We start from the raw sequence: 144179 nt of genomic DNA on the forward strand, positions 1-144179 counted from the left end.
CATACATGCAGCTTGTACTCATTCCCCTGTGGAATTTCTAATGAATTGGTACATGCTGGAATGTGTGTGTTTGTGTTGTGAATCTAACGTGAAGTTTGTTTCTGAGTAATGCTTGTTATATGCGTAGTGCTGCCATCTGTCAAGAAATAGACTGCAAAACCTCGAGGACAATTTATGTATTCCGTTGCCAACTGTAAGGCCTGATTTCACGTATCTGTTCTCTAAGCACCGATCACAAGTTTCACATTAATGATTAATGGAATAAAACTATCGATATATTCTGTATTTTCAGGGAAGGGTTTGGGGAAAGAAGAATCATTACAAACATTCTGCTTGCACATTAGGTAAAAATGATTTTAACTCAGAACTTTTTATGTCCCGAATAACATTAAGAGGGAAAAAATGATTGGCAAATAACTTCATTGACGTATTTAATTATGAAATATTTCAACTTTTGACCCTTTTAAAAAACGTTTTAATTCAATCCTATGTTTATTAAGGACCATTCAAGTATTACGTCAGCAGATTTTTAGCTATTTTTGACCCTCCACCCCGTCGGCAAAATTTTGTCAGTTCCACCCCTACCTCCTAACACTCATCTGGATCTGAGAAGGGGCAAGAGCCTTCTTCCCCACCAAGACAATCAAAAATTCATTTTTTTTTATGGAAAAATATTTGAACAAAATACGTTTATATGTTATTCTCATAAATTTGTTAATTTCAATGCTATTTGAAGGCTAAGAAAAATGTTCGCCACTTGTGTGAACGAAACGTCGGAAGACAAAAACTTTACTTCACGTAAGCCAAAAAACCCAAAAATTTTCTTTTTTAGATTTAATTCTAATACAGATTCAAACTTTCTGATAATATGTATGCACGCACTAACATAAAATATCTGCATCGTGAGCTGAACTTTTGCACCAATCATCATCAGAATTACTGTCACTAGGACCTGTTAACTCATGTCCACCTTGGAATCTTTCTTCAGATGTACCTATGCTTCTCTTTCTGAAATTCTTGGAACCATTTCATATGAAATGAAAGGTTCAGCCAAAATAGAAAATGCATTGAAAGAAGAAAAGTTGACCTATGTTTTCAGAGCATGCGTTCTTTCAGAGCAAGACTCATCAAGCTGAACAGTCTGAGAGATTATCTTTTCCATCTGCATGTATCAGACTCAGAAATAAGCTGACCAAATCACAAATGGATGAAGTCACAAACTCGAGTGGGTTGCGTCAACATGAGCTTTATAGTGGACTAAAGCTGGCATTGGTTGTGTTACATGCTGGAAAATAAAAAGATCAGCATATCTCTTATCTTCTTCATATTCTCATTTATACAATTTTGAAGCTATTCATTTTAGCCTTCAATCAGTTTTTGTATTTTTTTATAGCATCCCTTGGTGTTATAAAAAAATTTATCTTTAAATTTTGGCAGAAGTTGGAATGAATCTAACAATTTTCTCATAGAAAGCTATGGGAAATCATGTTCGGTTAATGAAGTGATTCCGGAACAGTCATTACTGAGGTATCACTAATACTAAAATACAATATATCATTATTAAATTTGATTGTTAGTATCATGACATCAAAAATCTTTTGGTTGACAGTTTTTTTAATATTTATTTAAATAAAAATCAATATTAAATAAAATAATTAAAATTCAATAACACCAATAATTTTATTTTGAATTAAAAATTGCAATTTTATTTATAATTTTTATGAATTTTAGAAAAATTGATATTCGGCCGGAGTATTTGGCACTATTCGTTCCATCCCTAACCTGGATAACTGTTAATGGGGCCACCCTGTATACTGTAGATCTCATATGAAAAAAGTCTCAAAATATGGATTTGATGAAAAAGATTTATTTCATTAGCATTTGCAGTCGTTTCTTCTTCGTGGAAATGGTATGACATCTCTGATGTTGGGTATACCTAAAATACTTTGCAAAAGTCTGTCAAATCCAATTCCAAAACCCCCATGAGGCACACCTCCATATTTTCTCAAGTCCAGATACCTATAAAAAGCAAAATTAACAGAATCTATCATTGATATATTTGACAATTTTGAAACATCACTAAAGTGTAGACATAATGTAACTGCATAAAGTTTTGTTCAGTTTTTATCTATTAATGGGACACATTAACTATTCCATGAAACAAACATTTATTTGGTTTATGATGCCATAGCTGCTAACTTTGCAGAATGAAAATTAGGGGCATTTTTGCATGGATCCAGAAATTTCATTAAAAAATAAACATAAAGGGGATTTTTTTATTAATAAAAGTAAAATTGTAATGATTTTTTTCCCTTTGCAAAAATGAAACATCGCTCAAGCCACCACTGATTAGTGCCAAGTTACCAGTCATTGCCAAACAGTAGGTTGAATTACCTTACTCTCAAATCAAATAATGCAAACAAAAAATTGTCATCAGGGCCCGAAACTTTAGAGGATGTATAGAAGCCTAACCACCTCTAGGCCGGAAAGTGACATGGTCAAAGTATATACTAGTCATCTCGCCAATTTTGGATGCTAAAAAGACAAATTGATGCTGGCTGCTTGGCAAAATTCGTCCTTTTTTGCGATTTCATGCAATGGCAACAATTTATATTACGTCTATAAGATTAGCTCAGGCTATTAAAGACAAAAGCAACAGTCTTTTACTGAGTAAATTCTTCGGGAATAACCTCCCCCCCCACCCCCCCAAAAGTAGAGATTTTTTACAATCACCGTCGAAATTTGGGAGAAGTAAGAATTTTTCCAGAGTATGGGAAATGGAGTAGAAATTTGGGAGACTTCGCAGCTATGTAATGTCAATGCCTTATGTACCAACACCAATCATCTCCAACACCAGTTATAAAGTATACTACTGATTGTGTTTGTGGCAAACACTTGGAGCATGGAAAAATTGCGTGTGTGTTACATTGGAGACTCCTTGGATGTCTTCACACACTTTGCACTATACGTCATACAAACCTCTGACAATGGAAACCATTTTGTACAGTGCAATTGCTCAAAAGATTTTATTTTCTGATACACATCTTGTCCAACAAGCATCACAGTGGACTCTCGCTAATCCGGAAAATATCAGACCAGGGTTATACTGGGAAACAGGGAAACACAGTTGAAAAACCCACAATTTTAATAATGTAAACTTCTATTCACAGACACACATACAGGCCCAGATTTCCGCATAGTCAAGTAAGGCAGTGACCAGATCCCCGTAATTCTGAAACCACACAATTCAAACAATATATACACTGATACAAATACAAATACCACGCCACAACAGGCAAATTGCCCAACGAGGTGGCTGACTTAAGAACATCATGGATCCCCAAGCCATTTTTTGGATTCCCTACCTGCTACTGCTACACCACACATGCACCCCCCCCCCCCGCGAAACCCCCCAACGAACCGGTACATGCGGGAATGTGCGTGTACATTCCTCCATTTTAAGAAGATTTACGTGTATCGCAAGAGCAAAGATGTCATAGGGTCGAGAGCATTTTACTAGCTTTTAGCTATTGCTCTCTTCCCTGTCCCAGCTTTCTTCACCATATTATGAATTAACTATTTTCTACCGTGTCCTTTCAAACATTTTTTTCCTTCTCTTTGCATTTTCTGTCAAATATTGTAAATATGTAATTTAATTGTAAACTCTAATTTGTATAGCATTATTGAAATTGACTGGGGACAAATAAATTATGTTATGTTATGTTATGTACGTGTAGTGCAACCTGACGTAAAGTTTGTTTCTGTGTAATGATTGTTATGTGTAGTGCTGTCATCTGCCCCCAGTTTTTCTAACTATGAGTGAAGTGTTATGATTGAACGATTTATCGTTGTAGGACTGTTGCTCTCTGTGGCGAGACTTTTTAACGGGGAGATCGGCTCGCATTTGCGCCTTGAAGTTGGGAACCACAGAAAACCAACTTTAGCCGACCACCACTGTGGGGTTCGAATCCGGATCCTCGCATCACGAGTCCGGCACTATAACCACTCAACCACCACAGCGGCAAATGTGCCAGAATAACTGGTACCACTTGCAAATAAAGGAGAAATGCAACCAATAAACGTAAATCAATGCGGCCAGCAGCACCTATACAGGCTGTCCCAAATTGTTTGCACAGCAAATATGTCTGTAACTGTTGACTTTAAAAATACAATTATTTCAATTACAAAAAGTTTTCAAATGACGTGCAGTTACTTAAAACCTCAAAATTTGTTTGAGGGGTCGTATATATGGAAAAAATAAAGAAATTGACTTTTTATACAGTCCCTGTGTGCCCCAAAACCGAATTACAGAGTTATTGCCCAGTCCCTCCTGATGCCAACAACAAAAAAAATTCCACGTTTCTAAGTGCAATATTCACTAAGATATTCGAATACAAGAAACGGAGGAAAGTTGGGGAGAAACCGCTTTAAATATGGAAAACCATTTTACCTGCATTTAATGCTCTTCTTTCTCAAATTTCCTCCATTTTTTTAATTTGAATATATCGGTGAATATTGCACTTAGAAACATGGAATTTTTTGTTGGCTTCAAAGGATACAGGGCAACAACTTTCTAATTTGGTTTTGGGGTGCACAGGGACTGTATAAAAGTTAATTTCTTCATTTTAATAACTATACATTCCTCTTGAAATATGAATGACCTATCTGAGTACACATTATGAAAACTTTTTCTAATTGGAAGTATACCCCTAGAATCAATGGTTTGCCAGTAAAATGCCATACCCTCTGTTTGCTATACACCCTATGTATATATAGGTGGGTGTACCAGTTTTTCTGGCACTTCGGTGTATTCATTGACTAACGAACCATCTTTGACCTTAGTTTCAAGCAGACCCCCCCCCCCCCATGTCAATCAAGCCCTGGACACACAATAACATGTTTTCCCCCCTTCTACACATGGAGGGAGCAAGCCTGAAAATGCTGTATTACTGGAATAACACACAGTCGCATTATGGAGAGTGCTGGAATTGTCTTTGGGTTCCCATCGCATTCCTGTCTGTATCCGCATATGTAAAATGCATGTCTGTTTTCTGATTTGTGACACTGTGACACAATACATACTTTCTGAAATCCATGGCAGATATGAAGACAAGTGCAAAAACACCAGTATGCTTAACATGTTCCCTCCACAAGAGGGGGAAGTAGGGCTGCCATTGCTCTAGTCTGGTGGTGGGAGAAATCCCATTTCAAATGGAAATCCCAATCATACTTATTTAGAGGGGCCTGGAGAAAACTTTTAGGCTAGGGGCCTAGCTGCATGACGTTATAACTCTTAAAATGAATGTTCTTCAGTGCTCAACTGTATGAGTCACGACCATGTATTATTTGATGAAAACTGCTTGCTTACAGGTGCTCTATCATCCCTTAAAGTTCAGCCCCATAGTTTCGCTTTAAGAGTGTATTAATTTACAAGATACAGCAGACTCACTTATGCAGCACATACAAAATCAGGGAATGTCAGATTACCAAAATAGCCAGATTACTGGAAGTTTACTTGAAAAAGCCCATTTAAATAATATAAACTTCTGTGCATAGACGTGCAGTGGCATGTTTTCCCTCCACTACGGCTCTAAGAAAAATGCAGGATTATTCACAGTTTACTATATTGCAATTAATATTGTCCCTTTCGATTCTTTGGTTTTTTCTCAAAAATCCAGGAAAGCAATAAATAATGAACTCAGTCACTGTCTTACCATGATAGGGAATTGTAGATATCAAGTGATTGTAGTTTCTCACTCAATTTATCGACAGAGTCCTCTCTCAAACTTCCACCGCAAATTTCTCCTCCAAATGGTGCGAGAATGTCGAAACAATATGCCTATTACGTACAACACAGACAAAAAAATTAATTCATTGATGTGAATCATTTTTCAGCCAATTACAAAATAGTAAAATTTCTATCTTTTTTCAAATCACTGCTATTAAATTTAGAAAAATAAGTTGTCTCAGCACCATCAATTTTCGATGATTTTTCAGTAATTTTGCTAAAAAAAAAAGAAGAGAAAAATCCAGATTAATAGAAAGGTTAATTAATAATCCAGGTTAAGCCATTAAAATCATTGAACTGAGCATAAGATGCTAATTGCAAATTTTAATTGTTTAAACCAATGTTCTTCAACCTTTTTACAACTGAGGAATGGTGAAAGTACTTGAACAATATCACATACCAGTGAAATGAAAGAAATAATTTACAAACTGGTAAAAAAAATTATTTAAGGCCATTAAAAAACACATAAATAGGAAGAAAAATTTGAGGGCCGGAAAAAATTAAACAAATAGAGATAATGTGAGGACTGGCAAAAAATAAATACATAGCTGCCAACTTTTGAAAATGAAAATTCGGGAGATTTTCGCGCAAACCCGTATTTTATGCTAAAACCACTCTCTAATAAATACAATAGGGATTTTTCCAAATAAAATAGGGATTTTTCAAACATAAAAGTTAAAGCGTAGGGAATAAAATCCCTACTCAAAAACTGAAGTCAAATTAAAATAGGGATTTTACACACATGGAAGTTAAACCCTTGGGAATAAAATTCCTACGCAAAAAACAATTGAAATTGGAGGCCAAAACTTCAATGATGTAAAAATAAATATTGTGTTCAATCAGAAACGCTGTGAACAAACATTCTGCGCGAATGACCCCAAATCTCTGTGGCGAGACTTTTTAACGAATAGATCGGCTCACATTTGCATCTTGAAGTTGGGAACCACAGAAAAACAACTTCAGCTGGTGGGATGGTTTCAAGGACTGGCAAAAAATAAATAAAAAGGAGAAATAATTTAAAGGAGAAATAATTGGGACAAAAAACTTGTGGAATAGAGAAATAATTTGAAAAGTAGCAAAAATAAATAGGAAAAATATTCTAAGGACCAATAAAAAATAAGTAAAGAGGAGAAATAATTGAAGGACCAGCAAAAAATAAAAAAGGGAGATAATTTGAAAAGCTGCAAAAAAAGAAAAGAAATAGGTCAAACATTTACGAATTGGCGGAAAAAAAAAAGAAAAGAAAAACAGGACAAATAATTTAAGAACCAACAAAAAATAAATAAAAGAAATAATAGAGAACCAGTAAATAAAAAATAAAATAAATTATTTGCAGACTGGTAAAAAATAAATAGGAGAAATAATTTGAGGACCAGTAAAAAATAAATAAATAGGAGAAATAATTTGATGACGGCAGACTGCAAAAAAAACAAATGAATAGCGCAAAAGGTCGGAGGTACACCAGGGTGTAGAAGTTTGAAAAAATTGATTAATACAAGAAAAAACTAGTAGACTGGCAAAAAATGAATAAGAAAAGTAATTTGAAGACTGCCACAAAATAAATAAGTAGGAGAAATAATTGGTTAACCAGTAAAAAATAAATAAATAGGAAAAACAATTGGCGGACCCACAAAAAATATAAATAGAAGAAAGTGAAAATTACATTGGATCCCGTGTGCTTATAACATTTTTCAAAACTATCATGAAAAAACGTATCAGCAGGTAAACACTTTAAACGAGAACTCTCAACAAGTATTAGTAATAGTTAGGACCATGAAAATAAGTCATACCAAGCGTACCATTGTAATTTGTGGACAAAAAATACATGAGCATAAGTAATTTATATACCTACTACCTATAATACGCAGAGCTGCCCAGTTTTCCTCAATTAATGAGAGAATTGAAAAAGTGACTAACCATTCATTATAAAGGAATAAACTATTATACATAATATTTTGCAGCATTAAAGAAGAAGTGATAAACCATTGTAAAGGCATATGCATGTCTGTAGCGCATTGCTAGGGAACCAAGGTAACCAAAGTAAACATTAGGAAAGTGATTTTTGAGGCCCCAGGAACCGTTGTCGCCCAATAGGTATTTGCCCAGCTGACAAACTTTTAAAATAGCCTATCTTTCAATTCGGGCCCTGTTTGGTATATATGCAAAATTTGGTGATGATTGATCTAAAATTGTAGTTTGTATAGAGAACACACAGATAATATATATATAGATTGGCAAACAGAAGTAAAATCCAATATACAGATGGCATAAAATTTAATAGCGCTGCAATTATGCAGTTGCTATACGAATTGGGCAAAACATTTCATGGACTGGAAATTCCAATAGACCAACAGTTAAAGACACTGATTTTAAACCACTGCTCTTCAACTTCTGGTCTGCAGACCAGTCTTCATCCACGACACATTTCACCAAATTCATATGACACTACATGATTGGGGGAACAGTTATGTGGGTGAATAGGATTTTTTAGAACCTTCTGTAAAAAGATTTGTTCAGCCATGTCAGTACAATAAAATTCCCCTTAGCAGCCACCTCTCTTTTATGGCCAAATAATAATTTCCCTTGTATAATAAAAATATGCATTTCACACGCGTGATTTACAATCATCCTCATGGATGAAGTTTTTTCTTTGTCCCAGTGTTTGTAAAAGAGGGGCTAACTGGAATAAAAACCAAACAGAGAAATCAAGTGGAAGTTAATACAGTGCTTCATATCTCCAAAATAATGCTGGAGCTACGTACATAAAATTTTCCAACAAAGAAGCAGTGGATGTTGAACAAAGCAAAAATCTTAAATAAAAAACGGAGAAACTTTGGATAAAAGTGATTTATTAAATAAAATACAATCTATCTATTCTTTTTTTATATTTCTGTCTTAGTCATCAGCAGATTCATGAACCATTTCTCTCATTTGTGCCGGTGTGCAAAATTGTTCACCTATTTTCACCAGTATGAAGGTATGAAAAGGTTGAAGAACATGACGAACACTGGTTTGAGAAGGTCGGCAAAATCATTTTAGTAAAAAGAAATTTGGAGAATAAGCTGTAGGATCCCCAACAACTTGGGAAATCACTGAAAAATCTAAAATATTTGGCAGGGATGAAAGTATTTGGTAAAAGTCAGGGAAAAGTTCTGAGAAGGGGAAAAAACAAACTCTCTAAAAACAAATATTCAAAATTTCCAAAGTTAAGATTTTGAATTATATTTATTTCTTCTGGAGTTTTGGTCATGATCAAGCTGATTTTGCTGGCAACCCGAGCTGTCTCGAGCCAAAAATAAATTTTTAGATAGGCATCCCGTTCACAAATTGATAGTATCAGAGTGATATGAGGAAGAAGGCTGGCCTAATGCAGATACAGCAGGAATGTTTGATAGTGACAGAGCAAAAAATTTAAATTCGCTTATAACAAGAAGGCTGTTACAACAGTTTTACCCACATTAGTGCATGTGAGCTCGCATTATAAGATTTTCACTGTAGTTTTAGTGGATTCTAATCGTCACACTTTTTTGGCACAGTTTTGTTTCAATGCTTTATTATTTTTTCATGTCTGTTTTTTTCACAGCTGTCGGTAGTCAGCTTGATCAAGTGGTGCCACACCTTCCCCCCCCCCTTTTCTCAATTTTCACCTTTCTTTTCTTTGCTTCAAACCAAGCACAACTCTGGTCTATTGCCATGGGCAATTTACTACTGAATGAGTTATGCTGGAAGCGTGCGTGTGTACCTGATAACCTGAGCACGCATATCTGGCATTGCGCATGAATTTTTATTGCTGCCCTATTTTAACCTATTGCTTCCTCTGCGCCCGAGTGGCATGGTTGTAAGATGCTTGTCTACCACCGTGAAGGCTGCTGTAGCGGTCCCGGGTTCGAATCCGAGGGAAGGATAATAGATAAGATATTTTCCCTAATGAGCTTGAGGCGACCACCGATAAACAGTGTCTTCATTTTGAACCAGTCTCATTAATGGCAGGAAACTGCGATATAGCGATATGGCCAGAGAGATGGTGTTTGGTGAAGTAGTTGCCCCCTGTGAAATATTCTTTTTTCTCCTTTGCTTTGACAAAAAAACAGAAAAAGTTGTTCAGATTGAAGAGATGGTATTTTTTTGGCCTGAAATATACTGAGAAATTGAATTTTCTGGATGTTAATGCTGAAACTGATATTTGGAAAGAAAAGTGATTTGCCTCCACCGGGAATCGAACCCCAAGGGAGGCTGCTATGACTCCACTCAGCACTTCACACTACTAATGCGTGTTATGAGGAATTGAAAAGTGTGTCTCATGTGTATTGGTTAGCACACTTGTCCTGTATGTAAGGGGTTCGATTCCCGGTGGAGGCAAATCACTTTTCTTTCCAAATATCAGTTTCGGCATTAACATCCAGAAAATTCAATTTCTCAGTTCAGATTGTTTGAGACACTCCAATAGCTGTGATTTTTTGATTCAATTGATTCAATTCTGACAAATACGTTACTCAACATTCATCTTTAGAATGCAAAGAATTTCTTCAAAAAAGAAACAGAGTACATCGCCAAAGAAAATAAAAGAAAAATTATTTTGAGTAATTTCTCACCGATCCGCTTCCATTTTCTTTCATATAAAATGGTTTTATGGATGCTGGAAACATAGTCACTACCACTGGCATTCCGCCACAATGCTTGACCAGAGAATTTTTAACATCTGCTGAAAAATCTTCCCCGTTCTAAAATTAAACAACAAAAATTCTATTTCCCATTCAACCAGAAATAATATTGAATTTTTAATATTTTATGTATTTTCATTTTATTATCACTTTAATTAAACGCTTATAGATTATTCTCACGAAATTAAAACTTACAGAGACGATTGGCAACTATGCATAATAACAGGTGATCACATGCATAATCACTGATTTATAACAATATATACATATAATAGAGACAATCAAAGCTGTCGAAAGTGTTTCAAATGTGTAAGTGCTTGTATTGAGCTTTGTATTTCTAAATGAGTAGGAGATAATGATTTTTTTTTAAATCAGTTATGAGGTGCTCGGACCTGTGCTATAGATTACAGTGGATTTTGAGAACTCACAGCACTCTCAGCTTCAATGCCACTGAAGATAATATAAGAAAGAAAATGGGAAAATGTCCTACTTTTTCCTCCATAGAAAGAGAGGGCATTATCATTGGAAAAGTTAACCTTGTCTTATGATGCCGGCCATGGAACGAATTACTGATGCAAGTCGGGGTGTCACTGTAAATCAAAAATATTATTCAGTTTCAGTGGACAGTGTAGTGCGATGGCGAATTCAGCAAGTTTAATTTTCATCCGATGTGGTTTCCATACCACAGTGTACTTCCCTCTTCACAGCATATTTTCTTTTTTATTATTATTTTCTATCTTTTTGTCTGGCAACACTGTCATTGATACACAAAGACGGCATTTCTGTCTCGTCATTTTCTCGTGCTCATGTCTCATAAACATGTAACTGTTTTTTTTTTGTTTCTAGTAAAGTTTGTTATTTTAACCTTTTAAAAGATTTGAGTCTCATTTCTCCCTTACAACAGTATAAATATTTTCCCACCCTCCATGTTTTCTTGAAACCCTCCCCACCCCATGATATTTTGAAGCTCTCCCAATAATTTCAGTAACTTTATGCTTATGTACATAAAACTTAAATAACTACATAGTTAGGCTTCCCAGCAATGAATTCTCTCACCACAGAGAGCAACAGGCGTACAACGATACAATTATTTAATCATTACACTTCACTCACAGTTAGAAAAACTGATGGCAGATGGCGGCACTACACATAACAAGCATTATACAGAAAAAAACTTCACATCAGGTTCACTACACACACATGCACATTCTGACATGTACCAATTCATTAGAAGTTCAGTAGAGGAATGTGGACGAAGTACATGTGTGGTTTAAGTAGTAGCAATGAATTTTGACACAACCACCTCTTAAGGGGAAAATAGGAAGTAAATTTCCTCTGTGGTCATAGACCAGTAGCCTGTATATGGTTCAGGGTTGGGTTTTTGATGTCAAAAACTGGTTTAAACTGTCAAAACAGTCAAAAACCATCAAAAACCTAAATGAATGTTTTAAATAATATTTTGAACACAATAGGTTGATAACATGATACCTATTTTCTTTATACATTGAGTTTTATTTTTAAACACTAATTTATTATAATTAAAACAAAATATTGATTAGAATTTGAAATTTTGAGAATTTTTCGACATACAGATTATATATAATTTTGTGGTCCATTTTATATGAACTACCGATTACCCGTGTTCAATTCGCTAAGTGAAATAGAGCTGTTCATTTAAAATATGTGATAGGGCATCAGCATTAGGTTTTTGGCTTCAGAAACCAACAAAAACTTATTTACTTACGTATTAAAATAGTCAAAGGCTTTTGATGTAACAGCGTCACAAATCTGTCTCAAAAACCTGCCAAAACTGATACAGTTAGTAAGATAATTCTAGTTTTCAGAGATCGGTGGTGAGATCTCAGTCGTGATCACCTTGAATTATATATTGCTTCTATTGTACATGAAATTTTAGGATATCTGTGTTTGATGCAATCGAGTGTGTGATAAATTCCTCAAATCTTTATTTGGCAGTGTTGCTCTCAAGCTTCAGAAGTTTCTGATATTTTCAAATAAAGGCATTCTATATTTTGAGCTTGTTTCGACATTGATGCTTTGAAGTATGATTAGAAGCAAGTAAGATTTTTGACCCATGCATTTTGGAGGAAAAAAAACGTGTGGAGACGTTGCTTTGCATTCTACAACAATGAATGGTACTACTTTTACTACTTCATCGTATAGATTCATCTCATACACATTCTTCAATAGCATTTCTAACAAATTGGTACATGCTGGAATGTGTGTTCTGAGTGTATGTATGTGCGGTCTTCAGGACAATGATAAAAGGGAAGTTGTCAAACAATAAATGACATTTTTAAACTATTCAAATCTTTGTAAATAATATAAATATGGTGTTTCCTGAGGTGCAACATGACATATTTTTTTTAAATATTGACAACACATTTTTTTGTCATGCAATAGCATTTAGGGTGTTCATTTGCTTAATATAAGATACCAAAATTTTTTTCTGGATATTTAAATGCTTGCCAATTAAAGGATTAAAGAAAAGATTGGATTGCAGTAGAGATTTTAGCACTCACCTTAATCGAATGATTATACTTTGTTTGCAGTAACTCAACTGCTTCAGAATAAGTCATGCTATTTACGAAAGAAACAGAAATGTTTCAAATTAAGCAGGTCTATATATATACACATATACACTGCTGGCCACCCAAATTGCAACACCAAGAAAGACAAGAGATATCGCAACAATATTTATTTTGTAGATAACATGTTGACCAAGCATCAAATGATTAAATTTATAGACTTCTGTGAAGTGTGGTTCCTGCCAAAATCAGTAGCCAGAGTAGCCGCCATTGTTGGAGATCACCGCTGCCACACGCCTCGGCATTGATTCAAAGAGACTTTGGATGTGTTCTTGGGGTACAGCAGACCAAGCAGCTTCCACGCGTTGCCAAAGTTGATCTGGTGTGGCAGCTGGGGATGTAATCTGGGTCAATCGTTGAGCAACCATGGACCACATGTTTTCTATCGGCGAAAGATCAGGAGAGCGAGCTGGCCAGGGAAGCAATTCAATCTGGCGATTGACGAAGAACCTTTGGACAATGCGTGCCACGTGTGGTCGCGCATTATCCTGTTGAAATATGGCTGTGGGCAAGCCCTGAAGGTAAGGAAGGACAACTGGCTCCAACACCTCGGAGACGTAGCGCTGGCTTTTTAAAGTTTGAGCGATCCGTCACTGCCATACGCACAATACGCCTGTCATCACGTGAAGTGGTGCACTGAGGTGGATGCGATCGAACACGTCGGTCCGCCGTACCCTCCTGCATCCAACGATCACATATCCGCATTACAGTTGTTTGGTTTCGTCCAACACGACTACCGATTTCCCTGAAAGATAATCCACAATCTCGGTAGGCCACTATCCTTCCTCTGTCGAACTCGGATACTTGATCAAAAGATGATCACTGTTTTCTACGACGCATAATTGATTGTTTTTTTGAAAAAACCACAAGAAAAACACAATTGCCGTACTTCAAATCGTTGAAATCTCCAAGCCTTAAATAGCGCTTTGAAGTGGCGCCACAGGCGCGCGTGATGTGCGTCTGAGCTGAAATTCTAATCATTTGCATATCTCACCTCCGCTAATGCATGTTGTAAATTTCATATTATTTGCATGCTTCCTTCAGGGTGTTGCATTTACGGTGGCCAGCAGTGTATATATACAGGGTACATCTAACTCATAAGTACAGCTAACTCATCAAACTGTAAATTACTGTCAAACTGCTGATTCTAGAGGAATACTTCGAATTAATAAAAGTATGCAAATAACATGTAGAACTCGTATAGGTCATTCATGTTGCAAGAGTTGTATAGTTACCGAAATAAAAAAAATTAACCTTGCATACAACCCCCTGTCCTTAAAAAATTGTTGCCTTGTCTTTCCTGGGGGTCAACAAAAGGAATTATACATTTCTAAGTACAATATTCGCTGAGATATTTGAATTAAAAAAACTGGCAAAAAAAACAGCATGAACCAGGGATGGATCTATTGTGTGGGGGGGGGGGGGGCGGCATGAAATATGCAATAATTCACGAAATTTTCGGAAATTACATGATAGTATTGCAACAAGAAATTAAAGAACAAACTCAAGAAAACTTCAACTAAAAAATGGGTAAAACCGGAAAAAGTTTCAAAAACATTGGAATGGAGGAAAAAAACAGAAAATACAGAACAAAGTAGGGAACATATGGTCATCCCATTACGAGACTATTTTTAAAACTACCCCTCCCAACAGCGAGCTTTAGATCCGCCCCTGGCATAAACTAATCAAAAATGTTTTTTCCCAATTTTTCTCAGTTTTCCGAATTCCAATACCTTAGCGAATATTTCACATTGCACTTTGCTGGCTTCAGGAGATACAGGGTAACAACTTTCTAATTGGGTTTTGACGACCCAGTGTCCATACAAAACGTTAATTTTTTATTTTAATAACTATACAACCTCTTGCAATATGAATGCTGTATCTAAAATTTGCACGATATTTGGATACTTTTTCTAATTGAAAGTATGTTTCTATGTAATTGTTTTTTTGTATGTTTGTATGTTTCTAAGGTTTGTCAGTAATTTGTGGTGCATGCTGTTAGCTATGCACCTTGTACAATATAAAGATCTAGAGAAAACTTGTGTGCTCTTGATAATACTGAAATAAAACCTTTGTATCATAATCTGTCTCATATTTCATGTATTTTCTGTTATGAAAGAGACAATTTCGGTTTTGAAATTATTGTGAAAGAATATCTTCCAAGAATGGAAAACATGCTTGTCCAAGTGCACACAAGTTTAAAAGACCACAAACGTGGCTCTAGCTAACAGTTTTTTAATGAAGATAGCTTTATTACATTTTGACTGGTGTGTACCGAATTCCTCTGCATTAGCCAGTGTGGCAGAAAACAGTGAGAGAGGCCAGCGTGAAACACGGGTATTACTGGCAAGCAAAGAAGTTCAAGTCATAGACTCTAGATAATTCTTGAATATCTGCACCTTAAGGGTCTATTGAAATAGCTGATTTCACTTGAACAATGTCTGTTTTCTGCATTTTAGGATTCTTTCTGTTTCATGAATTGCATCAAGTAATTTCTAACTTTCAATCGGAGCTTGCTTTTGCTTCTCCAAATCTTGATTTATTAAAAACTTTGGATACAAAGCACATTCGTTTGTATAGATTAGAAGAGTCAAATGGTACATTGTGAAGTATTGTTGTGTTCCTTGATCATATGCTGTATGTATAAAATTGGAATAAGCAGAATGAAAAATTACTTATTTTTTTAATGTTTTGCGTTGTTCTAAAGTAAAAAATTATGTCCCCCTGAAGAAAGGGGGGGGGGGCATTGCCGCCCACTAAAAGCCTTTAGTGGCTTTTGAAAATGCACTAAAAATGGTATATATATATACAAATACATATATACATACATTGAGTACATGTGCTTTGTCCCCCTCGGAAAATGTTTACCCCACCCTGGAAAAAGTTGAAATGACGGCCCTGGTGCTAACCCCCTCGGTGTGGGACTTCCCGCAGTAACAATCTTTTTCTGTGGTCATGTCACCATATCTGTTGCACCCGTGTCAGTAAAGTTTCTGACAAGGATGAACTGGGTATTGAGCTCATGACATCTCTGAACATCCTATGATACTTTATATATACATATATAGGTGAGTATCTTATCGACCTGGCCTACCGCACTATTCATATTAGGGTGATGATAAATTAAATCAGAATTGTAAGTTAATGTTCAATTTTCATTATCGTTATCAAATTCCAAACATGTCTGCTACAACGTGAACAATCATTTTTATTCTGATTCACTTTATTATTCAATTCTTAAAATAAATTGATACTGGTCTTTTGGATGTATTCTGTGATCCTTATCAGAACTTGCTTTTTTTGACATGCCAGAAATGGACCAAACTCCACCCTTTCAAAATCTGGTCTTGTAACATAACGATAGACCCTCCCTTGGATGAGTCCTTATCTCTTATCATTTTTTACTTTTAATCTATCATCTTACAAATACAAATACTACGCCACAACAGGCAAATTGCCCAACGAGGTGGCTGACTTAAGAACATCATGGATCCCCGAGCCATTTTTTGGATTCCCTACCTGCTACTGCTACACCACACATGCACCCCCCCCCCCCCGCGAAACCCCCCAACGAAAAGGTACATGCGGGAATGTGCGTGTACGTGTAGTGCAACCTGACGTAAAGTTTGTTTCTGTGTAATGATTGTTATGTGTAGTGCTGTCATCTGCCCCCAGTTTTTCTAACTATGAGTGAAGTGTTATGATTGAACGATTTATCGTTGTAGGACTGTTGCTCTCTGTGGCGAGACTTTTTAACGGGGAGATCGGCTCGCATTTGCGCCTTGAAGTTGGGAACCACAGAAAACCAACTTCAGCCGACCACCACTGTGGGGTTCGAACCCGGATCCTCGCATCGCGAGTCCGTCACTATAACCACTCGACCACCACAGCGGCACCTTTTGTTATGCCTTCAGAGATCGATCTGCAGGATCGCATGCTGTTGATCTCCACCGATCGGCCTTCAATGTTTATGTTTTTTGTGTTGCCAGATTCCATATGTCATAGTTGTGCAATAATTTATTTCATAAAAATATGCAAATGAGAAATTGTCAGTCAAAAAATTTATGTTAACATTGCAGCGTCGCCGATTCTAATTCGTTACGGCAATGATGGATGATGGGAAATATTCCCTTCCAAAATCAGCAGTGTGCTGGGTACGGTAGCAATTTACTGCATTTAATTCATATCATTTCACCATAGTTATTTCCTGAGGAGTTTCTCGCTAAGAGCTGCGCGGCGAGTCACATCTCTTCGGTCACCATGAACTGATGATCCTATAGCATGCATCTCACCATTCTAGTCATACGACTTCTCCTCCTAATCACCCCCTCACTGTCTGTCTGGAATTCCTTTATGTATCTTCCTCTCCTATGATGCAAACTTGCTGACAATTGAGACTTGTCTAAGTTGTCCTTGGACTCATTAATTCAGGTTACCCGCAGGACCCGCATCACAGGGAGATGCTTGGACTGAATATTCAGAACTGGAAGTTGCGATGAAGTTGTAAAAGGTGTCTCGACGGACAGTACTGGTGAGAATGAGAACCATTTTGTTGAACTTTTAGTGCTAATAACTCTAAACAAAAAAATTTGATACTCTGATAATCAAGTTTAAAATTTTGTTTTGTGTATAAAAATCCAAAGACTTAATATTGTTAAATAAATGTTTCAAGTGGAAACGAAAGTTGTCATTCTTTATTGTCGTCTGCTGATGAATTAAATGTTGGGCAAACAAAATAATAAACCAGGAATGTTGGTACAGTCTCCTCACCTCTGAGTTTTACGGCATTTCATCTAATGAAGGAGGAATATGGTACATACTTATATGATGAAAAAAATAAAAACAATTACAGTAGCAGTACTCACATTGCGAAAGGTTGGTCAATTATCTTTTGCCTGTAATCTTTTCGTAATTCATACTTTTCAGTCAGCCAGTCTAACTCATAACTACATTCGGTTGACAGTGACAGTATCAGGTGCTTCACGACTTTTTCAGTTATCTGGAAAAATAACGGTTTTAGAATAAATATTTTTTTACAGTATTGGATATGTGTAAATAACCTTTTACATAATTAATACAACTTAATGAATTGATTATACAAAACTATTATCTGCGTTGAATATGATTTGTCATGTAATTTTGTCAAAGGATTCTTTCCCCAAGAGTAAATCTACATTTACAATATTTTAGTTCCCTTCTTTATTTGTTGATGACTTTAATATGTGGGGTGGGGGTCTTCAATGCATGGGCCCTCCGATCACTTTGAGAAAATTGAAAGGGAAAAAAACAATTCTGTAAACCCAGCAGGCCACTCAGAGCTATATTATACTTTAGAACTGTGAGATGATTTACAGATTCACTACCAATGCCGTGTGTTTGATACATTACCAGAAGTGTTTTAACAAATTTGGGGGGGGGGGAGCGGCCTGAAACCCAGAAACACTTAGGGGCAATTAATTTTTTTTTGGGATGAAAGTAATTTCATAAATAAGAAAGGAAATACAGTTCACTCTCAATAATCCAACAGTGCATTAATCCGACCCGTCCAGTAATTCAGCATTTCTTGCCAGTTGTTGTGTTCTCTCACCTGATTACCTTTTTTTACAAGAAAAACATATGAGAATAAATATCTTATCTATGAGGGCCATTGGCTCTTTGCAGATGTGGAGAAATGAAAAATGTTATCCACATTTCTGCATGCGTCTGCTGCTTAGAGAAGAACAATATAATATTCTGTATTGTAACGCACCCATCACGTCTATACAGCTCAGTCCTTGCTTCAATTTGATTGTCAGTAGCTTTCATTTGTGATAGCATCTTGTCTGCATCTGTGTTTTTTCTCTTGTGTCTGCAATGTCATTGCAGTTGAAATAAAGCATGAAACATTAACTCTCGTTCAAAAAAAAAAGGTTATTGAAAAGCTTGAGGAAGGTGGGAAGTTGATTAACCTTGCCAAGGAATGCATATTCCTTCATTTATAAAATATACAACACTCTAAATTCATATAAAAAGTTCAGTTCTTATTTATGGCTTTAAATGGCGTTTTATTGATAAAAATCTGGCATACAGTGGTTTAAATAATTTGAATTTCTTTGTTTTTAAAAAACCTTCCTGTAATCCGGGCGCTGAAGCAGAATATGCCGAAATCTGTGACGTACGTCACAGAAAAATATGGAAAGAATTTTAAGAAAATGCGTAAAAAAACACTATTATGAGGATTTTTACCACAAAACATTTCCACTCAGCCGAGGGCTTGTTGCAAAACAAAGCAAAACATCCTGCTTTGGGGAATCCGGCATACCCATAGTCTAATATGTATTGGATTACAGAGAGTCTATTGTAAAATTTTTTTTTCCCAGAATTTATAAAAGAAACAATTTCAGAGATTTTGAAAAAAAAAATCATACTTAATGAAGGAATAATTTAGAATAAATGAAAGTCTTTGATAATTTGGAGACTGTTTAATTAGAGACCTGCTGCTGTATTTGTGTCCTTGTAAGTTGGACACCAATGATGCCCTTGTAAGTCCGGATGCCATCTTACAATTCTAACTACAACAGTACAACTATGTAACCTGTGAGATTCATGGGAAGCTTAGATCAGGCTTGCACTATCAAAAATGGTGAAAACAGCTGCTTTAACATGTTCCATGTGGATTTTCTGACCAATCTCACATGCTATAAGGCAGGGGCACACAACCTCCTGTCCAAGAAAAGTGTTACAGTATCACTATGTGTGCTAAAGTTGGTTTTCTGTGGTTTCTAACTTTTAGGTGCAATGTGAGAGCCGATCTCTCCTAAAGTCTTGCCACAGAGAGCAATAGGCCTACAATGGTTCAATTATTCAATCATTAGACTTCACTCATAGTCAGAAAAATGGATGTCAGGTGGCAGCGCACTACACATAACAAACATTACACAGAAACAAACTTCATGTCAAGTTCACTACACACACTCCAGTATGTACCAATTTGTTAGAAGTTTCGCAGAGGAATATGTACGAAGTGCATGTGCGGTTTAGTAGTAGTAGTAGTATCAGTATGTATGCACACGTATGTAAAGTATCAATACATACAACAACATGATAAATGCTTAAGCTGACCATATTTCCTTCATAAAAATATGGGAAATTGTGATCCATACGAATATCACAAGTTGCCAATTACAGCAAAAAAAATTGTCAAAGGCAAGTAAAGTTGATAATAATAACCAAAAAAAAAAAACCTGTCAAAAGTAATCAAAGTTGTCAACTATAGCTAAAATCACGGAAAAATCGCCAAAGGCAGGAACTAGAGGGCTACTGTAACTCACAATTGATTGAAATTTAATTCACAAAAACATATACATTTGATAAATATTATGTGAAATGAATATAATTATTGTCATTATAGTCATAATTACCATCTAATAATTTATAATTTCAATCCTTGATTTCAGTAAAAAATAAAAATTCAAGTAAGATTCATTGAAAATCAGGAAAAACAAGGCAATTTATAAAAAAAAGTCAACTGGAATGTAAAATACGAGTCATGTGGTCACCCTGTATATTCCAGTTTTTGGCCTACGGGTGACAGAAATTCCACATATCTGGCCTGTGGATGGAAAAAGGTGAGCCCTGCAATGAGGAAATTTTTCACAAGTGTGGCACTTACAATAATGCAGCATTTCTCCCAGAAATTCTTATCAATCATTTTATGCCAATTTCAGGGGTGGGAAGTGACAAAGTCTTTTTCAGAGTAGTTTTGGAGCAGGAAAATTCAGGGTTTGGAGCAGGAAAATTCAGGGTTTGGAGCAGCAAAATATAGGATTTGGAGCAGATATTTATAAATTGGAACAGCAAAATTAACTTACAAGAATATTTTCGTTAACCCCCACCCTTATTTTGACACCAGTCTATTTAAGATAATTTTTGCTTACTGAGGGCACTATTTGCTGTCTGGAACAGCAGCACTTCAAATGGGCTAAAAATTTTCTATAAGTTTTCAATTTTTTATACTCGGAAAGAAATTGTTGCAAAATGGGAGAATTTTGGAAGAATCAACATGATGTTTTGCGATTCAGCACTCATTATCTGGCAAGATTGGTGACTTGACATTAGTTATTTAACAACATTGAAAATTTAACACTGGTTATTTGGGTCTTTATTAGTTTATAAATTAGCATTCATAATTCGGCTGACACTCCCTTTTACTCCCAGAATGAAATTTTTTTCATGAAACATCAGAATTTGACGCAATGACGATCGACTACAGTAATTTCTGCTGCTTCCAGTGGCGACTTTTTCCCCCCCCCCCTTCTTTTTAAACAGAAACTGACTCACATTTGTGCTTTAAAGCTGAAAGACCACTGCAAACCATCTTATGTTTAACGATCACGGATATTATCGGGTTTTGCAAGGGAAAGCCCAATAGTTTAAATAAGGCGATAGTTTAATTACAGAGGAATAAAACACGCTCTTCTGGGAAAGAATCGTTTTGCTGCAAGCAGGAACAAAAATTTTTTGGCATCCTTTCCGAAATTCCAAGCATACTGAAGCAAAATTAGCTATTTTGACTATTTGGCGAAGAAAAATACAAAAATTCACTATTGGAGCAGGATGGCGCAAGATGTTAATTGGGCTCAGTGCGACGCAATTGGCACAGAGTTCCCACTCCTGCAATTTAATAAAAATGTTTGAAAGCAAAAGGTTTCATGCTATGCTAAATTAAAAACAAAAAATTAGTTCCATAGTTTCAAAAAAAAAAAAAATCTGTAAATTATAGAGTGTATATAGCAAGCCTGTATAATATCCTGGAGGTCACTGCAGAAAGCTAGTTCAGCTTCCAGCATGGTGAATTCACTAGCATGCTGTCTACTGTGGGAACTTTCAGCTCGGAAAACTGGTCCGAATGTATAAACCTGTGACAGTCCACTGAAAAAAAAGTAGAAGAAAATTTAATTAACTATCATGAAAATACACGTCAATACCTTTTGGAGACATATTCATACGTAGAATCATACAATTTACAGGTGCTTTAGGTCTGGGATCTAAAACAATCTAAAAAAAATCTGCAAATAAAATAACTGAATATCAAGTTGACGACATTTTTGTTAGTGATGTACTGATGCAATGATGTCTGGAGGCAGACACCTTTAGAGTTCAGAGGGATTATGGGGTACGTAGAACTAATGAACCCTCCCTTGGCTGAAAAGAAAGGTGTGGCTGTTGCTTAGGATCATGACATGAAGTCATTAAGACCAGAGTCACTCTGTCATCTGTCTTCCTATAATGGAATTAAAACCCTAGAAGAGATGGCAGAAAGTGTTCTGCTATCTCAAAAAGCAGGCTACAGATGAAGATGACGTCTTTGGGAAGCATAATGAGCTTTTTTAAAAAATGCAATTTACTTATAGCCCCCTTCCCCCATCACAAACAGTGGGGCTGGACAAATCTATTGCCCAACATGGATGGGGAATGGAAAAATTCAGCTCGGGCATATATTTTTTGTCCCACCAGTGTCAACAAGAGAAGGTTTTACTGTACATATATTTCTTATTATGAAAATTCTTCTGTAAGTATTTTCATCAATAGAGGGCACCACATTTGTTTTGAATGTGTGGGGAAAATTTTATAAAAAGGGAAATTTTGTTAGGCCACACTATAAAAGTTTTATGAAAGTTCTTTTACAAAATGAAACCAATGAGCTTATTGGTTGTATTTGCTCTATTGTAACTGGTATGCTCATTGGTTGCATTTGTCAAGGTTGGTGTAGTACCAGTCTTATACTACGTGGCCATCACTGATCAAAACATGGAAGGAATTGTTTTTTCGGGTTCGAAGACTGTCGTCCGTTTGAGTTGGTTCTCAACGTTTCCCCAACACTAGTGGTTGGCATCATCAGGAGAATTGATAAACTGGATCAAAGTCAAGTTTTCCGGAGTCTCAGGTTGTATTTATGCACATAAGTGGTTTGAACTACACTATTGTTTTGCGATTGGTCAGTTGATTCTATGGCTGGCAGCGTATTGTAAACAGTTGTTATGCTGGTAGAACCCGATTGGCCGAGAGATGTGGAGTTGGCAACAGCCAATCAGATAACTCCACATCTCTCGGCCAATCGGGTTCTACCAGCATAACAACTGTTTACAATACGCTGCCAGCCATAGAATCAACTGACCAATCGCAAAACAATAGTGTAGTTCAAACCACTTATGTGCATAAATACAACCCGAGACTCCGGAAAACTTGACTTTGATCCAGTTTATCAATTCTCCTGATGATGCCAACCACTAGTGTTGGGGAAACGTTGAGAACCAACTCAAACGGACGACGGTCTTCGAACCCGAAAAAACAATTTTTATCAAATGATGGCAGCGAAAACCTTATCAACTATGGAAGGAATTGTCCAAAATCGACATGTGTGGGAAAGTTCCTAGTGTTGCAGAAAATTTTGAATTTCATCAAGAAAAGGAAGAATTTGAAAATTTTTAAATGTAGTGCAATGCTCTTAATTTTCACTATTATTTGCGTATTTTCATCATTATATAGCAGCGTATTCATTTCGAATGTGTGGGAAAAATTTGCTTTTTAAAAAAAAAGGGAAAGCTAAACAGTTTTTCGGGCATGTATTTTTTTTAAGTTACATGCCCAACTGAGCATGTAAATTTTTTAGAATTGTCAGCTCTGTCATACAGAACAGGGGTGCATAATGTCTGACAAAGTGTAATGGCAGGAAAGTATCAATACACACATTATACATAAATTTCAATTTTTGACCATAGTTCATCTAGAAAAATGTACAGGGCTCACACTCAAAACATTAGAAAAGGGGAAAAAAGTAGAACTATAAGTTATGATGGGGGGGGGGGGGCGGCGGAGGTACCACCCTTAGACAACATAATCATAACACAATTTAAAAAATCTCTCAAAAATTTTTTAATTTAAAATAAAAACTTCATAGCACTATTTCAGTATCCTATAACATTGACTCGAGCCAAAGCAAAATGACAGAAATGACTTGGTTGCAAAAATAATTTTTGGCCAAAACAGTTGTACTAGTACAACCACAGATAAATCTTTTCCGCCTCTCTATGACAATATAAATTACATTTTTTTTGAGCAGTCTTCCAAAGTGTGGAGTCTGTCAACTCTCTTGGACAATGCACAGCAAATTGTGGAAGGCATGAAATTTTTTTTAAGAATGACGCTCTTTTGAGACAACTTCCAAAAGCACAGACTAAATTACACAGTTTGATGTAAATAAGTCAAGGCGAACTGGCTTGGTTTTACTGCTCTCTCCATCTTTTTTTTAAAGGGATGTGTTTATATTTTACTGTGTTCAATGTAATCGTTTTTGACAAATGAAAGACTTTAATTTTAGCTCCTTGCTGAGCATTGTAAATATTGTTTATGCCTCTGTATTCCTAAAAATACAGAAGACAATTGAATGCTATTGGATAGGCATCAGAATCACCAAGCCTAGAATAAGCCTATGTATCAAACTGCTTTGTTATGCAAACTGTTATTTCACCTATACACAAAAAATGTGCACTATAATTTTGAACGATGAATGTTTTCCAAGACTATGAAGTAGTAAATACAAAATTACTTTTTTCACCCTGGCAGAAGTTTTTAATCACTACTCTATTTGTTGAACTTTCAAACTAAGCAAAATAAAAATTAATAAACAAATTAATCCACATACACCTCCCCAAATAACGACACAATTTCTGCTTTGGAAGAATCATTAATTGAAATCTACTACATTTGTATTATTCGGCAATATATCGATGATTCTCTTCTCAATTAAAATCAATTACACTAATTTTGTGGACTTGGTAGAAAAAAAACTAGAAAAAAGGTCATTTTTACCAAGAAGTAGGAAAATTACGACTAGTGGGAGCCCTAAATATGGGAGACCCTATGAGGAATACAAGGGATATATTGCCAAAAAAGTTGTCAAAGGCAAGCAAAGCTACTGGCATTTATCACTGAAAAATCACCAAGGGCTGAGAAATGAAGTGCCACTATAAACTGCAGTCTATCGAAATGCAATTAAAAAAAAAGTTTAATTTGACAAATATGTGAGATAGTGCTGAAAATATTTATATGGCTATAATTACCATAATATGTGTAATTTTTGAGGTTTGGAAATCTTGGTCACTGATTTTCAGTATTTTCAAGAAAAAAAAATTCAAATAAGCTTCATTGAAAATACAGGGAAGAAACAGGATATTTTCGTAATAAAAAGTTTGGAAAGCCAAAACTATGGGCATGTCCAGTAAAATGCAGGTCATATCGTTCCCTTCATGCTAGAAGCACAAATGTGCAATGTCCTTGGAACAAAAAAGAATGGAGGAAATGCGGTTTGAATGTTTACTCTCTACCCACGTTACTCGATTGAAGTTATTTTCCTAAAATGTTTTGTAACATGTGTTTCTACAGGGATACACATTCCCATATCAGGCAAAACTCAGACAACGAAATCAGGTTATGTATAAATACACCGATTTCTGGCCCCAAGTGATAGAAATATCTCATATCTACCTCCTCGGACTGAAAAAGTTGTGCACTTCTGATACAGAGGCTTAAGTTACAGTAAAAGTATTCTGTAATGGGAATCTCACTATTACAAGTGATTTCCAATGTTCTGCCAATTGGCTAAAGTAGAATAATTATAAAAACATTATTTCTCATACAGAATTAAAATTATCAACAAATCAGGATACTACATACTAATTGCAATGAAAAATCTATTACTACAGTTGATGCTTGCTTTTTACGAACCCATACAGATTTGAAAAACAGTTCATAAGGGTAACAGTTCAAGTATTACATCAGCAAATTTTTAGCCATTTTTGACCCCCTCCCCCGGTCAGCAAAAGTCAGCAAAACTGTGACCCTTGTCAGCACTGCCCCCACCTCCTAATGCCTACTGGTGAGATCAGAAACATAAATGGGAGGGGGCATGGGGGCTCCTGCGTTTTCCCCCCAGATGAAGAAAAATATTTTTTAATGTAAAAAACATTTAAAAAAATTAAAATTTCGAAAGAAAATAGCTTTATATGTTATTATAATCGATTTCTGTTAATTTCAATGCTACTTGAAGGGTAAGAACTCAAAATTTATCTTTAAGAAATTCATTGCGACCCACCCTTTAAGCCATATATGGTAAACCCTTGACCTGCGGACCAAGAAGACTATCTGATGTGGCTTGCCCCTAAAACCCAATTTTGTAAAAATGAACTAAGTGGCACATTTACTGATCGCTTAAATGACCCGTGGCACAATTTCATAGCATTTAAGTGGCCGTAGCACATTTTCAGATCACTAAAGTAAGCCTGTGGCACATTCAAAGATCACTTATGTAACCGACGACACAGTTCCAGAACATTTAAATGATCCATGGCACAATTTTAGAGCACTTGAGTGGCCCCACCCCAGTGCAATTCTACATCACTCACGTTACCCGTGGAACATTCTCTGATTACTTAAGTGATCCATGGCATAATTACGAATTACTTGAGTGATGCATTGCACAGTTCCACAGCACTTAAGCAGCCCGGACACATTTCCTGAGCACTTGAAGGATCTGTGAAACATTTAGAGATCACTGAAGTGGCTCTGTAAGGGATTTATCATTGGGAAGAATGTTAGTTCAGGTGCCCACAAACTAGCGAAAGATTTTTCTTGTTTTTGGCACACCGAGTAAGATGTCATCAAGAATATTTCATATTTTCATAAAGGGTGGTTGATGAGGTAAGCATCATCTAACCCCCCCCCCCCCCCTTGTCATCAAAAGTCACCAAATCAGAAACCTCCTACCCTCCATCGATGCTGACATAATATTTGAATGACCCCTAATATCAAAAATTTGTAAATGAGAAAGACATTTAAAAGAATAGTATATTGTTTGGGAACAGAAGATTAGTTCATAAAAATGTGCAGTTCATAAATTGAAAGTTCCTAAAATCTAGTGTCTACTGTGTATTTCTTCTTGATATAATAAGTTCTCACTATAACAGACTTCTATTGTGCAGCAAAACCATTTAAAGTTGTTTTTTTTTGTTCTGATATGAAATAGCACAGGGAAATGATGTAATGCACAATTTACAACATCTGTACTATAATCAATATACCATTATTTGTACCAGGCAACAGCTTCTAAATGCAGCTGTGATGAAACGGTCAAGTACGATGGGCTTCCAAAGAACTCCTCAGTTTCAGGAACAGTGGTTGATGTGGAGACATGCTGAGGAATGTGATCTTTCGAGCAGGCATCTGATTCATTGTTTGAACTTGTATTTGTGGGAGTTTTAACGACGTTCTTGTCAGTTTCAGAGGATGAATATTTGCCTCTCTAAATGAAAAATTAAATGCACATTTAAATAACAATGAGATGACTGCAGGTTTCACGAGCCAACCATTGGCAAGAACTGACTAAGCGAGTGTATTCACGCAGTAAAATATTAATAATGAAATCACATTAAAAAATGTATCAGCTAATTTTGACCATTGAAAAATATTTGAAATAATCTGAATATTAACATAGATGGTTGAGAAATGCTGCTATAGTGCAATATAGAGAACCAAAATATTTCTCCTACAACATTCTGCAAAATTACCACCATAAAATTTCTTGAATATGGCAATAGCAGGGGTGGGAAGTGACCAAGTCCATTTTGGAGCAGCAAAATTCAGGATTTGGAGCAGCAAATTGAGGATTCGGAGCAGTTTTGGAGCAGAAAATTGAGGATTCGGATCAGTTTTGGAGCAGCAAAATATAGGATTCGGAGCAGATATTTATAAATTGGAGTTTAATTAACAGTTTATTAACAGGAGTTTAGTATTGGATATTTAACATTTTCATTAGTTCTCATCCCTTTCCAAAATAAAACAACTGCACTGTCTTTTGTTATCAAACATCTTTTCATCAGCTTGTTTTTTGTTTTTGGTGTTTCAGGCTTTTGATACCTTGTTTGAAAGAGCGGCTGTCATAAAATTTTTCGCACCATTCTATTTAAGATGATTTTTGCTGAGGGCACTATTTTCTGTCTGTAGCAGAAGCAGCCCTTCAAAAATGGGCTAAAAATTTTCTATAATCTTTATATAGATATTATAAATTTTCTATATCAGGTTTTCAATTTTTTTATACTCAGAAAGAAATTGTTGCAAAATGGAAGAGAATTTCGGAAGAATCAACACGATGGTTGGCGATTCAGCACTCATTATTTGGCGAGATTGGCGATTTAAAGCTCGTTATTCGGCAGAGTTTCTAAATTAGCAATCGTAATTCGGCGGACATGCTCTTTTTACTCCTGGAATAAAATTTTTCACGAAACATCGGTATTTGACGCACTGACGATCGACTGCAGTAATTTCTGCTGCTTCCAGTAGCGACTTTTTTTTAGAAAACGGAAACTGACTCGCATTTGCACTTTAAAGCTGAAAGACCATTGCAAACCATTTTCAGTTGCACGAACATGGATATTATTGGGGGTTTCGCGATGGAAAGCCCGATAGTTGAAGTACAGTGAAATAAAACATGCTCTTTTCGGAAAGAATTGTTTCGCGGCAATCAGGAACAAAATTTTTTTGATGTCCTTTCCAAAATTCCAGGCATACTGAAGCAAAATCCGCTATTTGGCGCAGAAAAATACGAAAATACCCTATTGGAGCAGGATAGCGCAAGATGTTAATTTTGGCGCAGTGCGGCACAATTGGTGCAGAGTTCCCACTCCTGCAATAGTTCAAGAAACTTTAACATATTCCACATATTTATCACCCTATTTAAGAAAAAAATTTGTTTGAAATCATAATCGAAACTTATTTGAAATGTCTCACTCTAGACATTTACACAGGCCAGACTGAAAGATCATTCTGATTCACACAATAGCATAATAAGCTTTATTACTAACTGCATTAACACACACAATAGCCATAGAGAAATTCAACCAACTACAATGGGCGCCAGAACAGAATCTCAACAACCAAACCGAACAGTGCATGCATTTCTGAGCTCATGCTTTGCATTGCTGCCAATAAGCTGTGACCAAATAATACATATATATAACACATTCCCTTCTAAAAGAAAGTCTGCACTATAAATGGATGTAAGGAATTCATAAATTAAAGGAGTCAACAAATTGCAGTTTGGCCATATTTTATACGTTGTCATAAGCCTGGGCACCAAATCCTGGGGAGGGGGTCTGAAGCCCCAGGGCCGTCATTTCAACTTTTTCCAGGGGGGGGGGGAAAGAGCATGTACTAAAGGTACGCATATATATATATATTTGTGTATACATATATACCATTTGTAGTGTATTTTCAAAAGCTGGGGGGGGGGCAACAGCCCCTCTAAATGACGGGCCTGCCTCAAGCTAATTCTATTTGTGTGTCCCCAAGAAATTTAATTGCAGGGAAGACAAATGATGTTATCGAAAAGTCAGCTTCTATTGTGATGCAACTTCAAAGTCTCTCACGGGAAAATTTTGTTTTTGGTGCAAGGTGACGCAGAATTGAAGAATTTCAGCATTTTTGTAGCAAATAGCCAGAAACTGTAGCAAAATGTAGCAGCTTGTAGTGATTGTAGCAGATTTTCCACTCCTGCACCCATTGTGTGTCGAAATGCATTAGGAGTTTTTGTATGTTAAGGGTATTTGCCTTATTCGTTGGTGACTCCTTAATAATGATTATTTATTTATGACTATTTTTCTTTTAAAAAATGTATACACATTTTACGTACCTTTACAGTGAACACTTCCCCAGCACCTTCACAATCATTTGAGGTGATAATTGGAGTGTGCACATAATGGAAACCATGATCCTAAGAACAGCCAATACTAACATTTATAGAATTTTCTAAATATACATGTATTTATCGTAACTTCTGTAACAGCATCAAAAAATTAATAATACACAGTCGGCTGTCAGTATTTGCAAGATTCATATTCCTGGTCATTTTCCATGTTTTTGTAAAACACTACTGCAGTACTATTTCATTCATCTGAGCACAATATTAATTGTGAACTAAATGAGAAAGAAAATCCTCCTAAACGTTTTCTATTGCTTCTAAAAATGTTTATAAAAGACGTTTTAAGACTTTATCAAAGTTTATCTAAAGTTTAAATAAATGTTTTTGAAAATTGCAAAAAAATTTGTAAAAATCTTGACCACATTTGCCTGACTGCCGAGATTGCCAGTTATTATGGCATCAATGAAATACAGTTGAATATACAGTCAACACTAGTTATAACGACCAGTATAATTCTATTACAATGACTGCTTGCTTATCATTGTTTTATTATCTCACATCATGGCTCATTCACACTTTCCACGTGACTGATTTTTTTTTTACCTTATTCTGAATTCTAGATTTTACTTGATTTCATCATGTGAGAATATAGATGCAAGTGAACTTATTTTAGTTAGGTTTAAACCTAACTGTATTTAGTTAGGTTTTGAGCCACACATAACATAGTATTTTCGTAAGTAGAATGCACACACTGTACTGCATTATGGAGTACCGTGTACATTTGTATTAAAATTGTGGCTTTTTTTTAAAACATTTTTATTGACATAATCTAACAGAATACACAGAGAGTTCGGTGAACTTTCTCGAGTGGTGAACATCATTCGTCTCACTTGAAAACTGGATACTCCGTTATCGACGCAGGACTTACAAGTTGTTCTATGATGTCTCACTGACAATAGATGATCCCTGGATGTATTGGGTGAGACGTTTCATGTTATTTTGTGAATCAGTTGTTGATATCAATGTCAATTTCTGAACTAACATGTTTTATATTGAACTCTACTGTTTAACTTGTTTAAAATGCTGTAACAATAAATGCTTTGATTTGGAACTTGCTTAGTTCAGTTATTATTGCCTGATGAATTAATTGGATCCTTGAATCACAGGACTGTAGCTTGTAAAACGTTACACAATGATGTGGACAGGGAAGAAATCAGAGAATTAATTAGAAGTGATTCAAAAAAACGACAGAAAAGGGATGAATCGAGCTGGCTATTCCTGAAAACGAAGCAATACCCCATAAAGATAATCACAATTACGAAGTGGAAGACAAGTTCATTAAGAGCAGCATAGTGCAAGGGTTTCATAAGTGTAAATCGGCAATGGATTACTTCAATGACATAGACCCGTCTATGTGTGGCATGCTTTTCACATGTAAGAAACCATACTCTAAATGTGATGAATGGAAGAGCGCCACACTTCCTGCTCAAGAAGATCATCACAAGGCAATCCAACAAAACAAGAGTTGGAAAATTAACTCAGAACATTAATTTCAACACAGAATCAAATTTAACATTTAAATTTATAAACTTCCAATTTTGACAAATTAAATTTACCACTGCAAGTTGTCACATTGCCAGTCAATATTTCCAGCCTATGAGGGTCAGTTCATCACAACCGGGAGTCCGATGTCAGCTCATCAATTCCATTTGACTATTCATTTGCATCTGAGGGGAATTCTTATAGGTTGAAACGGTCTTGAGTAAAGATGGAGAAAGCTATCCCATGGCTCCAACATTCTGATTCTCCAGATGGAGTTAACCAGCTGTAACATAACTTACAGACCTAGCACAAATGTCCAGAAAAATCCTTTAAATTTCTAGATTATTGCCAAAAATGTGTGATTATCTTTTTGTTCATCCAATCATGATCTATCCGTCTTTTATTGTTGAAACATAAATCGTCAAACTTAAGATGGAATTTTTTTGATGTAGATCAAATATGCAGATTTTTGTAAAATGTCTGCTATGACATGTTGCTTTTTGCCTTGAGACAAATGCCATCTGTACTCTGTCGGCACCAAGATTTAAACAGGTTATTTTTATATGAATACTATTCATGTTGGCAGCAATATCGCATTTCATTTTGTTTTAATGATTAATTGACACGCAATCGTTCATACTACTAAATCTCATTAGGTCGTTGGTCTGAAAAGATAGCCCCATATAATGAATTTACATTAATTAAAGTAAATTTGTTATTTTCTAGGCTGGTCCAGATTTTTATGTACAGTCAAGTCGTAACATTCCTATGAGATTCTTTGAAGGTTTTTGAACTCTAGCAAAAAATTACCTTCTGCAATCTGAAGCACCGGATTAGATTTTAGTGGTTGTAATCCTTTGCTGACTATACTGCTACAACTGATAATATTGAGAAATTCTTCGTTGGCTCACTTGATCAATTTTTGTTACATGCCACGTTTCTGACAATCACCTCCTAAGATGATTCACTAAGAGCACTTGTAGTAATCTATTGCCATCTGATCATTTTTGTCGCACCACAGTCATTTTCTGCACACGAGGGCTAATTAGACCGGGACCTACAATTTATCGCCGATTCCGAACGGCAGGCTTGTTTTTTTTTTTATACTCATCGAGAGGTTGGTGCGCTAACCCCTCGAGGGGGGACTCCCTGCGGTAGCAATTTTTTGCTGCGGTCAAGTCGCCGTTTTTTGTTGTACCCCTGTGTCAGGAAAGTTTTCTGAAAAGGACGAACCGGGTATCGAACTCACGACACCTCTAAACATCCTTTGGTACTTTAGGCGAGCATCTTATCGACCGGGCTACCGCGCCCATTGCCATCTGATATAAAGGATGATAAGATGATGATGATCTTCCATTGTCCTCAGAATTCAACTGTTTGAACAACATCAGTCAGTTGGCAACAAAACCTCATGAAAACTTTCTGAATCTCGGTGTGATAGATTTTTATTTTTGCTGTGAAAGGTATGGCACTTGATTCTAGGACAAGTTTTTGATGACTCAAAAAAAAAAAATCATGTTGTGATGAAATGTTAATTGATAATCATTCTCTATCATAATAAATGCCTCTTGGTGGGAAATTATTTTCTCGAAAATCCTTTTGTTGTCTGCATGATTTGGATGTGTTAAGAATCTGGTGGTGCACCAGGATTAGGTTGCACAGTAAGTGGTGAAGTGAATGCTACTGAATGTGAATGCAGGATTAATGCACTGAGACGACGTTGTTGTCACTGTATCAGTGGAACTTTGGTTAATGAGCAATTTGCATAAAGAGCAAAAATTTTAAACAAATTTTGATTCGATTAACGAGCGATGATTCGCATTACGAGCAAAAATTTCGCACTTTGTTTATTTAATTTCACGTTATCATAACTGAGCTGAGAGTTTTTCCATCTCTTTTGTCCACACAAGTACTGTGAAATTGTAGGTAATATTCTCCCCTAGTCTTCGGTCAACATGCTTAACTTGAGAAATCAACACCCCCCTACGAACGTGACTGTTTCGATATGATAGTGGATACATTGTAACCACGTGTATGTGCGCTTAAAGCATTTTTTAATTGTGCTTGGAGAAAACTGTGGGTTGATTGCATTACCTACAGAGACTTTGAGGGACTAGCTCATGAACAAGGGTCACAATTTCTGAAGAGATTGTGTCCTTGGGGAAGACCATAAGACTGGAGTGCATTAGCCCGACATTCAAGAATAAGTGGAGGAACATGGTCATATCCACAGATGAACTGATGGATCTCAATTGTGCACAACAGCAAGAGATTATGCACGTAGAGCTTATTATGACCTTGCTTATAATGATTAACGAAAGAGCTTATAATGATTAACGAAAGAGCTTATTATGATCTCATCTGAGCCAGACGAAGAGTGAAATGAGAAGTCCCTCACTTCAAATGAGATTAAGAGATGTGTAGAACGTGGAAATCTGTGCAAACTTTCATAGAAAACCCCCAAATAAAACTATAACAGTGGAAACAATAAATTTGTCCAATGATAGTGCAGTTTCCCATTTCCGAAAAAACCAAAAAAGAGCCAAAAGCAAGTGTCATAGATAAGATTCCATTCTAAAGTCACACAAAAAGAATAAGTTTATAGACGGTCAGTGCAGTGCGTAAGTCGTCCTATACAGTAGTCCTTCTCCTCCTCTTTCTGGTTGTTTAGAGTAGGTTAATTTGTAAACATTATCCTATTTATCGTATTATTAATTTTTAAATATTTCATTGTATTATTTATTATATTATTATCGTGTTGCATTATAGAATAGACGTTTTTATTAGTCATTTTCATATGAATGAATAATTGTGGAACGCATTAGCTAAGTTTCCATTATTTCCTACAAGGAAGTTTGATTCGCATAATGAGCACGTTGGTGGAATGAATTAAGCTCATTAACTGAAGTTCCACTGTATATAGCCAGCAATTGGAGAGGCAACCAATCATGGCCGACTGTATAACATTGTTGGTCAGGATTTTCCCAGTCACTGGAATCACCAGCCAATAGCGGCTATGACAACATGTTTCGAGGTAAACCAGGTAGGCGTCTCTCGAGGATGATGCAGTATCACGTCATATGGACACTGGATCACAGACTTGTGATAACAAGGTGAAAATAATTGATTACACAAATATTGTTAACTTTATAGCACTTATTATGGATAGAGTGGTTCATTTCCACTCACTATGGGTCCATACTGTTACATAACATATTTACTGAAATGAAGACACGGCTAATAAACAATATGTTGCTCTTTCAGAAGACATCACCAAAAATCATGGAACATCCCCTTCTACTTCTGCCATACAAAGCAGGTATTAATAAAGGAGATGCCTTGAAACCTAAAGTTTATGCGGTGGGTTATTCATTGATTTTCAGTATTCAGGTGACATCCAGAACATAACCCCTGTGAATACAGAGGGTCAACTTTACAATAAGTTCACTAGAAGTACAACAAGGCCTAAAAATTATTCAAAATATTTATTTTTTCATCTTGTTGAATTTTTGAATGTTTGTGACTCAAATTTGTGAGGAAACAGGTCTAATTCTTTCAACCTGTCTTGACGAGTTGGGGGGGGGGGGCCCTCAAACATTTTTGGGAATATTTTAACTATTTGTAATAACTTCTGTAAAAATATCCTTTAAGCAATTGAAGAATAAATCAAATTAGAAATAACAAAATAAAATGGAGGTTAGTTTCTTATGAGAATTTATTTGACCTATAATATTTAAACATGTATAAAGAACCCTCTCATTTATTGGACTTAAAATTTAAAAAAAAAATGTTGAAAAAGATGCCTATAATACTATCCATGTATAAGAAACCCCCTCCCCTATTTTAGGGACCAAATTTTTGGCAAAAAAGCATTTTATATATATATATATATATATATATACATATAATATATATGTTGTAAATAACATATATTATAATATACAAATACATGTACACAGAACATATACATGTATAATGTATATGTTCTGTGTGTATATATATATATATATATACAGAATTTTTTTTTATGTATGATATGTTACTCATTATTTTCATTTCAGATTTCTGAAATTTGATATCCAATGTCTATAATGCCAAAATAAATCAAATTTTCTAATAAGATTCGAATTACAGTATGACCACATGGATTCAAAATGCAAAAAAAAAAAAATAATTTAAGATGAATGAAAAACTTCAATAATTTGAGGCCATAGGCAGGGCTCCCCAAAGCCGAATCTACCCACCCATGATGCCATTACATTTAACTGACAGCTAATAGAGCTTGGCTCTATATCTTTCTTCAGAAATACATTAGATTTACTGGATATAAGTGAGCCAAAACACTAATGGGCACAACTGGACACTTACCCCCCATAACAACATTTAATGGTGGAAAGCTTGTGGGAGGGAGCAGTTGCTCAAGATTTGTATAAAATGGCTCAACACATGGTATAAATTCTTTCTCCCATTCTTTTCAAGCACCTCTTCTGAACTGTTCAGATTAAGGGTGATTAATTGCCTTAGTAGGGTGATCTGGTGTAATGTGAGACAAAATCAATAGGTTATGTAAGCCAAAAAGGTATAGAAAAAGATAAAGAAATTTTTCTTTAAATTATTTAATAGTATCTCACTAACCTTGAAAAAATCATGGATGGCGTGAGTTGCACAGCTCCTCACCCTTAAAATGGATCCAAATGTTTTTGTTTTCGGTCTCAGGTGTGGATATGACCGGACATATTCTGAGGTGTACTTCTGGCGGTTCAAGAAAGGATAGTCCTGTAAAAAATTGAATAAAATTTTTCAATTTATTTTTTTCTTCTATGATAAAATTTTCCATCCAGAAGCTATTAGAGTGAAAGAAGTATTTTTCAAAAGAATTCCTATTTTTGGGTCAAATACAGGGCTTGAAAAACCCCCCAAGTGCCCACGATGATTAAGAAAATAGTATCTGGGCCAAAAATTTTCTATGTGTGGTTACTAAATTGAACAAAACATGTTCTAAAAACAAAACATGATTTTTGAAATTAATATCAACATATCTATCAATACTGAAGGTGATCACTATGTCCTGAAAAAACTGAAAGAAACACTTTTTTTACCTGTTTTTCTCAGAACAAAAATGTTTGGCTCTTAAAAAATTGTTCTGGTGATTCGATTTTTCTGCAATTTGTCAAGCCCTGGTTAAACACGGATAAAAATGCAAATACTGTGGTATTAATACAGTGGTAAAATCTTTTTACTAGTATTTTTCAAGCTTCCTAGGCAAGCCATTGCTTGCAGTCTGAACTCTTTTTAGCTTGCAACTTGGATAGCTTGCAATTTACAGGTTATTTGTAATTTGAGGTACCAAAGTTACAAGCTAAAAATAGTTCAGACTGTAAGCAATGATTTGTTTCAGAAGATTAAAAATGTAAGCAAAAAGATTTTATGACACATGGAGGCTCATGTAATATCAATTTCAGGAAGAATTTTGAGATACAAAAGTTTTACTATACAGGTCATACCTTGGTCAACAAAGCTAATATGTTTTGAAATCACATTAATTAACCCACATCTTTGTCAGCAAAAATGTGATTTCCATAGGTTTCTATGAAAAATTGTTTAATTCAGGGATAGGCAACTTTTCTCTGTTCAAGAGCCATCATAATGGTCATCTGCAGCTGAATACCGTTGAGGATTTTTTTACTCCATGCAACACCCGTACATTGAATATTGTATTCTATATTAAAAACTGACGCGAAAAAGTCATTGAAAGTACTACACATGCCTAAATTGCAGTCTACTCTATACCCTCCTATAGAGAGGGGGCTAACTGTCAAATTGCAGGACTAATTGCATCCATTATTGGTGTACCTAAAAATGATTTTGGGTCGGAGCCAATGTTATCTGCCAACCTAGATTCAACTTCCTTTTTACTATCCCTTATCACTTTCTTCAATGCCTTTCTTTTATCAGTAAACAATAACAGATCATCTCGTCCACTTTTATACTCTCTGAATGTTCTTTTCTTTTCAAGATAAAGGTTACGCATGCTATCCATGAACCATAGGGAGCATGATGTACAAACACTTTTTTCGAACAAAGGGTATGACGTCGTGCAAAACAAAGGACAGCTTCGTACTAAATTCTTCCCATTGACCAACCACCCCAAATGATTCCAACTGGTCTTTGAAAACTTCCGCTAACCTTCCTCTCAAAACATCAAAGTTAGTTCTCAGAAAACAAGGAACCAGTCTTTTGTTATCAACCTTACCCGAGGCAAAGTTACAGAGAAAACTAACAACACAATGATAACTGGAAGGAAACTCATCTTCCACCAAAACATGCTCAACAAGATCCTTAGAACTAGTAATAACTAAATCCAAAATAGAAGTAAAACTAGTGGCTTCTGATACATGCTGATACAAAAAATTATCAAGCACCAACTTAAGAAAGTCCCTTTCATATTGATCTCAAGCTGAAAGATCCTCCCAATCTATACTCGGGTAATTGAAATCCCCTACTATTACAACCCTTTTACGCTTACACATGTAGGAAATTTCATCACAAAGTTTGGCGATGTACTTTGGATCCCTATTCGGTGGACTGTAACAAACCCCAACAATAAGTGTATGACGCCTTTTGTTTTCAAGCTCAACCCATACAGTTTCAATATCACTTCTCTGCATGTTACACTCTCTAGCCTTCAAACATGATTTCATGTATATCATCACTCCACTCCCTTTCCTATCCAATCTATTTCATAAAAAAAGTATTGTATCTTGAGATGTGAGAACAATTCATTCTCATCGTTTTAATTTAATCCCAATAATGTTTTAACCCTCTGACTGCTCAATTTGTGGACCGAAATTGCTTCAAAAATTGCGTAATTTTTTTCAGTGAATTTTAAAAGTGAAGTTTGTGCGGTAATACCACGTGCGTTCAAATGCCGCAATTTAGTGGACAACTAACGACATCTGTTGGCCAAAACATAAATGAAACGTCTAATACTGTATAATTTATTTCAGTGGTTAAACGGGGGAAAAACGGGATGCGCTCCTCAATAAAGGAAGAAAAACACATGCCCGCGGAAATCGCGGGATGAGCAGATTTTGCTACATTTGAGTTGCCCGTGGAAATCGCGGGATGAGCAGCCAGAGGGTTAATGTAAGCTACATGTTATATTCAGGTAAAGATCAGTCAACCATGTAATAAAGAAAATTATGACTAAACGTTAGCCAAGAGCTTTAAGAAAAGAAACTTTTTTTATGACATACTGAAATCAAACTTCAAATTATCCAAAACACTATGAAAAAAAAATTGAATTAAACAGGTAATTTCAACATTAAACTGAATATGAAACTAAAGGGGATTTCCTTAAATTCAAATTAACAAAATTTGCCTGTAAACTGATCAGACTCAAAAGACAGGGATTCTGATGATTGTTGTGCGCAATTCAGTTCACAATGCTGCTGTAATGTGTGCAGGGCAACATACTAGTCAGTCAGGGAAAACACACATTTAGGAGCCTTATGTAAGGAGCAGTCAGAGGATGGATTCAGCGCCCTCTCTGGTACAGAATCCAGGGCACCAGACCCAACTGCCTCCCTAGTTGTGGCCCTAGTTATGTGTTCATCCACGTGAATCAAAACGTTTTCTAGCCAAATCCGTATTTTTTAGCCAAGTCAGAAATATCACGAAAAATTTGTAAGCCCAAATGTTCAGTAAAATAATGATGAAATTGAATCTCACCTCAGAGCAACCACCGAAGCATTTCCATTCATCGCAAACAAGTTCCACATCCTGGCCTTTGTGCTTACTCTCTATAAGCTTTCCTGTAACAGATATTGAGCTGCCATATGCAGGGACCCTAGAAAAGGCACATGAAATCGCATGACACATTTTAAAATGATTGTGATTTAATCAACTCAATGTGTAATTCATTCAAGCTAAAGGAATTCAATTTTAAAAAAAACATGTTCTCAATTGATGAAATAATAGTTGAAAGTTCAATATTTTTAGACTTTTGTAAGTAACCTTGTAACCTTCTAAATCATTGTGCATGATTCCTTACAAACTACTGCCACTGTCATGTCTCTTTCAAGTTGAAATTACAGTAAAACTTCAGATTATGAGTAAAGCCGGGTTTTCCTAGAAGTAGAATTTCAGCATCGTGTGCAGCGTGAAAACGCTGATTGGTATAAAACTTGAAATTCAGGTTTATTTGGCCAATCAGAGTTTTCACGCTGTACACGCTGTAGAAACCAGCTTCTAGGAAAACCTGGCTTAACTCATTTTACAAGTGTTTCTCAAGACAACCAAATTTTTAAAAAAATCTTGACTTGATAATAAAGCAATGACTTGCAATACAAGTAAAAATTTCACTCTGACAGGGACGTTTTAATGAGTTCAGGTTCTGAGCTAAGCATTTTTATAGGCTTCTTTTATCATTATAATTAGTGAAAGACCAAATTAAAAATATATATACAGTCAAACTCAGTCAATAAATTTTCTTAATATCAATAAAGACATTGATGACTCGATTATGAATTTTTTCATTACAACTGAGGGGTTCATGTTTTTAATCCTTAACTGACGTTGTGAAAATTCTGTGCGTAACTGGCCTCGTGGGGTCATTTTGACCCCAGCAAGTATTAATGCGCTTCAAAAATCAACAAAAGAAATTTTTGTAAAAGCAATGGGTGTTTTTACGTGATGTCATTCATTCATCAAATATAATTCACAAAATAATTTTTTCAAATTTTTTTCATGGATTTCCTCAAAAATGGTCATTTATTAAGACACATTTGAAAAAATGGAGGAATACATGACTTTTGACATTTTTTTAAAATTTTACATTAAAATTTTGAATGCAATTTTCATAATTAGAAAATGAACAAATGAACATATATGATTAAAATATAATCAGAAAATAAAATTTACAAATTAAAATAATATTTACTATATTTTCACAAGCACCAAAATTAGTCTAAAGGCTCAATTACATTGGGCGAGTTTACTAGCTACTCGCTTGCAGTTTTACGCGCTGCTACTAAACTCGCTCTGTGTAATAACATTAGCAAGTAAAATCGCCGCTCGCTCTGCTAGTGCAAGATAAGTTGAAGGGTAGGCTACTTTTCTTGCTACTCACCGACGTTTTTGTTATCTCTTTGGTGCAATATGGGTGTGGCTATTTTTTTTTCCTCTCGCTTTGGCTCGCAACAAAAGAGAAAGACGACAATATGCAAAAAGGAAGGGAAAGAAAAAGAGTTGCTAGCTCATCTAGTGAACAATTTTACTAGCCCTGTGTAATTGAAATTCGTTGCGCTAGTTGAAACCGTTTCGCTCGCCAGCTACTTTACTCGCCAGAAAATAGCTAGTAAACTCGCCCAGTGTAATTGAGCCTTTATTCTAAGTCCGAAATATAGTACTTGCAAACAACACCATGGCATGTTGATCACACATTATCTTACATGCAATTCATTAACAACACAATCCGCATCTTGGATATCCGATGTTTCACCATTAATGTGAAACCATTATCGAGAAAATTTATGCTCTTTCGATACACCATTTCGATCTGAACATTCTCGCCGTCAGACAAAAAAAAAAGATTTACTCAAGTGGCGTAGTGGGGTCATTTTGACCACATGGAAACTTTTATCAATTATATAGAGGGAAGAAAAAGTAGAATAACATCATAAATTTGTCAAACAAGTGTAAACGACTAGCTCGAAAGGTACTAAAAATAAGATTGCCAAGATGCATTTCTTTCTCAAGGGGTGAATGACCCTATCCTACTAGTTAAGGGTTAAGACCTCTTTTTGATGGAAAATAGAATCATGCGTAATCAAACACTATGTGCATGAAATTGTTATTTCATTATGATTATGGTGCGAAATTAGGACCACAAATATAGGTACTGCAGATTTTTGTCAAAGACACTGTCAGAGAAATTCCCAATAACTGCTTGTAAATCACCTTTGTGAGAAAAAAAAATTATAATGACATGTATGTGGGATGGATATTTATATCTGTAGTCATAATTTATTACAACATAATTTATAAAATAATGCAAATCATCTTAATTCCATAACTTCAGTAAAGATTATGAATTAAAGTAATCTTTGATGAAAAACATCATGTTAAATAAACTTTTCTGAGGATGATGTCACTCTTTGCTACCCATACGAAGGATTTTAACAACTGGCTGATACAAAGATATATTTATATAGGAAAGAGAAAAAAATTTTCAACTGCCTTGCGGAGAATCGAACCCACATTCTTTCACTTTCTGAGTGAACACCCTAGTAAAAAGGCAATAAATATGTCAGTCTTTTTTTGGAGCTCGTGTGCACTGAACGGGACCGTACCGGGATGGTCTGACCTAACTCAGGCCAAAGCTCACAATTGTTGACACTGCCACCAGCTGGCAACTTATACGAGGATCATGTCACTCTTTCACTATCCATACGAAGGTTTTTAACAGCTGGCTGATGCAAAGATATATTTAGGAAAGAGAGAAAATCTAACTGTCCTTGCAGGGAATCAAACCCACTAGAATAGTCTAATGGTCTAAGCAGGCTCGTCATATGGAATATATATATATATATACACACACATTGAGTACATGTTCTTTGCCTTCCCCCCCTCCCCTAGAAAAAGTTGAAATGATGGCCCTGGGTCTACGGCATTCACACAGAAAGTGAAAGGATGTAGGTTTAAGTAAACTTTCCCCATCTACTTCTTATTAGTTGTAGGTCCTCGGCTGTACTTCTACTGCAATTTCAGGGCAAAATAACTGGGTTCTAAACTCCCAAAAGAAGAAAACACTTTATTTCATTTATTATCCAACATCCTCAACAAAACCTTCATGTCTCTTCCATACAAACTTTTACACTACTCTTTCTTTTTCGAAAGTCCCAATTTATTTTATTTTCTTTCTCTCACAACTTCTGTTTCTCCCAGGCCTTCCTCCCCCTCTTTTTTCCTGAACTTTACAGTTCGATTACCTGCAGTAGTTGAATTTTCTGTCTTCTAATGTGGTGTAAAATATTTTTTCTTTTCAAAATTAGTTGCTGAATGCCAATCACATCTGCTCTGTAATATAACATTTCCTACACACATTCACATGCATTTATTTTCACTTGTATGAAAAACAACTTTTTTTGAGATTCCATAAACTTTTGGGACAGAGTTTATAAAAAGAAAAGACTGAACATACTTATCAGTTGTGTCTTCAATGATTGTCTGCAGCCTTTGAAAACATGATCCATCAACAATGTCTACAAAACACAAGTTTTTATGTCGTCTCACAGCTTGGACCCAGCCCTGTAATAATCAACATTAAAGTATCAAATAACTGATGAAATATAATTTTTTTTAAAATAATCATAAAAAGAATTATTAGAATTTTTTCCTGGGTGTTATTTATGAATTTTCAAAAAGAAGAAACAAACACTATAGGCTATCTTGTATAATGGGTTGATAACTATGAGATGCTTTGTGGCAGTGTTTATAAACCTTTCTGAAAACAAGGATTAGTAAAATGTCTGAAAAAATTTGATAGACCACTTGTGTCCCGTATTACTAGACGTTCCGATAATTCTTGTTGTCCCGTTTTTTCACGATACTTATCTCAATTTTAAATACTTATTTAAGTCATAAATACAAATACAAATACAACGCCACAACATGCAAATTGCCCAACGAGGTGGCTGACTTAAGAACATCATGGATCCCCGAGCCCTACCTACTACTGCTACACCACACATGCACCCCGCCCACATCCCCCCCGCGGAACCTCCAACGAATCGGTACATGCGGGAATGTGCGTGTACGTGTAGTGAAACCTGACGTGAAGTTCTTTGTTTCTCTGTAATGCTTGTTATGTGTAGTGCTGCCATCTGCCACCAGTTTTTCTAACTATGAGTGAAGTGTTATGATTGAATGATTTATCGTTGTAGGACTGTTGCTCTCTGTGGCGAGACTTTTTAACGGGGAGATCGGCTCGCATTTGCGCCTTGAAGTTGGGAACCACAGAAAACCAACTTCGGCCGACCACCACTGTGGGGTTCGAACCCGGATCCTCGCATCGCGAGTCCGTCACTATAACCACTCGACCACTACAGCGGCTAACACACAACTTTTTCATAATATAAGTTATGTTATGAATAGAGCCCGGAAGTTTAGGCAGTAAAAATGGTAAAGGCAAAAAAGCACTAGAAATGCATAAAATAGGCACTAAAAAAAGCATTTATAATTTCTGGAAAACAGGAAAAATAACTAAAACAAAGGTATTAAGGGTCTAAAAACTAGCTGAAAAATTAATTGCATTTGATCTCTCTAGTGCTTCAATTATGGTTTATAATAGCTGCATTATAATGCAAGTTAGACTAATTTCAAGCCCGAAATAAAATGCCAGTAGACCCTCACTGTAGTCAATTCCAGGACCACAATTACCAGACGTGGAGCCTGCAGGGAAATTGAGCTCTTTCGAGTTACGAATAATTCTTGTTTATTTGTTGTATTATCTGTGAATGATCATTATCATTTGTATGGTTGAAACATAGCTACCTTGTTTTATTGTAGTAAAAAAAAGTTTTTTTAATACTATCACATGCTGGACTCCTTCAAGCGTGGGGCCCTGCGTGGCTGCATGTCTCACACTCTTGAGGGCGACTGATAAATTTAATCGAGTATTAAATATGTATGTAAAATAAATAGCCATGGTTGACTGCAGTGCATTTATGGTGTCAATAACAGCAGAACAACATGGGTCCCACAGCCCTGTCTGCTCCTACTCCGCCTTGTATGAACCATGACATCAATTGATGGTCGGTCAGCTATACATATACAAGGGAGTCCAATGACTGAGAGAGACGTGCATTGTGGAGAAACAAGAATTTCTAATTTTCCTCTGCTTTTCTAGCATGGGCTGCATTTATCTGAAACAAAATCATTCGCATCTAATACCATCTGGTCAAAGCAAAGTTTATGCATGGCAACACCAAGTTCTCTATCTCTCAGATCACTTATTTGCATTTAAATGGGGCTGGAAGGAGTGGGGCTTTCTGATGATAATTAGTACATAGAGAGTTGGAAAATTTTAAAAAGAGCAATTCTTTTGTTCTCAATGCTCGAACCATTTAAGTTTTATAGATTATGGCCTCTGAAATTCATTAATAAACTTAAAAATATATTAAAATAGGCATTTATGGCAGGAAAACTTCAAAAACCGCATTTTTACCATAAAAGTTTGAAAATAGGCAAAAAAGTCATTTATGGCATTTTGCCTGAACTTCCGGACTCTGGTTATGATAATTATGGTGAAAATTATAAATATTCATTTCACATATTTGTCAGGTTTAACATTTTGTTCATAATTTTTTTTAAAATTTAATTATGATTGTGCTTACTTCTGATGAGGATTCTGATGACAATTGGTGATTCCCTATATTTTACGGATAATTATTTACGATCCCAGTATACCAAATTTTACTTTCTCAATGAAATACGGTCATCATATCATTTGAATATTTTTTTTGTGAAATACATGTTTCCTTTGAAGAGTAGATAAACGTGGCCCAAGAACATTAAGATGTCACCGACGAATAAGGCAAATACACAAAAAATATGAAAACTCCTAATGCATTTCGACACATGAGGGGTGTCATCTTCAGAGGAAGAAATATTTAACCACTATTTCATGCTCACCGAGGATCCCACTTGGGTCATTCTGACCAAGACGTATGAAATGATTTGCCTTCAATGCTCAATGTCTTACACAGAATGTAACAATACCCCGCAAAGCAGAATATGCCGAAATCTGTTACGAACATGGCAGAACAATCAGTGCTACTGCAGAACAATCTGGAACAATCTTAAGAAAACACTGTTATAGGAACTTTTACTGTAGAACATTTCCAGGCAGCCAAGGGTTCATTGCAAAACAATGCAAAATTCTATTTTGGGAACAATAGCAATAAGTTCCTTAGCGCTTTCAGTTATCTTGTGGTGAAAATTAAGACGCCTTGATATTTGAAGGAACTCTATAGTGTACTGTTATTAGATGACTTCAGAAGAACGAAAACAAGTGATAAAGTTGAAATTACATTCAAAATGAATTTGAGAAAAATAAAAAATACTGTTATAACGGTTTTTTAAAAATCTCCTAAAAAATATAGTAATAGAAAGATATCGATTATCGTTGTAGTGAGGTTTCACAGTAAATTTAAAGGTTTTTCATCACTCCATCTAGCCACTGTTACAAAGCAACAGCAAAACTAGTTTGTAGTGTACATGTACGAGGTGCTCAGACTCAAGCTGTTTTCCTCTAGCCGTGTGCTATCAAACACTGACACTGTCGTGCGGTTCAGTAGCATGCTCTTTAATAAGCCTGCTAATTTCAAATACACATGTTGTGTATGAAGTTTTTTCAGGTGTGGATCCAAAATGATGTGACGGGAGGAATAAATTGTGTAAGTTAGTTTGATCTGCCTGTACTTTTACAGGACATACAAAATTTTCCTATATTAATTGGCTCTTGGGAGGGGTGGTTGTTCGCAGTCTCCCCACTTCTGGATCTATGCATGAGCAAAGGCAAACACCTTCAGCTGCGAATGAAAAACTGCAGGCAACTTCAGATTTAACCAGTCAACGGTCCAATTAATTTCTCCAAGCGTTACCCACAGTACCCACTTTTTTTTGAACATGCACACGCTTTTTCCTTTTTTTTCCTTCTTGGAAGTTTGAAATATTAAAATATTTTTTTATAGCATGGTTTTTTATAGCTCGAATGTGTTGAGACGTAATATGACATCCCGAAAGTGGGGAGGGGCGGTCATAATGTCCTGTGACTAAAACAAATACTGTTGATGGATTTATGTGGAACCATAGTAGTTGAATCTTTGCTAAAAGATATATGAGTAATAAAACAGATGCATCTTCGCAAGGGAGTTGGAAATTGAAACAAAAATGATGGGGATGCAGCTTTGCAAAGCATGACAAAGATAATAGTAATAATAATCTCAGACCTTGAAATATAATTGTCAACTCCACCTAGTGATGAGATAACAAAATAGAAGGATGGCTGTACAGAGATGGCAGCACATGTATGGCAAATTATTTCGTCATATCTATGTGAAAAAGACAGAAAAGTCGGTGTGTCTGCAAATGCCGTCGTAGGCAACACCATTACGTATATCAGCGACAGCAAATGCCATCTTAACCACTTGACTGGTGAAAAAGTCTGTGCGTCGGCAAATGGCATCGTAGGCACCAACATTACGTATGGCAGCGACGGCAAACGCCGTCATAACCACTTGACTGGTTAAATGGAGCAAAAGCGGGTATCTTCAGCTGGAAATGAATGGAGTCTAGGCAAGCATATTCGCTGGGAATTGGAGTAAAAGCAGACATTTTTAACTGTAAATGGAGCAAAGGCAGGCATGTTAAGCTGTGAATGGGCTGAGCCAAATATCTTCAGCTGCAAATGTAGCCAAGGTAGACATCTTCAGCTGCAAATGAGCCAAGCCAAATATCTTTAGCTGTGAAGAAGCTGAGCCAAATATCTTTAGCTGCAAATTAAGCCCAGCCAAATATCTTTAGCTGCAAATTAAGCCCAGCCAAATATCTTTAGCTGCAAATTAAGCCCAGCCAAATATCCTCGCCTGCAAATGAGCTTAGGTAGACATCTTCAGTTGCAAATGAGACAAGCCCAATATCTTCATCTGCGAATGGAGCGGAGTCAGGCATTTTCAGCTGCGGAGCTGAGCCAAGTATCTCAACCTGCGAATAAGCCGAGCCAAATATCCTCAGCCGCAAATGAGTCGAGCCGAGCCGAATATCTGCAGCTACGAATGGAGGGGAGGCAGGCAGATCCTGTGCTGATCATTCCGTAGTTTTCTGTGGGGCAGATAAAATTCCCCCCATATTATTCGGCTCACGGGAGGAGCGCTCTTCTTCCCCCCCCCCTCCCTTTGGATCTGCGCTTGAGTAATCATGTAGCAATATTATTAAATACAATCGAATAACAAATACAAATAAAAAGACAAACCTACATTCACTGTAATCACTTGATTAACGGGTTTATTCTTGATGGTTTCTTTGATCGTGGCCGCCGAACTGGACTTTCTCGCGACTTTGAAGAAATAATTATTAAAATGCATAAGCCGCGATCCCTTCAAAGCCAACCGCATGTTGCCGCCGGAAATGTAAACAATGACTTGACGTGACTTCAGAGCTGCCAGACGATTGACGATTAAAAATTTTTCTGCCAAAGGTAGTCCGAAATATTTGAACTTGATTATGGTCAGTTTTGCATTTATGAGATTTGGAGTGGAATTGTGGAAATACTGCAGCTGTTGCTGCCATCTATCCAAAAATTCAAAAACTTTATTAATGAATAACAGATAAAAATAGGACTCATGCTGCTTTCTGTTATTCAAAAAGCAAACGAAAAACTGTAAACTAGTACTATCTGTAAACCACAGATGGCAGTAAATTCTGGATGCCGGATATTTTTTTTTTTTTTACCGCTAGTTAAAGCGGTATTTTCATGGAAACAAATATGGTGGTCCTCTTGTTGGATTTGATTTGCAGCTAAAGCCGGGTTTTCCTAGGAATCAGTGCCGTCTTAACGCATGGGCCCACCCGGGCACGGCCCGGGGGCCTCAAGAGAAGAGGGGCCTCACAAAAATGAAATCCAGTTGAAATTTTCTAGGATTTACCAGATAGGGCGTCCGAAAAACCACTTGGCCCGGGGGCCCATGATACTCTTAAGACGGTCCTGCTAGGAATACCGTAGGTGTTTTTGTGTCGCTTGAACCGAACAGTATAATTTCGTGTCGGCAGAAACGTGTTACATATTCACGCTACGCGTTTGTGTTTTCCTAGCGGAGCGCATCGGATCAGGGCGGCTATATTATAGTATATGGCCTTGGCATCAGCTACTCTGACGTCTGCATTGCTCCGGTTTGAAGGGAAAGAAAACACACAAAAGTGAAGAGAATATCGGCAAAACCGCGGCGCACGACGCATTTGACCCCTCCAGAAGCAGTCGGCTGATCGCGCCCAACGTAAAGCGCTGTCGTGAGGCGTATTGCGCTCTGTAGTAAAACAGTCATGCTGCTTTTCTTATTGGTGAGTGGATGGCGTGTCGCGCTGGGCGAATCACGTTGTGCGCGGCACAGAAAACCTGCTCCTAGGAAAAAGTTTTCTACGGTTATTTGGCGAATATTTGCTACCAGAGCAATGTAATTCGCTGGCGCGTGTTGTGACTGTTGTCGTTTTTCGACCAATGTGTGGCCAGACTGATTAAGAGATCGGGAAGGACAGCGGCTCTCCTTTGACTTGGGCTGGAAGGTCATGGCCATTCTCTTCGACCAGGCTTCCAATACCTTCCAGCCTCCAACCTTTGACGATCATTGCTAAGGGGCCCGTTCAAGTATTACGTCATCATCGATGGGGGGGGGGGGGGGGAAAGGGGTTTCCGATGTGCTGACTTTTGATGACAAGGGGGGGGGGTTAGATAATGCTTACCTCATCAACCACCCTTTATGAAAATATGAGTTAGGATTCAGAGGTGCAGAGCTGATGACGAAATTTTGCTGACAAGGGGGAGGGAGGGGGTCAAAAATGGCTAAAAATTTGCTTACGCAATACTTGAACGGCCCCTAATAGGCAATGATCGTCACTACCTGCCCATAACTAAGACGCCTTCATATACTAATTAAGGTATTAAGGAGTTCTACCCATAACCAAGCTTGTAAAATATTGGGCCAGGCTGGAGGCGAGTGTGGACTTGGCTTAACACGTTCACTGCGGGGCCTAAATTGCTTGTCGAGTCCGTGAGGCGCATTTTTTTTAAAGATTAAAACTAGTTTTGTACATGACGCCACCATGGCGTCATGATCCCCCTAGTACAAGTCCTTCATGTAGCAGTGAACGTGTTAACCGCTTTCGTCTGGCATCGTCTAAGAAACGGGGAAAGATGAATGGATTGGATGATAATATTCTTCCCCCTAACTTACCCTACTATAATCAACAAAAAGGGACACTAGAACGTATTCTTTCTGACTAGATTGAAACGAACTAGAGCTTGTGTGTGAAACTCTAGGCCGGCTCATCCGCCGTATTCGTGCGAAGTGTTATGTCAATATTACCACTGTAGCCAATCGCTGTTTCCTATGCTTTTTTTTAACAATTAGTAGTCACTTTGAAGAGAAAAATGGTTTTTCCAGTCTAAGATGGAGGGCGATGAGTCCACTCGGTATATTCCAGGTGCCTTGGAACGAACTAACTCGTTAACGTCAGCAAAGTGGTTAAGTCTTTATTATTTACCATGATTCATTGATATTTTCAATACATATAGGCCAATGAGACTTCAAAAGCGTGAAGTCGTTGTAAGCAGTAGTCGTATACCTTTACGTATGCCAATTGTTGCAAGGAATAGCTATATTGTGAAGAAAATGATCAACCCAAAACTAACTTTTTAAAAGTCTTTATTGCGCATTACAACTAGAAGTAATGTTGAATCAGTTGAGATACTAGTCCTTCATCTTAGATCATTATCGCCATGATGGAGGAGCAACAGTAGTGGTGCCTAGAAAACAAGAGTGAGGGAGAAAAAAAAATAATTCAGTATAAAATTTTCTATCTCGTTAAACCTGTTAAAAAGTATTTGTGGGCATATTATTAAGATTGAAATTTCAAATATCTCGCCACACCCCAGGCAAATCTCTCCAAACTGGTGCTTCAGTGCTAATGTATCAAAAAAAAAAAAAAAAACATTAAAGAGTGCTGATGTTCTCAATATCGCGATTGCGAAGTCTTTGTCGACACATGAATTATCAACATTATACTGGTCTGAGTTTATTTCAGAGTTCAGCTCACGTTGATACTCTACTAATGTTGGGCGGCATTTAGTCGTAAGCACCAGCACTGAAAACCCAAGGTCTCAAAAGCACCATTATGTACAGTGATTGTCCTCATTGATACCTTTAACACAATGCATGACTAAAATATCTTGAAGCGTTATTGGTCGATTTATAGTGTTATACTTAATTGTCACAGCACACCGTTTTAGAATCACTGGCTTAGGGTATGCTAGAGCCCGACATCAACTTCAAAGAGCTCAAGGCGAAGCAGGAATAGAGGGAGTCCTAATGACTAAGATGAAAGGTTTTATGTTTTTTATATCTGGTCCTAATCATGAGATCTCTGGTTAAGTTCCTCCACGTGCCCATCTGAAAATGAGGCAAGGGACATGCGCAGTGAACGTGAGGTAACTCTAGTGCAGGAGCAGGACAGTCAGTTTGAGTAACAGTATCGAAAAAGTAGGGACTTACTGTTAGCTTTGGTCACACAGAAAGGCAAAGCCGGCGTGAAGGTTCCCTGTAGGGTACAAGCATAAGTCTTCTTTGGGACTTCGGGTATATCATCGTATTCATTACACATGATGTCGCATTCGATGGGTTCGTTCAGTCGGTTGTAGACGCAGTTGACGGATCCTGGCGACTTCAGTTTCAAGGAGCAGTCGACGTAGGCTGCAATAAATAACGTAAGATTTCAACGAGTGACTCTTATTAATATCAGTTACTAAAATATTAGGTGTTTGGGCAGATACAATAACATTGGATGTTAATTGTTTTCAAAACTCACGCTCGCATTCCTTGAAGGGCATTGGTTTCCAAACGTTTTCACGGTTCCTGCACTTGATGGTTACAGTGCGACCGGCCGACAAGGTGTGACCCCAGATACAAGAGACGTTACATTTCCTTTTGTGCACAGAAAGAAATTCAAAAAAGAAATTAATAAGAAACTTCTTACATTCAATGAGGGAATTCAACTTAATGTAGAATGATATTTGAAAAGAATTTTACTAACTGGATGTTATCTTTTGAATGTAAGCCTAGCTTCTAGTCCCTATGGCATTTCTATTGTTAGTGTACTGCATACAGAGACATACTTACGGAGGGGAGGGGGGTCTTAGCGGACTATAGCTTATGGTAGCAAGTTCGGAGCGGTAAAAAGTTTGAGGAATATGTTGTCAAGAAAATTAGTAGAATGGAAGAAGAGCGGCAAAACTTGTAGAGCCCACAGGCAGTAAAATTATTAATTCGCCTCTGCCTAGAGCAAGGCTTCTTATCTTTTTTAGCCGCGTCCCAAAATTAACGAGATCAGCTTTGCGATTCATAGGACTGTTTGTTTTCCGAAATTAGTGAAATCAGTGTTGCAATAGGTGCATTTTTAAGAGGACTGTAAGTGAATTTGTGCGACTCATCTAAGAAGCTCGTGCAAATCAAGTTTGGGTCATGGCCCATAACTTGAGGATCCCTGGCTGTAAGTGCATTTGTACGACTCATCTCGGAATCTCCTACGAATCCAGCTTGGGTCGTAACCCATAGCTCAACAATCTCTGCTTGTGAGTGGATTTGTGTGATCCTGAGGGACCAGGTCAGTAAGCACCGAAAAAGTTGAGTAGAGGGTTTGTGAGCATAGGAGTGATCAAAACAGAGTGCAAGCGAGTGACCAAGCGACAGACGTATCTTACCAAGTAACGTAATACTTACCAAGTCAATATATAATAAAAAAATATTTTTACTCACGTGTACGTTGGCCAAATGGTGCATCGGATTTCGGCAGTGTCCATGTGATCGGGGAAGAAGCATTCACTGGCAGATCGGATGTAACGGTTGTGGCCAATACTCTCTCCTGCATAGAAATTATTTAGATAATTACTTATCTTGTTTTATTAGTTCGATATTTACTTATTTTAATTAATAAAGTATTAGATAAAATTACAGAGTTAAATTCTTTTTGTCCTGGTCTATAAATTGCTCATCATATGTATGTTACGGTAAATGTGATAATCGATTATTATACATAAGAACCGGTTATTATGAATACTTACCAATCGTCTTGGTGAGTTTGATAAATTTATCAATTTTACCGGCGAATATGCATAATAACCAAGTGTCATTGGTAAAATTGATAAACACTTGAAATAAATCGACTGTATCTGTGGTTATGCATAATACTCTGGTATAATTAGTGAATTTGATAAATAAATAAAAAAAATCCAAATGAGTCTAGTATGCGTGATGCATATAGCCCGGGGGCCTATGATGTTCTTAAAACGGCTCCGAAAGCGGTTGCCGAAGCGACGAGTTGGGAAAAAGGTCACAAGAACCATTTGCTGAAATAACAGCCAATATTACCCAAAAGACTTTTATTGCTCTAACCACCACTTGAAATATCGGCATGAAATGGAGTAAAGGGGAAAAACAAACTATTCAAATTCAAGCCTTCTTGCAGCGAAAGCATGACATTGACAACGACAGTGAATTCGCATATCATTACATTAAAAAAATCTTACGTATTTGTAGTTATAATTGTGTTATAATTGTTGAGGCCCAAAAACCATTGTTTCCAAACCCCAACTTCATTTGAGAATTACGCATAATAACCGCTAAAAGTGATAAATGTAGTGAATTTTAATAAAACTTTCCTTATATTGAAACGATTGGTGATAATGCACAAAACGGTCTTTGCATCACTTCCACAGTCACATATACATTAAAACATTAAAATATATAGTAACCAACCAAATGCAATCGTAGTCATACATCGTATAAATGTAAAAGTCGTATAAATGAAGTTCCACTGAATATCATACCTCCCCATTAGCGGACACTTTCCGTTAGTGGATACAATTTTTGGTCCCATGGGTGTCCGTTATCGTGAGGTTCTACTACATCCATAACGGTTGACATAAATTTCAAACGAATTAAGTTTTTCAAATAATTAAAAAGCAACAGAAAATGGCGAAAAAATATATTTCAAAGAAAATTAAATTATTCGAAATTGAAATCAGGATTTTTCTTCATAGAAATTACCTGGTGCCATGTAGACTTCAATCGGGAAAATGTCGTCCGACTCCTCCACGGAACGTTCTGTAAAATCAAAAATAACCGGCTCTTAATAATAAATGCATTCAATTGAGAAACTTTGTCAATAAACATAAATAAACATGAACTTGAGGTGCGTTGCGTGGAAACGTGTCTCACCGTAGCGACGATTGATATTATATTCGTTAGCAGCACAAGCTGAAAAGGAAAAAAGAATTGATAAAGCTTGCACGTATTAAAAAACTGCCCCTCTCGATACAACGATAACCCCACTAAAACGATATGTTTTCGTAGTCCATACAATATCGTTGTATCGAGATACATACTACGATGTATACAGTCAAACCTCGTTGATGAGTCACTCTTGGGAGAGCAAAAATATGACTTAGTAAGCGAAGTGACTCGTTAAGCGGAGTAAGCCATAGTTGTGCTAATTCCTGCCTGAGGACAATTGGGACTTACAAAAAGTGACCCGGTAAGCGGAGTGACGTGTTAACCGGGTGACGCACTAACGAGGTTTGACTGCATATTCAAATCTTTCTCACTCACCATGTCGTTTGAACATCTGTCCGTTTTCAGGATTGTAAACTGTTGGGGGAAAAGAAATAGAATGTAAACATAATTTAATGTGAAAAGTTTCAACGAAAAGAAATTCTTGAGCCGAGTGATTATATATTAGGTAGCTAGTGAACACATATCTTTATATATGTATACAGTGGCATCGGGGCCGCGGTTACTAGCGCTAAAGACCCGTTTACATGAGCAATAAAATATCCCGGGAAGTTACCCGGAACAGGGATTTTCGCTACAACTCGTTTACATGGCGTTTAGTTTATGCCGGTATTCCTCCTCTTCTTTCCGGAAATCGTCACTGGTTACGTGGGGTGAACGGAAGTGGTTGGTTCAAGATGGCTGACGAAGGAGCTTACAGTAGTTTTCGCGGCACAAAGGATTATGGGAGAGGAGGTCATAGTCAGTGCCGTCTTAACGCATGGGCCCACCCGGGCACGGCCCGGGGGCCTCAGGAGAAGAGGGGCCTCACAAAAAGGAGATTCGGTTGAAATTTTCCAGAATTTACGAGGTAGGTCCTCGGGGAAAACCAATTGGCCCGGGGGCCCATGATGCTCTTAAGACGGCCCTGGTCATAGTCCCCTACCATTATTCAGCAACAAAGATGGGACTCTTTTGGCCCACGGACGGATGTTTCCGATCTTTTGACGGATCTTCGTCCCTCCTTTTTTAACCCCATGATTAAAAAAAGTTGCCATCCAGGTAATAATCACCAAAGTGACCCCCAATCTTGCACATGTAAACGGGGCTTTATAGTATTTTGTAACAAGAGGCTGAGCACCAGTAGAATTAATTCAGAAATCTAAATATTCTACGTAAAGCTTGATCACTTCACGTACAAGCTTTTCGCAACAAATCTGAATTATTTCTATTTGACAAATCAGCGATAAATCTGGTAACCTCGTCCTTACCTAACCGCATCTTAGAAAAAGGAAGGGGGGAAAGGAAAAAATATATAAAAGGAAAATGTTTATAGATAAGGCAGATATAAAAGAGTTTTTTTAGAGTCTTTCACCCTACGTGGTGTTCTCCTTCACTCTTACATGCATATAGTAGAAAGATAAATTTCACTCATTGCCATAAAAATTTGCGCACCAAGAAATAATTGTGGGATCGAAACGAAAGTTGGCCTGAAGGTACATGTCGGGCAGATATGCAAATGATTAGAAATGCAGCGTGATTGCGCATTGCATAATGCCACTAGAGGGCGTTGAACTTCGTTCTCCTTGGAGTATAAAACAGGTAAGCAGAGCTTGCTGGAGTGCATTTAATCGTTTGCAAAGGAAATGCTGAGGTAGACATGCCGTTACGCCGCCGTCGAAGACCATACGAGTAGTTGTCAGAGTTCGATAGGGGAAGAATCATCGGGATGATGGAAGCTGGGTGGTCAGCTCGGCGAGTAGCTCGTCAACTAGGCCGTTCTGATTTTACTGTGAGGAGGTGTTGGGACCAGTGGACAGAAGAGACGTCATTTACACGGCGACCAGGTTCAGGACGCCCACGACAGACCAGTCGTCGAGAAGACCGTCACATTATCCGAAACGCACGCGTAGAGCCAACTGCCTCATTGGCCGCTATCCAGACACAGGCAGCAGCTTCACTACGGGCCCCTGTGTCTTCCCGAACCATCGCAAGGCGCCTGGCTGAAGGACATCTGGTATCGCGGTGCCCATTACGTGTGCTGTCAATGACACCCACCCACCAACGCCTCCGTTTGGAGTGGTGTCGAGAGCGACGGGATTGGACTGCAACGGAATGGAACCAGCTGGTCGTCTTCAGCGACGAATCGAGATTCAACTTGAGCAGTGATGACAATCGTGTTCGTGTAAGGAGGCCCCGTGGTGAACGCTTCACACGCCTTTCGCTTTACAGCGACACACCGCTCCCACAGCTGGTGTCATGGTATGGGGTGCCATTGCTTACGATACACGGTCACCCCTAATATCGATCCATGGCCACAATGGCAGCCCAGCGGTACGTCCATAACATCCTTCAGTCGCATTTGTTGCCACTCATGGCAGGGCTCCCAGGAGCCATTTTTCAACAAGACAATGCTAAGCCACACACAGCAAGGATGTCACAATACTGCCTCCACCACATTACCACCCGTCCCTGGCTTGCTCTAGCCCCAGATTTGTCACCAATCGAGCATATCTGGGATCTTTTGGGACGGTAAGTTGGACACCCTACGAGGTTGGTCGAACTAGAGGCGCATTTACAGCAACTGGGGAACGAGATGTCTCAGGGCATCATACGGAACTTGTATGCCTCAATGCCCGCTCGTATCGCATCGTGCATTCGCGCTAGAGGGGGGTCCAACAGAGTACTAAAACTTCTGTTCATCTGTACTTTTTTCTGCAATAAATGATCCTTTTTCTTGGATTTTCTAATCACTTACTTATATCAACGTAGTACTTACATGTGTAAAATTTCGTTTCATTTTGACGACTTCTGGGTGCGCAAATTTTTTATGGCAATGAGTGTATATGTGTGGAAAAAAATCATCTTAGTAAGCGAAGTGACTCGTTAAGCGGAGTAAGCCATAGTTGTGCTAATTCCTGCCTGAGGACAATTGGGACTTACAAAAAGTGACCCGGTAAGCGGAGTGACGTGTTAACCGGGTGACGCACTAATGAAGTTTGACTGCATGTTCAATAAATAGAAAGGAGGGGAAGAAAAGTCAACTCCAGTTGATAGGGCTACTATAAAGCTTCGCGATGGTAAAGAGAGGGGGAAAGAAAATACAGAGAACTTGTTTGAATTTATTCTACTGGCGTTTGGACGCAATATTACGTCCTTGATCGTAAAGAAGTTAGAAAGAGCACCTACAGGTCTGAAACTCTTCCAGCCTCCCTTTATTTGTAATTAAAAAATATTAAAATCAAAACTTGCATTCAGGGAATCCTTGCAACTCTTCAATACGATTCAAAGGTTTCGGTTGGATGTCTGGAAGTAGAAAAAATCGATAACGGTTTACGATGGTGCAAAATGATTAATCGTATTAAATAATGCAGCGTCAAATTGCTTATTATCGCATGGAAACTTTGTGGGTTAAAAAAAATCCCACGTTCATATTTTCACGTTTTGAGAAGACTTATATGACCTGTTCGTATATAATATGTACACACAACACATGGGCCATCCTCAAGGGTTTGTAGGCCTCTTTAGGTTCAAAATATTAATGTTGTTACATTTTTTGTTCATAACATATGGTTCAGAAATTAGAAACATTATTTTATAACCGAAAAAGATGACATTTTATTTTCTAGAAAAATTTACGTCATGTTATGACCAGAGATTCACGCTAATTTATACCGAAGAATCACGTTAGTTTATGACCAAAGAATCACGTGAATTTGTGACCGAAAACCCCTTGATTTTATTGACCGAAGGATCATGCCAATTTATGACCGAAGAGTCACGTTAATTTACGACCAAAGAATCGCGTTAGCTTATGTCTAAAGAAGTGCGTTGAATATGGCCGAAGAATCACGATTGATCGATGATTTATTTTGATTTACGACCAAAGTATTATGCTAATTTATGACCAGATTATGTTAATCCGTAACCAAAGAATTTTTTCATTTTATGACCGAAGAATCATGTTACAGCAATTTAAGACAAATGAATCACATTTATTCATGACCGATGGATCACGTTAATTTGACTGATGAATCACGATCATTTATGACCAAAGAATCACGTTAACTTAAATGATGAATCACGTTAACTTAAATGATGAATCACGTTAACTTAAATGATGAATCACGTTAACTTAAATGATGAATCACGTTAACTTAAATGATGAATCACGTTAACTTAAATGATGAATCACGTTAACTTAAATGATGAATCACGTTAACTTAAATGATGAATCACGTTAATTTATGACCAAAGAATCACGTTTGTTCATGACGAAAGAATTGCTTTAATTATGACTGAAGAATTACGTTATGATTGATAAGTAAATTTGATTAGTTAATGCATCATCAGTTTGGATTTTTTTTAAAATTTGGTTTGTGTAAAATACATACCGTAGGGGAGACCGCGTCACAGTTGTACCTACGACGAACATTTCATTTTAAAATTCGAAAGCAGGTGGGAATGTAGAGTGGGTGTTCCTAGCGGATGTAAAGTAATGATAGGCAGTTGCTCACGAACTCACGAAAAGCCGGCTCGTTGAAGACTCAAGGTAATTAAAATATGATATTTTTACTCTTTTTTTGATATGGCAAAAGTAAAAAAATTTCATATCATCTTTATTTTTTTCTTTCCCTGTAAATTTTCTATGATTGAAGAGATGTTATTTTTTCGGCCCAAAATATACTGAGAAATTGAATTTTCTGGATGTTATGCCGAAACCGATATTTGAAAAGTGATTTGTCTTCTTCGGGAGTTTGTCTTTCTCAGTATATTTCGGGCCGAAAAAATACCATCTCTTCATACAAAAACGCCAACTAGGGCGAAAATTGCTGTAGTTAGACTGTTGACTCCACTCAGCGCTTCACGCTACTAAAGCGTGCTATAACGAATTGAAAAGTGTGCCTCTGGTGTGTTGGTTAGTGCACTTGCCCGGTATGCAAGGGGATCCAGGTTCGATTCAAGGAGGAGACAAATCACTTTTCTTTCCAAATATCGGTTTCGGCATAACATCCAGAAAATTCATTTCTCAGTATATTTTCTATGATTATTTGTCATAGTCGAAGTTTATTATCTGGTTTTGATGATTTATTTTTTATTTTAAAGTCATCGAAATCTTAACCTACCTGTTGCTATTTCCCTTTAGAAAACAAAATGACTTACGTTGTGCCTTCGGACACTCTAAGGCAAGGGTGTTAAACTCAATTAGAACATGGTCTATTTGTTTTAAAATTACCTCTCAAGTGTGCCAATAATTATTAAAATTTAATAGTTAAAAATCTATTAATTAATAACAAAAATTAGTTAATTGGTAATTAGAAATTTGTCCATTAATAATTAGAATCAATCATAAACTTTTAATTGTTCAATTGCTATCGAGGGAAAGTGAAAGAAGAATTACAAAATAAGCCGTAAAATTCCTTCTACCTACTAAGATTTTTATTGATCAACCTGCTGACACATGAAAAAACAATTGAAAATATTAGCTTCTAAATGGCTTTTGAGCAAATCTGATTTAAACCTAAAACTTGTCAATGCATCATGCATTGTGTTATTAGCTTATCTTTTCTTTGAAGTTTGTTGTTTAATACATTCAAATGTCCTGTAATGTCGAGAACGTTAGTTATCGCTCCCGTGTCTCATCATAGAAATTGTTTTACCTCGTTTAAAAGTAAAAGCAAAAATATTTTTTTAGAATTTTATGACAAGACAACAAACAAATTTCTATGTAATGAGATAGTCCTTAAAATTCATTCTTGAATCTTCAGGAGAATAAGCGCTGCTTGAGGTCCCTGGATCAGTGTTCGTCATAGGCTCCAAAACGCTACTTATTTCGCTACTCTCTGCAGCAAAGGACCTGCCGATAAATGACGTAATGGGAAGATTGCAGTTTAAGAAAATGTTTAAATACATTTCGTTCAAGTTTGCTTGGAGTCGAGAAGCGATATTTATATTTTTGCTAGTCATTGCTGACGTATCACCTTTTCTCATTGTTACGAGTTTATTCAAAGGAAATTAATATTTTTCTTAAGTGCATAATTTGATACATTTTACCATGACGTCAGAAATATCTCTTTTGCTGTGGTTTCGTGAATGGAAAAGATTTCTAAAAATTCTTCAGTGATGTTTGTATTGTTCTGGATGATGTCTCACAAGCACTCTAGATGGCAAAGCACGGAGAAACTTCCCTGGACAACACAGATTTATTTTACAGAGCAGCTATTACATGTATTCACAAGCGGTGATTTTTGATTTTGACGAGATACGATCGAAAAATAGAGAGAGCGACCTACAAATAAAACCTTGTCTTCCGACTAAAAATTCAACAAACTGCTCATAGCTCCTCCACTATATAGGTGAACGAAACTTTCTAGAATAAACTCGACGATTCTCGCGTGATCTTTACCCTTCTCTTAGCGCTGTGACATCGGCAAATCATCGTTGTGGCCGGACTTGCCAAATTTGTTGTCAATTTGGCGAGATTTACAGAGAAATGTATTACTGGTTATTTACAGGCAAAATTGACATAATAAATGATAAGTGCTGGCTTTTTACACAATTTTCGTAACAATATAGACATCGCAAGTCCGAAGAAACAGAGCTTGAGCCACGTCTTGAATACCAAAAATGTCGTTGAACGCTATTGAAAAACACTGTACATTTGTAGATATTATTTCCAATTGGTCGCGCAAATTATCACCTATTGCTGTTATTCTTGGATCACAATACGTCTCGGTATAAAAAATATCCTGAATTGTTTGCATATATTTAATACAGGAAGCATGTTGGAGTTTTTTGCGCGAATATATACCGTATATACTCGTGTATAAGCCGACACCCCCACTTGAGGACCACCAAAACCTCAATAAATTGAAAACCCGTCTATAAGCCGACCCGAAAAAATTCGAGCATATTTTAGAGAAAAAAAATTCTTATATTTTCATGCAAAATAAATAGCTTGCGGAAATTTACAATAGAAAATGTGATTGAAACTTTTTAATCCATTTCTTCTGAGTCTCCAAGCTCATCGTAATCCATCAGTTCATCATAGGGGGTGCGGCATCTTCGTTTTCATCCTCATCTGGGCTGTCATCGCCATTGCCACTTTCAAAGAGGATATCATCTTCAGTTCCGTCCATCGCATTGCTGATGCAACACTTTTTGAAGGATCGGATGATAATTTCGGCGGAAACAGAATTCCACGCCTCATGTGAACCCATTGGCACACTAAGCCAATGTCGGGTTTCTTCAAGGCACCACTTTTTGTAGTTTCTTTATCATCGGAACTCATCCACATTCGATCCACAAATGCCCCAAATGGTCTTCAAATAAAGACTTGTTGATGTTCACATCTCTAAAGGCTGTACAATCGACGTTAGCCCACCTGGTATCAACGCCAATGATGTTTTCGATTTCTTTGCCTCGGCTTTGACATTGTCGATTCTGTGGGGTTGGAACATATCCCATACCAATAATGCCTGTTTCTCAAACACTGCTACAAAAATGACTCCTGATTGAGGGGGGGGGGGGGTCGATATTTTCTCATCAAAAACTGACCCGAGTATAAGCCGAGCCCCCAACTTGAGGAACGAATTTTTCCACAAAAAAACTCTGCTTATACACGAGTATATACGGTAATTGATTTCACGTATCGGCTCTCGCTACCGATTCATCATTTCACAATTTTTTTTTTAACATAAATTCTTCATACTTTTTATTCAAAAAAATTTAATTTTTTTTTAATTATAAAAAGCAGTATTTTTTGGACCTTCTCGGGACGTCGCGGGCTGCCAGCAGGTCCTTCGAGGGACCGCATACGACTCGCGCGAGTTTGACACTCCTAGTTTAGAGCATAACCTGAGCATTTCACCAAGAGGAAATATGTTCCCAGCTGCTGAGAAAAATTAAAATGTAAACTTTGTCCGTAGGTATAGCAGTCTCCCCTATCTACCGATTCGTTAGAAATTTCGCAGAGGAATGAGTACGAGGTGCATGTGCGACTAAGTAGTAGTAATCTCTCCCCTATCTGCTTGTTTATGGAGAAAATACCGAAACGATTTTTTTCAAACTTAAATCAGTAGTTTTGGAAGATATTGTATAAATAAAACGTATACACATATTATACATACACGCACGACACTTCACTTTCATGTGGCATTCGAGGTCTACTTTGAGCAAAAATGAAAATTGAAATACTCCATTACTCACATGAACGTATGTCACAGAACTTTCCCATCTTTCCGATAGGGCACGTGGCACAAGCTTTTGCATTGAGATCACACGTCGCGCAGTTGGTGTAGTTACCGCACTGGTCAATCACGGCGTACTCGGCCATGTCACATGGTTGACAGTTGTCCAGGATGCGGGAATAAACGCTCGGATCGACAGCTACACAGCTGGATTGAAAATCAGTAAATATTGTCAATATATGTCAATCGATCGATTTTGAATAAATTTAAATTTTCTAATCGCGTGAAATATACAACGTTGCATGTTTTAAGTGTCACATCATTAGAAGCTAGGATTACCAGACGTCCTCTTTTTTTAGGAGGGCATGTCCTCCTTTTTTTGATGACATTTTAAGCTTCTTCATACGATTTAAAAAATTCTCTTTTGTCTTCCTTTTCAGGTTTCCCAAATTATGATTTTTTTTTCCATGGGAATTTTCTTTTCTTTTTCCACTCTGAAACATACACGGTGCCTCTTCATTGAAATGAGTGTTTGTGTGTCTTTTGTGAATCACAAATGTTTACACACTTTGACCAATTGCTGTCAAAATTCCCAGAATTGTTTCCAAGCAGGGCAGATGCTATTTTAACCATGACCTTGCTTGTTCCAGGGTAACATGTAAAAGATAGTCTGAAAAACTGTTCCGACGAACAAAAAGGGAACTGTAACATCCATTCGGTTAATGCTGTTTGCTCACCAACAGCTAATTCTGTGTATTAGTGGGGAGGGAAAGGGCAGTTAATTGTTCCATTCAGAAATAAAGAAAATAGAGGGCGAACAACACTCAATGCTGATTTTTATGGCGAAAAGTCAGCTCTCCCGAGAAAAAACCCTTCTGGGGATAAAGGCTATGGAAGCTTTCAGAAATACCAATAAATGTAACTAAAGACAAGGTACTTGGTAAAAAAAAAAACCTCGTCATGTTCCAGACAAAGGCCGCAGAACAATAAAACTGAACAGACGGTAGGAACAATTCATTATACGAGAAGGGAGACTGATCGTTATTTGGTGTATTTTCCGTTTCTGATTTCTTTTCGAGGTTTTTTTTCAGTAGACAAAAATTATTGTAGTATCCTGCTTTTTTGGTCAGTATAGTGGCGCCATCTCTTGTAAAAATTGGGAAAAGTGACGTTATCAAGTGTGTACGCACAAGTGTCCTCCTTTCTCAGTTTTCGAATCTGGAAACCTAGCAGATGCCGCTATGCCAAAATGGTCATAGAATTGATATAAATTATAAACTCGTTTCTTATCGGCTGAATAGAACCGGGAAGCGTGATAATGTTATGATTTAGAAAATTCAATGTTTCAAATTTATGTTTTTTGGGTAGACCAAAGGAATCGAAAAAATTTTAGGTAAAAGCCAAATTTTTTACAAGTCAAGAATGATTGTAATCTCAAGAAAAAACGGTCCTAAATGATAGTTTTTCGACTTTTCCGGAACTTTATACCCATGTTAAAAGCAGTGACATCTTAATACATGAGCCCCACCCGAACATGGCCCAGAGGACTGATATGTATAGAGTGAGAAAATAAAGTTGAAACGCAGGTAAAGCAAAACGCGTTAAGAAATTTAAAATTCGGCTTAGGTATACTAAATTTTGACTTACTCTTCAGCGACCACGTTGATCACGTGTCCACTTTCGCCGCATGGACATCGCACATTGGATAGCGTTAAGCATTTGAGGTAGACCGAAGCTGCGGGGCTATTCACCGCAATAACCATCATTAACGCAAAAACTGCAAGGAAAGATAAAAACAAATAAAGCTGTGTTTAATTTTTGTGTTTAATAAACCACAAGCAAGAATTAATTTCAGATTAAGATTCTGATGGACAGGGAAGAATTCATTTCTTAAAATTGAGTTTTAATGAAGACGTTGCCAACTTTTGAAACTTTATCTCCCTTTTGCAATTTCCAATTCATTTTCTCACTTTATTTAGTCACACTTTAATCACTCCCATGGTTCCAGACTCTATAAGTCATTTTTTTTGTCACTCTTTGGACATTCTTTCTAGGCCATCTTTTTGGACAATCACATTCATGCTCCCACTCTAGGTCATTTATTTTGACAATTACATACTTGCAAACTCTCTATATCACTCTATTGGTTGCTCACAAGCATCCACACCCTTTGGGTCACCCTTTTCTCGGAAACATGCTTGCAAGCACTCTAGGTCACTTGCATGCTCTCAAACACTAATGCCACTATTTTGATTACCCAAATGCTTGTGAACTTTTCATATCATCCTTTCGGATGATCACATGCTTGCTCAATCTCTAGGTCATTCTTTTGGACAATCACATGTTTTCACACTCTCCAGGTTACACGTTTGGTCGCTCACATGCTTGCAAACTATTTAGGTCGATCTTTTGGTCACTTACATAGTTGTAAATACTTCAGGTCACTCTTTTGCTTGCAAAACACTCACTTGCTTACAAACCATTCTAGGTCTGCTAGGTAGTGACTGAGTTGGCAATTTATGAGTGATCGAGTAAGTGTGTATCCACAATTGTGACCGCGTGAGTGGCCATATGAATGATTGAATGAGTGATCGTATGAATTATTGAATGAGTGACTGTATGAATGATTGAGTGAGAGGCCATATAAGTGATCAAGTGATTGGGTGAGTAACCAGTTAAATGATTAACGCGAAGACCCGGGTTCGAATCCCACCGTCGCCATAGTGGTGGTCGGCTGAAGTTGGTTTACTGTGGTTCTCAACTTCAAGGCGCGAATGCAAGCCGATCTCCCCGTTAAAAAGTCTCGCCACAGAGAGCAACAGACCTACAGACAGCACAAATTCAATCATAAAAAAACATCACTCACTTCACTTCTGAAATATAGATGGCAGCACTGAAAAATCAAGCATAACGCGCTATATATGCACTCAGATTGTTAGGTACACACACAGTTACACCTCCAGCACAATGCAGCTTTGGTGGGAACAGAGAGGAATTTTCTTTTGAGCACTGTGTCCAGTGCCGTTGTTATTATAAAGCAGAGGTCTTCAACCTTTTTCTAGTCACGAGCACTGTCTGTCTCCATCATCAAAAGAAGAGCACCCTTACGTGTAAATCGCCCATAGATGGTGATCGACCGGAGTTGTGCTCGGTTTGAAAGAAAGAAAGAAAGTTAAATGATTAACCGTAATAGTGACCAAGTGAGTGGATGAGTTATCAGTTTGGTGCGCAATTGAGTGAATGAGAAAATGAGTGAGTAAGTGACCGATTGAGTGACCCAGTAAACCTCACTGATTCGTTCGATTGAATGAATCAGCGACCATATAGGTGATCAAGTGAGTGACCTTTAATGAGCCTGACTTAGAGAGTGTGTAAGCATAGGAGTGATAAAAAGAGTGACCTAGAGAGCGAGAAACCAGGGCAGTGAACGACCGAAACAGTGACCAACAAGGTATAGAGTGACCGTAAAATGACCAAGGAAGTGTTCTTGAAGTGTTCAAGCATGAGAGTAACTATGGGAGCGACAAACGAGTTCAGTGAATGACCAAGAGAGTGACAAAAAATGACGAAGAAAGTGTATCCGCCTGTATTCATGGTAGCAATCACTTACAGAAGGCATTAAAATATTCATAACGATTATTTTGTCATGACAAACCTGATGGATGAGCTCACGCAAAAATTTGATAAACAACCAAAAGAGTGACCAAAAAATTATCAAGAAAGTGTTCAAGCATGAGAATGACGTACAAAGCGAGGAACAAGATCAGTGAACGACCAGGAGAATGACGAAAAAAATGACCACGGATGTGTGTCAATACGGGAATGAAGTGGGGACTTAACCTAAAGAATAAGGAACCAGATCAGAAAGAGACAGAAAGTGACCAAAAAATGACCAAATGTTCAAGCATGGGAGTGATATAGAGAGGGAGAAACCGGGTAGGTGAACGACTAGGAGAGCGATCAAAAATCACCAAGGATGTGTTCAAGCATAGGAGTGACAGAGAGTGAGGAACCAGGTAAGTGTAGGTCCAAAAGAATTTTAAAAAATGGCCAAAAAAACGTTCAAGCATGTGGGTGGCCATGTGAGAGACGAACTAGTTCAGTGAATGACCCAAAGGGAGACCACAGGAAATTAAACGCATCAAGAAAACCACGAAAGGCAATTGTTTGACCATGAGAGCGATGTCCAGTTCACTCACTGACCAAGAGTCACAAAAAATTCACCAAGAAATTGCTTAAGCATGGGGGCTGACCTAGGCAGTGAGAAACTAGATCGGTGAACGACCAAATAATGTCCAAAAATGACTAAGAAAGTGCTGAAAATCTTGGGATCTATGATCACTTTCAGTGAACGACTAAAAGAAGGTCTAAAAAACGACTAAAACCATTGTTAAATCATACACGCGACCTAATGAGCATGGAACCAGGCCAGTGAACGACCAAATGAGTGACCAGAAAAAAATGACAAGACAGTGTTCAAGCAAGATATTGAACATGGGAGTGAGGAACCAGGCAACCACCGAAAGAATGAGCAACAATGATTAAGAAAATTTTCAGTCATGGGAGTACACTAGAACAGTGGTGCGCATACCGTGGGTCGCGACCCCCTGATGAGTCGCGTCAATGACCTAGGGGGATCGCGAAAGATTTTCGAAAATAGAAACTTCCGAAGAAGAAATTCATTTTTATTAAAAAATTTGTCAAAACTAAAGAATGCTTTTCAATTCAGCTGAGGTAATTACCATGTATCATACAATGTAGTTTTATCAAATTCTACTTGTGTGTGTGCACAATAATCAATATATCGGCTCCGTCATACCAGAAACACGAATGTGCCATGTCCTTGCAAAAAAAACAAGTGGGAAATTACGTTTGAATGTTTATTCTGCTCACGTAACTCTGTGAGTTATTTTCCTAAAATGTTTTGCAACGCGCGTTCTTGCAGGAATACACATTCGCGTTTCAGGTGCAAAACAAGGATAGCAAAACAAACGACCACGAAAGTGACAAAAAATGACGAAGAATTCGTTCAAGCATGGGAATGGCATAGGGAGGGAAGAACCAAAATAATGACAGAAAATTAACACGGATGTGTTCAAGCGTAGGACTAGGGAACGGGAGTGAGTAATTAGTGCAGTCGAAGACCAAAAGTGACCAAAAAATAACCAAGAAAGGGTGAAGCATGGGCTTACCCTAGAGAGTGAAGAGCCAGGTCAGAGAGAGGTCAAAAGTGACCAAAGAAAGTGGTCAAGCATGGGAGTTACCTAGAGAGCGAGGAACCGGGTCGGTGAACGACCAAAAGAATGTCCAAAAATGATCAAGAAATTGTTCAAGCATGGGCATGACCTGGAGCAGTGTTTCCCAAAGTGGGCAATATCGTCCCCTGGTGAGCGATAGGGAGGGACAGAAGCTACGGATTTAACATAGGGGTTATCCTATGGGTTCACTTGAGTTGGAGGCGATGGGAAAAAGAATTTCTGAAGAAGGGGCGATGGAATGAAAAGTTTGGGAAACTATGACCTAGAGCATAGTTTCCAACCTTTATCGTCCCATCGCCCTCTTCTTCAGAAATGTTTTTCCCACAGCGCCCCCCAACGCAATCTAACCCATAGAATCTTATGCTATACTCGTAGCTTCTACCGCCCCCATGGAACATTCCATCGCCCCCCATTGGCGTTAACGCTCACGTTGGGAATCACTGACCTAGAGCATGAGGAACCAGGTCAGTGAACGATCAAAAATGATCAAAAGTGGACAAGAAAGTGCTGAAGCATGGTTGTGGCAATGGGTGCTACGATCACGGTTCAGGGAATGGACCAAAAACATAGTTCAAGCATGGGCGTGACCCAAAGAGCGAAGGACTAGATCAGTGAATGAATGTGGAGGGATGAAACGTTGGAGGTGAAATGTCGGGGATGAGACGTCGGAGGACGAATCGTCAGGGTGAAACGTCAAATCACGGTTCCGGGTTTTGTGGGTTCAGTGGTGATCGCCCTCCCAAATGCCAAATAATATAGGGAAAATGTATCTGTCCGAATAATATGGGGAAATATTTCTGTCCCGTAAAGTACGGGACTATCAAGCGAACTTACATAATTCATCCATCCCGTCACATCGACCTGTATCCGCGCCTGGAAACGTCGGGGAATGAAATCTCTGGGGGGGGGGGGGAACAGGGGACGAAACTTGAAATGTCTGGGGACGGCACGTCGGAGGTGTAATATCTAAAGACGGAACGTCGGGGGTGAAATGTCGGCGGGGGCGGGGGGGAAGGGTGAAACATCGTTGGTGAAATATCGGGGGGGGGGGGAATGGCGGGGGATGGGGGATGAAATTTCTGGGGACGAAACGTCCGTGGACGAAACATTGAGGGTAAAATTTCGTGGGAAAAAACATCGAGAGTGAAATTTCGGGAGACGAAACGTTGGGGATGAAATTTCTGGGGACGAAATGTCGGAGGTGTAATGTCTGGGGATGGAACGTCGGGGGTGAAATTTCGGGAGACGGAACGTCGGAGGACGAAACGTCAAGGTGAAATGTCGGAAATGAAATTTCCGTAAACCCATATAACAACAAAAATTGATGAAATTCTCAATTTGAACATTCAAAAATTAAAAAAAAAACAAACAAGTTTCATATGTAAATACAGTTTACCTCGTTAAAACGAACCCGCTTCATACGAATTATGCATTCTTCACGTTAGACATAACCAAATAGCTGTTTTGTTAAATATTTTATGTGATTTTATGCGTATTAACGAGGTTTGACAGTAATATTTCACTTCTTCATGCACATATTAATACTCATCTATTGAAACGCCGTAAAAAAACCCAATAAATTTAGAATGTAAATGTTCAATCAGGCTGAAAAATTAAAGAAAACATTTCCTAATACGAATACAAGTTCAGGGGCCACAAATGACGAAATGCCACGATGGCCCATGAAATAAATGTCGATAAAAAATATATCTATAAAACAAAACCCAAAATAAAAGTAATTTTCCAAAAACAATTTCAATGGGCGTTATAACATCGATTACATTTAAATGCAGAAAAGAAATCGCCACAAATTCATTAAATTATTCGCACTCAGTTCATGTTCATTAATAATCACTTGCAACTATAGTTAATAAATAAAACTTCATGTTTTTTAAACGCCAAAACTCAAAAACATTCATGATGAGCAATTAGAGGTCCAAGAAGCTAAAAAACAAATCACATTCTAGAACAAACCAGGCACAGTATATCAAAATAGAGTTAGTTCCGTCACATAAATCAATCAATTGCATTTTGGTATGCATGCAATAAATGTGACAATTAGATACATTTTTGCGTCAATTAAATTCGATTACGTAGTATTAAAGTCCATTGCATCAGTCCAATTTCCCCAAAAACATTAATTAGTTAATCAGCAACGGAACAACCAAATACTCTCTCAAACTCATTGCAGTAAATAAATTCTACAGAATAATCATGAATGAATCAATTAAAATAATCAGCAATCAATAATCGGCCTATGGAGGTATCACTTACCCAACTTTGCAGCAGCCATCGTGGAATAACTCGTATACTTCACTATTGGAATTGAGAAACACGCTGACGGCAGTTCAACATACAGTCTCAACCAACACTGGTGGCTGGTCTCATTTGCACCGGCTTTTTATACCCAACCCCGACGTGGGTAAAATTCTGGAACATTCTAAAAACATCAAAAGATTTCTGTATTTTCAGACGGTGGTCTTTGACCATATTTGGTCAAAATACACTGGACGCCAGACAGTCTGGCTCCAAAATCGAAATATTTCCCAAAAAAAAGGGTTGAATATTACCTTCCGAGAAACTTCTAGAAGCTTCGAAGGCTTTATTTTGTTATATTTCAGGGAAAATATTAAATTGTCTATCATTTCTCACGAGTCTTAGTTATTAAAGACTTTAATTGATTCTAAAATTCATTTTTTTCTCATAATTCTTGATTTCTAGACATTTTGAAACATATTTTTTCAATTATTATGACTTCTCATCCATTTTTAAACTAATTGTTTCATTGATTATATAAATACAAACGCAAAGGCCACAACAGGCAAATTTCCCAGCGAGGAGGTTGAAAAAAGTTGGAGGTTGCTCACATATATAAAAAATATGGATGTCAAATATAACCAAAATACAGGAGCCCAATATAAAAGCATATATCGCGAAATATTATGAGTTTCAAACAGTTTTCAAATTAATTATTTCATTGATTGTGAGTTTCAAATACTTCTGAAATTGATTCATTCAGTTCCGGGTTCTCATCCATTCTACAATTAATTCCTGCGTTGATTTCGATTAAATATCTGTCGAGAAGCTTCTAGAATGTTCAAAAGCCTTATTTTCGTAATTAAATCGTAATTGATATCGAAAAAATAGTCTCAGAAAAAGAAAATTAAATTTTAAAACATTTGTTTTATTGTAAAAAATTGTCCTCCATAAATAAATTTATGAGAACTATTGAATAAAACTATTAGTTTTCACGATAAATGCTAATGGGGTTTGTGCTCGCGAAAATAACCAAACCCTTCAGGTGGCCCACGAAAGATTATCAAAACACTTTAGTGGCCCATTTCTACGTATAAATTACGTCGGTGGTTCGCACCACATTTCCAGATCATTTAAGCTGACAACGGAACATTTCCAGTTCACTTAAAAGTGTCCCGAGTTCATTTCCAAATCACTTGAGTGACTCACAGCGCACACCTCCATTTCCATCTCCAGTTCACTTAAGTGGCTTGGTTGGTTTGAAGATTGCATAAGTGGCCCGCGGCACGCGTCCAGATCACTCAAGAAAACCCAAGACACATTTACAGTTCACCTAAGCAGCCCATGACATTTTTATACACTCATGTCCATAAATTAAGGATAATGCCAGCTCCGACAAATAAAGGTTCAGAAACAAAACAAACGTTACTTATACATAAAGCCCATTTATTGAACAAAAGATAAAGAACAAAAACGATGGTGTATGTATGATACCATTCATAAAAACTACGATTTTTGCTCCCTGGAGCAATTGTAAAAAATATCTCCATTACAGAAACTTTCTATTATTACATGGTTGGTATGATGGTTAATACATTGTATGTCTCCCATGCGATGAAATACAGTCCGTACAACGCCTAGGCATGCTGAGTATCAAATTATCGATCTGATCTTGGGGAAAATCACTCCACTCAGCAAGCAATGCTCTCCGAAGTTCCGGTACACAATGTAGGAGGTGGTTGACGGGCTGCAACTCGTCGGCCAAGCATGTCCCACACATGCTCTATCGGATTCAAGTCAGGTGAGAATGCTGGCCTTTCCATACGGGTTATATCCTCAAATTCAAGGCATTCGTTTACGATGTTTGCTCGGTGAGGACGGGCGTTGTCATCCATAAACACAAATTCTGCGCCCATGGCACCCCTAAACAAATGTACGTGTTGTTCCAGAATGATGTCCCGATAAATTTTGGCTTTCATGGTTCCGGTTTGAACATGCAGATCTGTTCTGGAACCCAGTATAATTCCACCCCAAACGAGCAATGCTGCACGACCGTAACGGTGTCGTTCAATGATGTTGTCTTGGTGGTAACGGGTACCTGGCGTTTTCCATATGAAAGTCCGACGTGAATCAGACTGCAAGCTAAACCTGGACTCGTCGGAAAACATCACACAAGCCCACTGTGACGATGTCCACATTGCATGTTCTCTACTCCAGGCTAATCGCTGCCGACAGTGAGTTGCCGTGAGCGGAACACATCTGACAGGCCTGCGAGCATATAGACCAATATCTCCCAAACGTCTGTACACGGTTTGCCTTGAAACTGTGGTACCCGGGGCTGCAGATAGATGACGAGACAGGTAGGATGCTGTGCTCCGTCTGCTTCTTCTGGCAGTTACAGCCAAATACCGGTCTTCATTCGGCGTTGTAACTCGGTGGCGACCTGTACTGTAACGTCTACTGACATTTCCGTTATCTTGGAATCGTTGCCAATACCTAGAGATGACACTTTGGGCAATTCCAAGTTCCTCGGATACTTCCATCTGAGTACGCCCACATTCCAGGCGGCCGATAATTCTACCACGTAAAAAATCATCCACATGCGTCCTCTGTGTCATGACTATTCGCTTATGGCACTGAGCGCCTTACAGAACTCTTGTGAACAATTTTACTTCTTTGCCACCATTTCTTATATACCCCCCTCTTACACTCTCGTCGTTGTGACGTACTATCGCCATCATCTGGTGGCTTCCTGAAATTTGCATATCATTCTTGCAGATGTGTGTGATAATTCTACAGGTGAAATTTTTACTTTAGATTTCGATTTCCGTGCGATTCTGAATTATCCTTAATTTATGGACATGAGTGTAGATCACTTAAGTGGCATTGGCACATTTCTGCAGGTCATTTAAATGACTCGAAGTGCATAACTAGATCACTTAAATTGCCAGCGATATTTCCGGATAACTCAAGTGGCTCGCGACGCGTTTCAGACCAACGAAGTGGTCCGCACTATACAAAAGGTTGAACACCACCCCCCCCCCCCGGGCTTTCTCAAATTTTTTGCACAGTAGATATCACTACGACCGTCAACTTCAAAAACATACTTCCAAGTACAAAAAAAATTTCAAACATGACGGGAAGTTACTTAAAATATCAAAATTTGTTTGAGAGATCGTATACCTCGGTATAATTTTGTTACACTGTCCCCGTGTGCTAAAAGTTCCCTTTATTCAAATGTAAATCCCCCTCTCTGAAAATTCATTTGCAAAAAATTTCGTAATTTTGAATGCGATATTTATCGAGACATTAGCATATGAAATCACTATGTTTTGGCAACTTTCTCTGTGTAGGCAAGCGTTCATTGGCTCAAAAGCTCTCATTTTAGGGACTGTACACAAATATAACTAACTCGACCATTTCTTTTATTCACGATAAATATCAATCACATTTTTTGGCAATTATTTTGGCGCTTACAGAATTTTTACAACTTTGAATTTGATTTACGTTTTCGCAATTTGTGAATTACACCCCCCCCCCCCACCACCCTCGATCATTTGCGACAAACGCAGCAAACTTTGGAGTCGAATATCTCCTTAAATATTGCATTCAAAAATATGCAAAGTTTTGCAAATGACTTCTCAAAGAGCCGCATTAACGTTTCACTATAATTGGAAGTTTTAGCACACGGTCTACATAGAAAGTTAATTTTTCTATTTTTTTATGTATGCGACCCCTTGGAAAATTTAAGACATTTTAAGCAACTGCACGTCATTTGAAAACTTTTTGTAATTGAAAGTATGTATCTTTAGGTAAGGGGTCTTCAACCTTTCACACACCGCGGGCCAAATTGAAATCGCCCACGAAGTCCGCGGGCAAAATTGAAATTGCCCACGAAGCCCGTGTCCACCAACTCATACCGATGTATTATAATTGTAAGAAGAATCCACACGCAAATTATTTCACAAGGGCTTTCTCATGTTATTTACACTCTGGCATCTTAATAGAAGGGGCCAATTGGGACCCACCCTTGTATTGGGGCAAAAATAACTGAAGACTCCTGTTTATTCTAAAATTATTTATTACCATTTATTTTATTAATTATAAATTTTTATTAGTTCTGAAATCCATTTTCTTCCCCCAATTCTGGAAAGTTTCTGATTAATTTAGTTGATTATGATTAATTTCAATCTTGAATCACTTCAAATGATTCTTAAATTCTTTATTTATTTATTTCAATATAATTCTAAATTTATTTTCTTTTCAATATAATTCTAAATTTATTTTCTTTTCAATATAATTCTAAATTTATTTTCTTTTCAATATATCTTGAAATCATTTCTTTCAATAATAATGCAATTATCCATTTATTAATTGTAAATTAATTTCTATCACGTATTATGAAATTATTTCTTTTATTGATTTCACCCCTTTTCACCCGCTTTTTTGCCGCTGCGGTGGTCGAGTTGTTATAGTGACGGACTCGCGATGCGAGGATCCGGGTTCGAACCCCACAGTGGTGGTCGGCTGAAGTTGGTTTTCTGTGGTTCCCAACTTCAAGGCGCAAATGCGAGCCGATCTCCCCGTTAAAAAGTCTCGCCACAGAGAGCAACAGTCCTACAACGATAAATCATTCAATCATAACACTTCACTCGTAGTTAGAAAAACTGGTGGCAGATGGCAGCACTACACATAACAAGCATGACAGAGAAACAAAAAACTTCACGTAGGTTTCACTACACGCACATTCCCGCATGTACCGATTCGTTGGGGGTGCCGCATGTGTGGAGTAGTAGGTAGGGCCTCCAAAAAATGGCTCGGGGATCCATGGTGTTCTTAAGTTAGCCACCTCGTTGGGCAATTTGCCTGTTGTGGCGTTGTATTTGTATAAGTTAGTTTTCCTCTTTTTCCCTAATTCAGAAATTAGGTAGCTCTGTTTTTTCAAAAATTTTGAATTTTCATCAATTTTTTTCTGGAATTATTTTTTCATTAATTATAGAATTATTTATTTCCTTAATTTTAGAATGCTTTATTTAATTAATTATGGAATCATTTAATTAATTACAAAATTAATTCATTATTTCTTGAATAATTTAATCAATTCTGAAACTATTTTTAATTGATTTTAGAATTATTAATTATCTCTTCTATCAATTCTGGAATTATTTCTTTTTCATTAATTTCGAAATTATTTCTTTCATTAATTCCGAAATGATTTCTTTCATTAATTCCGAAATGATTTCTTTCATTAATTCCGAAATGATTTCTTTCATTAATTCCGAAATGATTTCTTTCATTAATTCCGAAATTATTTCTTTCATTAATTCCGAAATTATTTCTTTCATTAATTTTAGAATTATTCGTCTTTCAATATTTTAAACCATTTTCTAAAAATGGTCGGCGGGTCACGACAAACAGCTCCGAGGGCCAAATGTGGCCCACGGGCCATGCGTTGAAGACCCCGACCAAGGCTTCAAGTCAACGGTTGCAAAGACATCCACTGCACAAACAATTTCGGACAACCTGTATATTGCCAATATACAGAGATATTTAATTTTACTGATATTAAAGTCGCAAGATAATTATTAACTGGAGGATTGAAGGAAAAATATAGATTTATATACACAGTGATTATTTAATATTCCAGGCGGACCGCTGCATTGAGTCTGAGTGACCAAACCCGAAAAGAGGGTATTATGTAAGAGGAGTCCACTCTTGCGGTGAAACTTCGAATCGGATTTCCATCAAAATAAAATCAAATGGTAAATAGATTTTAAAAAAATTAACAAAATATTTAAATTCCTCTATGATTTGAGCCCATGGATCCAAGCCTTGTTGGTTCACTCAAACTCTATTATAACAAAAATATGCACCACACCGGATAAAGGTTTGTATGGGCGAATATTCTAAAAAACTTTTATTAATAAGTTTTCGTACAAATTTTATTGAATATCAATTCTATCAGCGTCCAGTTTTTCTGTAAAAAAATCAAGAGATAATTTTTTTTTTCAATTTAATTTTAAAATTTGCAGATGGAAATAATTTTTTGAAGCGGAGATGTATGAGGTTTGAATATAGCGTCAGATTTCATGAGTCAATTGAAAAATGGCGGCTAACAACGCAGGAATTGGAAATCTCAGTGGATTGACGAGATCCTTTCAGTAACTTATATACTACTTGTAGATTAATAAAGTGCTTGGTTATAAAAAGGACATAATTTGTTAAAGTGTCTTTAAGAAATACTGATTAAAACCGGAGTTTTTTTTCCGTCGCGGCGTTAATTTAATGACGCCATGCAATGTCTGAAGAAGTAATCTGAGAACTAATGAAAATTAGGACTTGATGGAAGAAATTCTCTGGAAGGTAATGAAAATCACGACTCGACGAAAGAAATTCTCTGGAAGGTAATGAAAATCGGGACTGGACTAAAAGAAATTCTCTGGAAGGTAATGAAAATCACGACTCAACGAAAGAAATTCTCTGGAAGGTAATGAAAATCACGACTCAACGAAAGAAATTCTCTGGAAGGTAATGAAAATCGGGACTGGACTAAAAGAAATTCTCTGAAAGGTAATGAAAATCACGACTCAACGAAAGAAATTCTCTGGAAGGTAATGAAAATCGGGACTGGACTAAAAGAAATTCTCTGGAAGGTAATGAAAATCACGACTCGACGAAAGAAATTCTCTGGAAGGTAATGAAAATCACGACTCAACGAAAGAAATTCTCTGGAAGGTAATGAAAATCGGGACTGGACTAAAAGAAATTCTCTGGAAGGTAATGAAAATCACGACTCGACGAAAGAAATTCTCTGGAAGGTAATGAAAATCGGGACTGGACTAAAAGAAATTCTCTGGAAGGTAATGAAAATCACGACTCGACGAAAGAAATTCTCTGGAAGGTAATGAAAATCACGACTCGACGAAAGAAATTCTCTGGAAGGTAATGAAAATCGGGACTGGACTAAAAGAAATTCTCTGGAAGGTAATGAAAATCACGACTCGACGAAAGAAATTCTCTGGAAGGTAATGAAAATCGGGACTCGACGAAAGAAATTCTCTGGAAGGTAATGAAAATCGGGACTCGACGAAAGAAATTCTATGAAAGGTAATGAAAATCGGGACTCGACGAAAGAAATTCTCTGGAAGGTAATGAAATTAGGAAAAAATATGAGAACGAATTACAATTGGGACTCGATGACAAAACAATCCAAGTACTAATGAAAAATTGGACTTGACGAAAGAAGTAATTTTAGAAATAACGAGAATTTTAGGACTTATTAAAAGAAATACTCTGGAAACTAATGAAAAATTAGGACTTGATAAACGAAAAAATCTCAGATTGATGATCAGAGAAGCAATCTAAGAACTTCCATAAATTAGAACCTGATGAAAGAAATAATCAGAGAACTAATGACAATCAGGACTTGATGGAAGAACAAATCTGAGTACTTTTGGGGGAAAAAAAATTAGGACTTGAACGGAACAATCTGGGAACTAATGAATATTAGGACTTGAACGGAACAATCTGGGAACTAATGAATATTTCGACTTGAACGGAACAATCTGGGAACTAATGAATATTAGGGCTGGAACGGAACCATCTGGGAACTAATGAATATTAGGGCTGGAACGGAACAATCTGGGAACTAATGAATATTAGGGCTGGAACGGAACAATCTGGGAACTAATGAATATTTCGTCTTGAACGGAACAATCTGGGAACTAATGAATATTTCGACTTGAACGGAACAATCTGGGAACTAATGAATATTTTGACTTGAACGGAACAATCTGGGAACTAATGAATATTTCGACTTGAACGGAACAATCTGGGAACTAATGAATATTAGGACTGGAACGGAACAATCTGGGAACTAATGAATATTTCGACTTGAACGGAACAATCTGGGAACTAATGAATATTTCGACTTGAACGGAACAATCTGGGAACTAATGAATATTTCGACTTGAACGGAACAATCTGGGAACTAATGAATATTAGGGCTGGAACGGAACAATCTGGGAACTAATGAATATTAGGGCTGGAACGGAACAATCTGGGAACTAATGAATATTTCGTCTTGAACGGAACAATCTGGGAACTAATGAATATTTCGACTTGAACGGAACAATCTGGGAACTAATGAATATTTCGACTTGAACGGAACAATCTGGGAACTAATGAATATTAGGGTTGGAACGGAACAATCTGGGAACTAATGAATATTAGGACTTGAACGGAACAATCTGGGAACTAATGAATATTTCGACTTGAACGGAACAATCTGGGAACTAATGAATATTAGGGCTGGAACGGAACAATCTGGGAACTAATGAATATTAGGGCTGGAACGGAACAATCTGGGAACTAATGAATATTTCGTCTTGAACGGAACAATCTGGGAACTAATGAATATTTCGACTTTAACGGAACAATCTGGGAACTAATGAATATTAGGACTGGAACGGAACAATCTGGGAACTAATGAATATTTCGACTTGAACGGAACAATCTGGGAACTAATGAATATTTCGTCTTGAACGGAACAATCTGGGAACTAATGAATATTTCGACTTGAACGGAACAATCTGGGAACTAATGAATATTTCGACTTGAACGGAACAATCTGGGAACTAATGAATATTAGGGCTGGAACGGAACAATCTGGGAACTAATGAATATTAGGGCTGGAACGGAACAATCTGGGAACTAATGAATATTTCGACTTGAACGGAACAATCTGGGAACTAATGAATATTAGGGCTGGAACGGAACAATCTGGGAACTAATGAATATTAGGGCTGGAACGGAACAATCTGGGAACTAATGAATATTTCGACTTTAACGGAACAATCTGGGAACTAATGAATATTTCGACTTGAACGGAACAATCTGGGAACTAATGAATATTTCGACTTGAACGGAACAATCTGGGAACTAATGAATATTAGGGCTGGAACGGAACAATCTGGGAACTAATGAATATTAGGGCTGGAACGGAACAATCTGGGAACTAATGAATATTTCGACTTGAACGGAACAATCTGGGAACTAATGAATATTAGGGCTGGAACGGAACAATCTGGGAACTAATGAATATTAGGGCTGGAACGGAACAATCTGGGAACTAATGAATATTTCGACTTGAACGGAACAATCTGGGAACTAATGAATATTTCGACTTGAACGGAACAATCTGGGAACTAATGAATATTTCGACTTGAACGGAACAATCTGGGAACTAATGAATATTAGGGTTGGAACGGAACAATCTGGGAGCTAATGAATATTTCGTCTTGAACGGAACAATCTGGGAACTAATGAATATTTCGACTTGAACGGAACAATCTGGGAACTAATGAATATTAGGACTTGAACGGAACAATCTGGGAACTAATGAATATTAGGACTTTAGAAAAGAACTGATATGAGAAAAAATGAGAACTGAGGACTTACTGAAAGAAATAGTCTGAGAACTCATAGAAATTATAAAATATAAGTCTTGATGAAAGAAACAATCCAGAAAGTAAGGTCTTTTAGGTCTGAAATAAAAGAAATCATCTGAGAACTAATGAAAATTAGAACCTCGGGATGCATTATTAAAAAAAAGTAAGTTAGTCGATTTTTCAGGTGAACTCACAGACCCCTTAAGGTTCCCCAAGGAACCCCCAGCGGTTCCGTGGATTCATGGTTAAGAATCCCTGCCTCAAGCAAAGCTGTTCCGATGGCGGTTTAAGTCTGAAAGGCAAATATTAATTTAAGAATGAACCGTAGAATTTCCATTCGTGAAACACTTCGTATATACAATGTGGTCAAAAAAGCTGTATAATTTTTGTAAATTCATTAAAAGGTGGAGAAAATTTAGTATCGGGGTGCGGTTGCCAGAATTGGTAATGTCAGCGCGGGTGTTTCTTTTCTTTATTTTTTTTGTTTAATAACAGAAATTGTATTTTTTTGGGAAATAGTTGTGAAAATAATAGTCACGGTAACAAATAATAGTCGACGGTAAGTTGTGCAGCCACCGAAAAGTACGCAACTGGATGTAAATGTAAGACACCTATCGTAGATTATTAGCGTCAAATTCTTCATTCGCGGGATATGACTGTGTAACATATTTTCTGAAAAGGACAAAAAAAACGTTTGCTGAAATATAGGTTGAAAAATGACCCGAATTTTCCGTGAAATTACCATTATTTTGACGTATTTTTGTTCGTCCCGACTTTTTATTTTATAAAACAGTCCCGTTTCATTGAAGCGTGTTGGTGGTTTTTCTAACGTTTGGAAGCTATTTCAGCTGGAATTGGCGATGCCACATATTTATCGGATCTTGGATCCCGTATTTTCCCGACGAACTGTGGTCAGCGTAACAAAAGCCGTGTTGGGAACGAACATTTGATAGTGAAACCATGAACCGCAGTCAACGTCATTTGCAGTTCCAACTGTATTATTTTCATCAGTTTTTTTATTCACCAAAGTCACCTATCGGAGACATCTGAAACTATTTCTGTCTAGGTAAAAAAATCCCCCCAGTGCTGACAATCCAACTTCGACGACCTCACCTAAATTCGATTATTTCTCCATATTTTATGAAATGTTAAATTTTTCATGGAGTTTCTTCTTATCCTAATGCAATTGAATTGTTACTCATTTCAGCATTCTGGATTTGTCAGAGTATTAGGTAATTTATAAACTGAAGAGCCAAAAAAACTGGTACAGGCATGCGTATGCAAATAAAGAGATATGGAACCAATCAGAGTACGGCGCTGCGGTCGGCAACGCCTATATAACACAACAAGTGTCTGGCATAGTTGTTAGATCGGTTACTGCTGCTACAATGGCAGGTTATCGAGATTTAAGTGAGTTTGAACGTGGTGTTATAGTCGGCGCACGAGAGATGGGACATAGCATCTCCGAGGTAGCGATGAAATTTGGATTTTCAAGTACGACCATTTCACGAGTGTACCGTGAATATCGGGAATCCGGTAAAAAATTAAATCTACAACATCATCGCTGTGGCCGGGAAAAGATCATGCAAGAACGGAACCAACGACGACTGACGAGAATCATTAAACGTGACAGACGTGCAACTCTTCCGCAAATTGCTGCAGATTTCAATGCTGGGCCATCAACAAGTGTCAGCGTGCGAACCATTCAACGAAACATCATCGATATGGGCTTTCGGAGCCAAAGGCCCACTCGTGTACCCTTGATGACTGCACGACACAAAGTTTTACGCCTCGCCTGGGCCCGACAACACCGACATTGGACTGTTGAGGACTGGAAACACGTTGCCTGGTCTGACGAGTCTCGGTTCCAATTGCTTCGAGCTGATGGACGTGTACGGGTATGGAGACAACCTCATGAATCCATGGACCCTACATGTCAACAGGGGACTGTTCAAGCTGGTAGAGGCTTTGTGATGGTATGGGGCGTGTGCAGTTGGCGTGATATGGGACCCCTGATATGTCTAGATACGACTCTGACAGGTGACAGGTACGTAAGCATCCTGTCTGATCACCTGCACCCATTCATGTCCATTGTGCATTCCGAAGGACTTGAACAATTTCAGCAGGACAATGCGACACCCCACACGTCCAGAATTGCTACAAAGTGGCTCCAGGAACACTCTTCTGACTTTAGACACTTCCGCTGGCCACCTAAATCCCCAGACATGAACATTATTGAACATATCTGGGATGCCTTGCAACGTGCTATTCATAAGAGATCTTCACCCCCCTCTTACCCCTACGGATTTATGGACAGCCCTGCAGGATTCATGGTGTCAATTACCTCCAGCACTACTTCAGACGTTAGTCGAGTCCATGCCACGTCGTGTTGTGGCACTTCTGCGGGCTCGCGGGGGCCCTACTCGATATTAGGCAGACGTACCAGTTTTTTTGACTCTTCAGTGTACATACCTAGTAAATTCGCCTAACTATGGTGACCCTATACGTCCAGTAATTCCACTATTTTATTATTATTAATATTTCGACTACCCAGATTAGTTTGTAAAAATGTCCCGTTTTTTCAATAATTTTCAACCAAGCGTAGCCTACTTGAATTTTTATTCTTTACTGAAGTCAAGGATTTCAATCATCATCTCAACTCATAAATTACTCGACTATAAATAAGAAAATTCATCTTACATATTTGTCACGTTTTTTTAAGACGTTCTATTCCGCAGATTTCCAAAAGTATTCTGCCATCTATCGATGATGATATGTCGTCATGTACATGTATTATTTACAATTAGTAAAGTATTGCACTGCATTGAAAACTTTCATTTTTGTTTTCAAATTATTTTTCATATTATCTGTATAGCGTATAGCTATATAGTTCAAAACTAATAGTTCTATCAACGCAACGTAAATAGTTTGCGCAATGAGTTACCGATATCTTAACAACGTTCAAAATCATAAGCTAAGTATAGCAGTTGCCATCGGCAATGGTTTTTGCAAATTGTGTGAAAATTCATACTCCTTCTTTCAATATGAGGAGTCTAGGCCCAGCCAGAATTCGGACCCTTATTCCGTGCCCCATGGCACCCACATCCTGTAGCAGGGCCCCTATGCTGGGATCTTTGGCGGGCCCCTCGGGCAGACTTTTAACGGGCCCCTTCTGTAGCTAATTTATAGCGTGAAAAAGCAAAAAAATGATGATAATCGTTCCGGGTCGCAGGGCTACAGCCCTGTCAGCCCCCCTATGTGGGGGCCATGCCGGACCCTTCACAAAATTTTGGATCTAAAAAACGGACTTTTCACATAATAAAAATTAATGAAACCAGGAATTTCATTTCTTTTGTGATAGATTAACGAGATTACTCTTCGTCACTCAAAATTAATCATTTTTTGTTAACAAAAATAAGGAAACTTTTCGCAAAAACGGGACCCTACAGAAAAGGTCTGGACAGACCCCTGAATATTATACTCTAATTTTAAAAGGTGTATAAATTTTTATGATAAAGTTATAAAAAATATATTATGTATACATATTTCTTTTTATTCAAATATATTCTAATTTAAAAGATGCAACAGATTTAAAAGATAGAAAGTAGATGGCATCATCACAGTGTCCGCGGCTCGTTTTCATCGAGGCCTAGCCGAAACTAGTGTTACTAGGTTCGAAAACTGAAAAAAAAAGGATGCCTGCGCGGCGCATCTTTAGTAACATAATTTTTCCCAATTATCAAAATAGATGGCGCAACTATTCTGACAAATAAAGCCGGCCACAACAATAATTTTTCCCAACTATAAAACAGAGAAAATACGGGGAATTTTTCGACGGCTATTGGTATGGTGACCATAAGTCCTGTATTTCCCAGGACAGTGCCGGTTTTCTTGATTTTTCTGGCCGTCCCGACTTTTTTGCAAAAGTGTCCCGGTTTTTCCCGTTTTTTACATGACGCCTACTTGGATTTTTATTCTTTATTGAAGTCAAAGATTGAAATTATTTTTCATCTCATAAAATTATATTATGATAATTACAACTATAAATAAGAACATTAATCTCTCACTCACGTCTTGTTGAATGTTTTATTTCGTGGAATTCATTTTAATCCACTGCAATCTGCAGTAATGCTTCGTTTCTCACCATTGCGATTTATCCGCAATTTGAACAATATTTGGCAATTTTGTACACTTTTGGCGTTGTTCTTGGCAATAATTAGCGATGTCCCGCATTTTCCGTATTTGGAATTCCAATTTCCCGTATTTCTCTCAAGGAAATATGGTCAGCCTAGTTATTGGCGAATGCGTGTGAGGGAGGGGGAAACCACAAAAACACTCATATATCCACTGAGCTATAAGTAAAGTAAAGTAAAGCTATAAGTTTACTTATAGCTCAGTGCATATATCAGAGCAACATAAAAAAGAGGACAAAAGATAGGCTGACCATATTTGCTCAAGAAATATACGGTAAATCAGGCTTCGAAATACGGGAAAATACTGGACATTGTTAATTGCCGCTAAAAACGATGCCAAAAGTAAGTAAAGTCGCGAACTCATGCTAAAATCACAGAAAAGTCGCCAATCGGGTGCGAATGAGAGGAATATTCTTATTTGTAATCATAATTATCCTGGTATAATTTCTTAGTTGCGAAGATAATTTTATTCATTGATTTGAAGAAAGTCAAGTTGGCTTCGTTAGAAATACGTGAAAAACAGGGACATTCTAGCAAAAAAGTTGGAACAGCCAGAAAAACAGAAAAAACTAGGACTGTCTTGGGAAATTAGGGACGTATGGTCACCGTAACAAAAGGGCGAATTTTCTGAAACTTAGGAGGACCATAAATGCACTGCAAACAAGACTTTTAGTATTCGATTAAATTGACCAGAGTCGCTCTAAGAGGTGTATGACAGATGCGGCCACATACGACCACGCGCTTGAAACGGTCCCGCATTAGTGGCAATATAAAAACAAAAAGTTAAATTTTTTTTTTCTCACAAAAATAGAACAAGGTAGCCATATTTGAATACAAATATACAAATATACAAATACAAATACAACGGACAAAATGCCCAACGAGGTGGCTGATAAAAAGATGCCCATAAAAATATGGTTCTGATATATTTAAAAAATGCAGCAACCCCATTAAAAATGCAATTAACACAAATTATAAACACATGCTAAAATATCATACAATGCCCATAAAGAATACTTATGGTTGTCTTATTCTAAGTATGGACAGAGTTTCTCGATTTACCCCAACATGTTTATCGTATTTCTTTTTAAACGTGTCAGTTGTGTTACAATTTACTACCTCCGGGGGTAAGCTATTCCATTTATTAACAACCCTATTAGAGAAAAATTCCCTGCGACACCATAGCCTTGCATTGTCCCTCACCAATCGATACTGGTGTACCCTTGTAAAATCAGTCGATTGGCGGTGTACTAAAAGTTCATGGTCCATCCTATCCATCCCATTGAAAATTTTGAACACTTCGATCATATCTCATTGACACCTGCGTTCATCCAATGTAAACATATTCAAAAAATGAAGTCTTTCTTCATAACTCAAGCCCTGTGTGCCTGTAAGGACACGCGTAGCTCTTCTCTGCACCCCTTCAACCAAGTCGTAGGTATGGTCTCCAACACCTTACAGCATACTCCAGTCCAGGACGAACTAAGCCTCAGAAAAAGCGAAAGAATGACTTTAGGAGAACGCGAAGAGACCTTTTTGAAAATGAAACCGAGCATTCTATTCGATTTTTTACTACCGCTGAACAATGATCAGAAAACCTAAGCCGCTCATCAATGTGAGAATTCCAAAATTGGTCACCCCAGTTGCATCCGGGATAGTGACACCATTCAACTCGTAAGAGAACCGTGGGTTGTTCGAACCAAAATGAGCGACCATGCACTTATCAACGCTAAACGTCATGCTCCATTCATTTGCCCATGCTGCAATCCTGTTTAATTTGGTCTAGAGCAACTCCCTATCGCTTTGACTCCCGATTACCCCCATTAGCTTCACATTATCTGCGAGTTTGCTAGTGATCTCATCGAGTTTATCGATAAAAAGTGAAAAATGTATGGGGCCAAGGACACTTGCTTGAGGAACTCCACTTGTGACGCCTATCCAACCAGAGAATTCCCCGTTTACCATAACTCGTTGAGACCCATCTCTTAACCACAATTCTGTCCAATTCAGCAAGTTGCCCCCCAATTCCAATCTATAGAAATGATAACGATTATTCCAAATAATGCAGCAAATAAACGAGAATTATTCGCAACTCGAGGTTGTCCCACAGATCATTTTTTCTCTACCGGCTTCGCGTCTTTCTGTAATGGTGGCTCTGGAATTGGCCCAATTCCAAGGGTCTACTAACATTTTATGTTTGGGCTTAAAATCAATCTAACTTGGATAATGATGCAGTTATTATAAACTATAATTAAAACAATGGGCGGATTAAGTGCAACCAATTTTTCAGGTAGTTTTTGGACCCTCAATACCTTTGTGTTCAGTTATTTTTCTTCCTACCCAAAATTATAGATGCTTTTTATTTAGTGCCTATTTTAGGCATTTTTATTGCCTTTTGGCCTGCCTATTCTGCCCATTTTTAGTGCCCAAACTTCAGAGCTCTAGTTATAAGTGACCCTCGACACAGTTCTAGACAACTTAAATAACCCGCAGTATATTTACAAATGACCCGTGGCACATTTACAGCTCACTTTAAATGACCCGCAGCATACGGTATTAACAGATCGGGTGAAGTTGGTTTTCTGCGGTTCCCAACTTCGAGGTGGGAATACCAGTTGATCCCTCCTTTAAAAAGAATTCATCCTTCATCTTGCAGAATGAGCCGTCTTTAATAAGCACCTCCTGGGGATAGAAGGCCTCCTCACTCTCCTCGAGGCGTCAGCAAGCAGTCCATTTCCCCCTCAGAATATTCAGGGGAAAAATTCCCTGTTCGTGACAGTACCATCATTGTGCGGAAAAGAAATGACCGGGTTCAAAATTGGCTATTTCTATGCCCCGACATCCAATCACTATGCGGTATTCGTGAGTCAATCAGGAATATTCTACGCCAAAATAAGAAGAGAACGAAATAGGATGCTGTGGTTCAAAATGTGGCAAACTTGCTAGGTAGTCTTGATGACGTTACAGATGAACTTGGCAACCCGTGAGGAGGCCTTCTATCTGTAGGAGATTCTGCTATAATGCCTACCAAGCAGAAACAGAACGAGAGTCAATATCTCAAATAACTTCATGACTGAATTAAGAATTTTTAGGTTTAAATTATCATCGTATAAAAGACATTAATTAATAATTAGTGCGAAAGAGAAAAAGATCTTTCTACTAAAAACTCAAAAAATCATGTTTTTGAAACATCTTTATTGCTCATCAAAACTGGAAAATTCCATGTTCGGTTGTTGATTCCAGTCCTTTGTCGCGAAAGTTCGTCTGTTCCAGATTATTTCCGCCATGACGGAGGTAGAACCGTTGTGGTGCCTAGAAAATTGAAAGAAACATAAAATACTATAAATTTTAAGAAAAAACACGAGGGTTAGGGCACTTTGTTATTAATGAATGTCTACCTGAACTCTTGCCGACTCTGTGGGATGCTTCTACAACAGCAAGAAAATTTATTATTTTATCGAAAGAATAAGACCCTTCAAGGGGGTTCGAGGTGAAACAAGTACAGTGGGAGTAAATGTGGACCCAATGACTAAAGTGAATGATATTTTGCCAAAAATATGTTGTTTAACCCTTTCAGTGGTTTTTAAAATTTTCCTGATCCGCATTTATAACTGTCACATTAGAAATAAAAGCGTGTTAAGAACCCGAGATATTTCGGGGGTGACCGAAATAAAGCAGATCAAGTTCGACGAGATATCTCGGGATTGCCGCCACAAGGATGAAATTTGGTGATTCTTAATTATGGGAACTCTGGTTACGTTCCCCACTTGCCCATGTAAAAATGAGGCCAGGGATATGAGCAGTCAATGCGAGAAAATGCACCTCTTCCACATTCCTCTGCGGAACTTCTAATGAATTGGTATATGTTGGAATGTCCGTGTAGTGGCCTATGGAATCTTAACGTGGAGGCGCGTCTGGTTTTCATGTCCGTGTAGTGGACCTGACGTTAAGTATGTTTCTGTATACTGCTTGTTAAGTATAGTGCTCCGAAGTGCCATCAGTTTTTCTGTGAGTGAAGTGTAATGACTGAATAATTGTATCGTTGTAGGCTCGTTGCTCTCTGTAGCGAGACTTGTTAATAAGGAGATCGCTCGCATTCGCACCTCGAAGTTGGCAACCATAGAAAATCAGCTTCAGCTACCAACCACTGTGGTGACGAAGGTGGGAGGGGGGAGGGTGAATACTGGTCTTCGCGATGCGACGCTGTCACGATGACCAAGATATTTCTACTACTAAACTACACATGTACCTCGTCCATATTCCTCTGCGGAATTTCTAACGAATTGGTACACGTTAGAATTTGAGTGTATGTGTTGTGCACCTAACGTGAAATTTATTTTGGTGTAATGTTTGTTATGTGTAGGGCTGCCATCTCCCATTAATTTTTCTAACTAGGAGTAAAGTGTAATGCTGTATGTGGCGATGGTTTCTAACGGGAAGATCGGCTCGCATTTGCTCGGATAATTCTACTGCAGGGCCAGGGCAATCTGTAACAAGTTAATGAATTACAGTATTCAAAAAGTGGGGACTTACTGTTAGCTTTGGTCACACAGAAAGGCAAAGCCGGCGTGAAGGTTCCCTGTAAGGTGCAAGCATAAGTCTTCTTTGGGACCTCGGGTATATCATCGTATTCATTACACATGATGTCGCATTCGATGGGTTCGTTCAGTCGGTTGTAGACGCAATTGACGGATCCTGGCGACTTCAGTTTCAAGGAGCAGTCGACGTAGGCTGCAATGAAAAATGACAGACATTAAAAACAGTGGCATTCATCTCGAAGTCAGCGTTTCTCAACCTTTCTGAACCCAAGGACCAATAAAATATCTGAGATGATTCGACAGACCTCCAACTTACAGCATGATTCTCATTACCATGCGTTCCGTATTTTACGGGATATTTCTGTAATTTTGTCCGTCCCGACTTTATACAACTGTCCCGTTTTTTTTTCAACTAACCTAATTCGAATTTGTAATCTTTACTTAAAATGGTTAAGGAAGATGGCTCTCAAAAGTTCTAATTATACCATGATAATTAATCTAAATATTCTATTAATTATATTATAAATCTATTAATTCTAAATTATACCTATGACTATTGAAATTAGACTTTCATACTTCGGGTAATCATATCTAATCGAGAAAAATATTTTAAATCGCAATACTGAATATGGAGTAAATTGTAGCCAAAAATGCAATTTACGGCAAATTTGCGGAGTATTGCTAAAATTGCTGAAGAGTGGGGGAAATAAAGGTTCCAGAGAGTTCCAGCAGTCCTTCATTTTGCACTCTCAAACGATTTTAAACCATTTCAGCAACAATTGGTGATTTTTCTAACTTGTGGCAATGTTTAAGAAAATAATTGTCGATATCCTATATTCCTCCATACTTCAGATCCCAGTTTACCTAATTTTCTGAATGAAAATGTTTCCTGGTCATGATGAATTTTTTTTTCCATGAAATACATTTTACTATACTACGATTTGCTGCAGTCCTTCATTTTCCCCCACTCTTCAGCGATTTTAGCAATAATCAGAAAATTTGTCGTAAATTGCCTTTTTTGGTTACAATTTACTCTATATTTAGTATTGTAATTCACAATATTTTCCGCCATCAGATATGGCTACCGTAAGCATAAAAATCCAATTTTTATTTGAACTCATACGAAAACTACTAAAATATCAATAAAAACATTTTTCATTTAGTTAGAATTAAAATTTTCAAGTCTGCCTGCGGACCACCTGTACTATCCTCACGGACCACCTCTAGTCCACGGATCATAGGTTGAGAAACGCTGATCTAACGTCTTTAAAAGTTTTTAAAACATTTACACTGATTCTATTTGTGCAATCTCTTCGCTTACAAGCGTTCTGCAAAAAATTCGGATGCTCTTTATTTGACGAATCGGCGATAAATATGGTAACCTTGTCTTAGTCTAACCACACGATAGAAGAAAAGGGAGGGGAAAAAGTTGAAGAGAGAAAGAGGAAGGGGAAAAAACTTGAAAAAAATGAAAGAGTAAAACAGTATAATTAGGGTGACCATACGTCCCGTATTTCCCGGGACAGTCCCGGTAAAGATTTACTTTTGGCCGCCCCGACTTTTTAGCGAAAGTGTCCCGTTTTTCCCGTTTTTTACACGAAGCTTACTTGAATTTTTATTCATTATTAAAGTCAAAGAATGAAATTATTTTCGAACTCATAAATTAGATTATAATAATTACAATTATAAATAAGAATATTAATCTCTGACATTTGTCTTGGTGAACATTTTATTTCGTGGAATTCATTTAAGTGCACTGACATTCGCAGTAATGCTTTATTTCCCGCCATTTTGATTTTTACGTGATTTCTAAAATATTTGGCAACTTTGTTTACTTTTGGCGTCATTTTTGGCGATAATTAGCAATGTCCAGTATTTTCCGTATTTGAAATCTCAATTTCCCGTATTTCTTTTGAGGAGATATGGTCAGCCCAAGTATAATAGATAAGTTAATATAAGAATGTAGGTATATAAAGTTAAATTTCTCTTTTCACCCTCACCCATCCTGTTCCCTTTCACTCTCATAAGAAAGATACATCCATATGAAAAAAAAAATCACTAGCAAGGCGTATAAAAAACCGAGAGGAAAAAACTTATAGGGTTGTAACAACTCTTCGCCAGGATGAGGGGAGAGAGAGAGGAAAGGAAAACAGAGTGAACTTGTTTGAATTCATTATACTGGCGTTTGCACGCAATATTACGCTCTTGATCGTAAAGTGGTTGAATGTGCATAACAATGTATAATGAAAAAAATCTGGCGGAATCATTACGGGTGACTTAAAGTCTCTTCGCGTTCTCCTAAAGTCATTCTTCCGCTTTTTCGAGGCTTAGATCGTCCTGGACTGGAGTATGCTGTAAGGTTTTGTAGACCATACCTACATAGCATAGCTGCCAACTTTTGAAAATGAAAATTCGGGAGATTTTCGCGCAAACCCGTATTTTATGCTAAAACCACTCCCTAATAAATACAATAGGGATTTTTCCAAATAAAATAGGGATTTTCCAAACATAAAAGTTAAAGCATAGGGAATAAAATCCCTACTGAAGTCATATTAAAATAGGGATTTTACACACATGGAAGTTAAACCCTTGGGAATAAAATTCCTACTTAAAAAACAAGTGAAATTGGAGGCCAAAACTTCAATGATGTAAAAAGAAATATTGTGCTCAATCAGAAATGCTGTGAACAAACATTCTGCGCGAATGACCCCAAAATCATCGGAAGATGAAGGAAAACACCGTCAATTTTTGAAGAACACTAACTTTTTGTGACACTTGCTTGATGTTTTTTTTTTCATTTCACGAGTGATGATGGCAGTCTTTCCACCATGACCGATGTTTATGTCCGTAACACAACTTGTACAAAAAAGAAAAGTCGGCCTTCTTCTGGAACGTTTGATGAAAGGAAATTCATCGGAATAAGTATCTTTAAAATTGATTAAATATGTTTTTGCTTATCATTATTCATGCTTTGTTATATCGCACGTACGTAACTTCAACAACAAAAATTTTGACCATATGCGCGTCACTAGAATCTTCAATTATTATCCAGGACTATTGGCTGCTAAGCCATTTCCCTGCACGATAAGACAAACAACTTTCTTGTTACCATCGGAGGGTTTGTAAAACTTCCTTAAAAAGGGAATTTCCCCATTTACGACGTGTGACGTCATTTCGAAAGGGAAAAAAAAGAGGCTTCATGTCCCACAAGAAATTTCTTAGGGATTGTTTTCATAAGCGGGATTTTTTTAATGAAGTAGGGAATTTTTAGGGACAATTAGGGATTTTTGTGATTTTCGTAAAAATTCGGGAGATTTAAGAACTTTTCGGGAGGTCGAGCGATGAAGCTAAAATTCGGGAGATTCCCAAAAAATTCGGGAGACTTGGCAGCTATGACATAGGGACATAGACTTGGTTGAAGGGGTGCAGAGAAGAGCTACGCGTGTCCTTATTGGCACACGGGGCTTGAGTTATGAAGAGAGACTTCATTTTTTGAATATGTTTACATTGGATGAACGCAGGTGTCGAGGAGATGTGATCGTGATCGAAGTATTCAAAATTTTTAATGGGATGGATAGGATGGACCATGAACTTTTAGTACACCGCCAATCAACCGCTTTTACAAGGGGACACCAGTATCGATTGGTGAGGGACAATGCAAGGTTATGGTGTCGCAGGGAATTTTTCTCTAACAGGGTTGTTAATAAATGGAATAGCTTATCCCCGGAGGTAGTAAATTGTAACACAATTGACACGTTTAAAAAGAAATACGATAAGCATGTTGGGGTAAATCGATTAGCTATCCATTCTTAGAATAAGACAACCATAAGTATTCTTTATGGGCGTTGTATAATATTTTATCATGTGTATATATTGTTTAGAATTTGTGTTAATTGCATTTTTAATTGGGTTGCTGTATTTTTGAAATATATGACAACCATATTTTTATGGGCATTTTTTTCTCAGCCACCTCGTTGGCCATTTTGCCTGTTGTGGCGTTTTATTTGTATTTATTTGTATTTGTATTTGTATAAAAAGACCAAAAAAGGAATTTAAAAATCCCGCAACACTAGAGTGTTAGAGAGACGCCATTCAAACAACACATGATCAGGTACAGCACAGATAAAGGAAGAGGGGAGAAAAAAGAAATAACTGGGGTTTTTTTTCTAGAAGGATGTGGGGGGAGGGGGGGGGGGGAGAAAGGGAAAGAAAGTGACTAAATAATGTTTGACTTAAATGACTTAAATAATGTTTATTAATTATTAATCCCAATCTAAACTACACTGACCTGAACACCCTGGATGAACTGAGAACATACTTCTCTACCAGCAATTCAAATTTAAATAATACTAACTTTACATTTTCCTCATTTAACGTTTTCCATATAAATATACGCAGTGTTAGATCGAATTTTAATCAACTGCTAACAACTTTAGGTACCAATATTCAAAACATACATATTTTAGTCCTCTCAGAAGTCTGGATTTTTGACAACGAAATAAACTTTTTCAATATTCCCGGATTCGAAATATTTCATTGTTGTAGACAATATAATAATTCGGGTGGTATACTGGTATATGTTAACGATTTCCTAAGCCTAAAACATTTAACTTCAATCACCATGCAAACAGCTGAGATTGTTGTATTGTTTCACCAATCTTTGAAGTTTACTATTCTATCTGTTTATCGATCTCATTCATTTCTATCTACCGATTTCATTAACGAATTGAAAACTACTATTGATCGAATCAAATGTAAAAATGTTCTAATTATTGGTGATATCAATATTGACCTTCTTGACTCTAACTCTAATATTACTACTGAATACATAAACTTATTGTGTAGTAGAGGATTTCAGCCATATATCGAAGGCATAACTAGACCTCGATCAAACACATGTCTTGATCACATATTCATACGGAATTCATCTGATATTTCTGATATATATTCTTCTATTTTTTTCTCTGATTTGACAGATCATTATGCAATAATTTGTAAGCTATGTTTTAGTATATCCACTTCAACTATCAGATCAAAACTAACTAACCGTCAGTTTAAAAAACTTGATTATCGGAAACTTCATATTTTTCTTCAAAATTACAATTTTTCATTCAATAATATTGACCCTTCTAATAATTTTGAAGAATTTTTACTTAAACTTGAAACAATAGTACACAATCACGCTAGATATATCAATTGTAAAAACAATAGATCGCAGCTGAATCCTTGGATCACTCATGAATTACGACACCTGACAAAAATTAAGCAAAAACTGTATTATAAAACACGAAAATTTCCATTCGATATCCCATTAAATATAGCCTATAAAAATGTTGTAAAGCTGGTCAAATCCAAAATAAAATCTGCTAAACTTGAATATTTTTCCTACCAATTTTCAAAATGTAACACTCCCACAAAACGCTGGAGATTCATTGATGGTATAATTAAAAAAACTGATCGTCATAATAAACTGTTTTCCTCCGATTCTGATCCTATTTCTCTGGCTCAAAACTTTAATTCCCATTTTGTTAATATTTCCACACTCAATATCAACATAAATGAAGATTTTAAGCAATACATGAAATCGAATCCTCACTCAATATACCTTTTTCCAACAACTGCTGATGAAATCTTGACAATTATTAAAAAATTACCCACTTCTGGATCCTTTGCAGAAACAATCAATACCAAGGTCTTGAAAATTCTACCATATAATATTTTGAATACTCTCTCAGATTTAATAAATATATGTATGGCTAATGGTATATTCCCGAGGTCTTTAAAATCAGCTATCGTAACACCTATTTATAAATCTGGAGATCCCAATGATTTTAACAACTTCAGACCAATCTCAGTTCTACCCTCTATCTCAAAAATATTTGAAACAATTATCAAAAATAGAATTTTTTCTTTCTTGTCACATTTCAGTTTCTTTTCTAACAACCAGTTTGGATTCCTTCCTAATAAAAACACAGAAACTGCTCTACTAACATTTACTAAATTTATCGCTGAAAATATTGATAAATCTAAAAAAACCATTGCAATATTTCTTGATATAAGAAAAGCATTTGATAGCGTGAATCATCATATACATTACTCAATAAGTTGTCATATATCGGAATCAGAGGTAATACTCTGAATCTAATTGCTTCTTTTTTAACTCATAGAACACAATCAGTCAAAATTCACAATAGCCTTAGCACCCCATTGGAAATAGTGAAAGGCGTCCCTCAGGGATCTGTATTGGGACCATTATTATTTTTAATATTCATAAATGATTTATGTAATTTAAACATAAATGGCAATATCATAACTTTCGCCGATGACACAGTATTACTTTACTCATCTGATGATTTTCAATCTCTTACTAACCTAATCAATACTGATTTAATTAAAATCCGAAAGTGGTTTGTTGCTAACGACCTTCAGATAAATACATCAAAAACTAAGTTTATAAATTTCTCTTCCCAATCTAACACTCACTTTCACCCTAATTTAATTTTCCATAATTGCAATTGTACTATTAATTCTGATTGTAATTGTTCATGTCTCGAACAAGTTACTACAATTAAATACCTTGGAGTATATATTGATCACAATCTTAAATGGAAGAGTCATATCAAGTACTTGCAAAAAAGACTACGACTAGCAATTTATAAATTTTACTATCTCAAATCCTACTTGAATCAGTCGTTTTTATTAACCCTTTATTATTCCTTGTTTCACTCACTCCTACTATATGGTCTAACTGTCTGGGGTTCTGACTACCTTTCAACCCTTTACCCTATAATCAGCCTCCATAAGAGAATAATTAGAATCATCACAAATAACTTTACTACACCATCAATACAACTTCATCAACATCTTGGAATACTTACATTACGTCAATTATATTTCTATAAATCTATTCTCCTCCTATTCAAAGGTAAATTCTCCTTGCCTTTAAATACATCTCGATCTTCAAATAGATTAAATAATATGTATTCACTTCCGCTGCCTCATAAAACACTGTTGAAGAAACATTTTACTTACCTTATCCCAAAATTCTACAATACATTACCACCAGAAATCACTCACAATACTAATTTATCATCCTTTAAAAAGTGTGTCAAGCAATACATATTCTCACTAGATGGTATAGAAAATTTGTTTTAATGTTTTTTTTTCACTTGCTCATATAATCCTTAAATAACGTAACAGTTTAATTTAACTACATGCTGCATCTAGTCGTTTTTTGCTTTCATTCCAACATCTAAAAAAATTATATTTTTAGTTGCAGCATGTAGAACTGTTTTTAAATTGCACTCTTCTGTTGCCATTAATTTTTATTTTAATTTGAATAATTTTGATTTTTTTTTTTAGTTGACTATTCTGTTTTCCATACTAATCTTTACTAGCATTTACCAGAATGGGTCATTTTTTGATTGACTCCTTGGTAAATTTTTTCTTTTTGTACTGTTATATGATAACAATAAATTTGATTTATATATTAAAAAAAAAAAAAAAAAAAAGTGAAAATAAGTTTTATATAGATGTCGCCAAGAAGTGCGAGAGGCGATGTGTAGCCAAGTATTGTCATTTTTAAGAATTTTTTGAACCTTATTAACTGCACTCCGCCGCTAATTTTTGTTTTTAAGCATTTCTGGGTGGAATGAATGCACTTGAATTGTTTCATAATCTTTTGGAGACGACACCTTGGAACCCTGTTCGTGTAAGAGTCAGGAACTTTGTCATATACAATAACATTTGTTGTTAATTATTGTCCAAACTCACGTTCGCATTCCTTGAAGGGCATTGGTTTCCAAACGTTTTCACGGTTCCTGCACTTGATGGTTACGGTGCGACCGGCCGACAAGGTGTGACCCCAGATACAAGAGATGTTGCATTTCCTTCATGGCAAAATACATAAATAAACAAATAAATAAAAATAAATTGATGGTGGATTGTTTATGTTTCCAATAGTAGAATAGATACCAATGCTGTGTGTGTGGATTTACGAAAATTATATTGATAAAATACAGGCGCTTTTCCAGGACGATGTCTCGAAAGGGGCGAACTGTGTAAGTTATTTGAATCATCCCGCATTTTACACGGGACACATAAAATTTCCCATATTTTTCGGCTCTTAGAAGAGGCGATCGTTCCTATCCCTCTCACTCTTCAATGAATCTGTGCTCGAGAGAAGGCAGACATCTTCAGCTGCGAATGGAGTGGAGGCAGGCCGATGCAGGAGATGCAACTTATTGTGTAGGTGCATTGGATCAGCCCGTATTTTACGGATCAACAAATTTACCCCACATTATTCGGCTCTTGGGAGGGGCGATCGCCCCCGTCTGGATCCGCGTTCGATAAGACATACGAAAACGATTCCCAGTCGATTCTGGATACACTCAAATTATATAGTACTGCAAAAGTGCTCTCAATTCGCTACCTTTGACAGCTATGACTGCAGCACAAGAATAAGTCTTAAACAAGTGCAAAATATAAATGATATTTTCAAATATTTATATAATCTCTTTCGTGTAAATTTCTATATCTTTTGCCATTGATTCCTTCATCGAGTTTATTGATAAAATGTAGAAGTATGGGTCCTAGGACACTTCCTTGAGGGACTCCAATTCCAACGCCCGTCCAATCGTAAAATTCCCAGTTCATGACCCGCTACAAAGGCGTACGTTGGATCGACCCTTGGAAGAGCCATACCGTATTTGGGAGGAGGGGGGGGGCACAATTACTTACACATAAATTTTACTTAACTTATCTTCAAAAAGCATTTAAAATGAACCGAAATTGATTGAGTTACCACATAAAAGTACTTTCTTCCGATATTTAAACCTTTTTTTCACAAAATGTATTTAAAATTTGCATTTTTTCAAGTCTTCAGCTGGGGTGGGGGGGGGGGGAGGGGTGGATGCGTGCAGCTGTGACCTATCTCATAACCGTTAATAATGATTTTCAACGTTTTCGGTGGGGGGAAGGAAGGCTCACGGTCGGAGTTTATGGCATCCATACTTTTCGGGTTGCCGTATTCCAGAATCAACCTTGTCGTTGTGACTTAGAAGCGACGTGTCGACGTTGGTGTGACGTGGCCGCTTCTCATTGGGTGGGTGGGGATAGGAGTCTTCAAATTTGAATGAAGCATCTGAATTTGAAAGCATTACTTTCTTAACCGTCTTGATTTTGGTTTTCCGTACTGCCAGGTGTCATGTTTTGCTAAAATGCAGCGCTTCTTAACGGCAGTAAGAAAAATCATATTCACATTACGTATATGTACTCACATATTTACATGTATATTACATAGTGTAAATTTTTGATTTAAAGCGGTTCTAAAGCCCTTGTAGGTATGAAGGACGTAAAATAAAATGTCAATGTCAATGAAAAACCAAGATCAAGACGGTTAAGAGACGCTTTCGAATTCCAATCCGATTCCTCATTCAAATGTGAAGGCTCCGATCCCCGCCCACCCAATCAGAAGCCGCCAGGTCAAACCAACGTCGACACGTGACTTGTCCCGCGTCGCGTCTTCAGCCCCCCCCCCCCCCCGAAGCATCAGTAGATCACGGTCTTCCAAGGAGGTCGTTTTGTCTCCTTGCTTGCCGCCACCAAAAGTCCGACGGTGTCCACCGCAGTAGTGGACGAAACGTCTGCTTGCAAAAAAACCTGAAACATGGCGTAACAGCCCGAATAGTCTGTGATGATTTCTCGACTACCTTTTCTGGAAATTATAATCACATTAGCAAGTTTCTAATCTCTATGAACGCGATACCCTTAGCACACTACTTTCGAAAAATTGTGTAACTGGCAAAAACGGCCTATTACCGCATTTCCTGAGGATTCTGGGATCTCTTGTAGGATGTGAGCCATCACAACATATATTTTTTTAATGTAATCAGTAAATTAGCTTTTCATTCTGTTTTTAATGAGATTATCAACATCTTCTTAAGTTCTATGCTAATATTTTCGTAATTTTATGATTCCATAAATTTTTTTCAGCAAGATTTTCAAAGACAAATAGTTATATAAAATTGATCCCGGGATTGACGGGTGGACAGCATGGAAATACATATACAGAGTGCATAGCAATTGGATTATACTAGTGAACCATAAATCCCAGGAGTATACCTACACTTAGAAAAAGTTTCAAAATAAGGGGTCATTCAAGTATTACGTCAGCATCGGGGGGGGGGGGGAGGGGGTTTCGGATTTGCTGAATTTTGTGGGGAGGGGGGTTTGAAGGTTGCTTACGTCATCAACCACCCCTTGTTGAAGATATGAAATATTGTAAGCTGCTGACGAAATTTTGCTGACAGTTGGGGTCAGTGTTTTGCTGACTTTTGCTGACAAGGGGAGGGAGGAGGAGGTCAAAAATGGCTGAAAATCTTCTTACGTAATACTTAAATGGCCCGTAACGCGTAGCATTCAGATACGTCATTCATGTTGCAATGGGTTGTGTAGTTATTGAAATAAAAAACTAACTTTTTATACAGTACCAGTGCGCCCCAAAGCCCAGTTAGAAAAATGTTGCCCTGTCTTTTCTGAGGCCATCAAAAAAAATCCCACGTTTGTAAGCCCAATGTTCACTGAGATATTTGAATTCGAAAAACGGAGAAAATTTGGGGAAAAACAGCTCTAAATGCGAAGAGAAAAACAACTTTCCTTCCCAACTTACCGAACTTTCCTATGTTTTTCAAATTCAGATTCAGATATCTCAGTGAATATTGCACTTAGAAATTATGATGGTCTCAGAAAAGACAGGGCAACAATTTTGCAACTGGGTTTTGGGGCACACGGGTACTGTATAAAAAGTGAATTTTTTATTTTAATAACTATACAACCCTTTGCAACATGAATGACATATCTGAGCACTACACGTTATTCGCCGGTAAAATGCAATACCTCCTGTTTGCTATGTACTCTGTACATGTTTAAGACATCAGGGAATATACTGTATAAAAATGCATTTTTAGTTTACTCACGTGTAGGTTGGCCAAATGGTGCATCGGATTTCGGCAGTGTCCATGTGATCGGGGAAGAAACATTCGCTGGCAGATCGGATGTAACGGTTGTTGCCCATGGAATCACCTGCAACGTGGGGTGAATGGATTCTATTATTTACACGAAATCATTACACACACACACATATCATGATGACAGTTTCTAGTTTCCAACAGTTGTATGTAATTGTCTTTGGGGCCATTCAAGTATTACGTAAGCAAATTTTTAGCCATTTTTGACCCCCCCCCCTTGTCAGCAAAATTTCGTCATCAGCTCTGCCCCTCTGAATCCTAATTCATATTTTCATAAAGGGTGGTTGATGACGTAAGCATTATCCAACCCCCCTCCTTCCCCCCTTGTCATCAAAAGTCAGCAAATCGGAAACCCCCTCCCCCCCCCATCGATGATAACGTAATACTTGAATGACCCCTTTGTTACGATAATCTCTGTAAGTATTTATACCGTGTAGTGTTGCAGGAAAATTTTGAAAATATTTTCATCGATCTGAGAGCCTTTACATTATTTACTGTATTTTTTTGTACCCTTTTTGAATGTAAGTTGAGACTCCTAAATGGGCTTATAGAAATTTCGTCCCCGGCATTTCACCCCTGGCACGTTTCATTCCCCGTGGTTGGCCAACCCTGCACTAGCCTGTGACACAGCCTGTTGGAGAGATGGAGAGTCACTTTTACATTTTCACGACAGCAGACCCATGAGTGATTTAAAACATTTCTTTTTATTTTAGGTTCAAGTAACCTCAAGTTGCGGGACTTCATTGCTATAAGGTTACCCCTCCCCCCCCCCTACGATTACAGGGAAGGATCCCATGAATTCGGTTTCCCAGTAAAACTCATAAGCCAGGGTTTCTCAAACTGTGCGCCTCCAACCTTCATCAGGGGTGCCGTGGAGCGGTGACCCTGACAAAGGTTTTATGAAAATATCCTTCGTTAAACACAGCTCTGGAGGGCCAACGGAGCTCGCGGATAAGCATTGAATAGGGAAAAAGGGCGCCGCGTGTGGAAAAAGTTTGAGAACCCCTGTATATAATAAGCCATACAAAAACGCATCCAGGAAAGGGTCTTCTTCATTGGGAGGGGGGGGGGGGAGGTGCGCGCTATAAAGTACGAACTGTACCAACGAAGTAATGAAAAACCCCTGGACCGCAAAAGGGTAAACTCAAATTACCTGGTGGGACGTAAACTTCAATTGGATAGATGTCACCTTCGTTCAAGGAACGTACTGAAAAATATATGGAAGAAAAAGATCATTTTAATTAATGCATATCAAAAAATACATTATTCCAGGCATAAAATAAATCATTAATTTAAAATAAATAATTACCGTAAACACAGCTTACTTTGGCCTATTTTTGTGAAACTTTTTTGCAGGGCCGGATCTGGGGGGAGGGGGGGGGGCAGGAGGGAGCAATTGCCCCGGGTGGCAAAATGTAGGGGAGAAGCAGTTTTAGGTAGGGATAGCGAACACCGTTATTTTAAAAAATATTATATTAAAATTATCGAATTTTAAGGTTGTGGGGACGGCAAAATATCATGTTTGCCCCGGGTGGCAAAAATCCTATTTACGGCCCTGCTTAATGTTATGCAAGGGAGAAAAGAAAAAAAAATGTATATATGTGTGTGTATTACGTTAAATGTTATAAATCGGTTATTATGCATACTTACCAATTGTTTTAGTAAGTTTGATAAATTTGTCACTTTTATCGACGAATATGTACACTCATTGCCATAAAAATTTGCGCACCAAGAAATAATTGTGGGATCGAAACGAAAGTTGGCCTGAAGGTACATGTCGGGCAGATATGCAAATGATTAGAAATGCAGCGTGATTGCGCATTGCATAATGCCACTAGAGGGCGTTGAACTTCGTTCTCCTTGGAGTATAAAACAGGTAAGCAGAGCTTGCTGGAGTGCATTCAATCGTTTGCAAAGGAAATGCTGAGGTAGACATGCCGTTACGCCGCCGTCGAAGACCATATGAGCAGTTGTCAGAGTTCGATAGGGGAAGAATCATCGGGATGATGGAAGCTGGGTGGTCAGCTCGGCGAGTAGCTCGTCAACTAGGCCGTTCTGATTTTACTGTGAGGAGGTGTTGGGACCAGTGGACAGAAGAGACGTTATTTACACGGCGACCAGGTTCAGGACGCCCTCGACAGACCAGTCGTTGAGAAGACCGTCACATCATCCGAAACGCACGCGTAGAGCCAACTGCCTCATTGGCCGCTATCCAGACACAGGCAGCAGCTTCACTACGAGCCCCCGTGTCTTCCCGAACCATCGCAAGGCGCCTGGCTGAAGGACATCTGGTATCGCGGCGCCCATTACGTGTGCTGCCAATGACACCCACCAACGCCTCCGTTTGGAGTGGTGTCGAGCACGACGGGATTGGGCTGCAACGGAATGGAACCAGGTCGTCTTCAGCGACGAATCGAGATTCAACTTGAGCAGTGATGACAATCGTGTTCGTGTAAGGAACGTGGTGAACGCTTCACACGCCTTTCGCTTTACAGCGACACACCGCTCCCACAGCTGGTGTCATGGTATGGGGTGCCATTGCTTACGATACACGGTCACCCCTAATATTGATTCATGGCACAATGACAGCCCAGCGGTACGTCCATAACATCCTTCAGCCACATGTGTTGCCACTCATGGCAGGGCTCCCAGGAGCCATTTTTCAACAAGACAATGCTAGGCCACACACAGCAAGGATGTCACAAGACTGCCTCCGCCACATTACCACCTTTCCCTGGTCTGCTCTATCCCAGATTTGTCACCAATCGAGCATATCTGGGATCATTTGGGACGGCAAGTTGAACACCCTACGAGGTTGGTCGAACTAGAGGCGCATTTACAGCAACTGTGGAACGAGATGTCTCAGGACATCATACGGAACTTGTATGCCTCAATGCTCGCTCGTATCGCATCGTGCATTCGCGCTAGAGGGGGGGGGGGGTCCAACAGAGTACTAAAACTTCTGTTCATCTGTACTTTTTTCTGCAATAAATGATCCTTTTTCTTGGATTTTCTAATCACTTACTTATATCAACGTAGTACTTACGTGTGTAAAATTTCGTTTCATTTTGACGACTTCTTCTGGGTGCGCAAATTTTTATGGCAATGAGTGTATATAATACCCAAGCCTCATTGGTAAATTTGATAAGAACTTGAATTTATCGCCTTTATCTACGATTATTCATAATATGCAAGTGTAATTGGTGAATTTTTCTAAATATGAAAAAGAAAATTGCAAATGAACCTAGTATTAGTATGAATAATGATTATAGTCGATATAATGATGATAAATTTTGCGATCGTACCCCCGATACAATATATGTATGAATTATCATGTATATTATTCCATATAGTACGATTTATCATGTTCGCCAACGACGCGACGCTTGGGCATGCATAATCACCTGTGAAAGTGATAAATTTAGGGAAATTCATCAAATTTACCAATGACGCTTAGGTACTATGCTTAGGTACGACACCAGAAGGGATAAATTTAGGGAAATTTATCAAATTTACCAAGACGATTGGTAAGTATGTATAATAACCAGTTACTATGTAATAATAACCGCATTTATCATATTTATCGCAACATATTTAACAAATAATAAACATTGAGATTTATGATATTTTTAAATAGTTCAAACCTTTCTCTAAAAGACTGATATAAAAAATTCACTTTCTATATAAAATGCAGGATTAATCAATTATTTTTCTCTTTAAAACTGAATTTCGTTTCATAATTCTGAATTTTTTTCATTAAATCTGAAATTTGTTCAGATAATCATGATTTTTTTCATTATATCTGAATTTTTTTCCTATAATTCTGAAACTTTTTCCCTATAATTCTGAAAATTTTTTCCATCAATTTTAAATTTTCATTAATTATAAAACTATCTCTTCATTTTCAAAAATTCTTAATTTTTTCATGAGTTATTACATTTAACGATTCTGAAATTGCTCTTGACAATTCTGAAATCACTCTTTACAAAATCACTCTCGGCAATTTTGAAATCCCTCGAGAAAATCATTCTTGACGATTCTGAAACTATTTCTATCAGTAGTTCCGCAATTATTTCTTCCAGTAATTCTGTAATTAATTATTCCTCGATAACAAATTTTCATCAGTTATGGAATTATTTTTTCAGTAATTCTAAAATTATTTCTTTCATTAGTGTTGTTTTTAGCATTTCTGTAAATTATGTAATTATTGTTACTTTGGATTCATTTATAGAGTTCCTATTGAATCCGGAAAATACCCCACAGTTTTAGACACAGCAGTACAGATTTCAGTGGCCAGAGAGCTCTCTTTATTACGATTTTTTTATTTTACTTTAATAGTCTCAATGTAAAAAAAGTAGCTATATGTTCTCAAAATAGTCGGCGGGCCACGGTAAAAAGCTCCGAGATCCACATTGGGTCATGAGTTTAAGACGCCCCCCCCCCTGCCCTAGGGGCCGAAGTAGCCCGCATTTACGGTACGTAAAATGTTTCTTACCTTGGCGGCGGTTGATCTGATATTCGTTAGCAACACATTCTGTAAGAAAATTGATTAAAGGTTTTAGATTTCAAAGACGTAAATTTAATTACAGAAAGGAGAAAACAAATGTGAATTCACACATAAGCAATTACATAAAATAATAATTGATTTAAGAAACTTATTTTTCCATATTTCCGTCTGCTTTCCATAAGATATTCAAGGGGATAGAAATGGTGCTTCTTGTGCCTTTGGGGAAAATTGAAATTTCTCAATAGAAAACAGCTTTTCCGAAAAAAAAATATATAAAAGTTTTGTAATGAGATATATTAATTGATGACATAATTACAGTCGACGCTCGTTATAACGGCCCTTCCATTATAACGACCGTTACGGAAGGACCCGAATTTTTTCCTATTTCTGCCATGTTATTTTTATCCCATAAAAAAGACCGGTAAATATCATTCATTCCATTACAATGGAGATCTTCAACCTTTTCCTAGTCGTGAGCACTGCCTGTAAGCATCATCAAAAGAAGAGCACCCTTACGGAACGTTTGACATACCAATGTATGAAATCGGCATGATTTCAATCCATCAATATAATTGGTACAAGGTGTTTACACTTGGGACGTTGATCAAGTGCTGCTCGCGAGCACAAAATTGAACACTAGCATCGCTCACTCTGGGTGCTTCCGGGAGCACCGTGGTGCTCGCAAGCAAAGGGGGTCGAAGATGCCTTCATCACAACGACGATCTCAGTTCAGCCGACACCATCTGTAGCAGAAGGCCTTCCGCGCGAAGCTCGTGAAGTCACTGAAGAAGGTCATATCACCTGTAGTCATTGGACCTACTACAAAAAAAAGGATGAAGATGGCGCATGCGTCGGCCTGCTATATCCAATGGCTATAGGTGAGATGATCTACTTCAGTGACGTCACGAGCTTCGCGTGGAAGGCCTTCTGCTGTCGATGGTGTTGGCTCAGCCTCCCACACTTTTTGCAAAGAAATGGACAAGATGCGTCGTTGAGCGGGTCTGACCTGCGATGCTTGGAGTAGGAAAGATAAAACACTTCTATGCGGAATACTCTGTGGTTAAGTAGCGCCTTCACTGGAAACAGGGTGAGTCATAACATGGCTCGAGTCGATTGGATGATGTTGATACCCCCAACAACAGATATAAAACAGAATGAGGTAAGCGCCCCCCCCCCCCACTTACCTCATTCTGTTTTATTTTCCTTCCATGGTGGCTTTTGAAAACGTTCGTTATAACGACCATTTTCCGTGGAACAAAGGAGGTCGTTATAACGAACGTCGACTGTATGTGGCTAATTTACGTTGTTAAATGTTAACGTAATGTTATATGGGGAAAAACTATCATCAGAGCGCCAAATATTTTCTAAAATTTCTCTTTTTCGTTAGGCTGCCGGCCAATCATCGAGAAAAATGCATGAAATCGGGTTCTGAATTCGGGATACCGACAATTGTCAACTATTGGCGCAATTACCAATTTTCACGAAAAAAAAAAAAAAAAAAAAAGTTATGAGCAATTTCCACTTTCGCCAAAAAATTTCGCTAGCTATGAGAGGAGTTGCCAGTTTCAGCAAGAAACGCTAAAATATTGTCAATGGCGGAACGTGAATGGACTCATGACTATTTATCAATTCATGATTATGGAATTTTTTTATTTTCTATTTTTTTAATTTTTGATGATGTTTTGCAGGGGGTGCACGACCCGTCAATGGGTTCCATCTAGTCCGCGAAAGTTGTTCCGGTAGGAAAGTATCAATACACAGAACACAACAAATACTCAGGGTGACCATATTTCTTTCATAAAAATACGGAAGATCGTCAAAAATATTGTCAAGGCACACGTAAAGTTGCCAATTACTGCCAAAAGAAATTGTCAAAAGCAGGTAACGTTGCCATTTAGTGCCAAAAAATTTGCCTCGCGAAGATCCGATTTTTAGAAGAAAAAATTGTTAAAAGCAAATAAAGTTTGCCAATTATAGTAAAAAAAATTTTTTAAAGAAAAGGAAGTAAGCCAGAAAAAAAATGAAAGCAAAGTTGCCAACTATCGAAAAAAATTATGAAGGGTAAATAATTTCGCCAATTACAACCAAAAATATTTGTCAAAGGCATCTAGAGTTGCTATTAACATCCAAAAAATTTGTCACGTGAAGTTACCATTTGCAACCGAAAAATTCTCAAAGGCAAGTAAAGTTGCCAATAGATTTGTCAATGACATTTGAAGTTTTGAACTATTGCTTTATTTTGGTTAGATTTGACATCCATATTTTTTATGGGCATAATTCTTTCAGTCACTTCGTTGGGCAATTTGCCCTCTGTAGCCTCTGCATTTGTATAAAATTGCAGAAAAATTGCCAGTCGGAGAAAATGATGAGTAATTCTGTCAAAAACGTACTACACGTACTACGTACTAAACGTACTGTCGACAAATAGGTTAGAGGAATATATTTACATGATGGTAATAATAATTAGTCATAATATAATTAATAAGTTACGAAAATAATCATCTTAATTCTTGATTTGAGAAATTTCAAGCCTTGTTTACCCCTAAGTAATTTTAGCTAATTGTAAGCATTTTTTAAAATAGATGAAGAAACGGGACATTTTATAAAAAAAAAAATTGGGACTGCCAAAAATACGGGAGCCTCCCGTTAAATACGGGTCAAATGGTCACTCTTTACATTCAAGTTTCTGGCCCGCGAGTTGCAGAAATACCGCATGTCTGGCCCGTGGACTGAAAAAGTTTTGCAACCCTTGTGTTGAGTATTTTGACGTTGTTGCCCGTTTCAAAAAGGGATTTGTTTTTAAAATTTAAGTTTTTCAAAATAGAAAGAAACCCTGGTACATCCATCCTTAGGAGAAAAAAGCGAAATCTTGCAGAAGATGTGATGCGGGGCGAATGTGATCATGTCGCCCATCACAAAGAAAAAGAATCCCCATCCCCCTCATTTCTACATTTTTTTAACCTAGATCTGTTTCCTCAATGGGCGTCTGAGGAATTCGCCATGTTGGATACGGTTTGCATGTCCCTCAAACCCTTCGCTGAATTAGGAAAAATATCACGTGATCCAAAAAACCTTTAGGCTGACCATATTTCCTTGAAGAAAAATACAAAATATTAGGATTTCCAAGTAATGGAAAATTCGAGACATTTGCCAATTATCGCGATAATTGCCTAAAAGTGAACAAAACTGCCAACTACTTTATTGCTAAAATCACTGAAAATCGTCATTGGTAGGGAATGAAGCACTAATGTGAATCGCAGTGGACTACAATGAATTCCACAAAATAAAACTTTTTAACATGATAATAATGTGAAATGAAATATATATTCTTGTTTGTAATTATCATATAATATAAATTATGAGTTGAAAAATAATTTCAATTCTGACTTCAAGAGTCAAATTCAAGAGTCTTCGTTGGAATTACATGCAAAAAATGGGACATTTTTACAAAAAATAGGCGGGCGGCGAAAATTACGTGAAAATACGGGAATTTCGTGGCAAATACGGGATGTATGGTCACCCTACATATTAAAACACATAAATTCACTTACCGTCGTGTTCGTACCTGTCTCCGTTTTCAACATTGATGACTGTTTGTGGGAAGGGGAGGGGGAGGAAGAAATTGAATAGTTTCATATATATAAGAACATAGTTTCTGTAAAATTAAAATGCAATATCAATACAAATCGAGCACTACTTTAATTCTTAGATCTCAACTATCATCTGTTTAGTCATGATATCAGTAAGCTGGTGAATACACACATTACTCTATAACATAGTCTCCCAAACTTTTTGTTCCATCGCCCCCTTCATCAGAAATTTTTTCCTCTCATCGCCCCCCAACTCAAGTAAACCCATAGGATTCTACGTTAAATCAGTAGGTTCTATCGCCCCCTTGGACCATTCCATCGCCCAGCAGGGGGCGATATTGCCCACTTTGGGAAACACTGCTCTATAATATAAAATCACAAACTCGAAAAGGGACCGTTTCTATGCAGCGGAAATTGGTTACGATTTTGGGTGAAGTTTCCATTTTATTCCTGAATATATCGGGAACCGTTTTACTCATCGGGACCAAGTTATGTGTATGTACCGAGAGGTATGTACACTCAGTGGCCAAAATGTTAGGAACATCCCTCACTCAAACTTCGACTCGTCTGTGCAGCAGGTGCGTTGAACGTAATAAACCGGATTTGCTGATAAAATGCTTTCTTTTGGTCAACTGCACCAGTTAACGTTGCAGTTTGCTTGTTCGGGGAGGGGGCATTCATTCATTCATTCATTCACATCGAGCACAACTCTGGTCTATCGCCATAGGTAATTTACTACCGATTGTGTGTGTCCTCTCAAATCCCCCGGGCCACGAAAGCAATTGTATACAAAGTGCACATTACACAAAATACACTCAACTGCCTCACGACATTTGACCAGTTGCCACCCAGCCTTCAAAGTTCCAGTATCTCCCAAGTATCTCCAGTATCTCCATTGCAACTTTGTATTTCTCTAGAGTTCTCTTTCTCAAAAAACTTCGAGTGAAATAGTCTGTGGAAATCGTTTGTAAACGAAAGAGGTGCCAGGCAGTGCAAAAACAAGAAGAGCCACAACGCTACAAATTACAGTGCAATACAACTAACTCAGGATCATCGCTCTACAAGTCGTATCCTAGAACGAATCGGTTTTAATAGCCAACAAGAGTCCCTTTGATTTCACTGCAAAATCGAAGAAAACGGCTTTTGTGGGCTACAGTATGCCAAAATTGGACACTTGATGAATGGAAGAACGTTGTCTAGTCTGACGAGTAAAGATTTCTTCTCTATGACGTTGATTGCAGTATCCGCGTGTGGCGCAAACAGCACGAGGCCATGGATCCGACATGCCACATGACAACTGTTCAAGCGGCAGAATCTCGGCCTGGATAGCATTTTGCTGGTATACTCTTGGTCCCTTATTTTCATTGGAAACATCCGTCAATGACAGGGCCTACCCCCCCCCCCCCCCCATCGTTGCTGAATACGTTCTCCCGTTTATGGCCATGTTTCCTGAAGATGATAGAAATTTCTAGCAGGACAATGTACCTTCCCACGGGACTATAATTATCTCAGATTGGTTTGAGGGACATGATTCTGAATTTCAATTACTTCAATGCCCCCCCCCCCAGTCACCCGATCTCAACCCAATTGAGCATTTGTGGGACGAGGTTGAAAGGTCTGTTGAAAGCTCCGAAGCACTCGGCTGACCATATTTAATCGAGGAAAAATACGGGAAATTGAGCTTCGATACACGGGAAAATACGGGACATCGCTAATTATCGCCAAAAACGATGCCAAAAGTAAGCAAAGTCGCCAACTCGTGCTAAAATCAAAGAAAAGTCGCCAATCGCGGGAAATGAATTACAACTTCAAATTGCAGTGAATTATAAAAAAAATAAAAGAAAAAAAGACAAAAAGATATGTGCGAGATGCATATTCTTTTTTGTTTGTAGTCGTAATTATCGTAATATAATTTATGTGTTGGAAAGATAATTTTAATCGTTGATTTGAAGTCAAGTTGGCTTCGTGGAAAATACGTGAAAAACCGGGACATTTTCGCAAAAAAGTCGGGACAGCCAAAAAAACAGAAAAAAACCGGGACTATCCCGGGAAATACGGGACGTATGGTCACCCCTACGAAGCATCAGTTTTACTATAGTTGGGAAAATAAAATGAGAACTTACGTTCAGGATATCCTTGAAACTCTTCAAATCGATTCATCTGTTTCGGATGAACGACTGAAAACAGAATTAAATAATAATAACAATACTTTTTAATACTGTAGAAACTCCCTTGTTCGGACTCCCATAATCCGGACTGATCTTTAATCGAGACAAATTTGTCATTATGGTTTTTTTTCAAACACATGATGAATATTTTACCCAAAAATTAGTTTCAGTTGTTTTTTGTTCAGTCATTTTACATTCAGAACCTATTTTTTTGACTGACCGAAGATAAATATAAAACATGATCAAAATACAGTAGGACCCCAATAATCGAAACTGATGTGGACAGGACATAACACAAACCGACATCGGTCCGTGGACTAACAGTTAAAGATCACTGATCTAGACAATACCTGCATTTGTGTATGGTTTGGAAATTTGTGGAAATACGTGTTATATTGTTAATGTTTAAAACCCCCATTTTTGACCTCTCTTACAATTCGTGACCAAATCGCACAGTTTTTTTTAATATACAGTGGAACTTCGGTTAACGAGCTTAATTCGTTTCACCAACGTGCTCGTTATACGAATCAAACTTCCCCCATAGGGAATAATGGAAAATCGGATAATTCGTTCAACAATTCACATAGAAATGACCAATAAAAACGGCATTCAATCAATAAGTAAAAACAATAATATACATAACGCCATAAATAAACATAACAAAAAAAAAATACTCTAATGTTTACAAATTAACTTACCCTAAACGACGAGGGAGAGGAGGAATATCGTTTATAGGACGAAAGAGATTTTAAGACACTTTTGTTTGCGAACTTATTCTGTTTTTGCGTGACTTTCAAAAAGAACCTTATCAAATCCCGCTTGCTTTTGCCTGACTTTTTTGGATTCCTGGGAAAGGGGCCATTCAAGTATTACATAAGCAGATTTTCAACCATTTTTGACCCCCCCCCCCCCTTGTCAGCAAAAGTCCGCGAAACACTGACCCCCCCTCCCCTTCCCCCCTGTCAGCAAAATTTCGTCAGCAGCTTAGAATATTTCATATCTTCAGAAAGGGGTGATTGATAACGTAAGCAACCTTCAAACCCCCCTTCCCCCATTGTCATCAAAAGTCAGCAAATCCGAAACCCCCCCCCTCCCCTGATGCTGACGTAATACTTGAATGACCCCAAATGGGAAATTGCAGTGTTCGTTGGACAGATTCATTGCTCGCACACTGCAACAGCTTTAATTGGGTGGTTCTTTTCTACAGAGTTTCGCACAGAAAGATTCCCACATTCTGCACATCTTTCTAATTTCATTTTAAGTGAGGGACTTCTCCTTTCCTCAGATGAGATAACGACCATAAACTCTTGCTGGTGCCTGCAAAAAAAGATCCATTTCTTCATCTACCGTCAACTCCTAGACATTTTTTACCATTAGTTCTTGAATGCCATTTTCATGCACTTCCAGCACACGGTCCCCAAGCACACAATCTCTTCGACAAGTAGTAGTCCTGTTCATGAGCTAGACCCTCAAAGTCACAAATAAAAATACAAGGCCACAACAAGCAAAATGTCCTACGAGGTGGCTGAGGAAAAAGATGCCCACATTCAATATTGCAATCAGCCCACAGTTTTCTCCAATCAGAATTTTAAAAATAACTTCAAGCGCACATACGCATGTCTACAATACAAATACAAATACAAATACAACGCCACAACAGGCAAATTGCCCAACGAGGTGGCTGACTTAAGAACATCATGGATCCCCGAGCCATTTTTTGGAGGCCCTACCTACTACTGCTACACCACACATGGACCCCCCCCCCCGCGGAACCCCCAAAGAATCGGTACATGCGGGAATGTGCCTGTACGTATGGTGCAACCTGACGTAAAGTTTGTTTCTGTGTAATGCTTGTTATGTGTAGTGCTGTCATCTGCCCCAGTTTTTCTAACTATGAGTGAAGTGTTATGGTTGAATGATTTACCGTTGTAGGACTGTTGCTCTCTGTGGCGAGACTTTTTAACGGGGAGATCGGCTCGCATTAGCGCCTTGAAGTTGGGAACCACAGAAAACCAACTTCAGCCGACCACCACTGTGGGGTTCGAACCCGGATCCTCGCATCACGAGTCCGGCACTATAACCACTCGACCACCACAGCGGCAATGCTACATCTAGTTTTGTATCGTAAAAGCATTCACCTCGCACGTATGTTAATTTTTCGAGTGAGGCACGCTTACCGGAGACTTTGGGGGATAATATTACCCACAATTCCATAACACGTGTTTGAGCGAAAGCAAAAACCCGTCAGTTTCGATAACGTGAAAATAAATAAAGCGCGAAATATTTGCTAGTAACCAAGTCAAAATTTATTCAAAATTTCTGCTCGTTATGCGAATTGCTCGTTAACCGAAGTTCCACTGTATATGATGACTAGTTACTTAAATAACATAGTTTCAAAAACTTGGACATCAATTTAGCATGTTTTTCTTTGCAAATAATGTGAATTTCCAATTAACTTTCTGATTAATGTAAGTTTCCAATTAACTTTCTAATTAATGCAAGTTTCCAATTAACTTCCTAATTAATGTAAGTTTCCAATTAACTTTCTAATTAATGCAAGTTTCCAATTAACTTCCTAATTAATGCAAGTTTCCATTTAACTTCCTAATTAATGCAAGTTTCCAATTAACTTCCTAATTAATGCAAGTTTCCAATTAACTTCCTAATTAATGCAAGTTTCCAATTAACTTCCTAATTAATGCAAGTTTCCAATTAACTTCCTAATTAATGCAAGTTTCCAATTAACTTCCTAATTAATGCAAGTTTTCATTTAACTTCCTAATTAATGCAAGTTTCCAATTAACTTCCTAATTAATGCAAGTTTCCAATTAACTTCCTAATTAATGCAAGTTTCCATTTAACTTCCAAATTAATGCAAGTTTCCAATTAACTTCCTAATTAATGCAAGTTTCCATTTAACTTCCTAATTAATGCAAGTTTCCAATTAACTTCCTAATTAATGCAAGTTTCCAATTAACTTCCTAATTAATGCAAGTTTCCAATTAACTTCCTAATTAATGCAAGTTTCCAATTAACTTCCTAATTAATGCAAGTTTCCATTTAACTTCCTAATTAATGCAAGTTTCCAATTAACTTTCTAATTAATGCAAGTTTCCATTTAACTTCCTAATTAATGCAAGTTTCCAATTAACTTCCTAATTAATGCAAGTTTCCATTTAACTTCCTAATTAATGCAAGTTTCCAATTAACTTCCTAATTAATGCAAGTTTCCAATTAACTTCCTAATTAATGCAAGTTTCCATTTAACTTCCTAATTAATGCAAGTTTCCAATTAACTTCCTAATTAATGCAAGTTTCCAATTAACTTCCTAATTAATGCAAGTTTCCAATTAACTTCCTAATTAATGCAAGTTTCCATTTAACTTCCTAATTAATGCAAGTTTCCATTTAACTTGCTAATTAATGCAAGTTTCCAATTAACTTCCTAATTAATGCAAGTTTCCAATTAACTTCCTAATTAATGCAAGTTTCCAATTAACTTCCTAATTAATGCAAGTTTCCAATTAACTTCCTAATTAATGCAAGTTTCCAATTAACTTCCTAATTAATGCAAGTTTCCAATTAACTTCCTAATTAATGCAAATTAATTATTTTAGTTTAATCATAATAATTAATAATTATAATACCTTATGTACCATGTGACAAAAAAATTGGGGAAAAATTATAATTTTTTTATAGTTTTAAAAAATTTATTTCTGTTCATGGTCAGGAGAAAAAAAATTTAGATAGAAAATAGAAATAAAATTTCTGAAAATTTCATTTTATAAAAATCATAAAAAATCAAATTTCATTGTGAATAAATTAAAAAAAAAATACTATGACACTCATTAGACCTATTTGTTCCCAAAAGTGTTCATTTCATACAAAAATTTGAATGAAAGGTATTTGAAACAAAATTTTAAACGAAGCGTTGCGCAAATGCAACGTCAGTTAAAAATGGGATAACAAATCAAATACGAAAAGAGAAAAAAAAATTGTACTGCTAAAAACTACTCCATATATTTTCTTTCGTGCTTAAAATATGCATTAGTGTCCATAAGTATATTTGAAAAGAAATGATCATACTGCATTTCTCACCTGAAGGAACGTCGCAGAATTTTCCAATCTTTCCAACAGGACACGTGGCACAAGATCTCGCCTCGAGATCGCAAGTCGCGCAGTTGGTGTAGTTACTGCAAGGGTCGAACACAGCAACGTCGCATGGTCGGCAGTTCTTCACGGTAAGGGAATCAACGGTCGGATCGACAGCCAAACAGCTGAATTAATGACATTGTTTGTCAGTCAAATAACGTAAATAATATCCCTTTCCCCCCCATGCCAAAAACATGAATGTGCAAAAAACGTAATTTCCACGTTTCGAAACGTGGGAAATTACGTTTGAATGGTTACTCTACCCATGTTACTCTATGAGTGTCATTTCCCTAATGCTTTATAGCATGCTTTTTCAGTAGCAGTTAAACATGCGCGTTTCTGTCAAAACTCATATAGCAAAATAAGGTATCCAATCAGCTGATAAGTCCAAAAAGTGAAAATTTGCACATTCATGCTTCTGACAAGGTTGGGGGGGGGGGGGTCACAATACAGGATTTCGCATCGCACAAATTGTGAAACATTCAAATATCGTATCCATAGAATACGAAGACTATTAAACGGCAATTGAAGTTTTTGAAAAACTGTAAAAAAAATGGGGGGGGGGGGTGGAGAGAGAGAGAGAGAGAAAGAGAATAGACGGTATTTGAATTAAAAGAAGAGAAAAGGAAGAGAAATAAAAGACTTTTTTTCGAATGAAGAAAAAAAAGAAAGGAGAGGCGACTTTGAATGAAAAAAAAAGAGAAAGACGGGGAAAAGAGACTGACATTAATGAAAAAAGACAGGAAAACAAAAGGAGAAAGAAAAGACTGACTTGGAAAAAAATGAAGGGGGGGGGGGGGAAGAGAGTGATTACGATTAAAAACAGAAAAGAAAGAAAGTAAAAGGGAGAGAGAGACGAGATTGACTTTAAATAGAAAAAGGGTGAGAGAGAAAAACCTGTCTTTGAATTCGGTAAAAAAATAGAAAATGGAGAGAAAAAGAGTTATTTTGAATGAAATAAAAAGAATAAAAGAAAAGAGAGAGAGAGAAAGAAAGAAAGAAAGTCCCGATTTCGAATGGATAAAATGTAAGAAAAAAGGGAAGAGGGAAAACTGACTTTAAATGAAGAAAAAAGAAAGGGGGAAAGAAAAAAAGCCTGACTGAATAATAAAATAAAAGAAATGAAAAAAGGGGGAAGAGAGAGGAAGGACTGAATTGAAGAGAAAATGAAAAGAGAGAAAAAATGGGGGAAGAAAATACATTCTGACTTTTAATGATAAAAAGAAAAGAAAGAAAAAGTAGGGGATAGACAAGACTGGTTTTGAATGAAAAAAGGGAAAGAAACGAAAAGGGAGAGAGAGAGAGAGCGAGAACCTCACTTTGAATGAGAAAAAAAGGGGAAAAAGGAAGAAAGAGAAAATACTGACTTTGAATGAAAAAAGCCTGACTTCGATTGAAAGAGAAAAGAAATGAAAAAAGTAAGGGAGATAGAAAAGACTGAGACTTTGAGTGATGAAAAAGAAAGCAATTTAAAAAGCCTTACTTTGAATGAAAAAGAAAAGAAAGGAAGGAAAAAGGCAAAGAGAGGACTTATTTTAAAAAGAAAAGAAAGAAACGAAAAGATGAAAAATTTAGGGAATGAAAGTGAGCCACGGAATGGCGAAGTAAATAAAATACGCCAAGAGAGATCATGTGAAAGAGAAGCACCCGGGATGCATATTAACAACTCTACATTCATGCGAATAAGGTGGAAATTTAGAATCACGTGATTGGTCGCAGTGACGTCAACATTGGCGGTTATTTTGACGAAATTTAAGACGAAGGTGAAACTCATCCTGAACTTCACCAAAAACTCGGCCAAAAATGGCTCATTTCGTCCACTCATTGCGACCAATACTAGTACCTCTCCCCCTACTAGTATCAATGTGAGCTTTGTTAATATGCTTCCAATAATGTATCAAATATTTCTTACTCTTCAGCCAGGACATTGATCTCATGTCCACTTTCACCGCAGGGACATTGCACATATGATAAGGTCAAGCATTTGATGTAAACTGCGGTAGCGGGAACACCCACAACGGCCGCGACTAACAACAAGAGCACTGCAGAAAACAACAAGACACTAAATTTCACGATAAAAAAAGAATACAAACAGTGCAATTAATTTATTAAAATACATAAAAATGAATATGAGCTATAGATATTTTCCCCCATCTTTATGTGCTGATAGAACAACAAATTAACATTCGCTCAAATTTTTTGAATTTCTTTAACACAATTCTGCAGGAATCTGATGCTGCACGCCTATTGGGACACCCTGTATTTACATCATTATTGTAATATGCACAACAATATACAGTAAACCCTCTCTTTTGCCGAACCGGTGGGACAAAAAAATTTCGGCCATAAAAGGAGGGGTGAATTAATGAAGGGTAATTTGAAAAGCATATTTACTTATATACAGGGAAATTATTATTTGTCTGTAAAAGACGGGTGACCGCATATCGGGGGGGGGGGGGGCGTTAAGAGGGGTTTTACTGTATACAGCAAAAGGTGCACAATCTCCGGTTCTCGGGCAAAATACGACCCACTAAGAGGTTCCATCCGGCTCGCGAAAGGTCTTCCTGTAGGAAAGTTTTCAGTATGGGCAGTTGCCACCTTTTCCAGCCTTTCTCATCCAGTTCCAGCCCTGCTTAAGTAATCTAGAAATGTGTGGCGGACAACTTAATTGAAGTGAGAATGTGCTGGGGCGTGATCTGGAACAGAGAACCAAGTCAGTTAAGTGTATGGGCGGCCCCTCCCCCTAGCGTCAAAGGTGGAGTCGTCTGATCTAATGTATATGGGTATATATGAATTGACATCATCATCATCATCATCACCGTGGGCCCACCCCTAGACTTTCTAGTCTATCTCCGCCTATGGTTACGTGATCTGCAAATATGTCACGGTCACGCTCTGTAAGCGTGCCGCAGGTCAATAAAACTATCTAGGTACGTACCGCTTAGCTTATTTAAAAAAAATAAGTTTTGAGATCACGGGCCACATCACACAGGGGACGAATTTGACCCGTTAGCCATGAGTCGAGCATGTATAATTTACATGATATAGAATAAATTTCTTTTCCGCATAATAAAAAGATATAAATTTACGTTGTATGACCCTCGAATATTATTTCTCGGGGAAGGGGGCGGGGGTGCGGCCTATCATTTCGCGCTCTTCTTCGTAATAATTTTCCAAATTTCAATTTTAGAATCAACAGTAGGTCGTAGGAACAAACCTACAGTTAAAATCGGTTATAACAACCTTGGTTGTGACGACACACCCTGGTAATTACGTGAATAATTCACGCTCTTTAACGATTCTCATGGAAAATATTGTTAATGAGCCTATTATTACCGTCAATGTGTGCAAATGAAAAAATCTCGCCCGCCCTCGGATGTAACGACAATTTCCGACGTTTTACGAAACAAAAAACGGCGACTTGACCGCAGCAAAAAATTGCGACCGCAGGGAGTCCCATCGCGGGGTTAGCGCACCAACATCTCGATGTGTGTAAAAAACAAGCCTTTCTTCGGCATTAAATTGTAGGTCCCGGTCTAATTAGCCCTCGTGTGCAGAAAATGACCGTGGTGCGACTCAAATGATTCGACGTTTTATGAATTTTCGCAAGAAATTCTTCCCTCTGTTATTCTAACGAAAAAAAAGTTATTTCATTGCCTGAAATATTTCTTTCAGTAATTCATAAATTAATTCTATCTAAAATTCTTTCTGAAGCTGAATTCTAAAATCTAAAATTCTTTCTGAAACTTAATTCTAAAATCTAAAATTCTTTCTGAAACTGAATTCTAAAATCTAAAATTCTTTCTGAAGCTAAATTCTAAAATCTAAAATTCATTCTGAAGCTGAATTCTAAAATCTAAAATTCTTTCTGAAGCTGAATTCTAAAATCTAAAATTCTTTCTGAAGCTGAATTCTAAAATCTAAAATTCTTTCTGAAACTGAATTCTAAAATCTAAAATTCTTTCTGAAGCTGAATTCTAAAATCTAAAATTCTTTCTGAAGCTGAATTCTAAAATCTAAAATTCTTTCTGAAACTGAATTCTAAAATCTAAAATTCTTTCTGAAACTGAATTCTAAAATCTAAAATTCTTTCTGAAGCTGAATTCTAAAATCTAAAATTAATTCTGAAGCTGAATTCTAAAATCTAAAATTCTTTCTGAAACTGAATTCTAAAATCTAAAATTCTTTCTGAAGCTGAATTCTAAAATCTAAAATTCATTCTGAAGCTGAATTCTAAAATCTAAAATTCATTCTGAAGCTGAATTCTAAAATCTAAAATTCATTCTGAAGCTGAATTCTAAAATCTAAAATTCATTCTGAAGCTGAATTCTAAAATCTAAAATTCTTTCTGAAGCTGAATTCTAAAATCTAAAATTCTTTCTGAAACTGAATTCTAAAATCTAAAATTCTTTCTGAAACTGAATTCTAAAATCTAAAATTCTTTCTGAAGCTGAATTCTAAAATCTAAAATTCTTTCTGAAACTGAATTCTAAAATCTAAAATTCTTTCTGAAGCTGAATTCTAAAATCCAAAATTCTTTCTGAAGCTGAATTCTAAAATCTAAAATTCTTTCTGAAGCTGAATTCTAAAATCTAAAATTCTTTCTGAAACTGAATTCTAAAATCTAAAATTCTTTCTGAAGCTGAATTCTAAAATCTAAAATTCTTTCTGAAGCTGAATTCTAAAATCTAAAATTCTTTCTGAAGCTGAATTCTAAAATCTAAAATTCTTTCTGAAGCTGAATTCTAAAATCTAAAATTCTTTCTGAAGCTGAATTCTAAAATCTAAAATTCTTTCTGAAGCTGAATTCTAAAATCTAAAATTCTTTCTGAAACTGAATTCTAAAATCTAAAATTCTTTCTGAAACTGAATTCTAAAATCTAAAATTATTTCTTTTAGTAATAATTAAAATATTATTTAGAAATCTGAAAAGTATTTTTTAAATCTGAAATTATTTCTTTGTGTTTCACATTCGTGTTTAAGGCACAACTTAGAGAGCAAAACGAGGTATCTAAAGGGCTGATAAGAAAAAAAAGGAAAATTTGTACATTCGTGTTTTTGGCATGCGGCGGACAGTATCGTTAGTACTTTTACAGGGTGACTTGGAGCCCGATTTCAAAATTGTAGGCTATATTTTTTGAAAATTAAAAACCCAAAATAGAATGATAAGTAATATGTGAATATGGGGGGGGGGGTGTCTACGTTTTGTGAACAATTTTTGTTTATGGTCGATATCAAGTGTAGAATGATTTTAAAATCGGATGATTCTTTCTTAGTCACACTGTATACGAAAATCAAGGACCATACACTTCCATCTTGCATTGGGGACACATAAGTACATCAAAAAAAAAAATTAAATATTTATATGATATTGAAAAAATAGAATATCTTTGGAAGTCAATATCGCCTAATTAAAATCGCAACAAGCGTTCCCAAAAGGGCTTTCGGGACAGCACATTTACTGGCAAAAAAAATCGGAATGTCTATGGTCAACATACGTAGTGATCGTCGATGAATTTTTTTGGTCAAAAGGGGGTCGCTCTTCAAAAAGTTTGCGCACCACTGGTCTAGTGGTCTAGGGACTCACCCGGCAAGTGAGAAGACGTGGGTTCTGTTCCCCGCATCTCACATCAGCGAGCTGTTAGAAAAACTTTCGTCCAGATAGCGAAGAGTGACATCATCCTGGGTTGCTGAAATTATTTGTTACCAATTCTGAAATTATTTCTATTACCGATTCTGAAATTATTTCTGCTATCAATCCTGAAATAATTTCTTTCAGAAGTTCTGAAATTATTTCTTTCAGAAGTTCTGAAATTATTTCTGCCATTAGTTCTGAAATTACTTTTTCCACTAATTCTGAAATTGTTTATGCCATTGATTCTTCTTGCAGCACTGATGTTATTCAAGTGGGGGAAGTATTAAGGTGGGCTACGGATAAAAATCAACTGAAAGAGAAGCTATTACAATTGTTTAAGCACAGCCAGATAAAAATATCAACTTAATGGGAAGCCACGCAAGATGTTTGGGGGGGGGGGGGGCACAGATAAAGACCAACTGAATGGGAAGCCATGGGAAGTGTTTAAATTGGGCCACAGATAAAAATTATTTGGAAAGAGAAACATGACAGGGGGACCACATGTAAAAATCAACGTAAAGGCAAGTCATGGCAGGTATTTAATTGGAGGCACGGATAAAAAAAGTTTGAAAGAGAAACCATAGCAGGTGTTTAAGGGGATAACAGAAAAAATCAACTGCAAGGGAAGCCATTGGAAGTAATTAGGGTTGGCAACAGATAAAAATCAACTGAAAGGGGAGCCATCACAGCTGTTTGAAAGAGGACCAAAGATAAAAATCAACCGAAAGGGAAGGCATGGCAGGTGTAAACACTTGTGGAGCCACAGATCAAAATAAACTAAAAGGGAAGGCATAGTAGGTGTTTAAGGGTACACAAGATAAAAATCAACTGAAAACAAAGCCACGGCAGGTGTTTAAGGGGGGAAGCACAGATAAAAATAAACTGGAAAGGAAGCCACATGGCAGGTGTTTATGTGGGGCCATGGATAAAAATCAACTGAAAGCGAAGTCATGAAGTCATAGCAGGGTGTTTAACGGGGCCACAGATAAAAATCAACTGAAAACAAAGCCATGGCAGGTGTTTAAGGGGGGAAGCACAGATAAAAATAAACTGGAAAGGAAGCCACATGGCAGGTGTTTATGTGGCGCCATGGATAAAAATCAACTGAAAGCGAAGTCATGAAGTCATAGCAGGGTGTTTAACGGGGCCACAGATAAAAATCAACTGAAAACAAAGCCACGGCAGGTGTTTAAGGGTGGGGGGAAGCACAGATAAAAATAAACTGGAAAGGAAGCCACATGGCAGGTGTTTATGTGGGGCCATGGATAAAAATCAACTGAAAGCGAAGTCATGAAGTCATAGCACGGTGTTTAACGGGGCCACAGATAAAAATCAACTGAAAGGGAAGCTATAACAAGTGTTTAAGCGGAGCCACAGAAAAAAATCAATCGAAAGGGAAGCCATATCACGGTGTTTAAGGGGACAACAGATAAAAATCAATCGAAAGGGAAGCTATATCACGGTGTTTAAGGGGACAACAGATAAAAATCAACTGAAAGAGAACACATAACAGGTGTTTAAGGGGCTGCCACAGATAAAAAAATCAACTGAAAAGAAAGTCACGACTGATGTTTAAGGATAGGAGGGGGATCACAGTGATAAATATAAATATATTGCCATCGTAAAAATCACTATAGGGCTAATTTAATAAACTCAGGTAAGAACAGGTTAGATATGCTAAAAATTTAATCAAGTTGATTAAACCGATGTATAACAGAAGCAACATTTCATTTCGGTTAAAATTATTGAGCTTTTTCATTTGAATTAAAATGTAGAAAACTTCTGTAACAAATATGACAACTATAACAATAAGCGCACTTTGAACGGCAAATAAATTTTGTTTGGCTGTGGTGGGTCATAATTAAAAATCAGTTCAAAGGGGAGCTATGGCAGGTGTTTGAGGAGCGGCTGCCGTGAAAAAAATAAATTCTCTGAAGTTCACCCGAGCTAAAATGAATTAAGCTCAAGTTCTTGTCAATAATTTGTTTACACGTTTCTTACATTCATATTTACATTCATCTACTGTAACATAATAGAAATTCAATCAGGCGGATGAATAAAAGAAACATTTCGCTCTCATCAAAGTTATTACTGTATATCCAAATGCAACCAAAGATTGTCAGACTTCTCAGTAATAGTCAACGGTAAATATATTCGCAAATGAATGTTTCTGGTCGACATTCGTGTTTAAACCGAACAAAATAAGAAATTAATGAAGCATATTTAAACACAATCGTTGATATAACCGATAAAATTTAATATACTTTCGAATAAATGCAGTACACATCAAAACTGAACTTATTATGTCATCAATTAATTAGTTATTCCTTCATATTGACCAGCATTAAAACACAAGGATTACCAACCGGTGTTCCGCAGAATCAAAAGCTGTATAATTTTTCATTTGAATGGAAAAAAACTCTTGTAGCAAATATGGCAACTAGAACAATATATATATATATATACGTATATATATACACACTTTCGACGTCAAATAAATTTCGTTACGTGGCACTAAACTGGAGTATGGAGTCTAATAAATGCAAATGAGAAAAATGAATCGGAAAACGAAACAACTGATAACTCAATAAATAATATTTCCCTGAACAAAATGATTGAGGAAATTGTCAATGCACTAATTACAATCATCAGCAATGAATAATGAGTCAATAAAGCAGTGGTTCTCAAACTTTTGTCGCCCGTGTCAACGTCTACCCTCGGCTCCCCACAATAGCCCAACAAAAAAAATAAGAGTGAAATCTTCAAAGCAAAAAACGGCACATATCAATATCGTGACGCCCCTGCAAGCCGCAAGACACACTTTGAGAACCACTACATAAGAGGTATCGCTTACCCAACTTTGGAGCAGCCATAGCGAAATGCTAGGTAGTACTTCAGTGATAGAATTGAGAAATCCACTAGGAGCAGTTCAACATGCACAGTCTCAATCGAAAATGGTGATTGGTTTTCTTTCCTACGGCTTTTATAGCCAACCCCGATGTTGGTGAAATTCTGGAACATTCGAAAAACACCGACAGATTTCCGTGGATGCTCCATGACCATGTATGGTCAAAATACGCTGGAAGACCAGACAGTCTGACTCCAGAATCAAAACATTTTATAAAAAGAGGTTGAATATTACCTTTCGAGAAACTTCTAGAAGAATCGAAGGCTTTATTCTCTGTTATTTCATGGAAACTATTGAAATGCCCATGATTTACAAAAAGTCTTATCTATTAAATACTTTAATTAATTAATTCTAAAAAATTCGTTTTTTCAATAATTCTTGATTTCTCTAGACGCTCTGAAAGAATTTCTTTCATTTAAAAATTAAATCTTACCTTTAGAGAAATTTCTAGAAGCATCGGAGACTCAATTAAATTGCAAAAAATATTGGAAAAATTCATTAACGTCACTGATTTCCTAACGCTGATAATTAGAGAAAAAGACACCCAACATTGTATAGTTATTTGACATTATATAAGGAATTACTGACAAATATTTTCAAAATTAGAAACAGAAATAATTTCAGATTGGTGACAGAAATAATTTCAAAAAATTGATGACAGAAATAATTTCAAAAAATTGATGACAGAATAATTTCAGACTTGGTGACAGAAATAACTTCAAAATTGATGACAGAATAATTTCAAAATTGTGACAGAATAATTTCAGAATTGATGACAATAATTTCAGAATTGATGACAATAATTTCAAAATTGATGACAGAATAATTTCAGAATTGGTGACAGAAATAATTGCAGAATTGGTGACAGAAATATTTTCAAAAAATTGATGACAGAAAAATTTCAAAATTGATGACAGAATAATTTCAAAATTGATGACAGAATAATTTCGGAGAATTGATGACAGAATAATTTCGGAGAATTGATGACAGAATAATTTCGGAGAATTGATGACAGAATAATTTCAAAATTGAAGACTGAATAATTTCAAAATTGATGACAGAATAATTTCGGAGAATTGATAACAGAATAATTTCAAAATTGATGACAGAATAATTTCAGAATTGATCACAGAATAATTTCAGAATTGGTGACAGAAATATTTTCAAAAAATTGATGACAGAATAATTTCAAAATTGATGACAGAATAATTTCAAAATTTATGACAGAATAATTTCAAAATTGATGAAAGAATAATTTCAAAATTGATGACAGAATAATTTCAAAATTGATGACAGATAATTTCAGAATTGATGACAGAATAATTTCAGAATTGGTGACAGAAATAATTGCAGAATTGGTGACTGAAACATTTTCAAAAAATTGATGACAGAAATAATTTCAAAAAATTGATGACAGAATAATTTCAGACTTGGTGACAGAAATAACTTCAAAATTGATGACAGAATAATTTCGGAGAATTGATAACAGAATAATTTCAAAATTGAAGACAGAATAATTTCAAAATTGATGACAGAATAATTTCAGAATTGGTGACAGAAATAATTGCAGAATTGGTGACAGAAATATTTTCAAAAAATTGATGACAGAAAAATTTCAAAATTGATGACAGAATAATTTCAAAATTGATGACAGAATAATTTCAAAATTGATGACAGAATAATTTCGGAGAATTGATGACAGAATAATTTCAAAATTGAAGACTGAATAATTTCAAAATTGATGACAGAATAATTTCGGAGAATTGATAACAGAATAATTTCAAAATTGAAGACAGAATAATTTCAAAATTGATGACAGAATAATTTCAGAATTGATGACAGAATAATTTCAGAATTGGTGACAGAAATAATTGCAGAATTGGTGACAGAAATATTTTCAAAAAATTGATGACAGAATAATTTCAAAATTGATGACAGATAATTTCAGAATTGATGACAGAATAATTTCAGAATTGGTGACAGAAATAATTGCAGAATTGGTGACTGAAATATTTTCAAAAAATTGATGACAGAAAAATTTCAAAATTGATGACAGAATAATTTCGGAGAATTGATGACAGAATAATTTCAAAATTGAAGACTGAATAATTTCAAAATTGATGACAGAATAATTTCGGAGAATTGATAACAGAATAATTTCAAAATTGAAGACAGAATAATTTCGGAGAATTGATGACAGAATAATTTCAGAATTGATGACAGAATAATTTCAGAATTGATGACAGAATAATTTCAGAATTGATGACAGAATAATTTCAGAATTGGTGACAGAAATAATTGAAGAATTGGTGACAGAAATATTTTCAAAAAATTGATGACAGAAAAATTTCAAAATTGATGACAGAAAAATTTCAAAATTGATGACAGAATAATTTCAAAATTGATGACAGAATAATTTCAAAATTGATGACAGAATAATTTCAAAATTGATGACAGAATAATTTCAAAATTGATGACAGAATAATTTCGGAGAATTGATGACAGAATAATTTCGGAGAATTGATAACAGAATAATTTCAAAATTGAAGACAGAATAATTTCAAAATTGATGACAGAATAATTTCAGAATTGTGACAGAATAATTTCAGAATTGATGACAATAATTTCAAAATTGATGACAGAATAATTTCAGACTTGGTGACAGAAATAACTTCAAAATTGATGACAGAATAATTTCAAAATTGTGACAGAATAATTTCAGAATTGATGACAATAATTTCAAAATTGATGACAGAAATAATTGCAGAATTGGTGACAGAAATATTTTCAAAAAATTGATGACAGAAAAATTTCAAAATTGATCACAGAATAATTTCAAAATTGATGACAGAATAATTTCAAAATTGATGACAGAATCATTTCAAAATTGATGACAGAATAATTTCAAAATTGATGACAGAATAATTTCGGAGAATTGATGACAGAATAATTTCAAAATTGAAGACTGAATAATTTCAAAATTGATGACAGAATAATTTCGGAGAATTGATAACAGAATAATTTCAAAATTGAAGACAGAATAATTTCAAAATTGATGACAGAATAATTTCAGAATTGATGACAGAATAATTTCAGAATTGATGACAGAATAATTTCAGAATTGGTGACAGAAATAATTGCAGAATTGGTGACAGAAATATTTTCAAAAAATTGATGACAAAAATTTCAAAATTGATGACAGAATAATTTCAAAATTGATGACAGAATAATTTCGGAGAATTGATAACAGAATAATTTCAAAATTGAAGACAGAATAATTTCAAAATTGATGACAGAATAATTTCAGAATTGATGACAGAATAATTCCAGAATTTATGACAGAATAATTTCAGAATTGGTGACAGAAATAATTGAAGAATTGGTGACAGAAATATTTTCAAAAAATTGATGACAGAAAAATTTCAAAATTGATGACAGAATAATTTCAAAAAATTGATGACAGAAAAATTTCAAAATTGATGACAGAATAATTTCAAAATTGATGACAGAATAATTTCAAAATTGATGACAGAATAATTTCAAAATTGATGACAGGATAATTTCAAAATTGATGACAGATAATTTCAGAATTGATGACAGAATAATTTCAGAATTGGTGACAGAAATAATTGCAGAATTGGTGACTGAAATATTTTCAAAAAATTGATGACAGAAAAATTTCAAAATTGATGACAGAATAATTTCGGAGAATTGATGACAGAATAATTTCAAAATTGAAGATTGAATAATTTCAAAATTGATGACAGAATAATTTCGGAGAATTGATAACAGAATAATTTCAAAATTGAAGACAGAATAATTTCGGAGAATTGATGACAGAATAATTTCAGAATTGATGACAGAATAATTTCAGAATTGATGACAGAATAATTTCAGAATTGGTGACAGAAATAATTGAAGAATTGGTGACAGAAATATTTTCAAAAAATTGATGACAGAAAAATTTCAAAATTGATGACAGAATAATTTCAAAATTGATGACAGAATAATTTCAAAATTGATGACAGAATAATTTCGGAGAATTGATAACAGAATAATTTCAAAATTGAAGACAGAATAATTTCAAAATTGATGACAGAATAATTTCAGAATTGTGACAGAATAATTTCAGAATTGATGACAATAATTTCAAAATTGATGACAGAATAATTTCAGACTTGGTGACAGAAATAACTTCAAAATTGATGACAGAATAATTTCAAAATTGTGACAGAATAATTTCAGAATTGATGACAATAATTTCAAAATTGATGACAGAAATAATTGCAGAATTGGTGACAGAAATATTTTCAAAAAATTGATGACAGAAAAATTTCAAAATTGATCACAGAATAATTTCAAAATTGATGACAGAATAATTTCAAAATTGATGACAGAATAATTTCGGAGAATTGATGACAGAATAATTTCAAAATTGAAGACTGAATAATTTCAAAATTGATGACAGAATAATTTCAAAATTGAAGACAGAATAATTTCAAAATTGATGACAGAATAATTTCAGAATTGGTGACAGAATAATTTCAGAATTGGTGACAGAAATAATTGCAGAATTGGTGACAGAAATATTTTCAAAAAATTGATGACAGAATAATTTCAAAATTTTTGACAGAATAATTTCAAAATTGATGACAGAATAATTTCAAAATTGATGACAGAATAATTTCAAAATTGATGACTGAATAATTTCAAAATTGATGACTGAATAATTTCAAAATTGATGACAGAATAATTTCAAAATTGATGACAGAATAATTTCGGAGAATTGATGACAGAATAATTTCGGAGAATTGATAACAGAATAATTTCAAAATTGAAGACAGAATAATTTCAAAATTGATGACAGAATAATTTCAAAATTGATGACAGAATAATTTCGGAGAATTGATGACAGAATAATTTCAAAATTGAAGACTGAATAATTTCAAAATTGATGACAGAATAATTTCGGAGAATTGATAACAGAATAATTTCAAAATTGAAGACAGAATAATTTCAAAATTGATGACAGAATAATTTCAGAATTGATGACAGAATAATTTCAGAATTGATGACAGAATAATTTCAGAATTGGTGACAGAAATAATTGAAGAATTGGTGACAGAAATATTTTCAAAAAATTGATGACAAAAATTTCAAAATTGATGACAGAATAATTTCAAAATTGATGACAGAATAATTTCAAAATTGATGACAGAATAATTTCGGAGAATTGATAACAGAATAATTTCAAAATTGAAGACAGAATAATTTCAAAATTGATGACAGAGTAATTTCAGAATTGTGACAGAATAATTTCAGAATTGATGACAATAATTTCAAAATTGATGACAGAATAATTTCAGACTTGGTGACAGAAATAACTTCAAAATTGATGACAGAATAATTTCAAAATTGTGACAGAATAATTTCAGAATTGATGACAATAATTTCAAAATTGATGACAGAAATAATTGCAGAATTGGTGACAGAAATATTTTCAAAAAATTGATGACAGAAAAATTTCAAAATTGATCACAGAATAATTTCAAAATTGATGACAGAATAATTTCAAAATTGATGACAGAATAATTTCAAAATTGATGACAGAATAATTTCAAAATTGATGACAGAATAATTTCGGAGAATTGATGACAGAATAATTTCAAAATTGAAGACTGAATAATTTCAAAATTGATGACAGAATAATTTCGGAGAATTGATAACAGAATAATTTCAAAATTGAAGACAGAATAATTTCAAAATTGATGACAGAATAATTTCAGAATTGATGACAGAATAATTTCAGAATTGATGACAGAATAATTTCAGAATTGGTGACAGAAATAATTGCAGAATTGGTGACAGAAATATTTTCAAAAAATTGATGACAGAAAAATTTCAAAATTGATGACAGAATAATTTCAAAATTGATGACAGAATAATTTCGGAGAATTGATAACAGAATAATTTCAAAATTGAAGACAGAATAATTTCAAAATTGATGACAGAATAATTTCAGAATTGATGACAGAATAATTCCAGAATTTATGACAGAATAATTTCAGAATTGGTGACAGAAATAATTGAAGAATTGGTGACAGAAATATTTTCAAAAAATTGATGACAGAAAAATTTCAAAATTGATGACAGAATAATTTCAAAAAATTGATGACAGAAAAATTTCAAAATTGATGACAGAATAATTTCAAAATTGATGACAGAATAATTTCAAAATTGATGACAGAATAATTTCAAAATTGATGACAGAATAATTTCAAAATTGATGACAGGATAATTTCAAAATTGATGACAGATAATTTCAGAATTGATGACAGAATAATTTCAGAATTGGTGACAGAAATAATTGCAGAATTGGTGACTGAAATATTTTCAAAAAATTGATGACAGAAAAATTTCAAAATTGATGACAGAAAAATTTCAAAATTGATGACAGAATAATTTCGGAGAATTGATGACAGAATAATTTCAAAATTGAAGATTGAATAATTTCAAAATTGATGACAGAATAATTTCGGAGAATTGATAACAGAATAATTTCAAAATTGAAGACAGAATAATTTCGGAGAATTGATGACAGAATAATTTCAGAATTGATGACAGAATAATTTCAGAATTGATGACAGAATAATTTCAGAATTGGTGACAGAAATAATTGAAGAATTGGTGACAGAAATATTTTCAAAAAATTGATGACAGAAAAATTTCAAAATTGATGACAGAATAATTTCAAAATTGATGACAGAATAATTTCGGAGAATTGATAACAGAATAATTTCGGAGAATTGATAACAGAATAATTTCAAAATTGAAGACAGAATAATTTCAAAATTGATGACAGAATAATTTCAGAATTGTGACAGAATAATTTCAGAATTGATGACAATAATTTCAAAATTGATGACAGAATAATTTCAGACTTGGTGACAGAAATAACTTCAAAATTGATGACAGAATAATTTCAAAATTGTGACAGAATAATTTCAGAATTGATGACAATAATTTCAAAATTGATGACAGAAATAATTGCAGAATTGGTGACAGAAATATTTTCAAAAAATTGATGACAGAAAAATTTCAAAATTGATCACAGAATAATTTCAAAATTGATGACAGAATAATTTCAAAATTGATGACAGAATAATTTCGGAGAATTGATGACAGAATAATTTCAAAATTGAAGACTGAATAATTTCAAAATTGATGACAGAATAATTTCAAAATTGAAGACAGAATAATTTCAAAATTGATGACAGAATAATTTCAGAATTGGTGACAGAATAATTTCAGAATTGGTGACAGAAATAATTGCAGAATTGGTGACAGAAATATTTTCAAAAAATTGATGACAGAATAATTTCAAAATTGATGACAGAATAATTTCAAAATTGATGACAGAATAATTTCAAAATTGATGACAGAATAATTTCAAAATTGATGACAGAATAATTTCAAAATTGATGACTGAATAATTTCAAAATTCATGACTGAATAATTTCAAAATTGATGACAGAATAATTTCAAAATTGATGACAGAATAATTTCGGAGAATTGATGACAGAATAATTTCGGAGAATTGATAACAGAATAATTTCAAAATTGAAGACAATAATTTCAAAATTGATGACAGAATAATTTCAAAATTGATGACAGAATAATTTCGGAGAATTGATGACAGAATAATTTCAAAATTGAAGACTGAATAATTTCAAAATTGATGACAGAATAATTTCGGAGAATTGATAACAGAATAATTTCAAAATTGAAGACAGAATAATTTCAAAATTGATGACAGAATAATTTCAGAATTGATGACAGAATAATTTCAGAATTGATGACAGAATAATTTCAGAATTGGTGACAGAAATAATTGAAGAATTGGTGACAGAAATATTTTCAAAAAATTGATGACAAAAATTTCAAAATTGATGACAGAATAATTTCAAAATTGATGACAGAATAATTTCAAAATTGATGACAGAATAATTTCGGAGAATTGATAACAGAATAATTTCAAAATTGAAGACAGAATAATTTCAAAATTGATGACAGAGTAATTTCAGAATTGTGACAGAATAATTTCAGAATTGATGACAATAATTTCAAAATTGATGACAGAATAATTTCAGACTTGGTGACAGAAATAACTTCAAAATTGATGACAGAATAATTTCAAAATTGTGACAGAATAATTTCAGAATTGATGACAATAATTTCAAAATTGATGACAGAAATAATTGCAGAATTGGTGACAGAATAATTTCAAAAAATTGATGACAGAAAAATTTCAAAATTGATGACAGAATAATTTCAAAATTGATGACAGAATAATTTCAAAATTGATGACAGAATAATTTCAAAATTGATGACAGGATAATTTCAAAATTGATGACAGATAATTTCAGAATTGATGACAGAATAATTTCAGAATTGGTGACAGAAATAATTGCAGAATTGGTGACTGAAATATTTTCAAAAAATTGATGACAGAAAAATTTCAAAATTGATGACAGAATAATTTCGGAGAATTGATGACAGAATAATTTCAAAATTGAAGATTGAATAATTTCAAAATTGATGACAGAATAATTTCGGAGAATTGATAACAGAATAATTTCAAAATTGAAGACAGAATAATTTCGGAGAATTGATGACAGAATAATTTCAAAATTGATGACAGAATAATTTCAAAATTGATGACAGAATAATTTCAAAATTGATGACAGGATAATTTCAAAATTGATGACAGATAATTTCAGAATTGATGACAGAATAATTTCAGAATTGGTGACAGAAATAATTGCAGAATTGGTGACTGAAATATTTTCAAAAAATTGATGACAGAAAAATTTCAAAATTGATGACAGAATAATTTCGGAGAATTGATGACAGAATAATTTCAAAATTGAAGATTGAATAATTTCAAAATTGATGACAGAATAATTTCGGAGAATTGATAACAGAATAATTTCAAAATTGAAGACAGAATAATTTCGGAGAATTGATGACAGAATAATTTCAGAATTGATGACAGAATAATTTCAGAATTGATGACAGAATAATTTCAGAATTGGTGACAGAAATAATTGAAGAATTGGTGACAGAAATATTTTCAAAAAATTGATGACAGAAAAATTTCAAAATTGATGACAGAATAATTTCAAAATTGATGACAGAATAATTTCGGAGAATTGATAACAGAATAATTTCAAAATTGAAGACAGAATAATTTCAAAATTGATGACAGAATAATTTCAGAATTGTGACAGAATAATTTCAGAATTGATGACAATAATTTCAAAATTGATGACAGAATAATTTCAGACTTGGTGACAGAAATAACTTCAAAATTGATGACAGAATAATTTCAAAATTGTGACAATAATTTCAGAATTGATGACAATAATTTCAAAATTGATGACAGAAATAATTGCAGAATTGGTGACAGAAATATTTTCAAAAAATTGATGACAGAAAAATTTCAAAATTGATCACAGAATAATTTCAAAATTGATGACAGAATAATTTCAAAATTGATGACAGAATAATTTCGGAGAATTGATGACAGAATAATTTCAAAATTGAAGACTGAATAATTTCAAAATTGATGACAGAATAATTTCAAAATTGAAGACAGAATAATTTCAAAATTGATGACAGAATAATTTCAGAATTGATGACAGAATAATTTCAGAATTGGTGACAGAATAATTTCAGAATTGGTGACAGAAATAATTGCAGAATTGGTGACAGAAATATTTTCAAAAAATTGATGACAGAATAATTTCAAAATTGATGACAGAATAATTTCAAAATTGATGACAGAATAATTTCAAAATTGATGACTGAATAATTTCAAAATTGATGACTGAATAATTTCAAAATTGATGACTGAATAATTTCAAAATTGATGACTGAATAATTTCAAAATTGATGACTGAATAATTTCAAAATTGATGACTGAATAATTTCAAAATTGATGACTGAATAATTTCAAAATTGATGACAGATAATTTCAGAATTGATGACAGAATAATTTCAGAATTGGTGACAGAAATAATTGCAGAATTGGTGACAGAAATAATTGCAGAATTGGTGACTGAAATATTTTCAAAAAATTGATGACAGAAAAATTTCAAAATTGATGACAGAATAATTTCGGAGAATTGATGACAGAATAATTTCAAAATTGAAGACTGAATAATTTCAAAATTGATGACAGAATAATTTCGGAGAATTGATAACAGAATAATTTCAAAATTGAAGACAGAATAATTTCAAAATTGATGACAGAATAATTTCAGAATTGATGACAGAATAATTCCAGAATTGATGACAGAATAATTCCAGAATTTATGACAGAATAATTTCAGAATTGGTGACAGAAATAATTGAAGAATTGGTGACAGAAATATTTTCAAAAAATTGATGACAGAAAAATTTCAAAATTGATGACAGAATAATTTCAAAATTGATGACAGAATAATTCAAAATTGATGACAGAATAATTTCGGAGAATTGATAACAGAATAATTTCAAAATTGAAGACAGAATAATTTCAAAATTGATGACAGAATAATTTCAGAATTGATGACAGAATAATTCCAGAATTTATGACAGAATAATTTCAGAATTGGTGACAGAAATAATTGAAGAATTGGTGACAGAAATATTTTCAAAAAATTGATGACAGAAAAATTTCAAAATTGATGACAGAATAATTTCAAAATTGATGACAGAATAATTTCAAAATTGATGACAGAATAATTCAAAATTGATGACAGAATAATTTCGGAGAATTGATAACAGAATAATTTCAAAATTGAAGACAGAATAATTTCAAAATTGATGACAGAGTAATTTCAGAATTGATGACAGAATAATTTCAGAATTGATGACAGAATAATTTCAGAATTGGTGACAGAAATAATTGCAGAATTGGTGACAGAAATATTTTCAAAAAATTGATGACAGAAAAATTTCAAAATTGATCACAGAATAATTTCAAAATTGATGACAGAATAATTTCAAAATTGATGACAGAATAATTTCAAAATTGATGACAGAATAATTTCGGAGAATTGATGACAGAATAATTTCAAAATTGATGACAGAATAATTTCAAAATTGAAGACTGAATAATTTCAAAATTGATGACAGAATAATTTTGGAGAATTGATAACAGAATAATTTCAAAATTGAAGACAGAATAATTTCAAAATTGATGACAGAATAATTTCAGAATTGATGACAGAATAATTTCAGAATTGATGACAGAATAATTTCAGAATTGGTGACAGAAATAATTGCAGAATTGGTGACAGAAATATTTTCAAAAAATTGATGACAGAAAAATTTCAAAATTGATGACAGAATAATTTCAAAATTGAAGACAGAATAATTTCAAAATTGATGACAGAATAATTTCAGAATTGATGACAGAATAATTCCAGAATTTATGACAGAATAATTTCAGAATTGGTGACAGAAATAATTGAAGAATTGGTGACAGAAATATTTTCAAAAGATTGATGACAGAAAAATTTCAAAATTGATGACAGAATAATTTCAAAAAATTGATGACAGAAAAATTTCAAAATTGATGACAGAATAATTTCAAAATTGATGACAGAATAATTTCAAAATTGATGACAGAATAATTTCAAAATTGATGACAGAATAATTTCAAAATTGATGACAGAATAATTTCAGAATTGATGACAGAATAATTTCAGAATTGATGACAGAATAATTTCAGAATTGGTGACAGAAATAATTGCAGAATTGGTGACAGAAATATTTTCAAAAAATTGATGACAGAAAAATTTCAAAATTGATCACAGAATAATTTCAAAATTGATGACAGAATAATTTCAAAATTGATGACAGAATAATTTCAAAATTGATGACAGAATAATTTCGGAGAATTGATGACAGAATAATTTCAAAATTGATGACAGAATAATTTCGGAGAATTGATGACAGAATAATTTCAAAATTGAAGACTGAATAATTTCAAAATTGATGACAGAATAATTTCGGAGAATTGATAACAGAATAATTTCAAAATTGAAGACAGAATAATTTCAAAATTGATGACAGAATAATTTCAGAATTGATGACAGAATAATTTCAGAATTGATGACAGAATAATTTCAGAATTGGTGACAGAAATAATTGCAGAATTGGTGACAGAAATATTTTCAAAAAATTGATGACAGAAAAATTTCAAAATTGATGACAGAATAATTTCAAAATTGAAGACAGAATAATTTCAAAATTGATGACAGAATAATTTCAGAATTGGTGACAGAAATAATTGAAGAATTGGTGACAGAAATATTTTCAAAAAATTGATGACAGAAAAATTTCAAAATTGATGACAGAATAATTTCAAAAAATTGATGACAGAAAAATTTCAAAATTGATGACAGAATAATTTCAAAATTGATGACAGAATAATTTCAAAATTGATGGCAGAATAATTTCAAAATTGATGACAGAATAATTTCAAAATTGATGACAGAATAATTTCGGAGAATTGATGACAGAATAATTTCGGAGAATTGATGACAGAATAATTTCGGAGAATTGATGACAGAATAATTTCGGAGAATTGATGACAGAATAATTTCGGAGAATTGATGACAGAATAATTTCGGAGAATTGATAACAGAATAATTTCAAAATTGATGACAGAATAATTTCAGAACTGATGACAGAATAATTTCAGAATTGGTGACAGAAATAATTGCAGAATTGGTGACAGAAATATTTTCAAAAAATTGATGACAGAAAAATTTCAAAATTGATGACAGAATAATTTCAGAATTGGTGATAGAAATAACTTCAAAATTGATGACAGAATAATTTCAAAATTGATGACAGAATAATTTCAGAATTGATGACAGAATAATTTCAGAATTGGTGACAGAAATAATTGCAGAATTGGTGACAGAAATATTTTCAAAAAATTGATGACAGAAAATTTCAAAATTGATGACAGAATAATTTCAAAATTGATGACAGAATAATTTCGGAGAATTGATGACAGAATAATTTCAAAATTGAAGACTGAATAATTTCAAAATTGATGACAGAATAATTTCGGAGAATTGATAACAGAATAATTTCGGAGAATTGATAACAGAATAATTTCGGAGAATTGATAACAGAATAATTTCAAAATTGATAACGGAATAATTTCAAAATTGATGACAGAATAATTTCGGAGAATTGATAACAGAATAATTTCGGAGAATTGATGATAGAATAATTCCAGAATTTATGACAGAATAATTTCAGAATTGGTGACAGAAATAATTGCAGAATTGGTGACAGAAATAATTGCAGAATTGGTGACTGAAATAATTTCAGAATTGGTGACAGAATAATTTCGGAGAATTGATGACAGAATAATTTCAAAATTGATGACAGAATAATTTCGGAGAATTGATGACAAATAATTTCAGATTGAAAGAATTTCAGAAAATTGGGGACAGAAATAATTTCAGAATAAGGGGCAGAAATAATTCCGGAATTGGTGGCAAAAATAATCTCAGAACCAATAATTATTTTCGGAGAGAATCAGTGTGACATATATAACTTCAGAATTAGTGGCTTAAATAATTTCAGAATTACTGAAAGAAATAATTTTAGAACTAGCGAAATAAATATTTTCAAAATTAATGACATAAATGTTTTCAAAATTAGACATAAATGATTTCATAATTAGTGACAGAATTAATTTAAAATTATATCAAAATAATTTCAGAGTTAGCAAAAAAGATATAATCAAAAAATAACTTCAAAATTAGTGACGTTGAGCATTGAAGGACCGGACACACCTCGCTTCCCATCTCAAAGAGATATTGGAAAACTAGTGACAGAAATAATTTCAAAATTAGTGACAGCAAATACACTGCTGGCCACCCAAATTGCAACACCAAGAAAGACAAGAGATATCGCAACAATATTTATTTTGTAGATAACATGTTGACCAAGCATCAAATGATTAAATTTATAGACTTCTGTGAAGTGTGGTTCTTGCCAAAATCAGTAGCCAGAGTAGCCGCCATTGTTGGAGATCACCGCTGCCACACGCCTCGGCATTGATTCAAAGAGACTTTGGATGTGTTCTTGGGGTACAGCAGACCAAGCAGCTTCCACGCGTTGCCAAAGTTGATCTGGTGTGGCAGCTGGGGATGTAATCTGGGTCAATCGTTGAGCAACCATGGACCACATGTTTTCTATCGGCGAAAGATCCGAAGAGCGAGCAGGCCAGGGAAGCAATTCAATCTGGCGATTGACGAAGAACCTTTGGACATTGCGTGCCACGTGTGGTCGCGCATTATCCTGTTGAAATATGGCTGTGGGCAAGCCCTGAAGGTAAGGAAGGACAACTGGCTCCAACACCTCGGAGATGTGGCGCTGGCTTTTTAAAGTACCGGCAATGCATACTAGAGGAGTGTGAGAGTGATATCCAATACCGCCCCATACCATAATACCCGGTGCAGGACCAGTGTGGCGGTGCATAACGCAGCTGTTCAGCATCCTCTCTCCACGGTGTCTCCAGACTCGAATCCGACCATCGTGATGTTGCAGACAGAAGCGTGACTCGTCAGTGAAGACAATTTCATTCCATTGTGCCGTCCACATCCTTCTTTCATCGCACCATTGGCGGCGGAGACGTCTGTGGTTCTGCGTCAAGGGTAGACGAAGCAATGGACGTCTTGCGGACAAACCACTCTGCTGTAAACGGCGTCGAATGGTACGCGCAGACACTGGATGATGCGGTACAGACTGAATGTGCTGTGCTATGGTTCGTGATGTGGCTGAGCGATCCGTCACTGCCATACGCACAATACGCCTGTCATCACGTGAAGTGGTGCACTGAGGTGGATGCGATCGAACACGTCGGTCCGTCGTACCCTCCTGCATCCAACGATCACATATCCGCATTTACAGTTGTTTGGTTTCGTCCAACACGACTAGCGATTTCCCTGAAAGATAATCCACAATCTCGGTAGGCCACTATCCTTCCTCTGTCGAACTCGGATACTTGATCAAAAGGTGATCGCTGTTTTCTACGAGGCATAATTGATCGTTTTTTTGAAAAAACCACAAGAAAAACACAATTGCCGTACCTCAAATCGTCGAAATCTCCAAGCCTTAAATAGCGCTTTGAAGTGGCGCCACAGGCGCGCGTGATGTGCGTCTGCGCTGAAATTCTAATCATTTGCATATCTCACCTCCGCTAATGCATGTTGTAAATTTCATATTATTTGCATGCTTCCTTCAGGGTGTTGCATTTACGGTGGCCAGCAGTGTAATTTCAGAACAGGTGACAAATAATTTCAGACTTGGTTCCAGGAATAATTTCAGACTTGGTTCCAGGAATAATTTCAGACTTGGTTCCAGGAATAATTTCAGACTTGGTTCCAGGAATAATTTCAGACGTGGTTCCAGGAATAATTTGAGAATTGGTGACAGAAATAATTCAGAATCCCTAAAAAAATAATTTCAGAATCATTCAAAGTAGTTTCAGAGTTAGTAAAACAAATAATCGAAATATAATTTCAGAATTAGTGGCAGAAATAACTGCAGAGTTAGTGTCAAAAATAATATTAGAATTAATGAGAGTTAATAACTCCAGTATTAATGAAGGAAATAACTTCAGAATAATTTCCTAGCTCTAGCAGTGCCTTTATTTCTTGGAGGGTCGTACAAACTCTGAAATATTTCTTTGATGTGCCGTTCGAAAGCTGAATTACTTCATCAAATGCCGTAATAAAAGCATCGAGGGTCGTATAGAAGCTGGAAAAAAAAAAGAAGCTGAATAGAGCTGTGTTAGAGCAGTTTCTCAACCTTTCTGAATCTGAGGACCAGTAAAATGTCTGAAACGATTCACGGACCACAAACTGTCCCGTATTTTACGTGACTCGGAATAGCCAGATATTTTTCTGTTCCGTAGGTTGACCATATTTCCTCGCGAGAAATACGGGAAATTGGGATTACAAATGCTGGAAAATACGGTAAACGGCCAATTATCTCCAAAAATTATGTTAAGAGAAAAAGAAAGTTGCCAAATATTGCTGAAATCATGGAAAGATCGCAATGGTGGGAAATGAAGCATTACTGTAAATTGCAGTGGATTAAAATGGGATAAAACGTACAAATATGTGAGATGAATATTGTTATTTGTAGTTGTAATTATCATGATAGAATTTATGAGTTAAAAATAATTTCAATCTTTGACTTCAATAAAAAATAGAAAACCAAGTAGGCTTCGGGTAAAAAACGGGAAAAACCGGAACATTTTTGTCAGGACGGCCAGAAAAAACAAAAGAAACTAGGACTGTCCCGCGAAATACAAAACGTATGTCCACCCTACTGTTCCGACTACTTGCTAAACTTGTCCCGTTTTTTCTCAACGAAGTTGATTTCAATTTTTAATTGTTACTAAACTCGTGAATGATGATAATTTCATTGCTCATAAATCATATTATGATAGTTATGGCTACATTTAAATTAGCAACGATATTTCGAGTGATCCTTCATTTCCTAAGCATTTGCAATTTTTCAGCACTTTAAGCAACTGCTGCATTGTTGATTTTGCCGACCTATGGCAACGTTTTTGGTGACAATCGACGATGTGCGGTATTATGTCCTATTTAAGATCCTAGCTGCCCATATTTTAATTTATGAAATATATGGTCACCAAGTCATGACGAATGTTTTTGTTGTTGGTTTTTTTTTCTTTTCAAGAAATACATCCTTGTTTTCTTACAGCCCTTTATTTTGTTGCAAATTTGTTGTAAATTGCATTTTTTGACTACAATTAGCGATATTCCTTATTTATAGTCACATTTTCCTCGATGGAATATGGTAACGCCAAGTATGAAGCTGTAACTTTTATTTGAACCCATAAGGATATCACTAATATCAATTACACAGACTGAAAAATTTTAAAATTGATTTGGAAGTAAATGTGCAAATTCGCCTGCGGACCGTAGGGTAAGAAACTCTGTCTTAGAGGCGTTGAATTCTTTTAAAAGCTGGGGAAAAAGCTGAATTACTTTCACACTACAGCTATCAAGACGTAATTCAGCCTTTTTTTCCCAGCTTTTCATACATATCTATAAGGAAGTAATTATCCGAGGATGATGTCACTTTCCGCTATCCATACAAAGGCTTTTAACAACTAGCCGATGCGAAGATTAAATTTTTTAAAGAAAGAAAATTCAAATGCCACTGCGGGGAATCACGTCCTTTTACTTTCCGGGTGAACGCCCTAGACCAGGGTTTTCCAACGTGAAAGCTCACGCGGAACCCTTGATGGTAACGAGGCTATTCCGCGGAACCCTTAACAAATTTTGAATAATATAGTAGTCCTAAAAGTATATATATATATAGAAATATAGTCCTAAAAGTCCGCATTCGCTGGGTGAAACAAGAATCCTCACTTGCAGTAGATAAAAATGTCAAAATAGGGCTATATTTATGAGTTACACATAGTGTGACCATATTTTACGGGACAGAATTATTTTTTCCCAATATGCAGTTATTTGCGAGAACGGGAAGGAAGAAAGGAGCCAGCACGAATATTGTTTGTCTCCTACTGGTCGATTATCCCAATATTTGAATTATTTTAGACAACCCGTTCTCAAAAGAAATTTTAAAAAATGCTTCGGGTGAAACAGTAACAAGAAAATTTTTGAACCTACCAGGGCTCCAGAATTGTTGGGGTTCCATCCCTTTTGATTCTGTGGAACCCCAAAAAAAAGCTCTCACGGAACCCTAGGGTTCCGCGAAACACCAGTTGGAAAACCCTGCCCTAGACTACAGAGGCAACGGATATCTCAATCGTTCCTTGGAGCTCGAATGCACTGAACGAGACCGTACATGGACGGTCGGACCTAACTCGGGGCAAAGCTCACACTTGCTCACAATGCCACCAGATGGCGACTTATCCGAGGATGATGCCACTCTTCGCTGACATCATCCTCGAACAAAGCTGCATTAACACTCACCTTTCAAGCGGCTTTATCCTCGGATAAGTCGCCATCTGATGGCATCGTCAGCAATTGTGAGCTTTGGCCTGAGTTAGGTCCGACCGTCCATGTACGATCCCGTTCAGTGCGCACGAGCTTCAAGGAAAGATTGAGAAATCCGTTGTCTCTGTAGTCTAGTGGTCTAGGGCGTTCACCCGGCAAGTCTAAGGACATGGGTTCCGTTCCCCGCAAGGGCACACGGTTGAATTTTTCTCTTTCCAAAATATATCTTCGCATCAGCCAGTTGTTAAAAGACTTTGTAATGAATTATGTGACGCCTCAATAATTTTATCTTCGGCCCCTTCGACAGAAATTTGTGGCACTTTGGTGCGTACACAGGGTGATTCTAAGTTCATGGGACAAACTTTAAGAAGTGATATAAGCAAAGTCGCTCTTAGGGATGTGCAACAGGTGCGGTCGCAACGTTCCCAGCGTTTTTTTTTTTTTGGGATGGGTCACATTTACGGTATAACAATAATTTCTTTCATAAATTCTGAATTTCCGTCAATTATCGAAATCTGCACTTTCATCTACAAAGAAATATTTCTAGAATTATTTGTCTCATAAATTCAGAATTTCCACCATATCTGTAGGTTTTTTTTGTTTTTTTAATAAATTCTGAATTTTCATCAATTTTGCAATTCTAAATTTTCATCAATTCTAGAATTTACTCTTGTATTAATTCTTAATTTTTATCAAAATTCTGCAATTTTTTTCTTTCATCAATTGGAATTTTTTTTTTCTTTCATTAATTTTGAATTTTCGTCAATTTTAGAAAAAAAATATCCATCAATTCTGGAATCATTTCTTTCATTTATTCTGAATCTTCATTAATCCTGGACTGTTTTCTTACAATAATTCTGAATTTTTATCAATTCAGGAATTCATTCATTAATTCTGAATTTTTACCAGTTTTGTAATTTTAAATGTGTGTTTATCTCAATTCTAAATTCTCACTAATTCTAGAACTTTTTTTCATTAATTCTTAATTTTTATCAATTCCCGAATTTTTTTTTTCATTAATGATGAAATTTTGATTAACAATAAAAAAAATTGAGGAAAATTTTGAATTTTCTTCAATTCTGAATTTTCGTCAATTTTTTTTCAATAAAAATTCCTATCAATTCTGGAAAATTATAAATTCTTTTAATTTTTTCCATTAATTCTGCTTTTATCAAAATTCTAGAATTTTTTCTTTCATTAAATTCTGGATTTTCATTGGTGCTGGAATCATTGCTTTCAATTAGTTTCCTAGTTATTAATTTATTAATTATAAATTTTCATTATTCTCAGATAAGATTCCCTTCGTTAGGTTCTAATTTTCATTAGTCCTGGAATTATTTCTTCCTCCAATTTTAAAATTTTAATCAGTTCGAAATTTCCATTTATTTGAAATTTTCATTAATATTTGTGTTAATTGTATCTGCATTTTTTTTTTTTTTTTTTTTTTTTGGATATTTCGTCAGCATTCCTGTATATCTATAAATGAATCTTGGGATGCCGATTCCTCTCCTTAACGAAATATATAAAATCGGAGCTAAGGAGCCCCCAAAGTTCTCAAGGCGCCATCAGCCCCTCTATTATTTTCGCATCTGGCCCCGCCTTGGGTAACGGCAACCCTACCAACCTTGTATCCATTATTAAAATATGTAAAAAGTGATTTTTAGCTCTGAGCCAATATTATCTGCCAATCTAGACTCCACCTCTTTCTTATTGTCTCTAATCGCTTTCTTCCATTTGCCCCCTGATTTGCTCTACTACAGCGGTTCTCAACCGGGGCTTCGCGGCCACTCGAGGAAAATAAAAAAAAAACCAGTAAAATTTTAAAAAATAATTATAAATATTTTTAAATAGCAAAAATAAGTCAGTAACTTTGATGAATAACTAAAAAATTGGCCTACGGGGCACCGCCATAGAATTTTTTTACGTAAAAGGACTCCGCGAGTCAAAAAAGGTTAAGAACCGCTGCTCTACTACTATATGCCGTCAAATCTAAGATTCCATTCTTTAATTCTCTAAATGCCTTTTTCTTTACGTACATCATCCAACGCAGGGTCGGATAATCATTAACCACTTTACGATCAAGGACGTAATATTGCGTCCAAATTCCTATGGAATAAACTTAAACAAGCTCTCTTTTTCTGTTTTCTTTCTTCTCTCCTCATCATCGCGAGGTTTTTTTTGGTGTAACCCTACGAAGTTGTTCTTTTTACCTTCATTTTATTTCTATACAATTATTAGCGATCCCCCCCCCCCCATATGATGTATCCTTGAGCTATATACATATAAGAGCAAAATAGTACATGCCGGGTTAGGGTGAAAAGAGAGAGAGAGAGAGAAATCCTCTTATATATATACATATATAACTCTATCCTCTCTCTCTCTCTCTCTCTCTCTCTCTTATCTATACTTAACTTTCGACGGCCCCGGCGAAATGCTCCGAGGGCCATATTTGACCCGCGGGTCGTATTTTGAAGACCCACGTTCTACAGGATGAGAATGTGAACTTGAAAAATGTAACAGATCTCTGTGAGCCATTAGCGGATCAAATTGTGATATTATACAAACTAACTCGGAAAATCTATCGGAAGGAAAAGTTTCCTAATTAAGGGGGGATTAACCAAAAAAATATAAGATACTCGTGGGTAATATTATGGCCATGCTAAGATCCAATGATTCCTCCTAAAGTCGTTTCGGGAAATTCTAAAAAGCAGTCAATGGGAGAAAATATCTTGAAATGTTTTCATGAAAAAAAAAAAATCTTAGGGCCATCTTCTCTCGAAATATGAAAGAAAGGTTCCAAAAAATGTATTTTGACAACTTAAGAAACAGTGGTGATAACATTGACATACGTTTTTTCAGCTTCTACAAATAAACTTTCATTTTTCATTACAATTTTCAATTCTAATTTTTTTTTTTTTAAAGATAGATCTATCTCTATCTCTCAATCTCTCTTTCTTCAATGACTTTGCAAATTCAATATTGTGTATATGTTACTTCCAAAGCTCAAAGTGCGGCCAATTCGCGACGGGGCCGGCCATTTCCCGAATTGGTCAAGAGTATCGGCCGAAGTCCGAACTGCAGAAATGATTCGGAGTTTGGCCGGCCATTTCGTGAAGTGGTTGATGATCCCTGGCTAAAGCTCGATGTGCGTAAGTAAGACGGCCCGGTAGCAGCCAAAGCCATTTTTTAATCGCAAACGTGCAATATATGTCTATATATAGCAGCTGTATTAGATTAGCTCCATGTGGAGAGAAAAAAAAATGAAACTGGAGAGGAAGAAACTACATAATATCAATCAATATAGGCATATAAGAGCCCGAGCGGCGTGGTGGCAAGATGCTCGTCTATCACCTTGGAGGCTGCTTTCCCGGGTTCGAACCCGAGGGAGGATATAGATAAGATATTTTCCCTAACGAACTTGAGGCGACACCACCAGTAGACAGCGCCTTCATTTCCACAACAAATCTCTTTAATGGCAGTAAATTGCAATATGGCCAGAGTTGGTGAAGTAGTAATATAGACATGTAGTTTTTTCTGCCAAATTTTGGAGAAAAAAAAATGATTATCGCATCGTGACTGGAGTTTGATTGGTTGCCATAACTAACGTGGACATAATTATCACAGAAAAATACGCCAACTCTACAATGGTCCCGAATCATGTCTGTCCTTATCGAACTTTGGCCAGGGATCACCGGCCATTTCCCAAACTGGCCGGGTGAACATTTAACGAAATTGGCCAATTCGCTAAGTGGCCTGCACCGTCACGAATTGGCCGATTTTGGGCTTTGGCAGTAACGTACAGTATATAATACTCAATATTGAATTTGCAAAGTCTGAGGAGGGGGGGGGGCACCAAAAATACTCAAGTGCTTAGGGCAGATACTTTCAACCCGTTGCTCGCGAGCACCACGGTGCTCTCTGAAGCACCCAGTGTGTTCGATGCTTGCTTCCGATTTCGTGCTCCCAAGCACTCTTGATCAACTTTCTAATTGAACACCCTTTACAAATTGCATTCAAGGATTGAAATCATTCGCACGTGTGAAACTTTTCGTAAGGGCTGTGCTCTTCTTTTGAGATTAGGTACAGACAGTGCTCGCGACAAGTAAAAGATTGAACACCTCTGGCTTAGGGCCTTCAAACGTCTTAATCCGGCCGTGGCCCAATGAAAGATAATGTCTCATAATCATGAGTTTTTAGTTGGTTTCAGTCAATCGATTTTTTTTGCGGTACTTCTTCAGTGTTTTATAAAACTTATATTCAAATTCTTTGGGCAGTACCCGGAACGAATTAAACGATTTTCTATAGAAACTAATTGGAAATTGCGTTTCGGCTTACGAATGTCATTATCTTCGGTACTCGAGAGGTGTCGCTGTATTCCAATATTTACCCGTAAAAGAGATCAGTGGCCTTATTACATGTCGTTCCCACTTAGCAAAACTCGTGGTCTGATAAATACTTATACAAAGATCAACGCACTCCATAACGGTAATCGGAGCTCCAGAGCACAAGGTGGACACATTCTTACGAGAGAACTTCCCTCAAGCCGGTGGATGCTGAATACCACGTGACGTCTAAATGAACGAGAGGTATGTGTGTATTCATGTCATTTTGGCCCACATGGCGATCATCAAAATACATGGCTCAATAACACAGTGGCTTCTTTCTGCGTAGAAATTCTGAAAAAAAGAGTTTTATCCCTCATATTCCATCCTGTTTAGCGATTTCGATGATTATGATGAGTTCATCCGATTTCATGACCATTTAGCTTCATGGGTAGGGCTAGTGAGTTGTGCCAGAAGTTGG

At 36.2% G+C, this 144179-nt stretch overlaps 3 protein-coding genes across 4 annotated transcripts; all 3 read right to left on the bottom strand.

Moving 5' to 3' along the window:
- Positions 1-1851: 1851 nt before the first annotated feature.
- On the bottom strand, positions 1852-47525 carry AsnRS-m (asparagine--tRNA ligase, mitochondrial). 2 transcript variants are annotated; one of them, XM_089255852.1, is made up of 12 exons: positions 47370-47525; positions 42533-42639; positions 39061-39178; positions 35965-36105; positions 29779-29859; positions 27185-27393; positions 21833-21965; positions 17921-18054; positions 12990-13047; positions 10381-10509; positions 5715-5839; positions 1852-2019 (listed from the first exon to the last, which is right to left on the bottom strand). In XM_089255852.1, the coding sequence occupies exons 1-12, from the start codon at positions 47505-47507 to the stop codon at positions 1875-1877; spliced, it is 1518 nt and encodes a 505-aa protein (XP_089111978.1). In that variant the 5' UTR covers positions 47508-47525; the 3' UTR covers positions 1852-1874. The 2 variants fall into 2 exon arrangements, with proteins under 2 accessions (XP_089111978.1, XP_089111979.1); XM_089255853.1 differs by lacking the exon at positions 5715-5839 and having other exon boundaries at positions 47370-47508.
- Positions 47526-49650: 2125 nt separating this feature from the next.
- Positions 49651-69169, bottom strand: LOC149063384 (uncharacterized). Its single transcript, XM_089255692.1, has 11 exons — positions 69151-69169; positions 63266-63395; positions 61638-61825; positions 56682-56735; positions 53769-53807; positions 53379-53417; positions 53208-53264; positions 51918-52023; positions 50971-51086; positions 50658-50855; positions 49651-49912 (listed from the first exon to the last, which is right to left on the bottom strand). Exons 1-11 carry the CDS (start codon positions 69167-69169, stop codon positions 49878-49880), a joined length of 981 nt encoding a protein of 326 aa, XP_089111818.1. The 3' UTR covers positions 49651-49877.
- Positions 69170-85949: 16780 nt separating this feature from the next.
- Positions 85950-121264, bottom strand: LOC149063385 (uncharacterized). Its single transcript, XM_089255693.1, has 11 exons — positions 121246-121264; positions 114669-114798; positions 112703-112881; positions 108560-108613; positions 106398-106436; positions 102835-102873; positions 99493-99546; positions 98289-98394; positions 95086-95201; positions 87308-87505; positions 85950-86086 (listed from the first exon to the last, which is right to left on the bottom strand). The coding sequence occupies exons 1-11, from the start codon at positions 121262-121264 to the stop codon at positions 86049-86051; spliced, it is 972 nt and encodes a 323-aa protein (XP_089111819.1). The 3' UTR covers positions 85950-86048.
- Between the last annotated feature and the right edge of the window lie 22915 nt (positions 121265-144179).

The sequence above is a fragment of the Pholcus phalangioides genome, unplaced genomic scaffold, assembly GCF_987345545.1.
Source record: "Pholcus phalangioides strain wild (caught in Gottingen) unplaced genomic scaffold, Ppha-v1.0 ptg000172l_1, whole genome shotgun sequence".
Lineage (NCBI taxonomy): Eukaryota > Metazoa > Arthropoda > Arachnida > Araneae > Pholcidae > Pholcus > Pholcus phalangioides.

Coding starts and splice junctions, on each gene's coding strand:
- AsnRS-m (XM_089255852.1), bottom strand. CDS start 47,507: ATGCGGTTGGCTTTGAAGGGATCGCGGCTTATGCATTTTAATAATTAT. Junction 27,394..29,778: donor GGGAAGTGTTCACTGTAAAG/GTACGTAAAATG, acceptor TTTTTCATTTAG/AGAGGCAAATATTCATCCTC. Junction 21,966..27,184: donor CATTTAGAAGCTGTTGCCTG/GTACAAATAATG, acceptor CTTTTTTTTCAG/TGGACTGTCACAGGTTTATA.
- LOC149063384 (XM_089255692.1), bottom strand. Junction 61,826..63,265: donor ATCAACGTGGTCGCTGAAGA/GTAAGTCAAAAT, acceptor TTTTCAATCCAG/CTGTGTAGCTGTCGATCCGA. Junction 53,808..56,681: donor GTTGCAAGGATTCCCTGAAT/GCAAGTTTTGAT, acceptor TTCCCCCAACAG/TTTACAATCCTGAAAACGGA.
- LOC149063385 (XM_089255693.1), bottom strand. Junction 112,882..114,668: donor ATCAATGTCCTGGCTGAAGA/GTAAGAAATATT, acceptor TCATTAATTCAG/CTGTTTGGCTGTCGATCCGA. Junction 106,437..108,559: donor GTTTCAAGGATATCCTGAAC/GTAAGTTCTCAT, acceptor TCCCACAAACAG/TCATCAATGTTGAAAACGGA.